Below are 116327 nucleotides of genomic sequence, written 5' to 3' on the forward strand. Positions count from 1 at the left end.
TCAAAGTATCATTCCACAAATAATCTACTAATACAAAGGAGAAAATAGTAACTTTACAGGGGAGAGACATGGTACACACCATTTTAACCAAGAGATAATAGTTAACATTACCAAAACAGAACAAACTAGTATCAAGTGCCTCTTAATAAGAGGCCCAGAGAAGGGGCACTTGGGTGGCTCAATGGGTTAAAGCCTCTGCCCTCTGCTCAGGTCATGATCCCAGAGTCCTGGGATCCAGCCTCGCATCAGGCTCTCTGCTTGGTATGAGCCTGCTTCCCTTCCTTTCTCTCTGACTGCTACTTGTGATCTCTGTCAAATAAATAAATAAAGTCTTAAAAAAAAAAAAAAAAAGATGCCCAGAGAAGGACACAACATCACTTCAGCGGTATTCCTGTTAAAAGGCATTACCTGAGTCTGATCAAGAGGAAAGATCGGACAAACCCAGATGGAGATGCATTTTGTGACATACCTGGCCTGTATTCCTTAAAAATTTTAAAGTCAAGAAAGACAAATAAAGGCTGAAGAATGGTTCCAGATTAAAGGAAACTAAAGAGACATGAAAACTAAATATAGCATATGATTTCAGAATGAGTACTGGACCAGAAAAAAAAAAAGCTAAACAAATATTATTAGGACAATTGGCAATATTTGAACAATGGTTTATAGATTAGATAACACTATTTTAATGACGCTAATTGTCCTGTGTGGTTATGCAAATAAGCACCCTTGTTCTTAGAAAATAGACATTGAAATATTTAGGAGTAAAAAGTAAAGAGACTGGAAGAAAGACAGAAAAGGGTGAAGAAATGGGGTAACATGGAAACACTTGGTGAATCTTGGTAATAGGGATATGAGAGTTCTTAGTATCTTATTCTTGCAACTTTCTGTTACTTTGAAATTATTTTAAAATATAAGACTGAATAAAACTACATTTAAAGTTATTCTTTTTGATTTTAAAAACAGATATACATATATTTATGCTTGTGTGTATACATATTCAAAGTAAAAGATGGCAAGGACATGCACCAAAAAGTTGATAGTCTTCTCTGGTGATGGGATTTAGGTTAACTTCTTTTTCATCAACATTAGTTTCATGTTTTTCCTAAAACATCTGTGAACTCTTCATAATAATGACAACAACAAAAGGAATAATATAAGTTAGACATATGGTGAAGAGTGAACAAAATCACCCTTTAAACACCAAAAACATACCTGAAGAAAGTACAAATGACCCATCCCGCTGCCCCCTGCCTCCATTATCCATGTTATCTTCCTGTCTGTAAACCATGGTTATCTCTGTCCATGTTCAGGAGGCCCCTTGGGGCAGACAGCACCCACATGGTCTTCTAGGAGACTCACAGAGCTGTTAAAACAGCCCCATACAGGTACACCTGGGTGGCTCAGTTAGTTAAGCAACTGCTTTCTGCTCAGGTCGTGATTCCAGGGCTCCTTGCTCAGGAGGAGCCTGCTTCTCCCTCTGCTGGCCACTCCCCCTGTTTGTGTGCTTTTTCTCTAACAAATAAATAAATAAACCCTAAAACATAAAACAAAAAGCAAAACAAAATAAGAAAAACAGTCCCATTCAATGTGGGCACAGACACCCCAAGCTCAGACAGGAATCAAAATGTCCTAGAAAGAGACTTAGCAGAAAAATCTGGTGACTTGGGAACACCAGTGGGGAAAAACAAAAAAAGTCCCAACAAAGGCCTGCTCTCTCTAGCCCCATGACCAGGAAGAGGACAGTTGAGCAAGACAGAAAATTTTTAGACAATAACTATTCTACCCTAGTTAAACATCATAGAAACCATATCAGAAAGGGGTAAAAGGGAGCTACATTTTTGACATGTGTGAGGCTATAACAAGGCATCCCACATCCCTGCTGAGGCGATGTCAGAGAAGGCCAAGCAGGGATCTGGGATTTTCATCTATGCTGGTCCTTAATACCTCCTTGCTGCCACTTCAGTAGGGGGCCTGGAATTCTACCACCATCTGGGACTAATAAGGTATTCCTCCCACTTCCCGTTGGGGTGGTGTCAGAGGAGGTCTAGTGGAGGGTCAGGCTTTCATCATCTCCTAGCAGTAATAAAGCTACCTCCACAAAGTGTCAATAGAGACCACATGGGGAGCAAGGCCTCTCATCTCAACCTAGCAGTAGTGAGGAACCTTCCCCCTAGGATTTTAATGCAGGCTGAGTGGGAAACCTGGACTTCTAGCTCCTACAGTCAGTAATGAGGATGTGCTCCCCTCTACTTTCTCCTGTGGAAATGGTGGCAAAGAAACCCAGCCAAACAGAAGGTTTAAATAATACAAAAATAACCAGGCTTCAATAGGAAATCATTCATCACACCAAGAACTAGGATGATTTCAAATTGAATGAATAAAAACCCAACTGTATGCCTACACCAAGATGATGGAGAGAATCTGACAAAGATCTTAAAACAGCCATCACTAAGAAGGCTTCAATGGGCAATTATGAATAAACTCAAAATCACTGAAATAAGTAGAAAAATCAACAAAGCAGTAGAGAATATAAAGGAGAACTAAATGGGAATTTCAGAAATGTAAGTTCTAAATACAATAAAATAACCTAAATAAAAAGCTCAGAAGATGGACTCAGCAGAGAAGGGAGGGGACAGAGGAAAGAATCAGTGAACTAGAAGATAGAACAATAGAAAGTAGCCAATTTGAACAACAGAGAGAAAATAAACAGGAAAGGAAAAGAGGACAGAGCACTAGGGATTGGTGGGACTATCACAAAAGATCTAACATTTGTGTCATCAGAGTTCCCAGAAGGGGAGGAGAAAGGGCATGGGGCTGAAAAAGCACTAGAAGAAATGTGAATGCACAATGTTGCATTTAAAAATTTGTTAAGAGGGTAGACCTCATGCTAAGCGTTCTTACCACAAAACAAACAACTAAACAAACAAATCAACAAAAAAGGAACACAAGGAAATTTTTAGAAGTGATCAGATGTTTATTATGTTTATCTTGATTATGGTGATGGTAATGCAAGTGTGTATATATGCCCAAACTCACCAAATTTATGCATTCACTATACACAGGGGTTTTTTATTTTTATTTTTGTTTTTGTTTTATTTTTTGTATATCAGCTATGCCTAAATAAAGCAGGAAGGGAAGAAAAGAAATAACAGCTGAAAATTTCACAAGTTTGGCAACAGAAGTAAGCTTAGTGAATCTCAAATAAGATAAATCCAAAGAAATCCACAATAAGACACATAACAGTTAAACTTATGAAAACTAAAAACAAAGAAAAACATCTTAAAAGCAACCAGAGAAAAACTATACTTTACCTCTAAAGAAAAAGGAATTTGAATGACAGCAGATTTCTCATCAGAAACAATGGAAGCCAGACCAGCAGGGTAGTATTTTTCAAGAAAAGAACTGTCAACCCAGAATCCTATAACCAGTAAAAATATTCTTTAGGAATGAAGAAGATATCAAGTCATTCTCAGATGAAGGGAAATTAAGAGAATTTGTACCAGCATATTTACCTGAAAAGAATGGCTAAAGGAAGTTCTCGAAACAGAAAGGTAATAATAATGATAATAATAGTAAGGAACTTTGAAACACAGGAAAAGGAAAGTAAGAACACAGTAAGCAAAACTATGGATAAATAAAATAGACTTTCCTTCTTCTTTTGAGCTTCCCCAATTTTTTTCTGGTGGGTGAAGCAGAAATTATAACACTGGTTGCTGTGGTTCTGCATGTATACAGAAGAAACATTTTAGAAAGTTGTATTATAAATATTATAAATAGGTGAGGGTAAAAGGACATGAAGGACACAAGGTTTCTATACTTCAACTGGTAAAATGATGATATCAATAGACTGATAAGTTATGTATGTACAATACATTACTTAGAACAACCAGTAAAAAGTCTATATAGACTTATAGTGTTTCTATACTTAGAAACAGTATCAGAGTGGAGCTCCAAAAAAGTGCTCAAGCAACCCACCACCAGGCAAGAAAGAGCAAACAAATAAATTGAAAACAGAAAACAAACAAACAAACAAAAAAATAAAGTGGCAGACTGAAGCCCTATAAATCATTATTTACACTAAATTTAAATAGCCTAACTATACTAACTAATTTAATAGACAGAGATTAACAGAATGCATTTAAAAACAGAAACCAACTCTATACTATCTATAAGAAACTCATTTCAAATATAATGATATACATAAAAGTCATATATGAAAAGCCCACAGCGAATATCATCCTTAACAGGGAAAAACAGAGAACTTTTCCCCTAAGGTCCAGAACACAACAGCAATGTCCAGTCTCACCACTGTTGTTCAACATAGTACTGGAAGTCCCAACCTCAGAAATCAGACAACAAAAAGAAATAAAAAGCATCCAAATTGGCAAAAAAGAACTCAAACTTCACTCTTCTCAGATGATACTCTATGCAGAAAACTGAAAAGACACCACCCCAAAATTGCTAGAACTGATACAGGAATTCAGCAAAGTCACAGGATGTAAAATCAATGTACAGAAGTCACTTGCATTTCTATAAACAAACAATGAGGCAGAAGAAAAAGAAATCAAGGAATCAATTCCATTTACAATTGGACCCAAAGCCATAAGATATCTAGGATAAAACTTAACCAAAGAAGTAAAGTATCTACTCTGAAAACTATAGAACACTTATGAAGAAGTTGAAAAGAACATAAATAAATGGAAAAATATTCCATGCTCATGAATTGAAAGAAAAAATAGTGTTAAAGTGTCAGTTCTACCTAGAGCAATCTACACATTTAATGCAATCCCTATCAAGATACCATCAACATTTTTCACAGAGCTGGAACAAATAATCCTAAAATTTGTATGGAACCAGAAAAGACCCCAAATAGCCAAAGGAATGTTGAAAAAGAAAATCAAAGCTGGAGGCATCACAATTCTGGACTATAAGCTGTATTACAAACCTGTAATCATCAAGACGGTATGGTACTGGCACAAAAACAGACATATAGATAATGAAACAGAATAGAGAACTCAGAAATGGACCCTCAACCCTATGGTCAGCTAATATTCAACAAAGCAGGAAAGGATATCTAATGGGGAAAAGTCTCTTCAACAAATGGTGTTGAGAAAATTGAACAGCCACATGTAGAAGAATGAAATTGGACCACTTTCTTACACCATACACAAAAATAAACTCAAAATGAATGAAAGACCAACATGTGAGACAAGAATCTATCAAAATCCTAGAGGAGAACACAGGCAGCAACCTCTCTGACCTCAGCCACAGCAACTTCTTGCTAGACACATATTCAAAGGCAAGGGGAACAAAAGCAAAAATGAACTATTGGGACTTTATCAAGATAAAAAGCTTTTGCACAGCAAAGGAAACAGCCGAAAAACTAAAAGGCACCTACCAAATGAGAGAAGATATTTGCAAATTTCTTGTCAGATAAAGAGCCAGTATCCAAAATCTATAAAGAACTTATCAAATTCAACACCCAAACACCAAAAAATTCAGTCAAGAAATGAGTAGAAGACATGAACAGACATTTCTCCAAAGACATACAAATGACCAAGAAGCATATGAAAAAATGCTCCATATTGCCCGGCATCAGGAAAATACAAATCAAAACCACAATGAGATACCACCTCACACCAGTCAGAATGGCTAAAATAAACAACTCAGGAAACAACAGATGTTGGTGAGGATGCAGAGAAAGAGGAACCCTCTTACACCATTGGTGGTAATGCAAATGGTGCACCCACTCTGGAAAACAGTATGAAGGTCTCTCAAGAAGTTAAAAATAGAGCTACCCTATGACCAAGCAATTGCACTATTTGGTATTTATCCAAAAGATACAAACATAGTAATTCAAAGGGACATATGGACCCCGATGTTTATAGCAGCAGCAATGTTCACAATAGCCAAACTATGGAAAGAGCCAGATGAATGGATAGAGAAGATGTGGTCTATATATATACAATGGAATATTACTCAGTTACCCAAAAGTATGAAATCTTGCCATTTGCAATGATGTGGATGGAACTAGAGGGTATTATGCCAAGTGAAACAAGTCAGTCAGAGAAAGACAAATATCATGATTTCACTCATATGTGGAATTTAAGAAACAAAACAGAGGACCATAGGGGAAGAGAGGAAAAAATGAAACACAATGAAATCAGAGAGGGAGACAAACCATAAGAGATTCATTTTTTTTTTTTAAGATTTTATTTATTTGACAGAGAGAGATCACAAGTGGGCAGAGAGGCAAGCAGAGAGAGATTGAGAAGAGGAAGCAGGCTCCCTGCGGAGCAGAGAGCCCGATGTGGGACTCAATCCCAGGACCCTGAGATCATGACCTGAGCTGAAGGCAGAGTCTTAACCCACTGAGCCACCCAGATGCTCCCATAAGAGATTCTTAATCATAGAAAACAAACTGAGGGTTACTGGAGGGGAGGAGGGTAGGGGGATGGGGTAACTGGGTGATGGGCATTAGGGAGGGCACTTGATAGAATGAGCACTAGGTGTTATGTGCAACTGATGAATCTCTAAATTCTACCTCTGAAACTAATAATACACTATATGGTAACTAAACTGAATTTAAATTAAAAAAATTTAAAAAGGAGAAATGGACAGAAACTAGGATGCAACTATAACTTAATTTGGATTGCTAAAATGGTAATTAAATTGTATTATTAATTAAGAATATGTCAATAACAGAGTTTAAGAAAAAAATTAACAACATGCTTCTTACACTACTCTCCAAGTAGAGATACCTGAAACTAATGTAATATTGTGTGTCAACTATACTCAAATAAAAAAAAAATTAAAAAACCCAAATATAATGATATAGACAGGTTAGAAGCAAAAGGATGGAAAAAGACACAACATAAAAACATTTCTTAAACCAAAGGAAAGTCTATATTAATGTCCAGTAAAGTAGACTCCAGGGGAAAAGAAATTACCAGAGACAGAGTGGAACATTATATAATGATAAAAGAATCAGACTACCTAGAAGGCAGAGCAATCCTAAATGTGTGTGCACCAAAAAAGAGCAGCAAAATGCATTAAGCAAAAAATAGAACTAAACAGAGTAATAGAACTAAGAAGAGTAATAGACAAATGCATAATTACAGTTGGAGACTTCAACACTCTTCTTTCAACAGTGGCTAAAACAACTGAACAGAAAATCAGCAATGATGTGTAATAAAATGCAACACCATCAACCAACGCTCTGCCACCACCAGCAGAATATACATTATTTTCAAGTGCCCACAGAAATATATCAAGATAGACTATATCCTGGATCATAAAAAATTCAACAAATTTTAAAAAATTGAAATCATACAGGATATATTCCCTGACCACAGTGGAATCAACTATAAATTCATAAGAGAAAAATAACATGGAAAGCTCCAAACACTTGGAAACTAAAAAACATATTTCCAAGAAATCCCTGAGTTAGAGAGGAAGTGTCAAGGGAAATAAAAAGTACACGGAACTGGATGAAAAAACACAACATATCAAAATTTATGGGAAAGAGCTAACACAGTGTTGAGAAGAAAATTTACAAATTAAATGCATAAGTTTTAAAAGAGGAAAAGTCTCAGATCAATAATCTAAGTTTCCATATCAAGAACTTAGGAAAAAAGAGCAAAATAAACCCAAAGCAGAACAGAAAGAATAAATTACTAAGTAATAGACATCAAAGAGATTAAAAATAGATAAAATCTATATCAAACTTTTTGATTTCAAACTATATTACAATATTATAGTGTCAATACAGTATACTATAAGCATAAAAGCAGACATATATGCCAATGGAACAGAATAGAGTCCAGAAATAAACCCATGTATATATGGTCAATTAATTTATGATGAAAGAGCCAATATACAATGGGGGAAGGATACTCTCTTCAATAAATGGTTAGAAAACCTGGACAGCCATATGCGGAAGAATGAAATAGGACCCCTATTTTACACCATACACAAAAATAAACTCAAAATGAATTAAAGACTCGAATGTAAGACCTGAAATATAAAACTCATGGGAAAAAAATATAGGGGGTAAGCTCCTTGACATCAGTCTTGGCAATGATTTTTTTGCCCTTGACACCAAAACCAAAAATAAACTAGTGGAGCTACCTCAAACTAAAAAGCTTCTACATAGCACAGGAAACCATTAGAAAGTGAAAAGGCAACCTACCAGTTGGGAAAAAAATATCTGAAAAGGGGTTAATATCCAATATATATAAAGAACTCATACAATGCAATAGCAAAAACTTCAATCTGATTTCAAAATGGGCAGAAGATCTGAATAGACATTTTCCAAAGAAACATATTTATAAAGAAGACATACTCTTAACTTTGGGAAACAAACACGGTTGCTGGAGAGGAGGTGGGTAGGGGGATGGGGTAGTTGGGTCACGGGCATATAGGAAGGTACCTGATGTAGTGAGCCTGAATGTTATACACAACTGATGAATCACTATACCCTACCTCTGAAACTAATAATACAAAACTAATAATATACTATATATCAATCAATTGATTTTAAATAAAATAAAGTAAAAGACAAATGACTAACAGGTACATAAAAAGGTGCTTGACATCATTAATGATCAGGGAAATGCAAACCAAATCCACAATGAGATATCACCTCACACCAGTTAGGATGGATAATATCAAAAAGACAAGAAATAACAAGTGTTGGTGAGGATGCGGACAAATAGGAATCTTCATGCGCTGTGGGTGGGAATGTAAAATTGGTGCAGTCACTGCAGAAAACAGTATGGAGTTTGCTCAAAAAATTAAAAATAGAACTACCATATGATCAAGCAATTCCACTTCTGAGTATAAATCTGAAGGAAATGAAATCACTCAGAGATATATGTACTCCCATATTCATTACAGTATTATTTGCAACAGCCAAGATATGGAAACAACCTAAGGGTCTGTCAGTGGATGAATGGATAAAGAACATGTGATTTACACATACATGTACACATACACATATATATTTATAAGTAATCCTGTCATTTGCAACAGCACAGATGGATCTTGAAGGCATTACACTATGTGAAATAAGTCAGAGAAAGAAAAATATCATATGACTTCACATCTATGTGGAATCTGAAATCTTAAAAAAAAAAAAAAAACTCATAGAAACAGAATACTTTGGTGATTGTCCCTGTTGGAGTAGAGAAATGGATGAAGGGAGTTAAAGGGTACAAACTTCCAGTTCTAAGATCAAGAAGTTCTGGGGATATAATATACAGCATGGTGACTATAGTTAGCAATACTGTATTGTTTATTTGAAAGTTGCTAAGAGAGTAGACCTTAAAGTTCTCATCGCAAGAAAAAAACCCTATAATTATGTGAGATGATGGATGATAGACTTACACTTCAGCATATGTCCATACATGAAATCATTACATTGCACACCTTAAAGTTATATAATGTTATATTTCACTTATGTCTCAATAAAATGGGGCAGAAAGGTATTTAAAAATATAGAAAATTAACCAAACAGAAATATGGCTCTGAACAAGATAAATAAAATTGCCAAGCTTCTAGCAAGACAGACAGAAAAAAAAAAGGCATAAATTATCAACATTAGCAATGAAATAGAGGATATTACTACATTCTTTGCATTTCATCAAGAGGATAATAAGGGAATGGTACAAAACATCCACCTACATAAATTAGACAATGGACCAATTTCTTGGAAAACACAAACTACTACAACTCACTCAATATGAAATAATTTCAACAGCACAGTAACTATTAAGGAAATAAATAATTTTAAAAACTCTCAAAAAAGAAATCTCTCAGCTCCTGTAGTTTTACTGGAGAATCTACCAAACACTCAAATAAGAATCATTACCCATTCTACACATTCTCTTCCTGACTATAGAAGAGGCATGTATTAGTCAGAATTCGATCAGTGAAACAGAATCCAACAAATAAAACATTGCATTATTATGGTCAATTGTGTTTTCTACTCTTTGATATCTTGTAACTTAAATAACATGATGTTAAGTTAACTATTACTAATACTTCTTATGTTAGATGGTAAGTGGACATGTGTAAGGACCTATTTAACCAGAGGCTTCCATTAAGGGTTAAACAACAATAATGTCGTTTAACCCTTAAACTATCCCTGCTCCCCTTCTCCCAGGGGACTTACTTAAAAACAAGTCCTGGAAACCAGCCCCAGGTAACAAAGCCAGATACAAGGGTCGGTCAGGCCAGGTGGAGACATCCGATCAGTGGGGGGGTTGCATACTGTCTCCCTAGCTACCAAGGAGTATGGGCCCCGCTCTTTGAGAGTCTTTTGGGCACCAATTCTAACCAAGGTGATAGACTGGGTCAAATGTCTACTATAGGGTAAATTTTAATTCAATTGGTCACCTAGCATCACTGTGCAGCTTTCACCGTGTGTTAAAATTTCATTGGCCACCTGTGCGTGGCCAGGTCCAACTGCATGGCCTTTGCCCTTAAAAGCTAGTCTGTGAAACAGAGAAGGGTCATCCTCTCTGTAAGAGGCGCAGCCCTGGCTGGTCAGTCTGATTCTTGATGCCTGGTGCGAAATAAAGCTTTGCTTGACCTTCGCTTTGTATCAGTCTCGCTCTTTTAATCACGGACCCATTATTGGGGGGGCATAACACATGGACCAAGGAACATGGACCCATAACCAAAACAAAAATATTTGCCTAATAGATCTATACAAACATATTCATAACGAAATAAGGAAGAAGTACTCATAACTATAATAGTCCTTGTTTCTGCAACTGGTCAGATGATTGTGGCTGGTGTTTATAATGACCTACTTCTATTACCCATTCCATATTCCATATTCTATTTGCCCTCAGCTGCTCATGGTTCTTTATCAGGTGGGGTGACTCAAATCTTCACTCCTGAATGGTCTAGGCCACTAGTAGCTCTCCCTGAATTGGGTTGTTGTGGTTTTCCATTTCCTTTAACCACAGGATATGATGGTGCTAAGAGACATCCGAATGGATCTCATACATTCCAGACATACTTTCCTTGTATTATGCAATGGTCATATTTTGCATATCTGGATTGCCGCATCAAACCATGGTCTACTGGCATCCTCTTTACCATGGAAATAGAGTCATTGGTGTTTTTAAATATAATCACATTAGAGAACCAATTTTAGAAAACCCAGAACCAATTCAAAAACTCTTCCTTGAGATTATATTCCCCCAGAATCCCTTCTGGTTCCAAAGTCTGTAGCTGTTAGGTTCAACCAGAGAGACAGAACCGTATGTCTACATCTGTCTGTCTGTCTGTCTGTATGAGTATATACTGCAAGGAATTAGCAAGGAATTGATATCTGTGGATGCTGTCTAGGCAAGTCTGGAATCCATAGGGCAGGCTGTCAGGATTTGGGTATCAACTGAAGCTGTAGTCCACAGGCAGAATTTCTTCTCCTTCAAAGAAACCTCCGTCTGCTTTTAAGGCCTTTCAACTGACTGAAGCAGGATGTCATAGATTATCTAGGACAAACTCCTTTACTTAAAATGATCTGATTATGAGTATTAATCAGATCTGCAAAATACCTTCACAGCAACACCTAGTGTTTGACCGAATAACAAGGGGCTGGAGCCTAACCAAGTTGACACGTAAAACTGATCATCACAAAGAGGGAACCCTTCTCCACTCATCTTTTAAAGCTAGCATGATACCAAACTAAGCAAAGTTTGGTATCAAACTACCTGATACCAAACTAGGCAAAGACAGTACAAAAACATCCTGGAAAGAGCAGGACCCCCATGGGGTTGGACCACATCCACTAAGCAGCCTCAAGAGCAAGGTCATATTTTTCACCTGAACATTGCCTGCCCACTTTCTATTGCATGGGGGAAAATTCAGCTCATTATGTCAGCTTCAAATTATTTGTGCCTCCTTTGGGAACTCCATGCTATGAATAAGAGGGCTCCCTTGTGTGTGTTTGTGTGTGCGTGTTCATTCATTCATTGCAGTTAACATTTATTATGCTAACCTTGTTACACACTGGTTGAAGGAATTTAATGCCATGAGATTGTTTTATATTCCCTGTTATTTGACACAATGGATACCCCTGGCCCCATTTACAAGTGAAGAAACTGAGACTCAGCGAGGTTATACAACAGGCCTGAGGATACTTAGCTGGTGGGTTTTGATTCAACCCCAAAGCCTACCCTCTTCACCTCCACGTTAGGGTTTGGTTCTGGGACTGCTGACTATCACCTGAACTTGGGCACGTAGGAGTTCTGCCAGGTCTAAGTTCCTGGAATCTTTGGGTAAGGTGCCCAGGGCTTTATGGTCGCTAGGAACACTGTTGATAATCTGTCTGTCCGAAGGTTCTCAGTCTTGCCCTAGGCCTTTGCTCATGACATTTCCTCCTACTTCCGAGGGTCTGGTAACAGTGTAGGCTCCAGAATCAGTTAGAATCCCAGTTGTGTGGTTTGAGCCAGGTGGCTTCACCTCACTAAATCAACTACTTATCTGTCACATGGCCTCAATAGTCTTTACCTCATTGGATGTGGTGGGGATTAAAGGCCACAATGCAAGATGCCTCAATAGGAAATGCACCTACAAGTTATCTGTCCATCTTGTTAAAGTGCAGTTTTGGATTCAGCAGCATTCAAGAAGGCCTGGAGATTCTACATATCTGAAATGCTCCCCGATGATGGCCATTGCTGCTGGTCCATGGATTACACTTGGAGTAGCAAGGAGATTGCTCATGTAATGCACTTAGTGCTATGTCTTAGTACACAATAAATGCCCCAGCATGGTAGGTATAATAAAAATAATAATAAAAATTCACCTATCTCTGGAAACCAGCCCAGGTATCTTCCCTGTCCTCAGAGGCTTCTCGGATAACAGGAAAGTTACCACTCATTAGAACGGACAAATTTGTTTTTCTTGGCATTGACTTCTAAGAGAAATTTATCACGTAGATCCTCATATAAGGGACTCTGGTTAGAATAAAAGATCATGTCTTCTAGAAACAATCCTGCTACAGGAGCCAGCAATGTGTAAGCAGAGAAAAATTGTCAGCCCCAGGTTGCAGGCCCGGCTCTGTGTCTGTGGGTCTCTGGGGATGGAGTGCTGCCTCTCTGACCTTCAGTTTTCCTACTGGCTGGCACAGAGTGCACCCTTCATGAAGGTGGCTGCATTGCCCTTCTACTCTCTGGCCTGTGGCACAGACATGACAGTACCTTCTCTGTAAGACTGTTGTGAGGGCCACAGATAGTGTATGTCAATAGTTAACACATACTCTGGATCAAGAACTCTAGGTTAACCATATGAAATTGCTGACAGCAGTGTGTTTTGACTTGTAAAGTGGTTTGAGCTAATATGTGTGATCCTTACAATCAACCTTTCAGGCAGATACAATTTTTATTATCATCTCTCCTGTTCTACGGATAAGAAAAGTGAGGTCCTGCTCAGGGTCACAGGGCTGGCAAGTGGCCGAGCCAGGATCCACCACAGGCAGCCTGGTTGTGGCCTCAGGCTTGCTGCGCCACGCTGTCCCACCTTTCCTCTAATGGTGCCACAAAGAAGACCCTGAATGTGTGTTTCCTCCCACTCAGTTGTGTCTAAGGCAGACCCCTAGAAAAGCCAAGGGCCCATAGCTAATTGTCCTTTTCTGGCAGTATTTCTGCAAGGAGCTGAGCCAGTTCATTCTGAGAACGTTGCTTTCTCGTGATCCCGGCTGGAGCTTGAGAAGCTGAAGAGGGAAACAGACTTGGCTGGGCCTTTACAAACAGCCCTTGTCTGAGTGACTCCTATTCCAGGAGCTCAATATAGAAATGCAGCATCCGTCGTGCATTTAGACCTGACCTAACAACTGTCAACCTGGCCAAATCACTGGCCGCCCACACTTACCCATCCCTGCATCCTGATCCTGAGATTAGCCTGGGCCCCCACATCTCCTCTCACATAAGTCCCTCCCTGGGGGTGTTGGAAATCATTTCCTGGGCCAGGCACTGTGGTGAGTACCAATTTAATCATGCTACAGCCAGCAAGGTGCAATGAATTCCTAGCTTATGGATGAAGCTCAGAGAGAGAGAGGATGGTATCTACTCAAAGTCACAGTGAGTGACCAGCCAAGCCCATTGAACTACCAAAAGTTTCCAAAGAGCCAGTACCTTCATAACATTAAGAAGAGCTGTGCTGAGGGACCTCAGAAAATGGGAACAAGGACCGCTCTCGGTCCATGTGGTTGGGTGAATTTACTCAACAAGGGTCCTACATTCATCGTTGCAGGGATTGGCTCAGAGATGGCCATGTGACTCAGTCAGGCCAGAGCTGATCCTGGGACTTTTGCTGGAACTATTGGGGAAAATTGCCCTCTTTCTGTTGAGGCTACTGAGCACTTAAAAGGTTAGCCTAGAGGTGCTGGGGCACCATGGCCACTCTATGGGGGAAGGATCTACTTGATATGGAGCCAAACTAGGGGAAAGTGGCACCAAGATGTGAAGAGAGACTAATTTCTGACAATATCCTTTGAGGCTCTGGATCCAGCCATGCCTCCATATTCTTTTACTTACACACTGCCCTTCACTCAGAGCTCATCACCTTCCAAAGCAGCCCCTTTTGTTCCTAAGCTGAAACCTACCTTGGTGGAGCTTACACTGATTACTCTAGTTCCACCAATCTGAGAGGCAGGGAAAGACTCTCATGGTTTCAAATCCCGATTCCAGCATTTATTCTCCAAATATCAATTTAAAGTTGGAACGATGATTCCCATGTGAGAGGGATGTTATAGGAATGAAAGAGCCATTACAAGTGCTTTGTTTTTGTTTTGCCATATTGTCGCTGTTCTATTTGTTACTGGACTGTGAGGCCCCAGACAGCAGGGATCTTGTTTTTATTTATTTATTTTTAAAAGATTTTATTTATCTATTTGAGATAGAGTGAGAGTGAGAGAGAGAGAGAGAGAGAGCACAAGCAGGGGGGAACAGCAGGCAGAGGGAGAAGCAGGCTCTCGGCTGAGCAGGGACCCTGACGTGGGGCTCAATTCCAGGACTCCGGGATCATGACCCGAGACAAAGGCAGATGCTTAACAGACTGAGCCACTCAGATGACCCTGGGGAACCTCGTTTTATTCAACCTAGATTCCCCAGCACTTAGCAGTAGTTGGCAAAGAGTAGGTGCTCAGTAAATGCTTGTCAAAATAAATTTGAAGTACATTCTGCCCATCCACCTATAGTGAGCTACTTAGGGATAGTTGTTCTGTTACCCAGAATCTTCTCTTGCCCTGCCCTCATCTTCACCATTTCTTTATGTAACACAGATGGCTTTCTTCCTGAAAAATGTACCAACTCAATTATTCTGTGAATATTTATCAGTTACAACCAAAGGAATGAAAATAAGCTCCCATGGTACAAAGAACCCAGATGTTTGGGGTTAGTTTTTTTTAACACAATGCACAACTTATTTCACTTATTTGATGTTTTTCTCAAGAAACAAAACAAAACCAATCTGCCCTAAAATTTGGAAATGAGATCCCTTTCTCACAGTGTCTCTCCCTCTCTGTTGGGAGTGGTGTGGGCATGCTTGGCAGTCACAACAGGCTGCTGAAATGGGACAAGCAGGTAATGGGAAACAGCTGCTTGGCTTGCACTGTCTCTAAGCCCCAAATTGGTGACGAGGTGCCGCAGACAAAAGACAGGCAGTTATGGTTTGGGTGGAGGCCCCACGAGCAACGATTAACTCCTCTTGCTAAGTTCACCAGGCAAAGCAGAGTCGGCTCGGCTGGCCACAGTACACCAGGCAGCATTCCCTGTGCAGACATCATCTCTGTCTTTAGAGCAGTGTGCTCTCAGAGTGATGACCCCACCAGTCAAGCCATATCTCTCTGATGTTGGAGAGAACATCAGCCAACAAGGGCAGATGCTAACTAAAGGCGTCACCTGGGGTGCCGGGTGGCTCAGTCAGTTAAGCAGCTGACTTCAGCTCGGTAATCTTAGGGTCCTGGGATTGAGCCCTGCGTCTGCTCTGTATTCAGCAGGGAGTCTGCTTGAGATTCTTCTCTCTCTCTCCTTCTCCCTCTGCCTCTCCTCCTGCATTCTCTCTCTCCCTTTCTCTCTTAAATAAATAAATAAATAAAAATCTTAAAAAAAAAAAAAAAAAGTCCTCACCTTCCTCTGTGTCCTGCAGTACCTTGAATCCTTACTCCATGGCCCTACCTCATAGAGGAGCCGAATAACCTTCTGAAAACATCAGTTAGATCAGGGGTTAGCACACTATTCTATTAAGGGCCAGAGACTAACCATTTTAGGTTTTGTGGGCCAGATGGTCTCATTCCCAATTTCAGCTCTGCCTTTTAGCATGAAAGTAGCCATGAACAATATGGAAATGAATGGGTCAGTCTGAGTTCCAATAAAACTTAATTTATGAACAAATAGGCAGCAGACTGGATTTGATCCGAGAGGGCTGTAGCTCATTGCTCACTGGTGCCTCTGTTTGAAAGCCTGTAATGGCTTCTCCTCCTCACAGAATAAAGCCTGAACTCCTGTCTTTTTTGTTTTCTTAGGTAGGCTACCTGCCCAGCCTGGAGCCCAACCTGGGACTTGAACTTACAATCCTAAAATCAAACCTGATCAGAGATCAAAAGTCAGAAACTTAACCTAGCCATCCTGGCACCCCCTAAAGCCCAAGCTCCTAACCACGGATGTCAAAGAGCTCCCTGGACTGGCCCCTGCCAACCTCTCCATGCTTGTGTAGGACCCAGTCCTCACTCACCAGCCCCCAGTTGCACATGGGCCTTTGCACTAGCTGTTTCCTCTGCCTCAACCAGCCCACCCTCATCCCCACTCCACATTGTCACATGACTCACTCATTCCCATTATTTAGGTCTCAGCAAGAATGTCACTTCCTCAGAAGGGCCATCCCTTCTACCCCCTAACATGACTGTCGCCTCCCGCCTTAGTCATTCTTTATCATAGCATGTGTTTTATTTTCTGAAGAACATCTATCCCAGTTTGAACTGATCTCTTTTCTTTGATTGCTGAATTTTATTCATTTGTTTTCCTTCTGCCTTTTGTGCTACAGGAAGGTAGGGAGACTTATCCCCAGTGCCTTCTGCCCACAGAGCTGGAGTACAGCACCTACTTGGAGAATGAATGACTCTCCTCCTCACCAGTTTCCCTCATCTGCTTGTTCCCTCCAGTCCCTTAGCCACTCTGCTGACAGAAGCATCTTTTAAAAATGAGTACCAGATCATGGCCTGTCACTGCTTTAAACTCGCTAATAACTTTCCATTGCTCAAGATTCAAACTCCTCACCATTGCCTTGGAGGCCCCACAGAAATGGACTCCTGCCTGCCTCTGCTTGCCCACCTCTCTCTTGTGAAGAGCAGGCTGCCTGTTGGGTCCACTGATGTGACCCCAAAGGACACCACTTGGCTCTGAAGGTGTTTTTGCATTGATATCAGAAAACGGGTTACGTTCCAGGAATTTACTTTGAACAAAAGAATGAGGCCATGAACACCTGACTCATGAGAGGCTGGGCAGTCATCCAGCTTCCTCAAATCACCCCACCCAGGTCAGGCTTTCTCCTGGGACATGCTCTGAGTAGAAAGAGAGAACAGTATCTTTTCAGACTGATGCCAAAGCCCCAGCGGCCTCAAGCTATTGGGCAGGGTGGGGGAAGAGCTTTTAATGCTCTTACTGGCCAGCCCGAAAACTTCGAATCAACAGGAATAAGATTAGGTGCGGAGCCATCAAGAGAATATGCAAGCTGAGTGGGTAGGGTCAGAGTTGTGGGCTCCTTCCACAGCCATACAGCTTACACACTTTCTCCAGGGCTGCAGTTCAACTACCTGAAATTCTGTGGGAAAGAGAAGATCACATGGATGGCCCAAAGGGGCCTGAGAGAGCTTATTGCTTGGGCTATATTGAGAAGAAAGATTGGAGAGCTGCCACTCTATGGCTTCTTCTCAAATGGGCCTAGAGAGCAACACTCAAGTGGTTAAAAGTAGTTCCGATTCTCCAGCGGGTATGGTATAAAGAATATAATTGAAGTTAGAAGAATATTCTTTTTTCTCGTGGGAGTTAACAAGAGGTATTTTCATTTTAAGTTTGTGTGTGGTTGGGGTAGTAGGAGGAATGACCCTTAGGCATCTCCATTTTTCTGAATGAGCCTTCCTGAGCAGGTGCTCATCGGTCCTTGACAGTTAAGTGTTAACGGCAGACACAATAAGTGCTCCACTGCTGGGCATTTTTAAAACACACCAGGCATCTCATCCAGTCAGGCTTATCAAAGTGACCAGTTAATATCTCGGTCCTCCAATCTGATTTGATCTTCACTTCTTGTCAGCATATCTCCTCCCCCCCATGGTGAATTCTTCTCTCCCTGCCCTGAATTCCTTCCTCTTTCTGGTCATATCTGGATTTGTCCCCTTCCTGACTCTTGAGTCCTGGCTCTCCTTTTAATGGTTAGACTACCTTGCTCTCTACCTCCCTTTTGTTTCACTGCCTCTGTGGCCCTAACTGATGCCTGGTAGATAAGCCTTGGCCCCAAACCTCTGAGCAGGAAGGGGAGGTGCTGTGCTCGGTTATGATAGCATCATGGAGAACATGACAGTCCCTGTCTCTCCACTTGGTGCATTTGCAACCTCTTTTACATCCCATCCATGGCTAGGAAGCTCTCAACTTCCTAGGACTGTCCTTTTCATCTTCTGACAGCCTTATCAGAAAGCTCGAGCTGTCAACAAGCTTGAGAGCTGCACTGAAATCATCTGTTTCCTGCGGAGAGCTGACGGTGTGGTGTGAATTCCAAGGCAGCTGTCAACATACATTCTGCCTATCACTTGCTAAAGACCAGCACTGGAGCAGGCGACATAAATTAATCACTTCCACTTCTCAACAGCACAGGCTCCTTGTGCTTTTCTGCCTCTGGTCATTCATGTTCAGCAGATAACGGATAGCCATAGCACTCTGGGGAACATGGGCAGGATTCCGGACGAGCCAGATATAGCCTGTTATCATTGCAGTTACAGTGTGTGGGCTCATTGAGAAGTTATGGGACACTTTATCAATGAGGGAGGTTGTCCCAAAACTCTGGCATTGGGTTTCATGTGAGGGAATGGAGGTGAATATGAAGGTTGTAGAGATAGCAGGGCCTCCTTATCTGACATATTTTCCCAGTGAGGTCAAATATCAGTACCATGGCCATCTTCCCAGGTGGAAATAAACCACGAACACCAGAACTGGAAGACCTTGGAGGCTTTACAGAGGGAGAAAATGAGGCCCAACAAGAAGACAGGACTTGCCCAAGGTCCTACAGGGAGATGGCATCAGAGACTCAGGTCTAGAAGAAAAACAAGGGCCCCTTTGCCCTCTACTAACAAGACCAGGCTTTAAGGAGGAGCAAATCTTTGGGGATGTGAATGTTTTGCTTTTCTGCCTTTAAAACATAAAGGGGTGAACAGGAAGTCAGAGATGATGTATTTCTGTAAAATCCCAGTTGAAACATGATTCTTTGTCTATATCGAATGTTTGTATTTGAAAAATAACCTCAGTCATTTTCAGTTTCAGTTTTCTTGGTGTGTACATGTGAAAAAGAAAATGACAATGATAGCTATTAGTTCCATTAGAAAAATAACATTGTGGGGCATCAGGCTGACTCAATTGGTAGAACATGTGACTCTCGATCTCAGGGTTGTGAGTTTGAGCCCTACAATGGGTGTAGAGATTACTTTAAAAAAAAAAAAAAAAAAAAACCTTTAAAAAAAAAAGAACAGGGCGCCTGGGTGGCTCAGTGGGTTAAGCTGCTGCCTTCGGCTCAGGTCCTGATCTCAGGGTCCTGGGATCGAGGCCCGCATCGGGCTCTCTGCTCGGCGGGGAGCCTGCTTCCTCCTCTCTCTCTGCCTGCTTGTGATCTCTCTCTGTCAAATAAATAAATAAAATCTTAAAAAAAAAAAAAGAACACTGTGAACTATTAAATGATCATGGCTTTTTAAAAAAAATTTGTTTATTTTGGGAGACAGAGAAAGAGAGAGAGACAGAGCATGAGTGGGGGTGTGGGGCAGGCATAGGGGCAGAGGGAGAGGGAGAGAATATCCAGTAGACTCCATGCTCAGTGTGGAGCTGGTGTGGGGCTCAACCTCACAACCTTGAGATCATGATCTGAGCAGAAACCAAGAGTGGGACGCTCAACCAACTGAGCCACCCAGGAGCCCCAAATGATCATAGTTTTCTATCGATGGCATTACAAGATTCAAATAGAAAAGTGCTTGGTTCCAATGGTGTTGGTTTTTTTTAAGTCCAATTCACTGAAGTTCGTTCAGCCAAAGGTACTATGTTTGACATTGTGAAGGCTATTGGAAATTCAGTTTAAAGTTCCACTTTGAAGAAAATGTCATTTCTTCTTCAGGTGATAGTCACACAAAAATTAAACTCGAGCACAACATCATGATAAAACAATGTTTTTACTAAATAAAAATAAGTAAAATAAAAAGTTTAAGGAAGGGATGCCTGGGTGGCTCAGCTGGTTAAGCATCTGCCTTTGGCTCAGGTCATGATCTCATAATCCCAGGGTTCTGGGATCGAGCCCCGAATTGGGCTACCTGCTCAGCAGAAAGCCTGCTTCTCCATCTCCCTCTGCTACTCCCCCTGCTTACACACACTCTCTCTCAAATAAATAAATAAATAAATAAAATCTTCATTAAAAAGCCCAAGGAAAAGTGTACTTAGAATTAATGGTGACACACACATACTTCATAATTGTCTCCAAACAAGTTATAATGTTAAATATATGAATGTTTATATAACCCCATAGTTAGAGTAGCAAAACTACAAAGTATTTTTTCCTCTTTCTTTCTTTCTTTCTTCCCAAATCCTTATGCACAGGCTGATTTACTTTCCTTCCTTCCTTCCTTCCTCCCCCCGCTTCTTTCTTCCTTTCTTTCTCTCTCTCTCTTTCTTTCTTTCTTTCTTAGATTTTATTTATTTCTTTGACACACAGAGAGAGAGCACAAGCAGCAGGGAGCTGGAGAGGGAAACGTAGACTTCTCACTTAGCAGGGAGCCCAGTGTGGGGCTTGATCCGAGGACCCAGGACCATGACCTGAGCCGAAGGCAGATGCTTAACTGACTGAACCACCCAGGTGCCCCATGCGCTGACTTTCACTGAATCACAGTAACAGAGCTGCTCTGCTACATATGAAATATAAAATATTTTCATAACAGACAAATGATTAAGAAAAAACAGAAGCCTATTTCACAACTCTAATTACTAAATGATTTCCTTAATATATTCCTGAGGTCCACATGAGAATGATGATAAATCCACTTATTCACTGGATTTATCCAATTACTCATTGATTTATTCTATAAATATTGAGCACAGCCTGATTCATTCCTTTAGCAGACTCTGCTCCAGAGGGCTATGGAGGTGAACCAGACATCTAGCTTCCATCTTCATGGAACTCACATTCTAGCCTGGAGAAGAGAGGATGGATAATAAATCAGGATGTGGAATGTAGAGAATACAGAACTTAATGAATACAGAACAAATTAGAATATTGAATATAAAGAATAGTAGATGGTGAGAAGTGTTTTGAAAAAATAAAGCAGAGGAAAGGCATGGGAGGTTCTGAGGATGTGGGATGCGGGAGGAAGGTGTAGTACAAAAGATGGCATTTGGGCAGAAATCTGAAGAAATAAAGGAGCGAGCCTTGGAAGTATCTGTGGGGAGTACTGCAGGCAAAAAAGAAATAGTGCAAAAACCCTGAGGCAGAAGTGAGATTGGTATATTTAAGGACCATCAGGGAAACCAGTGGGGCTGGAGTCAAGGGAGAGAGGTAAGAGGGATAGGAGGCAAAACAAGAGAGATGGGGGCAGATCATGCAGGGCCATGTGCACTGGTGGTGGGACTTCAGATTTATTCTGAATAGATGGGAGTAGCTAGAGTTTTGTGGGCCAAGAACTGACATGGCTGGACTCACCTTTTGAAAGGGCACTCAGGCTGCAGGGTTGAGAAAGGACTATAGGAAGGCAAAAGCAGGAGAAACTCTTAGAGTGCTGGTGGACTGGTTGTAGGGAGGAGTCAAGGGAGACCACAAGTGTTTTGAGCTAGTGGACAGATGGGGCTTCCATTTGCTGAGGTGGAAAAAATACAGGAAGAACAGGCTGGGGTGAAGAGAGAATTGGGAGTTTGGTTTGGACATGTTAAAGTTGACAAAATATACAATTATCTAAGTGGAGATGGGAAGCAGGCAGCTGAACATGGAGTATAGAGCCCAAGGGAGGAGGTCCAAGATAGTGATAGTGATTTGGGAGTTGTCAACTGATAAGAAGCACTTAAGACCTACACGAGGCAGAATGAGATCACCAAGGGAGTGAGTGTGGTCATCTGGAAGGAGAAAGAGTGCTTCAGGAAGCAGGGAGTCAACAGCATTGTCCACTGATGCTGATCAATCAAGAAAGAATGAGGAGTGACCACTGACCATATGATTTAGCAACTTGGAAGCCATCGCTGGCCTTGATGGGCAGTTTCAGTGAAGTAATGGGTACAAAAGCCTGATTTTGAGACTGGGAGGAGAGCAATTTGAGAAAGGAGGTGAAGACAATTTTTTTGTAGACTTTTTCTGTCAAGAGGAACAGAGAAATGAGGCACTAGCTAGAGGGACTTATAGAGTCAATACAGAAGTTACCTCTCAAAGCTTCTGAAGGGCTGATCCACCCCCACCTGAATATCCCCATCACCAGGAGTAAATGCCAGGCCTCAGAGTTCTGTGTGCTCCTTGCAAGGCCCCCTGCCTCCTTTTGAATACTCAGAGCCTCATCACTGCCCCCATCCGCTTTGGAGACTTTCACAACCCATCTCAACAGTCTGTGCACTTTGGTTAAAAGAAAGATATTAATCAGGGGTGCCTGGGTGGCTCAGTCAGTTAGGTGTCTAACTCTTAATTTCTGCTTGGGTTGTGAGATTGAGCCCTGTATCTGGGTATGGAGCCTGCTTAAGATTCTCTTTATCGCCCTCTCCCTCTCCCTCTGTCCCTACCCCCTGCTCTCTCTCTGTAAAAAATTTAAAAAAGATAATTAGATAAATGCACCAAAAAATATATGAAGACAACTTAATATAAGCAGAAAATGGAGAAGAACAATGCTCTTTGAAAGAGAATAATGAAGGGAAATGGTTTATATTAGAGGTTTGGAGAAGACAATTTTTTTGGAAAAGTGGTTTTAAAGCTAAAATCTGAATTTACCAAGTGGTAAATGATGGAAAGATCATCGCAGGTGCAAGAACATGTGCAAAGGCTCTGCAGTGGAACAAGAAACAGTATGTTATAAATCTAGAGGAAGGCTGGATGGGGCTGGGTCCAGTGAGTGAAAGGGACAGGGGCCTAAGGGGGAATGGAAGGAAGCTAACTAAGGTCAGATCGTGCAGGGTCCTGTAGACTGTGTTGAAGAGGCTTTTGGTTTTGGCTTTTCATTCAAATGCAATGGGCAATAAGCAAATGCAATGAGCAAAATATTATGTCCATCTAAGTGCCCACCATGTTTAGGCTTAAAAGGAAAGGAAAATAGTCAGAAGGAAGAGACTAAGCTTTTTGAAGGAAAAAAGACAGACATGGTTTGTCTTAACCTGGGTTCTCTGAGAAGCAGATCTTGAGCCAAGGATTTGAGTGCAAGTAGTTTATTTCATCCCAGGAATCACTTGCATGAGAGTAGGAACTGAGATAGAGAGGGAAGGAGCCAATAACGTAGGTAATATCACACAAGTCACACAAGATCTGTAGGCAACTAGAGCTTAATTTCACAGGGAACTCTGGGAGCCAGCATAGAGTACAGTGGTGTCCTGATATCTTTAGTGATATCCTATCTGGGGAGGGGGAGCAGCTGAAGGTTGGGGATATTTATTAATATTCTGGTAGTAATAGACCACCATGCTTATGGTTAGAGCAAGCTTCAGCAGCCAGAGAAAGCTGCCAGGTAGAGATGTAGGTGCTGGTAGTTGGAAGTCAGGGCAGCTTGCACTAAAATGGTAAGACCTGGAGAGGTTTGGGTGGGGTGCTGATGCCCTACATTAAGTTCCACTCCTTGCTGATACCAGTTCTTCTAGCTGGTTGCCAGTTATACTTTCTACAAAGAACACAAACGGGTTTGTGGGACAAGCTACAGGCCTCACTGCTGCAGTTGTCTCCAAGGTCATAATTGGTGTTCATTATCTCCTTGTATCACCACTCATTCCAGACAACAGCACTTGAACAGCACTCCTGCATATTGAGGTTGCTAGTCTGGTGAAATAACTGGACCCACATCCCTGGAAGTTCTGAGCCCCTGGTCACTATACACTGGCCAAACTATAGTTGCTACAATTGCCCATATTGGTAGTCTCTGGGCAGTCTCTGGGCTCCTCCACCAAGAGCAGCCCTAATGAATCCCCTGAGTTCTGGACATATTCTTCCCTGATTCTACTATCTATGAACAGGCTTATCTCTTCATGATAATTAGGATCTGATATCCTTCTCAGTGTAGAAACTCCTTTCTTTGCCTCCTGCTCTGTTGGTATGAGGAGGCTAAAATGACATAGGGCAGCCATAGCTTTAGGTGTCCTTGGGAGAAGTTCTTCCTCCCCATTAATCCATCCAGCCAGGAATAAGACTACTACTCTAGCAGAGCCAAAAGTTACAGGAATTCCTGAAGTGAGTCATTGGACATGATGGTGACAAGGACCCTTCTACTTCCACTCCTTGGTTCCCATGTATTCTACCTGATGGAGTCCCAGCACCATATAATGACTGCTATTTCAAAGTACATGTTGAATCTTCCTTTAAAAAGATTTATTTATTTATTTGAAAGAGAGAGAAAGAGAAAAAGAGAGTGTACATGAGCAGGGGGAGGGGCGAAGGGAGAGACAGAGGGGAAAAAGACTTCCCTCTGAGCAGGGAACCCAATGTAAGTCTCTATCCCAAGATCCTGAGATCATAACCTGAGCTAAAACCAAGAGTCAGATGCTTAACTGACTGAGCCACTCAGGTACCCCTTGAAGTACACATTGAATCTTAAAAGACAGCACCCTGGAGTGAAAATGGCAGAGTAGGAAACTAGAAAATCTCATTCCTACATAAAAGGAGCAAATAAGCTGGCAAAAGTTGTGAGAATCCACCTTATTGGAACTTGAGAAACAAATGAAAAGTTTACAACAACCAGGAGAATGCTTAATTGAGGGGGGGACCCCCCCCCCCCCCAAGAATCTTGATAGTAAGTGGAGCTCTGGGGTAATTTGACTTCCCTGACTCAGCAGTGGCTTGGAAGACAACAGCCTACATTCCTGATATAGGTGCTGAGTATATAAGTGAACAGAATGGATCTAATTCTCAAAGAATCCTGGTTGTTTTGTCTGTCTTGTTGCTACCGGAAAGACTAATCCAAAGGACTTACCTTTATTTCACCTACTATTAAATTCTCAGGACCGAGGGACTACCTAGGGGACATTTGTCAAAAATATTTAAAGGCAAATGTAAAACATGCTGCCACTGAGGCAAGTGATAATAGTTGGAACAAACAGGGTGGCACCTGGGTGACTCAATGGGTTAGGCCTCTGCCTTCAGCTCAGGTCATGATCTTGGGGTCCTGGGATCGAGCCCCATGTCGGGCTCTCTGCTCAGCGGGGAGCCTGCTTCCCCCTGGTCCCCGCCTCCCTCTCTACCTGCTTGTGATCTCTGTCTGTCAAATAAATAAATAAATAAATAAATAAAATCTTTAAAAAATAGTTGGAACAGACTATAGACGAAACTGGAGATTGAGACACTTTGGGGAATAAGAGTTTTGGAAAAGCTCTCACATATAGCTGGAAATCTAGAAGACCATCTCCATGCCCAGGGCTGGGTACATGCTCAGGAAAGATCTGAGAAAGCTCTAAGCTCTCACCTATGGCTGACCTTGAGGTTCTCCAAGGCACGATAATGAAATGCCTGGCTGAGCATTGAAGGTATGGCCCAACATACACACAAGAGTCTATTTATATACATTAGGAGATTTTATGTTATTCCAGGCAAAAGATAGAAATCTTTGTCATGTATAGTCACGGAAATCTCTGTCAAATCACTAGCTTAGGACAAGCTCACAGAATAGAGATTTCAGTGGCTATAGATAACAAAGAAAATAGACTTTACAAAATTAATTCAGAAAGGAGAACCGAGCATACAAATAACAACTGCAACAGGCAGCAATGATAAACCTTAAAGAATGAGAATATGATTTTCAGAGTTGCCACATTATATTCAAAATATCCAGTTTTCAGCAACAACAACAACAACAAAATGAGTCATACAAAGAAACAAGAAAATGTAGCCCATACACAGGAAAAAAGAAATTAACAGAAATGTGCTCTGGGGAAGCCAAGATATTGTGATTACTTAAAAAAAAAAAAAAAGCCAAAAATTTTTTTAAAACCTACTAATCAACTACTTAAAATATGCTCAGAGAGCTAAAGGAAACCATGAGAATGATGGGTCAACAAATAGAGAACATTAAAAAAGCCCAACAAATACAGAATATCAATACAAAAATAGAAATTATAAGAGGGACTAAAGAGAAATTCTAAAGCTGAAAAGTACAATAATGAAAATGAAAAATCCTGAAATAGAATAAATAGAATATTTGAGCGGGCAGAAGAAAGAATCAGCAAACTTGAAAACAGGTCAATGAGATTTCCCAGTCTGAAGAGAAGAAAGAAAAAATAATAGACAAAAATGAATAGAACCTAAGAGACCTGTGGTACAGCATCAAGTATACCAATATATGTACAATGGGAGTTCCAGAAGGAGAGCAACGAGAAAAGAATGGAAAGAATACCTGAATAATGGCCAAAATCTTTGCAAATTTGATGAAAAACAGGAATATACATATCCAAGAATCTCAATAAACCTCAAGATCCTCAATGAAACACATAAACTGCTTAAAGCCAAGGATAGAATCCTAAAAGTAGCAAGAGAGATAATTTATCACATACAAGGCATCCTCAGTAAGATTGATTGCTAATTTCTCCTCAGAAATCATGTAGGCCAGAAGTTCATGACATAACATACTCAAAGAATTGAAAGAATAAAATGGTCAACCACAAATTCTATACCTAAGAAACCCGACCTTCAAATTGAAAGAGAAATTAAGACTTTCTCAGATAAACAAAAACAGAGTTTATTGTTAGTAGATCTATTCAACAAGAAATACTGAAGGAGACCTCTCAGGCTTAAATGAGAAAACATTAAATAGCAACTGTGTCAACATGAAGAAATAAAGAACACTGGTAAAGGTAATTATAGGGGTAAATATAAAAGTCGGTATTAAGATATTTGTGGTTTGTAACTCCTCATTTTTTTCCTAGCTAAAGATACATAAAACAACAATATAAATATATTGATGGGCACACAATGTATAAAGATGTCATTTGAGACAATAACAACATAAGTGGGGGGACAGAATTATGTAGGATCAATCTTTAACATACTATTGAGATTAGTATTAACTTGAAATAGATTTTTATGAAGTAGGATGTTAATTAAGAAAATAATTAAAAAATACATCTAGTAAGATAAATGAGAGAGGAATCAAAATGGTATACTAGAAAACATCTAACACAAAAGGTAGTAATGTAATGGAGGAAATGAGGAATAAAACATACTGACATATAAAAAATAGCAAAATGGCAGAAGTAAGGCCATCCTCATCAGTAGTTATAACAAATGTAAATGGTTTAAACTCTATAATTAAAAGACAGACTTTGGCAGAATAGATTTTTAAGAATGGTCTATATGCCATCTGCAAAAAACCTAATTTAGACCCAAAGACATAAATAGGTTGAAAGTGAAAGGATGGAAAAATATATCTTATGTAAACAATAACCAAAAGAGAGTTGGAGTGGTAATACTGATATCAGATAAAATAGTCTTTAAGATATAAATTGTAACTAGACAAAGAAGGATGTTATATAATGATAAAAGAGTCAATATATTAAGAAGATATAACAATTTAAGCATATATGCACCTAACAACAGAATTCTAAAATATAGGAGATAGAAATTGACAGAATTAAAGGGAGAAGTAGATTGTTCTACAATAATTTGAGATTTCAACACTTCACTTTCCATAATGAATAGAATGACTAGAGAAAACATAAAAAAGAAATAGAAGGCTTGAACAACACTATGAACCATCTAGGAAAAGAAGAGAATCTAAACCAAAACAAGTAGAAGGAAGAAAATAATGAAGAGAAGAGATGAATGAAATTGAGAATAGAAAAATAGAATGAGGGGCACCTGGGTGGCTCAGTGGGTTATAGCCTCTGCCTTCGGCTCAGGTCATGGTCCCAGGGTCTTGGGATCCAGCCCCGCATCTGGCTCTCTGCTCAGCAGAGATCCTGCTTCCCCCTCTCTCTATCTGCCTGCCTCTCTGCCTACTTGTGATCTCTGTCTATCAAATAAATAAATAAAATCTTTAAAAAAAAGAAAAAAGAAAAATAGAATCAATGAAATCAAAAGTTGGTTCCTTGAAAATTTTTTAAAAAATTGACAAACCTTTGGCAAGACTAAGAAAGCAAATGGATACAACAAATGGCATGGTGGTTAAGAGTCAGGACTGTGAAGCCAGATTGCCAAAAGCAGGAATGAAAGTAGGGACACTACAAACAACTTTACAGAAATGAAAAAGGATAATAAGAGCAAACAATGAATACCTTCAAGCCAACAAAGTAGATCATTTAATGAAATGGACAAACTCCTAGAAACACACAAAATACCAAAACTGACTCAAAAAGGCATAGAAACTCTCAACAGACCCATTACAAACAAAAAGATTAAATCTGTAATTAAAAAATTTCCAACAAAGGAAAGCTCAGGACCAGATAGCTTCATTGGTGAATTCTACCAAATGTTTCAAGAATTAACACCAATCCTCTCACTCAACTCTTCCAAACAATCAAAGAGGAAACATTTCTTAACTCATTCTATGAAGCCAGCATTATTCTGATTGCAAAGCACTCAGATATCAAAGAAAACTAAAGACCAATATCCCTAAGATATAGATGCAAAAAATCCTCAAAAATTACTAATAAACAGATTTTAGCAGCGTATACAGAGAATTATATACCACAACCAAGTGAATTTACCCCAAGAATGGGAAAGTAGTTCTACATATAAAAATTAGTCAATATATGGGGCTCCTGGGTGGCTCAGTGGGTTAAAGCCTCTGCCTTCGGCTCAGGTCATGATCCCAGCATCCTGGGATGAAGCCCTGCATCGGGTTTTCTGCTCAGCAGGGAGCCTGCTCCCCCGTCCCCCACTGCCTGCCTCTCTGCCTACTTGTGATCTCTATCTGATAAATAAATAAAATCTTAAAAAAATTAGTCAATATAATATACCATATTAATAGAATGAAACAAACAAAAACACCTGTGACCATCTCAGTTGATGCAGAGAAAGAATCTTACAAAATTCAGCAATCTTGAGAAAGGTACAAAGTTGGAGAATTCACACTTCTCAATTTTAAAACTTACTAAAATGCTACAGTAATCAAAACAGTATTCTACCAGCATAAGGATAGATCTAACAATCACTGCAAAATAGAATTGAGAATCTAGAAATAAATCCATATATCCATGGTCAACTGATTTTCAAAATGGGTTCCAAGACCCTATTCCAAGAAAGAATAGTCTTTTCAACAAGTGGTGATGGAACCACTAGATAACCACATGCAAAGAATGAATTAGATCCTTATCTCATGCAATATTAAAAAATTAACTCAAAATGGATCCAAGCCCTAAACATAAGAGCTAAAACTATAAAATTCTTAGAAGGGAACACAGGGGTTAACCTTCATGACTTTGGATTTGGCAATAAATTCCTAGACATTGCAGCAAAGCAAAAAAAGAAAAACAGATAAATTGAACTTGATTATGATGAAAACTTCTGTATCAAAGAGTATAATCAAGAAAGTTGAAAGGGTAACCTACAGAATGGGAAAAAATATTTGTAAACCATGTATCTGATAAGACAAAATCTAGAATATATGAAGAAGTGCTATAACTCAACAACAACAACAAAACAACTCAATTAAAAAATGGGCAAAAGGCTTGAATAGACATTACTCCTAAGAAGATACAGCAATGGCCAATAAGCACATGAAAAGATGCCTTCTATCATTAGTCATGATGGAAATACTAATCCAAACCACAATGAGATATCACTTCACACCCTCTAGGATGGCTATAATTTTAAAAAATGAGAAATATAAAAAAATAAAGAAAAAGAACACATATTGGCAAAGAAATCAGGAAATTGGAACTCTTAATATACATTTCTGGTGGGAATGTAAAATAGTGCAGCTGCTGGGAAAGAGTCTGGCTGTTCCTCTGAAAGTTAAACATAAAATTACCATGTGATCTGGCAATTCTACTCTTAGGTATATACCCAAAATAATTGAAAGCAGATGTTCAAACAAAAGCTTCTACAAAGATTTCTTGGCAGCACTACTCACAATAACCAAAAGGCAGAAACAACCTAATATTTATCAGTGGGTAAGTGGATAAACAAAATATATATCCAGACAATGGAATACTATTGGGCCATGAAAAGTAATGAAATACTGACTCCATTTCAACATGGATGGATGTTGAAAGTATTATGCTAAGTGAAGGACACACACAAAACCCCACGTCTTGTATTATTTCATTTGTGTCAATGTCCACAATAGATGAGTCCACAGAGACAGATAGCAGATTAGTTGTTAGGGGCTGGGGTGAAAGGGAGAAATAAGGATGGACTGCTCTGCTGAATGCATATGAGGTTTCTTTGGGGGGTTCTGAGAATGTTCTGGAATTAGATAGTGGTGATGGCTGCACAGTATTATGAATGTACTAAAAGCCACTGAATTGTAACATTAAAAAGGCTAAAACAGTGAATTTTATGTTTTGTGACTCTGACCTCAATAAAAAATACAACACTCCCAATTTTAAACGATATCACTCCTAGGATGGCATCTTAACTTTGCTTTTAAGATGCCCTTCCAACATTCTAGCAGATCAACAGTAGCTTCCAGGGATACATTCCATGGGAAGATCAACAGGTCCTGTGATTGTGTGCCTACTATCATCCATCCTTTGCCATTAAGTGGGTCCCTTGGTATAAGACAAGGTCATGTGGGATCTTAGGAAGATAAGTCAGACCCTTTGCAAATTCTCATATGATGGTGCTGGCTAAGGTGCTGTTGGCAGGAAAGGCAACGAGAAGTAGATGCTGGCTGCTGGAAGTTGTGCCTAGATGCAGTGAACCTCCAAGGCCAGTTGAGATAAGGATATGGAACCAAGAGTGCATCTTTCAAAAAAGAAGTTCAAACCATGAAAATTTTCCTAACTAAGATTTCATAGGCAATTTTGGCACTTTTGAGAAGAGGCCCCTGGAAAAATGGGATGACTTCCTACCTCTGTTAAAAACCAAAGCCTCCATTTGTGGTGCAACATGGTCAGCACCTCATGCACACTATCTCTATTGATTCTTTTAGAAGCTCTTCAAGATAAACATTCTCATTGTGCAAATGGGGAATTATTGCTTATAAGGCTAAGTCACCACACTGTGATCACAGGACTAAGAGGCGAAGGTGACTATGAACAGGGCTGTTGCACTCTGTGATTCATGCTGTTTCTTTAATGAGGCTTGGCAAATACATTGCATGTCAGCCACAGTTACCTATTTTAGTGCTCCTGGCAGGAATTATTAATCAATCATGGCTTCCTTTCCCTCTGAGTCTAGACTCTGCATCCTCTTCAAGACAGCCGCTCTTAATTGTAATTGGTGCATAAAATAACAACTCCTCTGCCATCCTGTTGTCACACACCACACTGTCCCCCTTTATTGGAACTGGTGTCTCCTGAATCTACTTTTAAGCCAACAGAGAGGCCCCAGTCAATTTAGAACACCTCTCTAGATGATGTGGCCATTTCTTCCCTGGAGCCAGAATGAGGTGCAGCTGCGAAGCCTAGAAAGGTATGGACCAGCTGAAGATGGAAACAAGGATCCAGAAACTGAAAGAAATAGGAGGAACTAAAGGCATCTGGCCATGGGCTCAGCCCCATATCTGTTTTCTTTCCAAGTGACTTCAGGCCTGACCAGTCAGGCCTTGTAGTTGAAAGGGGCACATGATGTGGGCCAGGCCCATCAGAAATCCAGGGAGCTGGGTTGAAATTTTGGGTGAGAGGCAGGATGGCTAAACTGTAGAATGTCCACTTGGTGCTGCTGTGGTCATTTTGCCACCATTGAAGGGAGCACCTGGCCCAGAACAGAGTCAACAGCAAGTAAAGCAGTGCCAGGGTTGTAGCAGGGCAGATTTCTGGTCCTCTTGCTTGAGCTCCTGGATGTAGTCTTATCTACAATCAGCTCCCTCCCCCACTCATTTTTTCCCCTAAGCCAGTTGAAATTACCTTTTGCCCATTGCCAATGAGTAGAATCCTGTTTAATAAATCTATTTGTCTTCTATAACTGCTCTTTGCCTCAATTATTGTTTAAAAAATATATGCCCTTAATTCATGTAACCTATAGGCGCTTCCTGGGCAGTCTGCTCAAACTCCTACAGGGTTTGTGAGAGATAGTTGCCAGGCAAACCTCTGTGTATCTTTTGCAAAACTTCTCTATTAAAGATAGGAACTACTGTGTTTGTTACCCCATAATCCCTGTGAAGAAATCATGGCATCAAATCCTCTGAGTGCAATACCAGGAAAATGCAGGTCTATTATTATTTCCTCTTCACAGTGAGAAACAGGGACCCTGAGAGATTAAGTTTCTTGTCCAAGATTGCACAGTTAATTCATGATGGATTCAAACCCAGGGTATGGGGCTCCCTAGCTCACTGTCACCACTGAAGTAGACTGCTCCCATTCAGTAAGTGGCTATGATTGCTACCACGAACAGTAATAATCAATCACTCCAACAAGGCTGATGATGTGATGGCTTTCTTTCTTTCTTTCTTTCTTTTTTTTTAAGATTTTATTTATTTATTTGACAGAGATCACAAGTAGGTGGAGAGGCAGGCAGAGAGAGAGAAGTAAGCAGGCTCCCTGCTGAGCAGAGAGCCTGATGTGGGGCTCGATCCCAGGATCCTGGGATCATGACCTGAGCCGAAGGCAGAGGCTTTAACCCACTGAGCCACCCAGGCGCCCCCAAAACTCATTATTTTGACTTAGCACTCTGTGAGATGTGAAACTACATCCTGAATCATGAAAGCAAAAAGCAATTATAGCCAGTAAAGTTTAGATGCAGTTCTATTGTAATTTGTAGAATTCCAGTTGAGATGAGAGTTCATGAAAATGAGAGTTCATGAGTAGAATGGATGGTAATGATCCAATAAACAGAACATTCATGAACTTGGACCATGCTGGGCAACAGAGGGAGCTATATTGAAGACTGACCCTGCTCTGAGTTTCCTTTATGGAAATTCTAGGATGCACGGATTACCGTGCATTACTCTGTACCACCAGAGTCTGCGTGCCTAGGGCCTGGCACTTAAGTGGCTTCTAGAAACAGCAGACAGCATTATGGCTTTTGCAGCCAGAAGGAAAGAAGGGAGTTCAGGGGCACCTGGGTGGCTCAGTGGGTTAAGCCTCTGCCTTCGGCTCAGGTTATGATCCCAGGGTCCTGGGATCGAGCCCCACATCGGGCTCTCTGCGCTGCAGGGAGCCTGCTTCCTCCTCTCTCTCTGCCTGCCTCTCTGCCTACTTGTGATCTCTGTCAGATAAATAAAGAAAAAATCTTTAAAAAAAAAAAAAGAAAAAGAAAGAAGGGAGTTCAGATAGATTCAGAGAGGCTTCGCACTATAGGCAGAGCTTTCAAAAAGGAGCAGGATGAGCAGGGGCATCTATTTCAGAGGTAATGGCTTACATTCCCAAATGAAGTTTTACTTTTGTTGTTTGCCCCCACTTGATTTCCCCCTAGCTTTCCTAGGTTCACCAGTGTGGGTAGCTGCTGGGCCAGTGACCTTGATCCCAGGGCCCTGCCTGCTGGTTCGTATCCCCACACAGAGAGTCAGCTTCCCTGCCAGACATCCAGCCTACACTAGCCTCTTGGATCCTCTGTGGTGACATGCTTCCATCCCAGCCTCTGGGCAGGGCTTCCATACCAGGCCCAAAGACATCCAGAGTGTGGTCAGCACCTATCTACCCGAAAGCAATTCACTCAGCACAGCCCAGAGTCCGGGGACAGGGGCTCTTTGTCCTGCCTGCCACTGCCTTGCCTTGTGCCCCTGAGCTGCTCACTTCCCACCTCTGAGTCAGATTCTCCTTCACAGACTGAAAGCATGTGATCAGCCAACCCTAGGGGCTGCCCCCAGTTTCGGCATTCTACAAAGTACAACAATTCCCCTCACAGGCCATCCGGCGGGGGTCTGGAGCCAGTCAGTTTTAAGTTTGTTTGATACTACCTCCACTTTCTGAGTTGTTTTTCTATCAGCAAAAATGGAGTTAATAATTCCTACCTTTATTTTATTTTTTAAAATTTAAGTTCCTAGCTTTAAGTGAAGGCTGGGGACACAATGGAAAGAACATGAATCTTGAGTCAGACAGGCTTGAGTTTGAATGCTGGCACTGCCGTTGGCAAGGCAAGGCACTTCCTCTCTCTGTATGCCTCAGTTTCCCCATCTGTCAAATAGGCAGATAGCACTTGGCTTGAAGAACTATGCAGGTGAAGCAGACCATGCGTCAGGCCTGCACATAGCAGATGAGCGACAATTGGCAAATCTTACTGTTATTGTGGTTGTAATTTATTCTAAAAATAAGTGCCTGATTAATAGCTGATACTGCCCCAGTTTCCACCACTGTGTTCACACTCTCTAGATCTTTGACACTGGGGGTCCTCCTCTAATCAGTGATGGGGCATCTGTGGCTGAAAACTCCAGAGGAAGCTCCAGAGAGAATATAGTGGCCACACCAAATTTCTTTTAGGCTGGAGTTCATGGTCCATGCTGCATTCCCTATTGAAATGTGTGTCCTCAAATACACAGTACCCTACTTAGCCTCTTCTCCTGGGATCCTAATTCTAGTTCATGCTTTGTAGCAGATATAAAGCCATCCTTTCTTTCAGGGATTTGAATCTCAAATCTGCCCATGAGCTCACCTGTCATCACCTTTATCCCCATGTGCTGCTGCACAGCTCCATCTATTCAGAAGAGCTGTGACACTGAAAGGGACCAAGATCCCTGAGTCTCAGGGTTGGATGAGAAGGAATGTTACTTAGCTGAAGCTCTCTCCTGATGCTTGAACTTTCTCTACCCAGCCCTCTGCTGAGAGTACATCCAGCTTATTCTTACCTCTAACGACAGGGAACTCACTAAATGCAAAGGTGGGTCATTTCATCATCCACCCAGTGGTCAGTTAGCTGCCTGGCTCACATGAAAAAAGGTGACTCAACAGCAACAAAAAAGCTTCTCGTGGGTAAGCAAACTATGAGTCGTAGTTTTAAAGAACAATACTGCTTTCTTGTCCACCCCTCTCCCTAACTCTGAACTTTGTGGCCACAAAAAAGTGGAGATAGGACATTTTCTTTTGGAATAACAAAACTCTGTTAATGTGTCTCTTTTATTCACTCACCCGCTAGACATTCCTGAAAGGAATCTACTTTAGATGCCCATAGAGAATGCGTTTTCAATTCTTAACATAATTAAGTAACTTCCAGAAGAAGGAGAGCATTTATGGACATAGATAAATCATATCCTTGGCCAAATACCCTCTTCTACTTTCCAACAGGGAACCCAGAGCAATTTCAGGACACGACTCAGGGGGTAACATTGTTTTCCTTGTGTAGTTTCAGAAACCAAGGCAGAGAAACGAAGGTCACCCAACAAATCAAGGGCAAAAGCATGCACTAAATCCCAGGAATTTGAGACCTCCCAGCATAGTAATTGATCCTCTAAGACAAATGTTTGTCTTGCTAACCAGGAAAATTTACTGTGGTCCTTACAGAGGGATTCTTGAGGCTGAAAATTATAAACAGGGAAACAGGGCCTGGTAATGAGTTGAGTGATTAATTGGCAAAGAAAGCTTTCAAGGAGGGAAAGGATCAATGAGCTGAAGAAAAATTAAACACCCTTCAGGAAGTTTTCCCACTCCCTTACATTGTTTTAATTCTTCATGCTCAGTCTCTTCATTAAACATTCTTTGAAGTGGGTTTTAATTTTGTTTCTGAGTTTTTGCTTTTTCAGTTATTTTTCTGGCAAGGCTATTTGATCACATCTCCAACTTAGAGGATTTCTTCGGCTGAATTTATCTTGACCTTTGGCCAGTGAAGCAGAACAGGCTCTTGCTTATCTGAAGTAAATGGGACCAAGAGGCTATGGAATGATCAAAAATGTAATCAGCAATAGCTAAGATATAGCACGCTCTGTTTCCGTGCCGATGAAAGGGGCACTGTGAGAATTAGCGTCGAGGTCACAGGACATAGGTGGTGTGACAGCTCTGAGGGAGCTACCTGAGGAGTGGGCTGACTCACAGAAACTTCCTTCCCTTGAGGTGGCTTGTCAGCAGTAATTGGAGAGCTTGGGCTTTGGACCGAGATGTTGGTCACCTTCCCAGCTGTCCCTGTGCTGGCTGTGTGACTACAACAACTTGGGCAACCTTTCTGAGCCTTGGTTTTCTCAGTCAGCTCTTGTAAATGCAGCATGCTACATGGGACTAGGGCGGGGGACTGCTGTGTTAATTACTGTTTCCTTTGTACCTCGTAGGCAACTGGCACTCAGTCCACATCTGTCAAATGAATCAGTGGAACAAGGGTACCATCACCAGTGCTGCAGGATTATTGTGGAGGTTAAGTGAGAGCCTGTCAATAAAAGCCTAGGGCATCTTCAGGGTGTCTGGCTGGCTCAGTCAGTAGGACATGCGATTTGCGATCTCAGGGTTATGAGTTTGAGCCCCATGCTGGGTACAAAGATTATGTCTAAAAAAAAATATTAAAAAAAAAAAAAAGCCTAGGACATTTTAGATGCTCACTAAACTCTTACATTGCCAGACTCTGTTAGTGTCAGGGCTGGGAAGGAGTCTGGGTTTTGAATTATAGAGCCCCCTTGTCCTGCAGATGAAAAAATGGAGACTCAGATATTGAGTAAAGATCTGTTTGGTTGTTCATTCATGGAACATAAATCTCCAAGGTGCCTCTTACATGTTAGGCACTCTATTGGGGGATGTATTAAGACAGAAAAAAGATGTCTATACTTACAAAGTTTACATTCTAGTGGGGGCAGAAAATAAAGGAGAGGACAAATACATGAACAAGGATAATTTTACATGCTAACAAAGTGCTATGAGAGTAAGAAAGCAGGTAATATGATGGACAGGGTCTGACAGTGGTGGTTGGGGGCTATGTTAGAGGAGGGGACCAACCAGGGCTCCTCTGACAAGGTAACAGAGGAACAGAGATCTGAATGACTGGAAGGACAGAGTCATACTAAATTTATAAGCAAGCGTTCTGGAACACTGCTTTTTCCTAGGTTTATTTTGGTGTTTGTTCCCATAGGTCTTTTTTCAAGGTTGGGGGCATGATTTTTATTTTGATATAATTTCAAACTTACGGAAAAGTTCCAAAAAAGTACAAGAAACTCTCATCTTCTAGAGGCACCAATAGTTAATGTTTGCCCCATGCTCTCTCCCTTCTCCTCCTCTGTATAAATATATAATATATACACATACTTTTACACATACACACATACTTTTTCAGAACTGTTTGAGAGTTCATAATGCAAACACACAGCCCTGTAACCCTATACTTCAGGATGTATTTCCTAAAATAACGAACATTCTCTTACATAACCACCATCTGTATTTAAATTTCGTTGGTTTCTCCAACAATAACTTTTTGAAATTACATACATTTTTCCAGGTCCAGGATCACATACTGCATGTAATTCTCATGACTCTTTAGTCTCCTTTAATCTGGAACAATTCCTTAGCTGCTGTCTTTCTTGACCTTGACATTTCTTTTTTTTTTTTTTTTTAAGATTTTATTTATTTATCAGAGAGAGAGAGGGGGGGAGAGAGCGAGCACAGGCAGACAGAATGGCAGGCAGAGGCAGAGGCAGAAGCAGGCTCCCTGCTGAGCAAGGAGCCTGATGTGGGACTCGATCCCAGGACGCTGGGATCATGACCTGAGCCGAAGGCAGCTGCTTAACCAACTGAGCCACCCAGGCGTCCCAATCTTGACATTTCTTAAGAGTGCAGGCCAGTTATTTTGTGGAATGTTCCCCTTGGGTTTCTTGATGATTCTTGAGGAGTAGATTCAATTAATGCCTTTTTGGCAGAAGTAATGCCATGTCCTCCTCAGTGCATTTTGGTCCATCCCAATATGGGTGATGTTAAATTTGACTGTTGGATGAAGGTGGTCTCTGCCAGGTTTCTCCATACCACGCTACTATTTTCCTTCTGTAACCAAGTCATTTGTGGGGAGGTACTTTTAGAATGTAAACATTCTTGTTCCTCAAACTTTCACCCATTAGTTTTAGCATTCACAAATGGTTTTCTTACCCATCTTTCCTTCTACCCCTGTTAGTTAACACTCTATTGCAAAGAAGAGTTTTTCCTCCTATCTCTCTTATCTATACAATCATCTATTTCTTTATAACACCATGAACTTATCCATTTTTATTTTATTCAATAGGTTATAATCCACTGCTATCAGATTCTTCTCAGATTTGGCTTGTGAGAGCCCTTTGCAACTGACTCCTGTGTCTTTCTGACATGTTGCATCACCCTCAAGAATTGCCTTGCTTTCTGGCACAAGATATTTCAGGCTCATCTTGCACCTTCCTGGCACTAGGCCTGAAATCAGCCTTTTCTCTAATGAGCCCAGTTCCCTTCGATGTTAAAAGGTATTTAGAATCTGAGATTTAGAATCTAGGCGCCAGGCGGGCTCCTACTACCAGTGTGTCATTGCTCCTAGGCTCTCTCAGGGGACAGACATAGAAAGCTTCACAAACTTTAATGTGCCTAGGAGTCATCGGGGATAAAGTTAAAAGTACAGATTCTTATTCAGTTGGTTGGGTTATGAACTGGGATGGTATCAGAAATTCTGCTCTTCTAAAGAACTTCCAGGTGATATTGACACAACTGATCCATAAGCCACATCTTGAGCACCAAAGATGTAGGGCAATGGTTCTCAAACCAAGGCATGCTTTGGAATCACATGGAGGATCTGTTAAAATACGTATTCCTGTGCTCTACTGCCAAAGTTTCTCATTCCCTATGTGGAGATGGAGAATCGGCACTTCTAACAAGTTCCCAGGTGATGCTGCTACTGCTGATCTGGGACACTTTGAGAAACACTAATCTAGACACTGGTTCTCAAATGTGGCTGCATATTGGAATTTCTGGGTTGTTCTGTTTTGTTTTTGTTCTTTTGTTTCTTAAATACTGGCCCTTAAGGCCCCAGAGATTATGACTTAATTGGTGTAAGATGTGGCTTGGGCACTGAGAATGTTATAAGTGGTTATAAGTGGTTCTGTTGCTTAGCAAAAGTTCAGAAGATTGTTCTAGAACAGGTAGGGGTAAATACAAAGGCCTTTAAGAAGGATTAACCTTGACATTTTTGAGGGACATCAAGGAGGCTGGTGTGGCTGAGCAGAAGGAGGTAAAGTCAGAGAGGTAGGCAGGGATGGGTTCAGGAAGGAATGAGATGGGTCAGACTGCAGAAGTTTCTGTGGTGAGATGGGAAGCCATGGAGGCTTTAAGGAAGGATGATATGACCTGAATGCTTTAATCATGACCTTCATCCAACAGTCTTGTGGCCAGCTCTCCTGCCAGGCCCTTCTACCCAAATCAGTTTGGCTTGTGACAAATAAAATATGAAATGGCTTCACAGCCTTCTCTACATGCTCCCCACACACATTTTAAGTATTGCCCATGAATTGTGTTTAGAATTACTGTCCAAGGTTTTGAAATCCTTGAAAGGTAAGTTCAGGCACAATAATAAAGTATTATGTCACTGGAGAAGGACCTGGCAGATAGAGGATGTCTCTATGGATAAAGACATATAGGAGTGCTTTGCTTCAAGAAAACCAATGAATATTGCACAACAATGTGAATATACCTAACACTACTGCTTAAAAATGATTAAGATGGTAAATTTTATGTTATGTGTTTTTTTTTACCACAATTTAAAAAATAATATTCATCATATATGTGAAAGACAAATCTGCAAAATACCAAATTCTTCAATTTGTTAAATTTTTACTTGCTCTTCAGGTTACCATAGTATTTCACTACTACATGGAAAACTATCACATACCATTAAGAATAATATAGTAGAATTTAAACCAATAATGAGAAGAAGAGAAAAGAAAATATATAGAACCATGAACTTGGTAAAGGGACAAAGTTGGGAAAAACTACTCACTTTAACACCAAGATTCTTTTTTTTTTTTTTTTTAAAGATTTTTATTTATTTATTTGACATAGAGAGATACAGGGAGCCACAAAGATTCTTGATGTGAGGGTTTTTGCGTCAAGTTGACCTAAGTACTAGTGTCCCTCTAGGGCACTAAAAACATGATTCACTTGACACATAGCATTGCAGAAACATAACTAGCCTGTAGAGAGAGGATGGCGAGGGGCCTTCTGAGATGTCAAGTCCAACAAAGTGATAATAACTTTGAGATTTTGCTTATCTGTTCTATCCCCTCAAGGCCATTGCACAATATGAGTGTGCTTGGATTGGACAGGATTCCTGTGACACAATTCACATTCTATTTTCATTCTGGCAGTTGGTAACCTTTCTTCTAGGAAATGGAAAAAAACCTGTTGGTGATACTCTGTTGTCCTGAGCATGTGAGGGCAGCATAGCTGCCCAGGGCAAACTGAGCAAAGGCAGGTGTGGCCCCTGGGTAATTTTTAGCAACACTCCCAGGCCTGATATTTGATGGTGGCCTGCAGCTAACCCTGTCAACCTGCCATGAAGATGACCTGCCCTTTCCCTCCATCATTTGAGCCCTGGGTTTTTCCTGGGCAGGAGCTGACAGTGATGTCATCATCTCGTGATATTTTTGGGTGACCTTGCTCACCAAACTGGTTCCACGTATTTCTCTTATATCCTAATGTTGAACTGTGAAAAACACTCCTGAGAACCAAGGACAGGGTGGGTCAAGACTCTGCAAAAGTGAAGTCCTCTGGCCTTCTCACCTGATTTCCAAACACTTATCATGATCAGCTTTTATCTGACCCAGTTTCTAGCAATCCTCAGACTGGAAAAGCCAATAAAGGAAAAACAATGTGAGAAGAGATCACTGAGATTAGTTTTTAAACATAGTGGACTCAGCAAGGTAGAAACTATGGACTCATAAAAAGGACTTTGATCCTTGTTATAAAGACAGATAAGTATTTACAAGTAGTCTTTTTGCACTATAGGCCAACCACAGAGGCCTGAAAGGCAGGAGGAGAAAGGAAGCACATTATATGGAGACCCTGGTTTAATGAAAGGAAACGATGATATACTGAACTCCTACTGTATGCCAGGCCCTGAGCTTGGATGTCTGTTAAGCTGCAGCCCCTCTTTGGGAAGTGGGTACTGCCGTGGTCCTCATGTCATGGAGGAAGAAAGGATCAGAGAGGCTGAGTCTGTTATTCAACTAGTAAGTAGTGGTGCTGGAATGAGAACACAAAATTTCTTGACTCCAAATCTGTATTCTTTACCTAGTACACAATTGACTGGCTTTCAGATACTGTTACCAAGAATTTATCAAGACTCCACACTTGGGCTCATTAGTAACAGAATTATCCCAGGCCTTCCTCCATAACGCAAAGTTTGAACTGAAAGGACACGGTACAGATGAAGACACTGAGGCTTCGAGCAGGTAAAAGAATCTGCTCTGCGGAGGGGTAGCATCCGGCCTCAAACCCTGACCAAAGCGCTCTCCAGCCGCCAGTCAACTACACGCAAAGGACAGAGAGCTGACAACAGCCATCTCATCTAGAATGTGGCCTTGTCGACAATCTCATTTTAGCTTGACAGGATGTGGGCACAATCAGAATGGCATTTCACCTTACAGCTTGCTCCCCGGGGCCTAAACAGCATGTTGTTTTCTTTCCTTCGTTGGAATTCCACAAACTGTTTAGAGTTAAGAAAATAAATGGCACAGACTTTGCTGGCCAGTATTAACACACACTGCAAACCAAGAAGAGTTGCAGTTGAAAAGCGTAGAGTGCAGTGCCACCTGGTGTTGACAATCAAGATAGGTAAGTTTCGGTGCCCTGGCTCCTCTGGAAGCTGCTCAACTACAAGTCCCTCAGGGGTAAAACTCTCCCCTGAATTTCCCTTTGGGTGAGGAATGGAGACTCGAAAGGCTAAAAGGACCCCCAAAATTAGCAGAACAGGAGATGAGAGCCAAGTCCTATTTTTGATTTCTAACTCTGTCTTTTCCCAACTGAAGGGGAGAGAGCACCATCATTTTGCCCTTGGTGGAGATGGCCTACTAGCTCCTACAGGGACTAAATGGCAGCTGACCCTCAGCAGGAAGACCTCTTCCTTTGAAAAGGAGAATGACCTTGCTGGCAGTGATGACCTCCCACAAGAACATGCCTCTTGTAAAGATCTCCTTCATCCCTCTCCAGAAGAGAAGAAGAAAAACACAAGTGCCAGCCCCAGTTCCTACACTTCAGGGAAGGAAGAGCCCAGCATGCTCTTAAGTCACCGCCCTCTGTAGCTGGGCACAAACAGTAGTTGCTCCACTCTCCTCTGCCAGCTCACGGGAGGAAAGACAAGTCTTGCAGAAGGTTGCTGCTTCAGACACAGGCAGCCTTCTGAACCAAGATGAGTGGAAAACCATCCCAAGAAACACATTTTGGATAAGAAGAAAAAAAAAAAAAAAAGAAAGAAAGGATGTGACGTAGCACGCAAGTAGAAGTTAGGGGACCCTGTACTGCTGCACAAATTAAACCTTGGGTAACTCCAAGGACTACAGTGTGAGCAGCGCTTGCCAGAGTGAGTCACACAGGGGCATAAGTTGAGGTTCTAGAACTAGATTAGCTTGGACTTGCTTGTGGTGGTCGGCAGGTCTTTTTCAATCTTGGCCTCTTCCTCCCCATGTGTACAACGAAGGTGCTGAATTACACCTGGACCATTGAGGTCGCTGGGATCTGGTCCCTCTCTGACCTCATCTCCTCGGCTCACTCTCCTCCCACCTACTGGCCTCCTTGCTGACCCTCTGTTCTTGCCTCAGAGCTTCTGCATGGGTTCCAGTTGCCTGGACCAATTTTTGCCAATTCCCAACGGGGCCAGCTCCCTCTAGCTCTGCAGATGTCTGCTCAAATGTTACCTGGTTGGACAACCTTTCTCTGAGCCTCCCTGATATTCTGCCTTCTTCCCTGCTACTGTCATGCTCCTTTTCCTTACCATCCATGTCTTTCGTAGCACTTAGCATTGTGTACTCATTTTGTTTTGTTTGGTCCTCTATTGACAGAGCCTGGCAGTTAGTAGACTTTGATAACAATTTTTAATTGATTGAATTAAATTATTTCACATTCATGATCCTCCTGCAAACTATCTAGGGAGAAAAAGAGTGGGGATAGTTGGACTAAGATGAATGAGTGACCTTAGAAAACGGAACTGGCCTCCAATACAGTCTCCACTTCTGTGGTTTCTGCAACTGGTGTGTGTGATGTGTCAAGGGACATTCCAGGCACTATCCTAGGCCATTTATATAAATGCTCTCCAGTCCTTACAGCTTACAGCTTCAGGCATATATAATTTGCCTAGCTGGTACATGGCACAGCTAGAATTTAAAGCCAGGTTTATGACTCTACCACACTTCCAGACTCTCTGGTTAGTTTTCCTACCCACCAAGGGCAACTCTGTGGAGATGCTGTCAACATCCAGAGCCCAGATCCCCACAGGCTTGTAGGTGGGTGGGATGGGAGCCAAGAAAAGAATTTCTCTGGGGTCATCAATACCAGGAACTGTAGTGGGGCATGTTGCTTCCACATCCAGCAAGCTTCGAGAAGCAGCCAAGAAAATAAGAATCTACATGCTCTGGGTATTAAAAGTGAGCAATGGATCTAAAAGGAATTTAAAACACTTGGCCTTGGCTTCCTCATTTCTTGGTGTTAGTTTTCCATGTAAATTGATAACTAGTTTGGTGTCTATAGTTGGCACATACTGTTATTCTCAGGTAAATGGTAATGGAGACAAGATGACTGGGGCAAAGAAGTGGGAAGCATTGTCCAGTTATATGGAGGACATCACAACATCTGGAAAAGTGTGCCAAGTTCACCTTGGAAGTGTTATTTGCCATGAACAGATAAAGAAATTGTGGTGTATATGTATATGTGTATATGTGTGTGTGTGTGTGTATTAATCAGCCATAAATGGAAATCCTTTCATTTGAAACATGGGTAGACCTTGAGGGAGTTACACTAAGTGAAATAAGCCAAAGACAAATACTACATGGTACCACTTATATGTGGAACTTAAAAGAAAGAAAGAAATCAAACCTTTGGAGATTAGAATAATGGTTTTCAGGGGCTGGGGTTGGGGAAATAGGGAGAGGCTGGTAAGGGTGAGTAAGGTCTGAGGATCTAATGTAATACATGGTAACTAGAATTGATGACCCTATATTGTATAACTGCAACGTGCTCAGAGAGAACTTAAATGTTCTCACCACCAACAAAAAACAACAAAACCCCCAAACAAATAAATGAAACAAAAAAACTGTGAGGTGATGGATGTGTCACTTAACTACATGGTGACAGTCCTTTCACAATGTATACATCTATCAAATCCCACAAGCATTTTATGAGTCTTGTAATTTTTTCAATAATACCGCCATAAAGCTGGAGAGAAAATAGTACCATTTGCTCCTTCCACCCAGGGTGTTGTCACTGGTTTTCCTGTGACTCAATGACTCATTTAGCATTTACTGAAGACAAACTCTTGGCCAGGTCCCATGCCAGGGGTTGTGGGTACACTGTCCCTGCTCTTAAGCAGCCACCTGTCTTGTGGGGCTGTGTACTTCACTCACATCCTACAAGTAACCCACCTGCTTCAGAGCTCCAAGGACTCCAGTACCTCCACTCAGCCCAATACCCTCCTGTGTGGCAGTTCCCACCACACCTAACTCCCAGAGGAGACTCCAGCTATCATCAGGCCCAGTCATGGAATAAGTCTAAGCTCCACCCATGCTGACTTCCCTTCAGGATCCAGGACCTCCTACTAGATTCCAGAGCAATGGCTTCAAATCAGGGTGTCCACTCTAGGGTGTGTTCCAAGAAATCTTACCAGTTATCAAGTAAATTAAAGGAGTCTTTTGTCCATAAATTAGGAGACTATAAGTCACCTCTATCTAACAGGCATTTTTTGTCCTCAGCTCCCATCCACCCTTTCCTCAGGTTCCCTTTAGAGAACTACCCCTTTTATGCACAGGCCATAGGGCTCAGGTAGGGCTAATCTTGCTTATTTCCAGTATGGGGGTGTGGCTCAGGCCTGTCAGAGCCCTACATTCTCATGACAATGATGACTGGCTGTGGACCTGCACATGAACCAACTGAGAGTGAGACCACTGCTATTGGCTGGTAGGTTGTAAGCCTGCTCTGCTACAGGGTAGCGCTTGTCCATATAGTTCATTGGAACTGAGTGGCAGAAACACCACCTGGGCCTCTTGATTCTGCCAGAATGACTCCTGGAATTTCCAGTTCTTTTCCTGGTTCAACACAGGTGAGCATTGCTCCCTGGCTGGCAAACACTCCCAGTGGAATATTCCTCTCCTGACTATAGGCTAAATGCATTGTGGGTAATAGGTATTTTTGTAATAAAAGGGTGTATGAAACCAGTTTCTCCCTTGGGGTACAGGAAGAGTTTATGCAGATCTTTAAAAAAAAACCACTATTTGAAATGTATGAAAATTGTCCACTTGTACCTAATGATTTTAATCTAACTCGAGATACTTGAGTTACTTGGGTTTCAATTTGGGCACATTTCATCTCAAAGATAAATGCATGGTCCTATATTTTGTCTGTCCATCTTCCTTTGTAGGAAGCAATGACAATTCGTAACAATCTCCTTCAGGAAACCACCAAGACAGGGATCTAAGTATGGCATCTGCTGGAGAGACTTCCAAAGGAGAGATGGTCAGAAGGCTCCTCTTGAGCTATGTGACACCGTGTTGCAGAAACCTCATCACCAGCTCCAATGACCACAGGATGTCCAGCTGGCTGGAGCTCAGAGTGCTGTGCGGAATGTGAGTCCAAGGCATGGCTCCAGGGTGCCCTCATATTGTGTAAGCCCTCAGAGGGCAGCACTGTGCAGCCTTGATGAGGGCTGTGTCAGGATGCTGCTTGAGCTGTCCCTGTTGCAGAATGAGTGCGGACATCAACCCTCCAGGTAGGTAGCAAGAACCACGAAAGTGCTCCCCAAACGCACACTGCCTCCTTTTCCTCTGTCTGGTAACATGTAAGTGGTTATCCTGCAGCTGATCTTTTATGGTCCCTCTCCCTGTATCTTAGCAGCCAGGAGGTGGGTGGATGTTTGTTATGTTGCAGCTGAGTCTTACTGGCACATGACGGCAGCAGTGTGACTTTAAAGGCCCACGGTTTCTAGAAACCTTGGTATGTGAACAACACCCCTCACTGCCAAAAGTTCTAGTATAATCTATCACTTCTAGGAAAAAAGGAGAAAGATGATCAAGAACAGAAGTATCCACGGTCTAATCATGGATATCAGAAGCCACTAAAATAAACACAGCCCTGGAAAGAACTAGACGGCGTGGCAGAGCAAGAGGACCAGATGGCCAGTCATGTCAGGGCTGTGGTGGGCATTAGGTGCAATATACTACCCAGAGCCAGGGGTGTCCACAAAAATGCTTGATAAGAGCCCAGCAGATTCACACCTACTGCCCCATGCTAGCTATAGGACCACAGGCAAGCAACACGAGCTCTTTAAGTTTCACTGTCTTGTAACATTCTGTAGGAGAGTTGTCATAAAGACTAAATAGGGATACACACACAAACCACTTTTGCCAGGTATACTTCGTTCAGTACATTATGGTAATCATCCTAGATCATCATCTAGGCAAGAGTTCTACTAGGAAAGGGTGATCCAAAGGATCGGCCATTTGCTACCACCAGAAGCACAGGTCCCATTTTTTCCCATACTGAACAGGCTAATGTAAACAGGTTACCTCCCGGAATACTGAAGCCCAAGGACACATTGTGGGGGTAAGCAGAAGCAAAGGAAGGTTCTCTCTTGTCTATTCACATAAGATAAAACCTGCCAGCTTGCCCACACTTGTCTTCCCCCTTCCATTAACTTGTAGGGACAAGTACAATAAATAATGAAAATAAAATCTTTTTACACAATGTTTAACCAAAGTGTCCTTCCTGCACATGGCTTAAAATATTGTGCGTAATTAGCAAATCGTGCTGGGTAATAGATTAACAAACACACATCCAGCATATTTACAGGCAAGCCATCCACATTATCAGATTTTCTACAGTTCAAAATGGTACAACCTACTAAGTAGAGGATGTCAAGTTCTAATTCCTGCATAAATAAAGTTTTAGAGACTGCAAAACATACATACTTTCCTCTTTCCCTTTCAAGCATGAACTGCTGACTGAAGCTAGAAATAAAAGGAGCTTTGTTTTATTGTGCAACTCAGGTATGTTGTTGTAGACCTGTCACCAATAATGGCCTGTGATCCAAGAGGGGAAAAATTTTCTGTGAGTCTTAATATATGGGCAGCATTGGTAGAGAGGGCCAAGCTGAACCACACTGGTGTATAACTACCAGAGCCTGACCTTAGAGATCAGTCAGACTGAGCAGAAGTAACAGAAATCATGCTTCACAGTTCATGGCCACATTAACATTTACAATGGCATGATACCTCCCCCACAGCCACCTGCCCACTCAACATGTTCTTTGGGCTCTCTTCTCTGTGCTCTTATGACATCCTATATATGCATTATTACATCAGCACTTATCTCCCTGTCCTCCCAATTCTTGGTTTAAAGAACTGCCTACCCAGAAGACTCAAGGAAGGACACATATTGGCAAAACTGTAGTTTTCAATACTCCCCTTGGTGTCTCAAACCTAGTGCATGCACAGATAAATGTGTACAAATAAAGTCAATGTAAGATGTGTGCTTAAAGAATTCACAAGACAGGAGACTGCATGAAAAAAAATATGTATCAAAAAAGGAAACAAGTTTAATTTAAAAGAAAAGCAAACCCAGAAATTGTCTGAGAAAACAACAGAACAAATTACTTCCTGAAAAGAGTTCTGCATCTTGGCGATCACATTTATTGAAAGCACTGGAAAAAAAATTAAAATGCCCGTTAGCGTGCAGAATTTTTGAGTTATCTGTAAATCAACTCATTTCAGGAGTGGAAGAATCCTTGGTCACTTCTTAATATCCAAATTTACGCAGGTTTCTCTTTTGAATGTCTTCTACATTTAAAGAGGCAATCATACAAAAACTCCTATATTCCAGACACGATAAATTCTTTGTTTCAGCCAACTCTTAATGGAGGGGCAACTAGTACAACACCATCTCCCCGGACAAAAAGCATCGGAATATTCCGTTTTGTTGACTGGAAGAGGAAAACAAAAACACAACACATTTATAACAAATACATAGTAGCATTTTTATTTTTTGAGAAATTTGAAAACAAAACAAAAAATAACATAGATTCACCATAACACAAATTGATTTGAAAACCTGACCACTTACTTACCTTTGTAGCACAATGAACCATTGAATTAACTGTTTACTTGTTTCTTCTAGACGTCAACAATTGGGGCAGAGTGGAGCTATCCACCAAAATCCATTCTCTTCCCCTTCCTGGCACACAGCTACATTACTCATGTTCCCCTGCAACCAGGTGCAGCCATAGGATTGGGTTTTAACAAATTGGAAGAAAACACAAGTGACTGACCCATTAACCTTTTATGAATGCCTCTCTGTGGTCTTCCCCACATGACTAGATGGGACTCAGATAATGAACTCTGAAGATGGCAGGGCCATAGGACAGAGGAAGCCTGGGTCCTTGACTGAGCATGTGGAAGAAAGCTATGCTAAACTCAAACTCCACTCAGGACTGTTATGTGGGTGAGAAATAAAATTCTGCTGTGCTGAGTCATTAGCTAGTGCTTCCAAGTGCCACTGTACTCACACTTGCGGAATGAGTACCCTGGGGGCACTAGCCTACAGGTTGAGACTTGGGAAGTAAGGAAACAGTTAACGAATATCTAAAATCCTCTTATGCCTTGGCAAAACGTGGGGTACAACTGTTACCTGCAATGACTTGGTAAGTAGTCTAAGGGCCTCCTAAACCTAAAGGTTCTAGGGAAAGAGGTTGGAAAAGCCAAATGTTAGTTGCTGATGCACTCAGCAGGGTAGTATAAGAGATAAGCCCAGGCAAGACTGAGCTGGTTTTCAAGCAAAGATTACAAGAAATAGGATTCACTGGTTCAAAAAGCCAACTGCCTTTAGATCCAGAACTATAGACAATAAACAAGAACAAAAGCTTTGAGGACCAAGCCTAGTAAACCTTCTCAGTTAAACAAACTCAGCCCTGAGGCAAGGATCAGATTAAGGGTGCTGCCTTCCCACCCAAATTTAGGCAAATGGCGTTAAGGGTCAATGTTAATTAGAGAGAGGAACAGGGGGAAGAAACTAAATTGCGGCATCAGCAAGCCACGTACAGGCAAGAACTTTGAGGTTACTGGCCCATAGAACTGTCTGCAAGTGAAAAGATCAGACACAGGTGAAGTCCTAAGCTTTTAAGAATTTGCATTCAAAGAAACTAAACCTGGCTAAAAAAGCCCTTGACTATTTGTCTTCCACCATAAGCAAGAACTTGACTGTGAAAACTCTGCAGCCCCCACTTAGGGTTGCCAGATGTAGCAAATAAAAACACAGACTGCTTATGGGACGCCTGAGTGGCTCAGATGGTTGGACGACTGCCTTCGGCTCAAGTCATGATCCTGGAATCCCAGGATGGAGTCCCGCATCGGGCTCCCAGCTCCATGGGGAGTCTGCTTCTCCCTCTGACCTTCTCCTCGCTCATGCTCGCTCTCACTGTCTCTCTCTCAAAATCTAAAACAAAACAAAAAACAAAACAAAAAAAAACCCAGACTGCTTAATTAAATTTGAATTCCACATAAATAGAAAAGAATTTTCTTGGTGTAAATATGTTCCAAATACCACATGGGACACACTTGACCTAAAAGACATTACTTTTACTACCAGGTCAGGAACAACTCTCCAGGGGATTCTGCTCTGTTTCCATTCCAAAGAGAGGGTTTTTTTTGGGGGGGGGGGGTAGGAGGGGGCAATTATCCTGTCCCTGCTCTGCTACAGAGGATGTGGGAGGGGCAATGGTAATTAATTCATTCTTTTTAGGTTCTAGGAATACCACAAGTGAGCACATGTAGATACCTGCCTCTGCCAGGCAGAAAGCATTAGTAAGAGCAGTTGTAGAGAGCAAGATGGAGTCCTTCATGTTGCGCGGGGGGCCACGTCAAGCAGTGACAGGAGGAGCTTAAGTGGACTGCAGCTACCTGATATTACCGACACCAGAACCAGATGATGATACCCCAGAACTGACAGCAAGCAGAAGCAGAGGAGATGTACAGGGGCCCAAGACTGATTAAAAGCCTTCAAAACGGAAGGAATTTTGCAGCAAACTGTCCAGACGCCTCAGATAAGGGCCCCTCCCTCCGTCTGACCACTTCAAAAGGGCAGCTGCCGCCAGAGGCTCTCTGTCTGACTGATCTCCACACAGAACTGAGAACCTTTACTGAACATCAGAAGCAGCAAGTGCCAAGAGCTGACCTGGACTGGACGAGCTTTTATCTCCACTGCGCCTCCACAGACTCACTTGGCGTTTGGTTTGTCAACTTCCGGCCCTCTGTGTTATCTTGTTTGCTGTGTGGCCTGTCTTGTGTTCTGCTTTGTGTACTGTGTAAGAAGCCAAGTTAATCACGGGGTGAAATGTCATTGAGTTTGGAATCCCGAACCTGCTTTATAATTAAGTTAGCCTTGCTTCGTGACTGAATAAAGCTGACATCGTGGAGAGACACAACTCTTGTGTCTTCAGTGTACACGTTCATAGCGTGCTCATGATGACTGTGTTTTCATAACTTTTTTTAAAATGTGAAAACCACATTTTACGAGCTTCTTGGGTACTGGAACTAACGTAAAAGGAGAATCCCTCACTAAATTTCTATATTTACTAGTATGCTAAACTCAAGTACACTTATCTATCACTGAAAAAGTAATCTAACTCTTCCCTGTAACACTCAGGACGGTGGCTCTCAATCGTGCATAAAGAATCACCTCTTTACCAGCTCCTAAGACAGTTTCCTAGGCTCCAAGCCCAGAGTCTCATTTAGGAGGTCAGGGTGTGGCCCATGAGTTTGCATTTCAAACACAGTGGAGGGTGATGCCAAAGCTCCGGCTTTAAGGTGCATACTCTAAGAAGCACTCTCTGAGAAACAAGTGTCATGTGACTGCTGTTATGAAGCAGTTATTCCTTCTGGTTTCCTTCCACTTGCAAAAGGTATGCTTAGTTCAAGGGCAGCAAGTTTAGTGAAAGAGTCCGTGTTCATCAAAATAATTGATATATTTTACTTAAATTTCTTACTCAGTGGTCCTGTCGGGAGCCAGTACAGGAGGCCTACTCTAAGAGCCGTAAGGGACTGAATATGATTGGCTGTTCATTTAGGTCCACTCTCGCGGGAGGTGCATGAGCACTGCATTTTGATTGGTTAACACTGCCTGTATAAAAACGCATGCGCCGAGGGTAAAGGGAGAGAAGAAAAAAGCGATTAAAGAAGAAGGTTCGCCGCTACGTGAGTCTCCGAGTCGTTCTTGCGGGCCGAGAGCGACAAGGTCCTATTTCTGAACTAAAAAGTTCCTTCCCTTCCTGTGGAATCCACTTCATCTGTAATGATTCTCCATTAATTCAATGATAGTTTTCTGGAGATTCAGTGAACAGAAATGAACATGGCAGCATCTTCCAAGACAAGTAGCTTCTATGATTGCCCTTAATGATCCTCATGCTTCCTGGTGTTCACAACCTTGTGAAATCCTCTCCTTTTGAGTGTGGGTGAAACTTATGCCTTGCTTCTAACCAACATAATACAGCAAAGGTAATGGGAGTCACTATCATAATTAGATTCCATAAAAAAGTTGACTTCCATCTTGCTAGCCAACTCTCTCACTAGGTTTGATGAAGCAAGCTGCCAAGTAGTGAAGACCCAATGGCAAAAATGGAGGCTTTCAGTCCAACATCAATGTGAATGAGATTGGAAGCAGATTCTTCCATGAGACTCCAGCCCTTGCGTAGCTTCATCAAAGACCCAGAAGCAGAAGACCCAGCTATGCTGCGTCTAGACACCTGACCTATAGAAATGGTGAGGTAATAAATGTATGTGCTTTTAAGCTTTTTAAGTTTTGGGGTAATCTGTTATGTAGTAATATGCATTCTTAAGGCAAAAAGTACTATGCTTATTTAAGTTTGGGAAATACTGCATACTATATACTTTTCTGGAGATAGTACTGCCAATTAGCTTTAACCTAGGCCTATTTTACTGAGCTATTAGAATTATACATGATGTATATAAAATGCATGGCACAGCACTTGACATATAGCAAGCATTCAGCAAAGGTTAACTCTCCAATCCCTCCCATTTCCACTTGTTTACTGTTAGAGTAAGTTTACCTTATGACAGAATACTTGTCCATATTCTAGTGTTATCTCTCTGAAGCTATTTTGCCTAACTGCTCACATTCAAGGCACCCACAATTTTTCTGTATAGTGGGCACTTTCTAAGTTAGATTTTAAAGCACACCATAGCAGGGACAGAGCATGGTCTGCCAGATCCTAGAGATTTATAGAACGGGCAGTCTACCCATGTTAGCTCAGCTACTCCTGAGCTCTCCAAAAGAACTAGTGCCATACTGCTAACTTGAAGATACCACTGTCCATCAATTCCATCGTCAACTACTTTGAGCCCCAGGCCCTAATACATAGAAATGAACCCAACAGGCTTTGAAGGCAGTTAGGCTGGTATTGGAAAATCTTACCATATCTCTTCCTAGCTGAACCTGGGCTTCCTAGGCTACAAAGTTGGAATAACACTGCTGGCCTGTTACCGGATTAAATGTAATAAAATCTGTAAATCTTTGGTTCACAGCAATTATTCAACATGTCTTAGTTTCCTTTACCCCATTTCTCTGTTCTCTTCCTGGATATTTTCCCTCTACTTTTATCTCTTTTTTGTTCTTAGACTTATTATCTTTTGACTTTACTTGTGAAAGCAAAAAGCATTCACAAGTAACTGTACTTCAAAATTTGAATTTTGATCTTTTCCTGGTCTTAGTTATATGCAGTACAACACTCTCCCGTGATGCTGGGCAGTGGCAGCAGCCACAGTTCCCAGTCAGCCATATGATCAAGAGGGTCAACAACCAATATACTTAACAACCATTCTGTTTTTCACTTTCAGTACTTTATTCAATAAACTACATGGATTATGCAACACTTTATTAAAAACTAGGCTTTGTGGTAGATGATTTTGGGCAACTACAGGCTAACGTAAGTGTTCTGAGACATTTAAGGTAGGCTAGGCTAGGCTACAATGTTTGGTAGGTGTATTAAATGTATTTTCAACTTAGAGTGGGTTTGTCAGGCTGTAACCCCACTGTATGTTAAGAAGATCTATACTTTATCTCTGTTATCTCTCCTACTGCCCTCTCCCATACTCCTCTAACAATCTGCACATATACTCGTCACCTGTAGCTAACTTGGCACTACTGGGAACAGTATGAGTAATGTCCTGGGCTCTGCTATCAAATAGCTCACAAGATGAAAAGGGTTATAGAAATGAAGAGTCAGTAAGATCAGTGTCAGCTGAGAGTACCAAAGGTTAGACGACCCAACCAAAGGAGGAAATGACCAAAGGAAGAAAGAAGGCCCAGGTGGTCAGAGATAAAGTGTCACTGAGGAGTTGGGACTGAGGCAGTTCTTGAAACAGGCTTTGCAGAAAAAAAGAAAAGGGCAACGTTCCAGTTAGGGGGCACATTATGGGGAAAAAAAATAGAAGCAGGATTACAGAGGGCACACTTTGAAGACTCAAGTGGACCACTATGGTCAGAGGAGTCATCCGAGAAGAGACTAGAAAGTTTCAATCACACTGAAGAGGGTCTTAACCTAGCCTGAACTTGTGCTTTGCTCTATAGGCCACAAAAAGCTTTAAATGTCTCTAAGCATGAATGTAACAAATGAAAGCATTGTGTGAGACAGTTACTTTGGCACTCAGTTGTGCATGGGCTGAAATGGAGGTGGACATAAAGGGAAATACCTGAGTGAGTCACAGCAATAGGAAAGAAAATGACACATTTAAATCAGCATGAAGGAAGAATCAACTAATTAGTTATTGATCAGTGTGACTGAAAGAGAGAAGTCCAAGAAAATTCTGCAATTTATGGTCTAAATAGTAGAAAATCGTGAACAGAAACAGGGAATTGAAAATGACTTGTTTTGAAGGTGAAGAACACCAGCAATTTAGCTTTAGAGGCACTGAGTTCAAGATAACATCAAAAGGGAAAATATTTTCAGTTAGAATACTGGATATGAAAGAGTGAAGATCAGAAAAGGAAAGTAACTGCAGATACAGATTTATCCACAATCACAATGGCCAACAATCACCACATGCCAGAGCTTTACACATACCAAATTTAGTGCATTTTGTTGTAATCCTGGGAGGTGGGCATAGTTGTCACTTTACAGAAGCCTCCGAAGCTTAGGAAGTTTCTCTAACTTGCCTAAGGTCATGAAACTAATCACCAGCAGCAAACATTTGAGCCTAGATCTATGAAGAGCCCAAGCTTTGGTGCTGTACTGATTACTGGTATGGACTCCGGGCTTATCACATAGGATAGTGACTAAATGATGGATCTGAGGGGAAAAAAACGTAGATCAAAATTTAAAAGCCCATGTTTACAGGAAGAAAGGAAGAAAATTTGTAAAGGAGTCAGCAGTGGTTGAAGACAGAAAGCCAGGATAAAGGAGAACTACAAAAACCAACAAATGCTAACAACTGAACACTTACTATGTGCCTATTGCTAATCTAAAGGCTTTTCACATAACCTTTCAATGAATCCTAAATAGCTGTATAAAGTGGGTCCTATTACCAACTCCATTTTATAGGTAAGGACACTTGTCACAGACAGGTTGGGTAGTGTGATAAAATTAAATAGCTGGTCTGCGAAGGAGTCAAGATTTAAATCTAGTCCTACACTCTCAGTCTATGTTTTAAACCACTATGCTCTAGGAGCATCAGACTGGCTTCCCAATACTTAGAAGATTTAAGTGTAATTTTCTTCTTTTATATTGAACAATGAAATATGCCAACATTCAGAAGATCTGCATAACTTCACAAACTAATATTTTCCAAATGATAAGTGTCATGCCTGTTGTTACAGAATCCTGCATTGTAACAAATCCGCTGAAAGGACGAAAGTAGACCAATGAATTTGCATATAATAAGAGTATGAGAAGTTCACTGATAATGGTCTCAGATGCCACAATGCAATTAACTTTCTTTTTTCAAGATTTTATTTATTTGTCAGAGAGAGAGAGAGAACACACAAGCAGGGGGAGTAGCAGTGGTTGAAGGAAGAGAAGCAGGCTTCCCACTGAGCAAGGAGCCCATTGCAGGACTCCAGCCCAGGACCCTGGGATTATGATGTGTGGCAGATGCTTAACCAACTGAGTCACCCAGGCATCCGGCATCTAACCTTTAAGAAACTACCACTTGTTGAGTTTTAACATAGCATCAAAGGCGAATATCCACAAAAAATACTCCTCCTTTTTCTAACTACCTCTCTGTGAGGCTGCATTTTCTTCAACAGTAACATACATAACAGATTAAATGCAGAGAAAGGTATGAGAATCTAGATGTCATCAAATAAGCCAGGTATGAAAGAAATTTGCAAACAGGTACAATAAAGATGCTTCTCACCATTTTTAGTTATTGTTAAATAAGAATGTTACTTATGCTAACATGTACTAGGCTTACTATTAATTTTAAGGAGTACTTTTAGAATTTCTCAGTTTTAGTTTTTATAGCTCAGATCCATATCAAACATTAGCAACATTGTCCAGCATTACTCTCATATATTAGCATACATAGGCATCTTACACTCTCATGTATCCATGAACCCTGGCAACCCTATGAGGTAGTGGTAGTATTCCCACTTAAGAATGAGGAAATTAAATCTCCCAAGTTAATTCCCTGGCCCAGTGTATCCTAGATAGGACATGGCCAGACCAGTACTAGAAACCAGGTCTGTCTGACCCCAAAGCTTTTACATTTGATTGCTATACTTTACTGAGCCCTATTAGGTATCCAATCATGACAGGCTTCCTGTAAGTGTGAAGCTGCTGGAGACTAAGAACAATTGACATTTTAAAAGTGAGGAATAGAACTGCATGACTTACTTTATATATCTCTTCGTATGTTTCCTCATCAATTTCTATAGTAGTCACAGTTTCTTCCACATCTCCCAATATCATATTTAAATGCTGATCATAAGCCTGAAGTGGAAAGGTGAGGGACCAAGAAATTTAATAATCAAATTAAGAAACTATGAACAGGTCTTCTGCACAATACTTATACCACAAATTTTATATGCAAGCAAAGAATAACTCTGCTAGTAATATACTGTTTCTTCACAAATTATTTCCAGTGATAATTTAATTAACCTGATAAAAGTACAAAGCTGTTTATATGAGTTTACGCAAAATAACTTGAAATTATTTTTTTTAAAGTATCCACCTTACTGGTCATCCAAGGCAATCACATCATTTGTAATATTTAATTATGAAAAAAGGGAAATTCATCACTTTTCAGTAGATTTCTTTCAATTCCCTCTGGAACAGCATGACAGGAAAGAGACAGTAAAGGAAATAAAATTCTTCAACTGCTAAGACGATGGCACTGCAGTCTCCCAAAGGCACAGGATACTACCCTTCAACCCTCCCTGTCCTAACCACCACCATGTAAAGTAAGTAGAGCAACACCCTGCCCAGTGAAAATCTAGCCAAAATAAATTGTGTTTGGCACTTGTGGACTCCATCAATAAATGCTGCAATTCTGATATTCAGGGATGTCCTCAATCCAAACTCCAAAGCTCATGTATTTTACTGAAAGGTGAAACTCCAGGGGCCTTATTCAGAACCCACTGAGGCTTACCTGTAACAGTATTAATTAAATGGCTGACCAGACTGTATGAAAATAAAAGCAGCCAATCAGCCACATGGGGAACTGGTAGCAAAGCACACTAACGGAGCAAAAATCTATACGAGGGCCAAAAAACAAACACATGAAGTTTGAGGGCCATTTAGTATAGAGGTAATCAAATCTAGCGGGGAACAGAAGCAACCTCTGAGAGCTCAGACAACATAACAGACCGGGAGTGCCTGTCCACGTGCCACCGGCCCACATGATTAAGCGCTATTCTATTTTTCTTGGCAAAATTGCCACTATTCCATTTCTGGGGGGTCCCTCTTCTCGTAAAGCTAGCTGTGTATAAGGCTACTGTCTCCCTAGGTCCCTACTTCCTCTCCAAGTACAGGAGGTCCTTCACTTTAGGTTTTATGGAAAGTAAAAATCAAAGTACTTAAAAGAGTAGGGCTGCAGTCAAAAGGCCTAGTTCCTATTCTGGCCCTTCCTTTACTGGCTGTTAAACTTCAAGCAGGTAATTTCACCTTTCTGAGCCTGAGCTTCTTCAAATGCAAAACAGGATTAATAAGTATCTACCCTCACAGAATTGTTCTAAAGGTTAAATGAGGTATTGCAGACAAAACACTTATTTATTTATTTTTTAAAATTTTTTTCATTCGAGGGGCACCTGTGTGGCTCAGTGGGTTAAAGCCTCTGCCCTCGGCTCAGGTCATGATCTCAGGGTCCTGGGATTGAGTCCTGCATCAGGCTCCCTGCTCAGCAGTGAGCCTGCTTCCCCCTCTCTCTGCCAGCCTCTCTGTCTGCTTGTGATCTGGCAAATAAATAAATAAAACCTTAAAAAAAATATTTCATTCATTTATTTGAGAGAAGAGCAGGAGGAGAGGCAGAAGGAGAGGGACAGACTCTGTGCTGAATGTGGAGGCTAAGGTGTGGCTCAATCCCATGACCCTGAGATCATGACCTGAGACAAAATCAAGAGTTGAACGCGTAACTGATTGAACTACTTGGGTGCCCCCATACAAAACATTTATAATAAATGCACTTGGCATGTAATTAATGCTCAATAAATACTAGCTATTTTAAATCACTTTAAGGCAGAATGGCAGTAATAAAAACAATATACTCAGGAAACGAACGAGTTGCCAAGAAAGGGCAAAAGGTTCAGTATACTCTCTTTTGAATAAATAGCGCCACTTCAAAGGACCAAACCTGTAGAAATATTTGCGGACACACACAAAGAAATATGTATAAAGATATATACCGCAGCATTATTTGTAGCAAGAAATAGAGAACAGTCTTAAAAACCCACTATTACCATATAGAAATCTATGCTGTCATTAAAAAGAATAAAGATTTATATACACTCATGATCAATAATCTCCAAGAAAGATTAAGTGAAAAAGGGGCTCAAAAACATGTATAGTAAGATCCATTTTTATTTAGAGTTGGTGTATACAGTGCATATATATATGCATGTGATCACATATATATGTATATTTGTGTAAATATACAGAAAAGATCTGAAAGACCACAGACCTGATTTTTAAGTGGTTAGCAAAAGAAAAAATGGGATTATACCTTTCACTCTATGTACTTCTATGCTATTTAATTTTTGTCACAAGAAAACAAAAATTTATGTACATGTTAGTAACTGAAAGAACACTGAAGTAAGAATGGAGAGTAAATGCTATTTACAAATAAACAGAAGGAAAGAAATGAAAATGTTCTTTAATAAACACATCATTTCTGTGAGGGGAAAACATGTTAAAAACATGAACAAAATGCAGTTCCATTTGGCTTGTACAAATATGGATGACCTACCTTTCTCTTATCTACACTCAAAATACTCCTCTACACTGGACAGTGTTTATATTTCAAAGGGGTTGGGTTAGTAAGGGATGACAAGGAAATAATCTGATTTCAAGGTAATTTAATAAATTTACTTACATGTAATCTGCCTCGAAGCTCTCTGTCATTTCTCATTTTCACATAAATTCGCTCATCCAGGCTGAGCCTGATGAGATCCAGGGGCTCTTCTACAGTGTTGGTGGTTTGTTGCTGATGAAAGAAAACAGGCTTAGTAATACAGAACTAGGGAGTGCGGTGTTCAAATCATTGCTATACTGTGTGATTGTGGGCAGGTTACTTGACCCCTGTATGCCTCAGTCTCCGAATATGCAAAATGTGAGTAATAATAGTGCCAATCTAATACTGTTGTTGTGAGGCTTAAATGACATGTATGAAGGCTTAGAACAGATCCTGGATCATAGTAAGTGCTGTATAAATGAAGGCTGAAACATACATACACAGGAAGTAGTTATATGGCAAAATAATCATCACTGTATTTGTTGCCTCAAAATCCAAACTGCCTAACCCAATTTCAGTTATGGGAAGTTAGTCTCTGGGACTTTAGCCTTACCTCAAATATCACTCAGTGATTTGAAAAACATCCACTTAATGATTACCACACACACTAGTCAGAATGCTAAGGAAACATGAATGTTTGAGGGAAGATTATGGGTTCAGTTTGGGTCAAGGTTGAGTTTAGGGTACCAACTGGCCACAAGATGAATATACAGAATACTGGTTGAAGGCACTAGCTTTGAAGTCAGGCAGTATGGGTTCAACTCCTGAATCTGATACTTACATGAATTCAAACCTGTATTTCAATTACTTAATTTATGAGACAGTACGTGCTGTCACTTACAGAGGGGCAGAGGGAAAGTCAGAATCTTAAGCAGGGTTCATGCCCAGTGCGCAGCTCCATTTGCAGCTTGATCTGACCCCACCCTGAACCAAAATCAGGAGTCAAATGCTTAACTAACTGAGCCACTGACAGACATCTTGTGATACTTATGAATTCAGATTAAAAATCATGCCATCTCTAATTATCAGCTTCCCTGTTAGTAAAATGAGGAAGCCATGTCTTCCCTTCATATCTTGTGAGTGTAGAATGAGCTAATATATGAAATCAACATATTTAATGTATTTAAAATAGTACCTGGCAATCTGAGAGTACTTAGAAATGGTTCTTGTTATTAACAATTAAAGAACTGTGACGGATCAGGGCTAAGATGACTCTGAGTCATCCAAATGCAAGCGATGGTTGAAGCCAGGAGTTGGTAAGATTATTCAAGAAGTGCTTCTTCAGTGAGTACATTTGGCTAGTGGAGGTATGTGACTGAATGCTACAGGCTCTCAGCTTAAAAAGCTAGATTGGGGTGTGGAGGGGGGTGGGGAACCAAACTAGTTCCCACTCCCAGAAAAACAGGTGTTTGTTAAGGAAGAGCTAACCAACTACGAGATGATAGAGAGGTCAGTCCCTGCCCTCAAGTTCATTCTAGTGGGGAGAGGCATATTAACAAATATACAGTAATACTATAAGATACACACCACAGAGCCCTAGTGCTCCTTTAGGCTTAGTCTAGAATGCCCACTAGCCACATACTTTTCCTCCTGCAGCTTTAAATACTGCCATTTCAAAGGATTAACCAATTCATCTGTTCAGTAAATTATTTGTTCAGTGTTTCCAGCACTGTTCTAAACAGGATGGTCAGGACGGTGCCCAGAACTCCTGTTTTTAAAGAACTCATATTCTGGGTGCCTGGATTCAGTAGGTTAAGGATCTGCCTTCAGCTCACCTCATGATCGCAGGTCCTGGGATCATGACCCACCACCGGCTCCCTGCTCAGTGGGGAGTCAGCTTCTCTCTCTACCTCTGCCCCTACCCCTGCTGTGCTCTAACAAGTAAAATCTTTAAAAATTAAAAAAACAAAAAACAAAAAACAAAAAAACCCAACAAACCCCCCCCTCATATTCTGGAAGGAAAGATAAAACACTGAATAACGAAGAGTACATTTAATATTAACAACATGTTATGAAGAAAAATTAAGGCGACTAAGAAAGAGTGCTGTTTTACGTAGGCGGCCACATGAGTCCTGCTTGAGGCGGAGATTTCAGGAGAAAACTTAAGTTGCAGCCTCACCCACAGATATATCTGAGGAAAAGGATTTTGGGGGAAAAGAAGAGCAGATGAGAAAGCCTGAAGGACCATCAACTTATTTTATAGACCGATTCCTTGCTTGTTTTCCTCATACCACATTACAGTTCCTACCTATTGCACATGTTTCTATTATCTGCCATTCCCCAGAATATAAGCTCCAAGTGGGGATAGGGATGTTCGTCAATGCCGGTGTCTCTGGTGCACAGAACGGTATCTAACCATATAAAGCCGATGTTTACTACGTATCTGTTGGATAGATGAAACTGCTGCGCTCAATAATCGGAACTAGTGGGGTGCCTGGGTGGCTCAGAGGGTTAAAGCCTCTGCCTTCGGCTCAGGTCATAATCCCAGGGTCCTGGGATCGAGCCCCGCGTCGGGCTCTCTGCTCAGCGGGGAGCCTGCTTCCTCCTCTCTCTCTGTCTGCCTCTGCCTACCTGTGATCTCTGTCTGTCAAATAAATAAAATCTTAAAAAAAAAAATAATCGTAACTAGTAAGCCTTATTATCACGCTTTCTATCAGAATCCGTAAGGCAGGCAGGGATAATATTTCTCACCCTGCAGACGAAGATGAGATTCAAGAGAAAGGAAGTTAACAACATGAAGAATAACTAGTTTTCAGGCTGGCTTCGGAAAGGAAAACATCTCAGGGCCTGAGACAAAATTCGGAAGGGGCGCGGTTACCAAGAGGCAGCTTAAAGCCGTGATAACCCAGAGACAGGCGGCATGACAGGCCACCTTCCGGTGAGGCTGGAGAAGGTAGCCCTAGTACGCAAAGCCCAGCGGGGCCAGGACCCATAGCGAAGTCCTCCTGGGGCGAGCGACTCAGGACCCACTCACCTGGTCCACGTCGTCCGCCATGTTTCAAACCCTGCGCCCTTTCCCGCCTCTCGCGGGAGTACGCGAGCCCCTCGGTATTGTCTCCGGAAATGTGAAAACGCAATGCGACGGAAGGAGAACATACTGCTACGCGCCGTCTTGCTTCGTAGGGTTTGTATTGGTCATTTGAGGCTGGGCGGAGCTTCATGGGCTTAATTAGGTCCGTAAGGCAGGGGCGTTGCGGCGTCTTTTCCCCTGTGGGGCGGAGTCCGCTTTCAGCTTTCCGTGGTGTGGTGCGTCACTCTCTAGGGGAGTCTTGCCTGGGCATTATGGTTCGGAAGCGCGCGGCCGGTAGGGAGCCGCAAGGACGCGAACCCTGCGGCCGGAAGGCCAAGGGCGAGAGCATGGCCGGGCGTGAGGAGAAGGAGGCGGGTGAGAGCGAGATCTAGCCGGGCTTAGGGGGATATGCTGGCGGAGGGCAGGAGGCAAGGTGTGGGGAGCGGGGAGGCCGGGCTCTGGGAGGTGGGGGGCGTAGGCTGCCCCGTGTCCATCTTCCCGGAGGAGACGACATTACGCTGTAAGGGGAGACAGGCGGTTGTGTCGGTGCTCTGGTCCTTACCGACGTCGCTGCTCATTAGTCCTCGTGAGGAGTGATGCACCCTAGGCGTTCCCCCTGGAGCTCTGCCTGGCCATTGGCTCTCGCGCGTAGCTTCTTTCTTCCTCCCTGTTACCCACAGGATACGGTCCAGCCTCCTGCAGATGCAAACAGCTGAATAGGGAAAAAGGCATTGCAGTTGTTTGTGGTCCCAGAAGACGGATGGACCAGAGTGCTGTAGTTTGCAGACTCCCAGAATAATATCTTCAGTTAAATCTCACCCCAGAGTTCCAGATTCAGATCCAATCTGACTTCTCCACCTGGATATCAAATATATTTCTTATATTTGTCAAGGGCAAAGCAAAACTCCTGATTTCCCCCTTTAAACCTATTTCCCCACCTTTTCCCATTCCGAATATATGGCAGTTCAGAAATTAAATTAGCTCTTAAGCACACCTTTCCCTTACAGGTACACATCTAATCCATCTGAATCTCAAATCTCTTCACCTCACTTTGTTTCCACAGTCACAATCCCTGCCTAAAGCCACCATTACTTTTCAGTTGAACGATTACAGATGCCTCTTTACTGGACTCCCGAATTTCTTTTATCCCCCTGCAGTGGTTTTCCCACCCAGGAGCCCAGGTGATTAAAAAAAAAAAAAAATTGAATCATGCCATGTTCCTCTGATAGACCTGTGGCTTTCCATTGCTCTTGGCCTAAACTCCAAATTCCTTACCGTGGCTTGCAAGACCTTACATGATTTGGCTGCTGCTGCTTCTCTTGTAGTCTCCTATGACTCTGCCAGATACTCTCTCTACTGGCTTCCTTTCTATTTTTCAGACATGCCATGTTGTTTCTCACCGTGAGCCTTTGGCTTTGATGTTCCTTTCTCCATGGCTCTAGGGTGGCAGATTTCTTCTGTTCCTTCAGAAATCACACCACTTTGAGTGCCTTAGCTAAGGTGATCTTCCCCAGGTACTCTTTACCACAGGCCCTAACAGCCTCTGTCACATAATGTAATGATCTTGTTAATTTACTTCTTTTTTGCTTCCCACAATTTAAGTTTATGAAACACGTTTTATTTTTACTGTGTCCTATATTGTTCTCTCTTGCTGTGCATTTATTAAGTGCTCAGTAAATATTTTAAATAATTGCATAATGCATGCTGTAGAAGGGATTTCTGGGGTTCTTAAAATAATCTGTGTGGATTAGGTAACCAGCAAGGACTCCTGTGACCCTAGATTCAATAATCCTGTGATTCTTTACATAAGTTTATCATCCGTTAGTACATAGGCAAATGGAAGTCATTTCTAAACTTAGAAGGTGATTTACCTCATGGTTAATGCTATGAGTTCTACTTTATTCATTTACTCATTCAGATGACATTTTTGGGATACCTGATATGTGCTGTGCACACACTAGTTGACGTGAGAGAGATTACTTGGAGGAGCTTAAAGTTCCGTAGTGTTGATGTTTACAAAAAATACTCAAGACAGTGTGATACATTGGAAGAAGGTAGCAGGCTTTGTGGCTTCTGAAGGAATAATAAGTTTGGAGAGATTGGGAAATGCTCTCTAAAGGAGTTATGTTTGATCTGCGACTTTGAGAATGAGTAACATTTCAGCAAATGGCTATGAAAGGGGTTTTTATTTCCAGTCAGAATATATTCTGAATATGTGGCAGTTTAAAAATTAGAAGTTGTAATCTGATGGAAATTCCTCCTGCCTGGGTACCATTCCTTCCTGCTAAACACTTTATTTGGATGCCAAATCCAAATGCCAAACACTTTATTTGGTGCAGCTCCAACAATTAATTGTTCATATGTACTTGTGTAAATTATTTTGGACAAGTAGTTTAGCTGCTCTGAAACATACTACTGTCTTTCAGGGTGGTTGTGAGTTTTCAGTGAGATAGGCACTCCTGCCATGGTCCATATCAGGCAATCAGATGGGCTAGCTTCTATCAGTTCAGCTTAGGTGTAGGCAAGGATGCACCCAAGCTTCACTGAAACTCAGCTGGAGGAGCTAACCGGTGAGCAGCTTCCAGGAAGAGTTACTACTTCTGCTGTGCTTGGGTGGAGGAAAAATCTGGCTGTGGTTTGGGCTACAGGTGACACTGACTCAGTGACCTTCAGTGTGGTTTCTAGCAGCACCTCAGTGCATGCCAAGATGACCCCTGGCATCATTCAACATTTAGGTTCAAAGAAAATGGTCTTCCACAGTATTTCCGTGTTTCTATTAGGGCATCTCTAATTTCTTTTTTTTAATTTTTTTTCAAAAGATGTTATTTATTTATTTGACAGAGATCACAAGTAGGCAGAGAGGCAGGCAGAGAGAGAGAGAGGAGGAAGCAGGCTCTCCCCTGAGCAGAGAGCCCGATGTGGGGCTCGATCCCAGGACTCTGAGATCATGACCTGAGCTGAAGGCAGAGGCTTTAACTCACTGAGCCACCCAGGTGCCCCTCTAATTTCTTCATGTTTCTTCATTGTGTTAATGCTTTCATTGATATGACTCATTAATTCCTTCAACAAGTATTTACTGAGCACCTGCTATTTCCAGAGACTGTTCTAGGCACTAAAATTCTAGTAGTGAATGGGTCAGGCAAGGTCCCTGCTGTCACGATGCTTACAGTTTGTGGGGAGGTCTTGGTAGGGCAGACAATAAAAAGTTAAATAAGTTCACATGGTGATGAGAGTTATGAAAAGACTTAAAGGTGATAGAACTGACATGGGGGTGGCAGGTTCCGGGGGAAGTAAGTCAGAGTCAGTGGTCCAGGGACACCTATTTTGAGGAGGTGAAACTTTGAATCAATTAGGGTCCCGAAGGAGCTTTTCAAAGGAAGTTCTCAGAGAAGAGTTATAGGCAGAGGAATCAATATGTTTAAAGACTTAGGAGGAAAGGAAATGTGGTTGGCACACGACTGGACACAGTGAGAAGCAAGTAGTAGGAATTGAGGCAGGAAAGGTAAGCAGGACCCTTGTCTGGAAACCAAGTTAAGGAGTTCATATTTTATTCTAAGTACTCGCAGTTTTAAGCAGGTATTTAAAAACCTCAATAGAAGGCTAAGCAGACCAAAGTGATAATTCCTGCCCTTCTAAAATTAACATATTGAGCTCAAGGAGACTGGTTAGGTAGGCCTAGAAAATAGCCTCTGGATTCTCTGGGACCCCAAAAGTGTAAAGAATTAAAAAAAAAAAAGTAACCTGTATTTCTGCTATCCAGAAATAATGGCATATTTCCTTCTCATCTGTTTCTCTAAGTAGTGGAAACCATACTGTAAAAACAATTTTGCATGTTTAACATTTTATCATGTCATTTCCTCTGTCTTAAAAGATGACTGAGTTAATATTCTAATGTATGTGCATAATGATTATATCATGGTTGGGCATGCAGATTTTAAAAATTTTACGGGTATTAGAGTAGTCCCCCCTCTTATTTGCAGGGATATATATTCCAACACCCCCCCCCAACCTAGTGGATTTTTGAAACATGGGTGGTACGAAACCTTGTATATGCTGTGTTTTTTTCCTATATGTTCATACCTATGATAAAGTTTAATTGACACATTAGGCACAGTAAGAGATTAATAGCCAATAATAATAAAATAGAACAGTTAAAGCAATATACTATAGTAGAAGTTATGTGAATATGTTCTCTTTCTCTCAAAGTATCTTAATTGTATTGTACTCAGCCTTCTAATTCTTAAGGTGATGTGAGATGATAAAATGCTTAGTGACTGAGTGAATGACTTAGGCATTGTGACGTAGTCTTAGGCTACTCTTGTCCTTCAGGAGAGTGTCAGAAGGGGGATCATTGGCTTCTACCCTGGTTGGTCCCTTACCCGCACCAATTGAAACCACAGATGGGGGGAATGATTGAAAATAATCGTGTGGAAATTTTTCTTGATTCAGAGTTTTTTGTTTCCATTCTTGCCTCCCTTCTGACTCGTTTAACTCTTTCTTCAAAGCACAAAAATGGACACAGTTGTACTTTTTTAACCAACTATATAAGTTTGGTGTGGAAGAAATGGTGCTTTTGAGTTATCCTCCCACCTGTGTTTTTAGATTAGTAAAAATGAAGCATTTCACACCTTTGTTTCACATGTGTTCATAGAGGGCTAAAAAGTGTAAAAAGATCCAGAAATCCTGATGTCAGGATCATCCTACTCAGACTGTCAAGTCATAAACCTTTAAGCAGCTTCTGGCCTTGGAATAAGAAGCATCTCAGATTGGAAAGAATTTTGAAATTGTTTGTGTTTTGGTTAGAATGTTTATTTTTATTTTTATTTTTTTTAAAGATTTATTTATTTATTTGACAGAGAGAGATTACAAGTAGGCAGAGAGGCAGGCAGAGAGAGAGAGGAGGAAGCACGCTCCCTGCTGAGCAGAGAGCCCGATGCGGGACTTGATCCCAGGACCCTGAGATCATGACCTGAGCCGAAGGCAGCGGCTTAACCCACTGAGCCACCCGGGCGCCCTGGTTAGAATGTTTAAAGCATGAGAATGCCTGAATTCCTTTTATAAAACATTGTAAAGAAACTGAACTGAATTAGTGATTTTATCTAGTGTTAGAACAAATGCCCTACTACTAGGAGAAATCTATTAAAATTATGATTTTATTTAGATGGAAAGCTTTTCTCCCATGCAAGAGTATATTCTTGGGGAATAGAAATATCTATCAGTAGAGTCAGTAGGACAAAACATAAATGAAAGGAATGAACAATCTGATATTAGGTTAGTATTGCTGCTCCTTTTAGAACCTCAAAAACAACTAAAGTATTTTTGTTTTCCAAAATTAACTGAAGTGGTCACCCAAAGACCAAGGAAGATGCTTTATTTCAGATTCAAGATTATTTTTATGAATATATTTGCAAAATAGAAGATATCTTTCCCTGCTGTGTTATTTTTTATTGAAAATTGATTTATCAATATATTAAGAAACAGACCATACCTTTAGTTACCCTAATTTAACTAAAGCCAGCATCCTGTACATTTTAAAAATCTCCCTTTATCAAAACAATTGTTTTAAGGAAATAAAGGTATTTTTGAATTACTACTGTCTTATTCCAACCCTAAGCTTGCTGAGATGGATGGTATATGAGTATACTTTTGGGTTAGATTAGAAAGGTTTTATGAAGTATATTTTGAGCAGGATTTGGTTTTGAAAGATAGTAGAAACATGGATTAGTAATAGTAAGTTTGTGATAAAACTTGGACATGTTTATGAGCTCAAAACATTTACTTAATAAATAGGTTTAGGTTACTCCTAAAGTAACTAGTCTTGGCAAGTAATAAGTAAGCAAGGTATTACTTAGCAGATTGATGTATTTTTCCTTCCTGGCTATTCGCTGAAATTTGAGATTTGGAAGCCAGGTTTTACTAGGGTTATGTGGCATTTCTTGTAACCTCACGAGGGAATGGAATAAACCCTGATAAAGGAAGCTGGTTTTTACTGGGAGTGCAGGGTGTATACTGGGCTGGAGGCAGGAGCAGCCTGGAGGCTGGTTGTGGAATAAGTGGAATGGTGTCCCAGCGATGGAGATGGGGTCTGGAGGGAGGTGACAGAAGAGGGCTTTCCATCACCTGCCTGTGAAGGCACACTGCTTCTGCCTTTCCTGTGTTGCTTACCTTGTGTTCTTTGTGGTCATCTAGATGTCTTGGAAGACGAGAAACCGTTAAAGACAAGCCTTCTCTCCAAAGTCTCACAAGGAAAGAGGAAGAGAGGCTGCAGTGATCCTGGTGGCCCTGCCCACGGTCCAGCCAAAAAGAAAGTGGCCAAGGTGACTGTTAAATCTGAAAACCCCACAGTTGTGAAGGATGAAGCCCTCAGCGATGGGGAGGAGTTCAGGTGAGATGGCTGAAAAGCTTCCAGCCAGGTCTTGATTCTGTCCCTCTGGAAGTGTGAGTCTCTTTTTGCTGTCACTGGTATCTGTGCCCAAGATGGGATCTTTAAGCTCCTCCAGCTGGAGCTCAGACCACTAGTAAGATTCTTCACAATTACAGTAGACCCTTGACCAACCAGGTTGGAACTGCATGGCTCCACTTCTACATGGAGGTTTTTTTTCTTTTTTTTTTTTTTTTTTTTTTGTCAAATACCTTAGTAAGTATTGTAAATGTAGTTTTTCTTGTAACTTTTAAAAAATGTGTCCTTCTCTAGCTTACTTTACTGGAAGGATACAGTATATAAAATGTATAACATACAAAATATATGTTCAATCAACTGTATGTTATTGGTAAGGCTTCCAGTCAACAGTAGCCTAGTAGTAGTAGTTTTAGGGGTATCGTAAGTTCTGTGCAGATGTTTGATTGTGCAAGTGGTCAGTGCCCTAACCCTGTGTTATTCAAGGGTCAGCTTTGTATTGTTTGCCTCCCAGACTTTTTGGATGACAGCGATGGTCAACAGAAAGGCATTTATCTGTGGTTACACAACTGGACAGTGGCAAAAACCAGGTGAGATTTAGGCCTCTGACTTGGTCCAGTGCTCTTTATAATACACAGTGATACTACATACCTAAGATACTGGCCTGCCATTCCAGCTTTCACCTTTACTGCTCTCCACAAGTTCTCTCTGTTCCCACCCAACTGGACTTCTTGTCGCTCTCTTGCCACATGCTCAGACTTTTCTGCCTCTGAAGCGTGCTCGTTCTTCCTGCTATAGGAATGCTTTCTTCCACCTGGAAGATGTGGATCAAAATCCGTCCACTCGACAGTCTTCACTGATTCTTCCCCTTTTTTCTCCTCTGATTTCTTGCATTTATTTGTGCCTAGGCCATGTATCTTGGCTTACTACCCTGCAGGCTTTCTGATGCCTGGAGCCAGCCACACCTGGTTTGTTTTTGTAGGCCCTGTGGCATCTAGGGCAGGGCCTTTTGTTGGGCTGAATTTGCAGTTGAGTAAACATGCATAGTAATGTGTGGTGAACAGTGACTACAAGCCTTGTGAACACTTGATTGTTCACCTTTCAGGAAAGTTGTGGGGAGGGGTGGAAGAGGCAGAACAGAGAGGTAGTAGTTCCTTCAGAAACCAGTCTTCCATCTTCATGCTGGCTTTCCCTGCAGCTTGCAGTCCTGGCAGAGGAAGGCAGCCCAGGAGAGGGCCAGCAGTAGACAGGCCATGGAAGCATGGGAATTTTGCACTCAAGTCACCTCTTCTTTTCCCTTAGACTTTTCCTGAGAGTGCATGCCTCTGAGCTTCCTGCTTCCCAGTTGTCTCTTCCCACTAGTTGAATTATCAGAGAAATCCATGTACACATAGACCAGGATGCTGTGCTGGTAGGTAAAGCTCTGGGCCCCCTTCCCCTCTACATTGATAGTCAACTGCTGTCAGATCCATAGTGCATGGACATTTTCACTACATTTATTCTAAGGAGAAATTTTTGTTTCTCTGGTGCTGAAAGTGGTTGACCGTAAGGGGAATGCATGCAATTTTAGAGCTGAAGACCAACTGGTTATTTTAAAAGTCTGAGCTCAAATCTTAGATGATGTTCTCACTTGATACCACAGGTCAGACCTTATGAAAGCAAAAAGTAAATGTGCTCTAAGCACATTTTTTTTTAAAGATTTTATTTATTTATTTGATAGACAGAGATCACAAGTAGGCAGAGAGGCAGGCAGAGAGAGAGGAGGAAGCAGGCTCCCTGCTGAGCAGAGAGGCTGACTCGGGGTTCGATCCCAGGACCCTGAGACCATGACCCGAGCTGAAGGCAGAAGCTTTAACCCACTGAGCCACCCAGGCACCCCTCTAAGCACATTAAAAAAATTTTTTTTTATAAACATATAATGTATTATTAGCCCCAGGAGTGCAGGTCTGTGAATCACCGGGTTTACACACTTCACAGCACTCACCATAGCACATACCCTCCCCAATGTCCATAACCTTACCACCCTCAGTAAGAGTCTCTTATGGTTTGTCTCCTTCCCTGTCCCATCTTGTTTCATTTATTCTTTCCCTATCCCCCAGACCCCACACGTTGGATCTTCACTTCCTCATTATCAGAGAGATCACATGATAGTTGTCTTTCTCCAATTGATGTATTTCTCTCAGTTCCATCCACGTCATCGCAAATGTCAAGATTTCATTTCTTTTGATGGCTGCGTAGTATTCCATTGTATATATATACCACATCTTCTTTATCCATTCATCTGTTGATGGACATCTAGGTTCTTTCTATAGTTTGGCTGTTGTGGACCTGGCTGCTATAAACATTTGGGTGCACATGCCCCTTTGGATCACTATGTTTGTATCTTTAGGGTAAATACCTAGTAGTGCAATGGCTGGGTCGTAAGGTAGCTCTATTTTCAACTTTTTGAGGAACCTCCATGCTGTTTTCCAGAGTGGTTCCACCAGCTTGCATTCCCACCAACAGTGTAGGAGGGTTCCCCTTTCTCCACATCCTCACCACCATCTGTCGTTTCCTGACTTGTTAATTTTAGCCATTCTGACTGGTGTGAGGTGGTATCTCATTGTGGTTTTGATTTGTATTTCCCTGATGCCAAGTGATACAGAGCACTTTTTCATGTGTGTGTTGACTATCTGGGTGTCTTCTTTGCAGAAATGTCTGTTCATGTCCTCTGCCCATTTCTTGATTGGATTATTTGTTCTTTGGGTGTTGAGTTTGCTAAGCTCTTTATAGATTTTGAATACTAGCCCTTTATCTGATAGGTTGTTTGCAAATATCTTCTCCCATTCTGTCAGTTGTCTTTTGGTTTTGTTGACTGTCCCCTTTGCTGTGCAAAAGCTTTTGATCTTGATGAAGTCCCAATAGTTCATTTTTGCCTTTCCTTCCCTTCTCCTTAGCAATGTTTCTAGGAAGAAGTAGCTGCGGCTGAGGTCGAAGAGGTTGCTGCCTGTGTTTTTCTCAGGGATTTTGATGGATTCCTTTCTCACATTGATGCCCTTCATCCATTTTGAGTCTATTTTTGTATGTGGTGTAAGGAAATTGTCCAATTTCATTTTTTTGCATGTGGCTGTCCAATTTTCCCAACACCATTTGTTGAAGAGGCTGTTTTTTTTTCCAGTGGACATTCTTTCCTGCTTTGTCAAATATTAGTTGGCCATAGAGTTGAGGGTCTATTTCTGGGCTCTCTATATTCTGTTCCATTGATCTATGTGTCTGTTTTTGTGCCAGTACCATACTGTCTTGATGATGACAGCTTTGTAATAGAGCTTGAAGTCCGGAATTGTGATGCCACCAACTTTGGCTTTCTTTTTCAATATTCCTTTGGCTATTCGAGGTCTTTTCTGGTTCTATATAAATTTTAGGATTATTTGTTCCATTTCTTTGAAAAAGATGGATGGTATTTTGATAGGGATTGCATTAAATGTGTAGATTGCTTTAGGTAGTATATACATTTTCACCATATTTGTTCTTCCAATCCATGAGCATGGAACATTTGTCCATTTCTTTGTGTCTTCCTCAGTTTTTTTCATGAGTACTTTATAGTTTTCTGAGTACAAATTCTTTGCCTATTTGGTTAGGTTTATTCCTAGGTATCTTATGGTTTTGGATTCACATGTAAATGGGATTGACTTAATTTCTCTTTCTTCTGTCTTGTCATTAATGTAAAGAAATGCAACTGATATCTGTGCATTGACTTTATATCCTGACACTTTACTGAATTCCTGTACAAGTTCTAGCAGATTTGGAGTGGAGTCTTTTGGGTTTTCCACATACAGTATCATATCATCTGCAGAGAGTTTGACTTCTTTGCGAATTTGGATGCCTTTAATTTCTTTTTGTTGTCTGATTGCTGAGGTTATGACTTCTAGTACTATGTTGAATAGCAGTGGTGATAATGGACATCCCTGCCATATTCCTGACCTTAGTCGAAAAGCTCTCAGTTTTTCTCCATTGAGAATGATATTTGCGGTTGGTTTTTCATAGGTGGCTTTGATAATATTGAGGTATGTGCCCTCTATCCCTACACTTTGAAGAGTTTTGATCAGGAAGGGATGGTGTACTTTGTCAAATGCTTTTTCAGCATCTATTGAGAGTATCATATGGTTCTTGTTCTTTTTTTTTATTAATGTATTGTATCACATTGATTGATTTGCAGATGTTGAACCAACCTTGCAGCCCTGGAATAAATCCCACTTGGTCGTGGTGAATAATCCTTTAATGTACTATTGGATCCTTTTGGCTAGTATTTTGGTGAGAATTTTTGCATCTGTGTTCATCAAGGATATTGGTCTGTAATTCTCTTTTTTGATGGGATCCTTATCTGGTTTTGGGATCAAGGTAATGCTGGCCTCATAAAATGAGTTTGGAAGTTTTCCTTCCATTTCTATTTTTTGGAACGGTTTCAGGAGAATAGGAATTAATTCTTCTTTAAATGTTTGGTGGAATTCCCCTGGGAAGCCGTCTAGCCCTGGGCTTTTGTTTCTTTGCAGATTTTTGATGACTGTTTCAATCTCCTTACTGGTTATGGGTCTGCTCAGGTTTTCTTTATTCCTGGTTCAGTTGTAGTTTGGTAGTTTATATGTCTCTAGGAATGCATCCATTTCTTCCAGATTGTCAAATTTGTTGGCGTAGAGTTGCTCATATTATGTTCTTATAATTGTTTGTATTTCTTTGGTGTTGGTTGTGATCTCTCCTCTTTCATTCATGATTTTATTAATTTGGGTACCTTCTCTTTTCTTTTTGATAAGTCTGGCTAGGGGTTTATCAATCTTATTAATTCTTTCAAAGAACCAGCTTTGTTTGATTTGTTCTATTTTTTTGGTTTCTATTTCATTGATTTCTGCTCTGATCTTTATTATTTTTCTTCTCCTTCTGGCTTAGGCTTTCTTTGTTGTTCTTTCTCCAGCTCCTTTAGGTGTATGGTTAGGTTGTGTATTTGAGACCTTTATTGTTTTCTGAGAAAGGCTTGTATCCCTATATATTTTCCTCTCAGGACTGCCTTTGCTGTGTCCCACAGATTATGAACCGTTGTGTTTTCATTATCATTTGTTTCCATGAATTTTTAAAATTCTTCTTTAATTTCCTGGTTGACTCACTCATTGTTTAGTAGGATGCTCTTTAGCCTCCATGTAGTTGAGTTCTTTCCAAATTTCCTCTTGTGATTGAGTTCAGAATCAGAGCATTGTGGTCTGAAAATATGCAGGGAGTGATCTCTTTCTTTTGATACCAGTTTTGATACTAGTTGAGACCTGATTTAGGACCCAGGATGTGATCTGTTCTGGAGAATGTTCCATATCCACTAGAGAAGAATGTATATTCTGTTGCTTTGAGATGGAATGTTCTGAATATATCTGTGTGGTCCATCGGGTCCAGTGTGTCATTTAAGGCCTTTATTTCCTTGTTGACCTTTTGCTCGGATGATCTGTCCATTTCAGTGAGGGGAGTGTTAAAGTCCCGTACTATTATTGTATTGTTTGATGTGTTTTTTTGATTTTGTTATTAATTGGTTTATATAGTTGGCTGCTTTCATTTTAGGGGCATAGATATTTAAAATTGTTAGATCTTCTTGTTGGACAGACCCTTTGAGTATGATATACTATCCTTCCTCATCTCTTATTATAGTCTTTGGCTTAAAATCTAATTGATCTGATATAAGGATTGCCACTCCTGCTTTCTTCTGGTGTCCATTAGCATGGTAAATTCTTTTCCACCCCCTCACTTTAAATCTGGAGGTGTCTTCGGGCTTAAAATGAGTTTCTTGGAGGCAACATATAGATGGGTTTTGTTTTTTTATCCATTCTGATACCCTGTGTCTTTTGACAGGGGCACTTAGCCCATTAACATTCAGGGTAACTATTGAGAGATATGAAATTTGTGCCATTGTATTGCCTGTAAGGTAACTGTTACTGTATATTTTCTCTGTTCCTTTCTGATCTGCTACTTTTAGGGTCTTTGCTTAGAAGACCCCTTTCAATATCTCCTGTAGAGCTGGTTTGGTGTTTGCAAATGCTTTCAGTTTTTCTTTGTCCTGGAAGCATTTTATTTCCCCTTTTATTTTCAAAGACAGCTAGTATTCTTGGCTGTATGTTTTTCTCGTTTAGTGCTCTGAATATATCATGCCAGCTCTTTCTGGCCTGCCAGGTCTCTGTGGATAAGTCTGCTACCAATCTAATATGTTTAATATTGTATGTTACAGTCTTCTTGTCCCAGGCTGCTTTCAGGATATTTTCTTTGTTGCTAAGCCTTGTAAATTTTACTATTAGATGATAGGGTGTGGACCTATTCTTACTGATTTTGAGGGGGGTTCTCTGCACCTCCTGGATTTGATGCTTGTTCTCTTTGCCATATTAGGGAAATTCTCTACAATAATTCTCTCCAGTATACCTTCTGCTCCCCTCTCTCTTTTTCTTCTGGAATCCCAATTATTCTAATGTTTCATCTTATGGTATCACTTTCCTCTCGAATTCTCTCCTCATGGTCCAGTAGTTGTCTCTCTTTTGCTCAGCTTCTTTATTCTCTGTCATTTGGTCTTCTATATCACTAACTCTTTCTTCTTCCATATTTATCCTAGCAGTAAGAGCCTCAATTTTTTTTAAAAGATTTTATTTATTTATTTGACAGAGAGAGATCACAAGTAGACAGAGAGGCAGGGAGAGAGAGAGGGAGGAAGGCTCCTTGCTGAGCAGAGAGCCCGATGCGGGACTCGATCCCAGGACCCTGACATCATGACCTGAGCTGAAGGCAGCAGCTTAACCCACTGAGCCACCCAGGCATCCCAAGAGCCTCAATTTTTGATTGCACCTCAATAATAGCTTTTTTGATTTCAACTTGGTTAGATTTTAGTTCTTTTATTTCTCCAGAAAGGGCTTTTATTTCTCCAGACAGGGTTTCTCTAATGTCTTCCATGCCTTTTTCGAGCCTGGATAGAACCTTGAGAATCATCATTCTGAATTCTAGATCTGACATATTACCAATGTCCATATTGATTAGGTCCGTAGCTTTTGGTACTGCCTCTTGTTCTTTTTTTTGTGGTGAGTTTTTCTGCCTTGTCATTTTGTATATTCTTATCTATATGAAGGAGCAAATAAAATACTAAAAGGGTGACAAAGACCCCAGGAAAATGTGCTTTAACCAAATCAGAAGAGATCCCAAATCATTGGGGGAGAAAGGGAGTAAAAAGAATTTCAGAAAAAAAAATTAAAAAAGAAAACAAATAAAAAATATAAAAAAGAAAAATATTGGAGAGGGCACGGATTGCATGGAGCACTGGGTGTGGTGTAAACACAGTGAATACTGTTACCCTGAAAATAAATTTAAAAAATTTAAAAAATAAAGAAAAAAATATACATTAGACTGGTGACTAGAACAGGGTCACCCACTTAATCTTGGGAGTATTTTGGTCTCTTAGAAGAAACTACCTTCCAAAATTTTAAAGAATGAAAAACATATATAAGGATAAACACAATGAAGGGTTGGAGTATGATTATAAAGATGAAATTTTTTTTTTAATTTCTAAAAAAGGAGTTGATAAGATAAGTTGTTTGGGAGAATAAAGAAAAAGAAAGTAGAGAGAATTTGCTCTGGCTGAAGACTAGAACAAATCCCTGTGTAGATTAAGGGTGTATTTTGATCTATTAGAAGAAGTTGTACCCCAAATTTTTTTACAAGAAAAACCCTATGTGTATACCAAAAATAAAGTTAGATACAGTGAAGGATAAAATACGACTATAAGAATGAAGGCTCAAAACAGATTTTTTTGTAATGAAAGGTATTGTTAAGATAAACTAGTTAAAAATTGTTAAAACAGGAAAGGGTAAAAGTTAAAAAAAATTTAGCAGAAGAAAAAATGTAAAATTAAAAAAATCAATTAACTTTGCAAGACTAAAGAATCATGGGGAGAAAGCCATGAATTCGATACTTTGCTTTCTCCTCCTCTGGAATTCTGCTGTTCTCCTGGTAAGTGAACTTGGTCTTGGCTGGATTTCTTGTTGATATTCTGGGGGAGGGGCCTGTTGTAGAGATTCTCAAGTGTCTTTGCCTGAGGTGGAATTGCACGGCCCTTACCAGGGGCCTGGCTAAGTAATCTGCTCGAGTTCGTTTGTTCCTTGAATGCTTTCTGCTTTCCATAGAGTTCTGGAGGATGGGAATGAAAGTGGCCACCTCCCAGTCTCTAGCTCAGAGGAACTGAGAGCTCAGGGCCCCACTCTTAGTGCGCCCTGGAAGGAAAGCGCTCTATCACTCCCATCTCCCTGGGCTCCCGGTGTGCTCCGAGCTGACCTAGCTGGTGACCCAGCATCTCTGTCTCTGGCATACAGCCCCACCTGGAGTCTCCGAACCACACAGATACCTGAGCTCTTCCAGGGGGGGTCTCCCTGGATTTTGTGGGGTCCCTGTGCCACAGATCACAATTTAAGGTAACCGCCAGCTGAGAGCTCACTCCTTGGATCCGTCTCTGAGCCGGCTTCCCCGCTTTAATACCTGTAAGTTCTGCAACACTCAGACAGCCCTGATACTTCTGTGACCCTGCGGGACCTGAGACCACGCTGTCCCCATGTAGGCTTCACCCCAGCTTAGCCTCCGGAGTGAAGTCCCACAGTGGAGCAGACTTCTGAAGTTTCTGATTTTGTACTGCATTGCTCTGCCGTTGGCTGAGGGTGGGCCCTTCCCGCTGCGGTCTATCTTCCTGACACTTGGATTCACTTCTTTGCGGGTCCTACCTTTCAGAAAGTGGTTGATTTTCTGTTTCTAGAATTGTTGCTCTTCTTCTCTTCGATCTCCTGTTGGATTTGTAGGTGTTTGGAATGTTTTGATAAGCTGTCTAGCTGATCTCCTGCTACCTGATGTTGTCTCAGCCTGCTACTGCTCCACCATCTTGACTCCTCCCCCACCAAGCACGTTTTATATATGAAATTGAGAAAATGGATTACATATTAGCAACCATTGCATCTTTAGTCAGTATTCAGCTTGCTGCTTATCTGTGTTGGTACCTATTTAACTAGCTAGTTATCTGTGTTTTTGTTGTTACTTGTGACATACCTATGTATGAACACATCCCCACATACTTTGCGGTTAGAATTCTACCAGCTTCCATTTCCTTACATTGTAGAGATGGGGAGAAACAGTCATCTGAGTTGGCTCATGGTATGATCAGCAAATGTGAATGCCCTCTTCTTCAATGTGGTGTCCACCTGTGCATGTATAATCCATATCCCAGCTTTTATTTCTGGAACTTACAATGTTATTGTGGTTTCTTCTTACTCCTGTACCACTTCAAGGCACAGCTCTGTTTTCCCTCCCACAGCTCTAGGCTTTAGGTCCATTGCATGCTTTCTTTTTGACAGCACATCTAGTATTAGACTGATGATCAGAGCTCCTCTCGAGGAGCCCTTGAGACCTTTATTGGAGGGAATGAGTCTCAGAGCTCACCCATTATCTTTACATAATTGCAACAGTGTCTCGATAAATAGAAGGAGTCCTTAGGATTCCATTTAGCTTAAATGTAGCACTAGGATGTGTGAGCCTTCTTCACCTTCCTTCCTGTGATCTTTACACAGGGATTTCACAAAAGGTGGCAAGAAGGCACAGCCCCCACAGAGAGAAGCTGCTGTGGACAAAGGCAGCTGTGAAGGAGAAGATGAGGAAGAAAGTGAAGATGATTGGGAAGAGGTTGAAGGTAAAACATTGCTGTGTGATCCTGTTTTTCTGTTTGAATCTGCTTGGAGTCACATCATTTAGTTGCAGTTCTTTTGTTTCCTTGTGAAACTAAGACCAAATAAGGTTACAGTAGGGACTTGCTTTTGATGTAAAGACAAATTCATGACCAGGTTACCAAAGATGGTTGTATATTCTCTTCCTCTTGTGGCTGTCAGTGGAGGAGATTGTGAAACTGAGAGGCAGTATTGTCTCAGCACATAGGCTTTGAGAATAGTGAGATCTGGGTTCAGGGTCCAGCCTTGCTACTTGTATAGCTGTGTGAACAAGTAAATCCACTCTGAAAAAATTAGAGATTTTTCACCAATAACATTCAGTAAGCATTGACTGCTCCGTGTGAGCTGTTTACAGGCTAGGCTGTAGGATTGTAGCAGAGGAAGAAAGGTCTGCAAATGTAATGGGCCTAAAGCATCATATGCTCACAGTAATGTAATCATCCCTGATTCCTTCTGTCTGTGCTAACTTTATCTCAGCTTTTGATTTTGAAAATGATTTTTGAAAACCTACAAAATGGAAAATGTAGTACATGGACTCTTCACTTAGATTTAGTAACTTTAACATTTGCCAGTAGTGAATGTATCTTTCTCTGTAAATATGCAGTGTGGAATCATTTGAAAGTAAGTTGCAGACATCCTGTTACTTGACTAGTAAATACTTCATCAGTTCCCCTAAGACTAAGAGGTTCTCCTGAATGATGAAATAGTTTCACACTTAAGAAAATGAAAAGCCCCTAATTGTTGCAAAAATATCCTTCATAGCCATTGTTTGTTTCTAATCCAGGATCTAATCAAAATGTGAGTTATACCTCTTTAGTCTCCTTTAGTTTAGAACAGTGTGTCCACCCCCCAACACCTTTTTTTTTCTTTTTTTCTTTTTGTGGCACTGCTGTTTTTGAAGAGTCCTGGCCTATTCTCTTATGGGATGTCTTTGATTCCAGTTTTGTGTGATATGCATCTCAGGGTGATGATAAACTTGTTTCAGTATCCCCAGGTTTCTTATAAACTGTAAGTGAAGGCTTGATTGAATTTAGGTTAAACTTTTTTGGGGGGGGCAAGTATACTTCATAGCTTTGTATTTCATACTGCATCCATTAAGAGACTCCTCATGTCAGTTTGCCCCACTAGTGATGCTAAGTGTGATCCTACAAGGTGGTTCTGCCAGTTTGTGAAAACATAAAGGTACATTTTCCCTCTGTAATTAACCATATTGGGTGATACTCTGATTCTGTGTGAATATCTTATTCTCTAGTAACTTTTTACTTAACAGTTTTTCATATGCTTTGATCTTTACTGAATCAGATTATTATATTGAGCATCATGTAATGGGACTCTCTGATTCTGTCATCTCATATGCATTTCTCAGGTGACTGTGATCTGTAAAGAAGAGCTCTCTCTTTTAAATTATATTTATTTTGAGTATCACTATGGACTTAGAGAGATTTTTAAAACTCACATGTTATCAGTTATCATCATTATACTTGTTGATCTTCAGATTGTCCCAGATTTGGCTAGTGAGAGCCCCTTTAAGCCTTGTGCCTTACAGTGTCCTTCTGACATGGCCTCATTCTCAAAAACGTTTTTCTTTTTTTAATTTTTTATCTTTATTAACATATTAACATATTAACATACTGGTCTGTGAAGCATCAGGCTTACACATTTCACAGCACACACCATAGCACATACCCTCCTCAATGTCCATAACCCCACCACCCTCTCCCTACACACCTCCACAGCAACGCTCAGTTTGTTTTGTGAGATTAAGAGTCTCTTATGGTTTGTCTCCCTCCTGATTGCATCTTGTTTCATTTTTTCCTTCCCTACCCCTCATAACCCCCTCCCTGCCTCTCAAATTCCTCATATCAGAGAAATCGTATAATTGTCTTTTTCTGATTGACTTATTGTGCTTAACATAATATCTTCTAGTTCCATCCATGTTGTTGCAAATGGCAAAATTTCATTTATTTTGATGGCAGCATAATATTCCATTGGAAACACACACACACACACACACACACACTACAACTTCTTTATCCATTCATCTGTTGATGGACATATAAGTTCATTCCATAGTTTGGCTATTGTGGGCGTTGCTGCTACTATAAACATTCGGGTGCATGTGCCTCTTTGGATCACTACATTTGTATCTTTGGGGTAACTACCCAGTAGTGTGATTGCTCGGCCATAGGGTAGCTCTGTTTTCAACTTTTTGAGGAACCTTCATGCTGTTTTCCAGAGTGGCTGCACCAGCTTGCATTCCCACCAACAGTGTAGGAGGGTTCTACTTTTTCCATATCCTCTGCTGTGAAGTAGTATCTCATTGTGGGTTTTTGTTTTTGTTACATTTCTTTTCAGCGTAACAGTATTCATTGTTTTTGCACCACACGCAGTGCTCCATGCAATCTGTGCCCTCTCTAATACCCACCACCTGGCTCATTGTGGTTTTGATTTGTATTTCCCTGATGCCAAGTGATGTGGAGCACCTTTTCATGTGTCTCTTGGCTATCTGGATGTCTTCTTTGCAGAAATAGCTGTTCCTGTCTTCTGCCTATTTCTTGACTGGGTTATTTGTTCTTTGGGTGTAGAGTTTGATAAGTTCTTTATAGATTTTGGATACTAGTCCTTTATCTGATATGTCATTTTTGAATATCTTCTCCCATTCTGTCAGTTGTCTTTTGGTTTTGCTGTTTCCTTTGCTATGCAAAAGCTTTTGATCTTGATGAAGTCCCAATAGTTAATTTTTGCCCTTCCTTCCCTTGTCCTTAGCAATGTTTCTAGGAAGAAGTTGCTGCGGCTAAGGTCGAAGAGGTTGCTGCCTGTGTTCTCCTCAAGGGTTTCGCTGGATTCCTGTCTCACATGGAGGTCCTTCATCCATTTTGAGTCTTTTTTTGTGTGTGGTATAAGGAAATGGTCCAGTTTCATTTTTCTGCATGTGGCCGTCTAGTTTTCCCAACACCATTAGTTGAGGGGACTTTTCTCCATTGGACGTTCTTTACTGCGTTGTTGAAGATTAGTTGACCATAGAGTTGAGAGTCTGTTTCTGGAATTTGTGTGTCTGTTTTTGTGCCAGTCCATACTGTCTTAATGATTACAGCTTTGTAATAGAGCTTGAAGTCGGGAATCGTGACATCACCAACCTTGGCTTTCTTTTTCAACATTCCTCTGGCTATTAAGGACTAACCATATTCCATATATATATATATATATATATAAATGGGTTCCATGCCTATTCCATATATATGTATATATGGCATGTGCATATATATGTATATATGTATGGCATATATATATATATATATATATATATGAGTGAATATATACACACACACACATGGTATATACATATATATGTATATATGGAATATGCATGGAACCCATTTCTGGTTCCATATAAATTTTAGGATTATTTGTTCCACTTCTTTGAAAACATTTGATGGTATTTTGATAGGGATTGTATTAGATGTGGTGATTGCTTTAGGTAGCATAGACATTTTCATAATATTTGTTCTTCCAGTCCATGAGGTTGGAATGTTTCTCCATTTCTTTGTATCTGCCTCAATTTCTTTCATGAGTACTTTATAGTTTTCTGAGTACAGATTCTTTGCCTTTTTGGTTAGGTTTATTCCTAACTATCGTATGGTTTTGGGTATAGTTGTAAATGGAGTGGACTCCTTAATTTCTTCTGTCTTGCTCTTGGTGTATAGAAATGCAACTGATTTCTGTGCATTGATATTATGTCCTGACACTGTACTGAATTCCTGTATGAGTTCTAGTAGTTTTGGAGTAGAGTCTTTTGGGTTTTCCACATAAAGTATCATATCATCAGCAAAGAGTAAGAGTTTGACTTCTTTGCTGATTAGGATGCATTTTATTTCTTTTTGTTGTCCGATTGCCGTTTGTTGTCTGTTGTCTGATTACTAGGACTTCTAGTACTATTTGAATAGCAGTAGTGATAGTGGACAGCCCTAAGGTCGTGTTCCCGACCTTAGGGGAAAAGCTCTCAAGTTTTTTCCCCATTAAGGATGATATTCAGTGTGGGTTTTTCATAAATGGCTCTGATGATATCGAGGTATGTACCCTCTGTCTGTACACTTTGAAGAGTTTTGATGAAGAGAGGATGCTGTACTTTGTCAGATGCTTTTTCAACATCTATTGAGAGTATCATATGGTTCTTGTTCTTTCTTTTATTAATGCATTGTATCGTACTGATTGATTCGTGGGTGTTGACCCACCCTTGCAGCCCAGGAATAAATCCCACTCTTCGTGGTGAATAATCCTTTGAATGTACTGTTGGATCCTATTGGCTAGTATTTTGGTGAGAATTTTTGCATCTGTGTTCATCAAGGATATTGGTCTGTGATTCTCCTTTTTGATGGGGTCTTTGTCTGGTTTTGGGATCAAGGTAATGCTGGCCTCATAAAATGAGTTTGGAAGTTTTCCTTCTGTTTCTGATTTTTGGAACAGTTTCAGGAGAATAGATGTTAATTCTTCTTTAAATGTTTGGTGGAATTCCCCTGGGAAGTCGTCTGGCCCTGGGCTCTTGATTGTTGGGAGATAATTAATGACTGCTTCAATCTCCTTACTGGTTATGGGTCTGTTCAGGTTTTCAACTTCTTCCTGGTTCAGTTGTGGTAGTTTATATGTCTCTAGGAATGCATCCATTTCTTCCAGGTTGTCAAATTTGCTGGTGTGTAGTTGCTCATAATATGTTCCTGTAATTGTTTTTATTTCTTTGGTGTTGGTTGTGATCTCTCCTCTTTCATTCATGATTTTATTAATTTGGGTCCCTTCTCTTTTCTTTTTGGTAAGTCTGGCCAGGGGTTTATCAGTCTTACTAATTCTTTCAAAGAACCAGCTCCTAGTTTGTTTTATTTGTTTTAGTATTCTTTTGGTTTCTAGTTCATTGATTTCTGCTCTGATTATTATTTCTCTTCTCCCGCTGGGTTTAGGCTTTCTTTGCTGTTCTTTCTCCAGCTCCTTTAGGTGTAGGGTTGGGTTGTGTACTTGAGATTTTCTTGTTTCTTGAGAAAGGCTTATATTGCTATATACTTTCAGGACCGCCTTTGCTGTGTCTCAAAGATTTTGAACAGTTGTGTTTTCATTTTCATTTGTTTCCATGAATTTTTAAAATTCTTCTTTAATTTCCTGGTTGACTCACTCATCGGGAGTAGTAGTAGGATGCTCTTTAGCCTCCATGTAGTTGAGCTCTTTCCAACTTTCCTCTTGTGGTTGAGTTCTAGTTTCAGAGCATTGTGGTCTGAAAATATGCAGGGAGTGATCCCTGTCTTTTGGTACCGGGTGAGACCTGATTTGTGACCCAGGATGTGATCTCTCCTGGAGAATGTTCCATGTGCACTAGAGAAGACTGTGTATTCTGTTGCTTTGGGATGGAATGTTCTGAATATATCTGTGTGGTCCATCGGGTCCAGTGTGTCATTTAAAGGCTTTATTTCCTTGTTCATCTTTTGCTTAGATGATCTGTCCATTTCAGTGAGGGGGGTGTTAAAGTCCCCTACTATTATTGTATTGTTGTCAATGTGTTTTTTTGGTTTTGTTTTTAATTGGTTTATATAGTTGGCTGCTCCCATGTTAGGGGCATAGATATTTGAAATTGCTAGATCTTCTTGTTGGACAGACCGTTTGCGTATGATACAGTGTCCTTTCTCAGCTCTTATCATAGTCTTTGGCTTAAAATCTAATTTATCTGATATAAGGATTGCCACCTCAGCTTTCTTTTGATGTCCATTAGCATGGTAAATTGTTTTCCATCCCCTCGCTTTAAATCTAGAGGTGTCTTTGGGTCTGAAATGAGTTTCTTACAGATAGCATCTCAATGGGTCTTTGTTTTGTTTGTTGTATCCATTCTGATACCGTGTGTCTTTGATTGGGGCATTTAGCTCATTTACATTCAGGGTAACTACTGAAAGATACGAATTTAGTGCCACTGTATGGCCTGTAAGGTGACTGTTACTGTATGTTGTCTCTGTTCCTTTCTGGTCTGTTATTTTAGCCTTTCTCTTTGCTTAGAGGACCCCTCAATATTTCCTTTAGGGCTAGTTTGGTGTTTGCAAATTCTTTTAATTTTTGTTTGAACCTTTTATCTCTCCTTCTATTTTCAGTCACAGCCTACCTGGATATAGTACTCTTGACTCCATTTTTTTCTTTTTTTTTTTAAATTTTATATTTTATTTTTTTTTAAAGACTTTATTTATTTATTCGACAGGCAGAGAGAGAGGCAGGCAGAGAGAGAGGGAGAAGCAGGCTCCCCGCTGAGCGGAGAGCTCAATGTGGGGCTCGATTCCAGCACCCTGGGATCATGGCTCTTGTTTAGTGCTCTGAATATATCATGCCAGTCGTTTCTGGCCTCCAGGTCTGTGAATACATCGCTGCCAGTCTAATATTTCTGTCATTGTAGGTTACAGACCTCTTGTCCTTAGCTCCTTTCTGGATTTTCTCCTTGTCACTGAGACTTGTAAGTTTTACTATTAGATTATGGGGTGTTGACCTATTTTTATTGATTTTGAGGGGGGTTCTCTGTGCTTCCAGGATTTTGATGCTTGTTCCCTTTGCCATATTAGGGAAATTCTCTACTATAATTTGCACCCATATACCTTCTGCCCCACTCTCTCTTTCTTCTTATTCTGGGATCCCAATTACTCTAATGTTGTTTCGTCTTATGGTATCACTTATCTCTCGATTTCTCTCCTCATGGCCCAGTAGTTGTTTCTCTTTTTCTTAGCTTCTTTATTCTCCATCATTTGGTCTTTTACATCACTAGTTCTCTCTTCTACCTAATTTATTCTAGCGGTAAGGGCCTCCATTTTTTATTGCAGCTCATTAATAGCTTTTTTGATTTCAATTTGGTTAGATTTTAGTTCTTTTATTTCTCCAGAAAGGGCTTTTATTTGTCCAGAAAGGGATTCTTTAATATATTCCATGCTTTTTTAGAGTCCAGCTAGCACCTTGATAATCATCATTCTGAACTCTAGTTCTGACAACTTACTAATGTCTGTATTGATTAGGTCCCTAGCTGTTGGTACTGCCTCTTGTTCTTTTTTTTGTGGTGAGTTCTCTGCCTTGTCATTTTATCTAGATAAGAATAGGTGAATGAGAGAATAAAATGCTGAACGTGTGGCAAAGACCCCAGAAAAATATACACTAACCAATTCGGAAGAGACCTAAAACTGGGGGGAGAAGAATGGGGAGAATTTATTAGACTGGTGAATAGAACAGAGCCACCTACTTGATTTTGGTTGTATTCTGGTATTTTAGAAGAAACTACCTCCCAAAATTTTAAAGAAAGAAAAACTTACATATATGCAAAAAAAGGGTAAATGCAATGAAGGGATGGAATATGAATGTAAGGATGAAAATTTTAAAAGATTCTAGAAAAGGAATTGTTAAGTTGGTTTGAAAAAAAGTCAAAAAAAGGGGAGAATGTGATTAGGTTGGAGACAAGAACAAAGCCATGTGCTAGATTTATGGTATATTTTGATCTGTTAGAATAAATTGTATCCCAAAATTTTAAAGAAAAATAGCCTATAGTATACAAAATAGGTTAAATATGAAGGGATAAAATATGACTATAACAGTGGAGATTTAAAGATTTTTTTTAAAAGGTATCGATAAGATAAAATAGTTAAAAAATGTTAAAAAGGGAAGAGGAAAAGTTAATATAGAATAAGAAAAAAATAAAATTACAGAAATTTACCTTTGAAAAACTAAAGAATCATGGGAAAAAAGCCACGAATTCTGTGTTTTGCTTTCCCCTAGCTCTTGAGTTCTGCGGTTCTCATTGATCAGTGAATGTGGTCTTGGCTGGGTGTTCTTGCTGATCTTCTGGGGGAGGGGCCTGTTGTCGTAATTCTCAAATCTCTTTGTCTGTGGTGGAATTGCACCACACTTCCCAGGGGCCAGGCTAAGCAATCTGCTTGGGTTCACTTTTGGTAGCTTTTGTTCCCTGAATGCTTTCCATACAGCTTTGAAGGATGGGAATGAGGATGGCAGCCTCCCAGTCTCCAGCCCAGAGGAGCTAAGAGTTTGAGGCCCCATTCCTCAGTGTGCCCAGAGAAAAGCATTCAGTCCCTCCTGTCTCCCTGGTCTCCAGCTACACTCCATGCTCACCCAGCCTGTGACTGAGCATTTCTATTTCTGGTACATGGCCCTGTTTGGATTCTCCAAACCCAGCAGATTCCTGCTCCGCACTCCCGTGCTGCTCCTCCTGGAGGAGGAAGGAGGGAGTCTCTCCAGATCTGTCACTTGTGGGGTCCCTCCTGGAAGAGCAGTGGTCTGAGTGTGCCTTGGATCACAGTTTAAGTTAACCCTGAGCTGAGAGCCCACTCCTTAGTCTGTCTCTGTAGCCAGTTTCCCCTCTCTCTAATACCTGGGAGCTCTGCCACACTCAGACACCCCTAGTCTTTCTGTGAGCCCACGGGTCCTGAGACTACACTGTCCCCACCAGGGCTCCACCCCCTGCTTAGTCTCTGGAGCGATGTCTCTCAATGGAGGAGACTTCTTAAAATTCTGATTTTGTGCTGCTTCACCACTTGCCAGGAGCCAACCTGTTCCCCTGGGGTCTGTCTTTCCATTGCTTCGGATTCACTTTTCCCCCACATCCTGCCTTCTGGGAAGTGGTTGATTTTCTGTTCCTGGAATTGCTGCTCTTCTTCTCTTCTATCTCTTGTTGAGTTTGTAGGTGTTAAGAATGGTTTGATAACTATCTAGCTGAACTGCTGGGACCTAATGATATTTCAGTCTCCTACTGCTCCGTGGTCTTGCTTCCTCTGGACCTCAAAAACGTTTTTGAGTACATTTTTGTTCTCTGGCACAAGAAGATATTCCAGGCCCATCTTGTATTCTTCTTGCTCCAGACCTATGATCAGCTTTTGTTTCTCCAGCAAGCCCTCGCTCATTTAATCAGTGACTGACATGTAGAAACCAAATCTTGGCATTAGGTGTGTTCATTGCCGCCAGTGGGGTGTCACTGCTTCTTGGCCCAGAGCATCTTTGACGAGGCCTTTGCTAACAAAGTTTACAGTTAGATCCAGTTCAGCGAATTCAGTTTATTTCAGCTAGTATTTATAAGCGATATAGAGGATAAAGAGATAAAAAGGATGTATTCCTTACCATTATAAGATTGCGATTGGGGCTGCAAGACCCCTAAATTCATGCCTGTATATGGTGCAAATTGTGATATGGGTTATTGTAGTAAGAAGAATAGGTAATTATTCTTCTTTGTTGTTGTTTTTGTCTCTTGGAGAAAGACTAAGTCTCTACTAAAACACACACGTTAACATCAGATCCTTAATATCAGAGGTCTGAATTCAAGTCAGTATTTCTGTGCCTCAGTTCCCTCCTCTAAGGGCTGTTTCTCTGTGTTGTTTGAATTAAATGAGAAATAAATGTGAAACAATAGTCTGTCGCATTTTTGAGATACTCAAAGCACACTGCAGGAGTAGGGGTCTCCTATGTTTCATCTGTTCTTCACTCCCCTCAGAACCTCCATTTTGTTTAATATGATAGCGATCATAATAATTATTATTACAGATTTTTAAAACATATTTTATTTATTTTGAGAGAGGGAGAGAGAGAGAGAGGAAGAGAGCATTTGGGGGAGGCATTAGGAGAGGAAGAGAGAATCTCAAGCAGACTCCACACTGAGCATGGAGCCTAGTTCAGGGCTCGATGCCACAATGCTGAGATCATGAGCTGAAACCAAGAGATGGCCACTTAACCGACTGAGCCACCCAGGTACCCTTATTATTACTGATTTTATAAAAAATTATTGTTGATAGAACTTGGTGAGCCTGTGCCAGGTGACATGGGAGAAAACACAGCTTTCTCTGAATCTGTCCTGCCTGTGGAACCAGTGGAGATAGAGATCGAAACACCCCAACAGGCTAAAGCAAGGGAAAGAAGGTAAGATTAGGCCCTTCTCTCTAAGTTCCTGTCACACATATTGAACAAGAGCTGATACTTAATGAAAGGTTTTGAGAAACACATAGGAGACTGGGGCTGAGTACCAGCAGGCTTAGGTGAGAAAGCCCTGGGTTTACCTTGAGGACTTGAACAAGAATCCTGGTTTGTTTTAGGCTGTGGCAGGACATGGGAAGAGGAAACGTGAATATCTGGTATATGCTGAGGACTCTGCAGGTTGTCCCTTGTTTAACTTAAACTTGAAGATAGTGTGTGAATGAAGATGTGGAGGCTCAGAGATGTAACATTTTAGGAGTCACTCAGCTAGGAAGCAGTTGAGCCAAGACTCAAATCCCTCTCCTGCCAACTCGACACTCATGCTTTCACATTACATCACACTGCACAATTTGAGGCAGTGCCCCCTGTGGTAAGGAGCCCCCAATCCCAGGACTGCGCATCTGCTGGCGGCTTGGGAATGTGAACACAATGCCTGGTGGTCAATTGGCGAATGAGTTCCACTCTGTGATGGGTACATCATTAGGCATGAAGGAGGAGGGTAGATGTCTGGATGCAGGCATGAAAGATTTCACGGCACCACAGAAATGTGTGTACACCAATTTAGCCCGGAAGTACTGGTGCAAAGGAGGGAGTCAGTAGTCGGGAGGTCAGTCAGGCAGGGAAGACTCCTTGTGGGATGTGCGCCTCAAAGCACGTGCATGAGGCCTGATGGGTAGAGAGTGTCCTGAGCCAAGGTGTGCAGGTGAGAAGGAACAGAAAAGTCTGTGCAAAATAGCCAGCTTGCAGATATGCCTGAGTAGCACGGCCTTGTATAAGAGAACCAGAAGAGTGAGTCACAAGCCATGATGTGTGACTGGGGGCCTGGGGTCAGGGCCCAGGGGTCAGTCTCCCACTTTATTCTTGGATTTTTCAATATGCATGGCAGTGAAAGGATAAAAGTGGAGTTTGAGACCTATCTTCGGAGGATGATGAAACGTTTCAGTAAAGAAGTCCATGAGGACACACACAAGGTAAGGAAGGGTGGGAGGCGAAGGGACAGGGTCCTTTGTGTCATGGCGGGGTAGTGTGGTGCACACAGCTTTGGTTCTCAGTCAAGCCTGGTTTTATTTGGCTCTTCTACTCACTCTGTGACTTTGGCCAGTTTCTTTGTCTCCCTGAGCGGTTTCCTCATCTTTGAGGTGGGGTGTGATAAGTGCCTGCTTTGGAGGGGGTTGTGGGGACGGAGCAAATATGACATGCAAAGTCCGGAGCACAGACCTGGCACAAAGGAGGGCCGGACCCATGGGTACGCTCCCTCCATCCCTTCTTCCACCTGTCTCATAACCTCCATTCTTTTTTTTTAAGATTTACTTATTTATTTCATAACCTCCATTCTTTTTTTTTAAGATTTACTTATTTATTTATTTGACAGACAAGATACCACAAGTAGGCAGAGAGGCAGGCAGAGAGAGAGGAGGATGCAGGCTCCCTGCTGAGCAGAGAGCCCGATGCGGGGCTTGATCCCAGGACCCTGGGATCATGACCTGAGCAGAAGGCAGCAGCTTAACCCACTGAGCCACCCAGGCACCCCTCATAACCTCCATTCCTACCACCGCTGAAGAGACGCGTATTTGACTTCAGCCAGCAGTTAGTGAACCACATTATAGACCTAGCAAGGTACTTGGCGTTGTGGGGATGGAGACTTGTAGAAAGCTTATTTCCTACCATTAAGGAGTGTCTGTTCTCACAGACGGAACAAGACAGATGTCAAAACTGGAAATTCAAGGCTCAGAATGAGGAAAGGGAACGGTGTGGGTTGAGTGGCTGAGGAAGGTGGCTTTCTTTAAGAGAAAGGCCACTGGGGAGAGGTGGGAGAACAGAAGCTGGGGAGGCTGCCTGTGACAAGTTCAGAGGGCCCTCTAGTTCTCTGTGTGTCTGTGTAATGGAGGGTGCATGCATTGGTGGCCTGTGAGAGTGAGGGAAGGGCGCTCAGCTTTCCCTCTGATGGGCAGCAGGCAGCCAGAGTGAGAAGAGCTGACAGGGCTGGAAGAGACAGTACGTCTAAAGCAGCTGCAGAGATCTGGGAGTGAGATGAGCTCAGAGCAAGGACAGTGAGGAGATGAGACACCCACCTCCCTGAGGCCTTGAGGAGCACGTGGGATAGCGGTGCTGCTTGTACCTTTTGGAAGAGATGGAAGGAAGGGAAGAGTTCATATGACTCTAAGATCGGAAGCTTAAGTGAGGGGAGAAGAATGGAGCTGTTGACTGAAATGGGGAGGTCAGAGGTGGGGAAGGAGGCAGACAGTTCTGAAGGGAAAAGGATGTAAGATTTTGGAGGAGGCGGTGAGGAGTCACATTATCATCTCCGGAGGTTGGGGAGCGGTTGGAGCTTGGGAGCAGGGCCAGCTGGCTTTAGGGTCTGCAGCAGAAGTGGCTGGGTCCTGGCACCCAGGGAAGGGCAGAGAACCCTGTGGTGAACCCGCGCCATCCGCCAGCTTGGACAGCTACTGGCACTTGCGCAGTCTCTCCCGTCTCACCCCTGTCTTTTTGGAGCAAATCCTAAACAGCAAGGCCTCTTAAAATATAGAAGTTTATATGCTGCAGTTTTGAGATTTGGTTATTTTGTTGAGGGAATAAGTATCTAGGGAGAGCACAGGGTGAAAGACAAGGTCTTGGGAAATGGCTAATGTTGGGATTTTTACTTTCTTGTGTATAGAAATAATAAATACTTCCTGCCCACAAAATATCTCTCAGTTTGGCAGCAGAAAACCCTCTAGTTCTCAGCCTACCATCTTCCCCTTTTTCCCAGGTTCACCTGCTATGCCTGCTGGCAAATGGTTTCTATCGAAGTAACATCTGCAGCCAGCCAGATCTACTTGCTATCAGCCTGTCCATCATCCCAGCTCGTTTTACCAGAGTGCCACCTCGGGATGTGGATGCCTGCTATCTGTCAAACCTGGTGAAATGGTATGCCCTCTGGCCTGTCCTGCAGAGCCCTAGAGTAGGACTTGTGTCTCTAAGAGGTGGGGGGCCGGGCAGTTGCACAGACTTCCCTGAGGGGACCTTATGCTGGGCCTTGAGTGCACAGCCCTGAAGATAGACACACGTCAGGCACAGTCTCTGCCCTGGAAGAGCTCCCAGCCTGGCTGAGGAGACAGATGCACCCCAGGTAATCAGGGTAGTGTGAGGAGTGCTTTAGAAGAGAGCTGCTGGGTACTTTAGGTGCATGGAGCACCTAAGCATGGTCCTTTAGATGCACCTCCCAAGGACGTGTGAAGTCTGCTGGGCTCTTGAGTGGAGCCGGGGTCAGCCACACAGACTGGGAAGATGAGAGCAGAGGCAAGCAGGACTCCCGATTCCCTCTTGAGACTCTCCCGTCTGATTTTCTTGGCTATAAGAGGATAGCGAGTGTTCCTCTTGGCCCTGACTTGTGACATGGGGAATGTCTGGTTTCTCTCCAGGTTCGTTGGTACATTTACAGTGAATGCAGACCTCTCAACCAATGAGCGAGATGATGTGCAGACAACATTGGAAAGGAGGTTTGCTATTTACTCTGCACGGGATGATGAAGAGTTGGTACATGTAAGTGATTCCTCCTGGCATGGTTTTTTGTTTTGTTTTGTTTTGAATTTCTTTTCAGTGTACCAGAATTCTTTGGTTATGCACCATACCCAGTGTTCCATGCAATACGTGCCTTCCATAATACCCACCACCACGCTCACCCAACTTCCCACGCTCGCCCCTTCAAAACCCTCAGATTGTTTTTCAGAGTCCATAGTCTCTCTCTCGTGGTTCATCTCGCCCTCCAGTTTCCCTCAACTCCTTTCTCCTCTCCATCTCAAAGATTTTATTTATTTGTTTGACAGAGAGATCACAAATAGGCAGAGCAGTAGGCAAAGAGGGTGGGAAGTGGGCTCTTTGCTGAGCAGAGAACCTGATGCAGGGCTCGATCCCAGGACCCTGAGATCATGACCTGAGCTGAAGGCAGAGGCTTAACCCAATGAGCCACCCAGGTGCCCTGGCACAGTTTTTTAGTGCTGGGAGCTAATGGCCATGGCAGTCACTTGCCAGATACCATTCCAGAGTTTTCCATGTTCTTCCTTATTCAGGCCTTGTGAAATAAAAAATACGTTTAGAAGCTCAAGGAGGCCAAAGAACTTTCTCAGGGTCATTCTTCTGGTAAGCAACTAGAGTCAGGTTTGGGACTAGTATATGGGTGGAAAGCCTGCACTCTTTCAGTTGCTTGGTGTCCTGGGATTGTAAACACTTATTTTTTGGTCAGGTGCCCTAGCCTTGTTTCCCTTAACTATTCAAAAATTATGTTCAGAAGTCCATAGGAAATGTTTTTTCAAACCTTGTCTGCTGAAATCCATCAGGAAGCATTTCCCTACCTTCCGATTTGAGAAATGATATTGGCTGGCAGTGGTGCAGTCAGGAGAGTTCTGTCTACCAAAAATAGAGATAGAAATACGGCTTTATTTCCGGAAGGTTCCTATTCATTGCATACGTTTTCTGTTTGTTTACGGAAGGAGACCAGGCTTCTTGGATCTTAAAAGCCCAAACAACTGGCATCTTTACCTCTCTTCTGATTCACTTTAAAAAAGTCTAAGATGGGGCACCTGGGTGGCTCAGAGGGTTGAGCCTCTGTCTTTGGCTCAGGTCATGGTCTCAGGGTCCTGGGATCGAGCCCCGCATCGGGCTCTCTGCTCGGCGGGAAGCCTGCTTCCTTCTCCCTCTCTGCCTGCCTCTCTGCCTGCTTGTGATCGCTCTCTGTCAAATAAATAAATAAAATCTTTAAAAAAAAAAAAAGTCTTAAGATATCTGACATAGGGGCGCCTGGGTGGCTCAGTGGGTTAAGCCACTGCTTTCGGCTCAGGTCATGATCCCGGAGTCCTGGGATCGAGTCCCGCATCGGGCCCTCTGCTCAGCGGGGAGCCTGCTTCCTCCTCTCTCTCTCTGCTTGCCTCTCTATCCACTTATGATCTCTCTCTGTCAAATAAATAAAATCTTTAAAAAAAAAAAAAAAAAGATATCTGACATAGCCAGTGATGATGCCGTAATACCACCATCCAGGGAAAAGCATTAATATTTGAGTATCATTCTCCAAAACTCGGTTCCTGTGTGTATTTCCAAATTATTTTACCCCCTAAGAGGCTACCGTGTGCCCATTAAATAATTACTCCCCATTCTACTCCCTCCTCTCTCTCCCTCAAGCACGTGGCAGCCACAATCTGCTTTCTGTCCCTAATGGATTTATGTATTTTGGATGTTTTATGTGGAAGAAGTAAGTATCCTATGTGACCTTTTGTGTCTGGCTTCTTTCACTAAAACCTTTTCAGGGTTTATCTAAGTTGTAGCTTATGTTAGCCCTTTGTTCCTTTTCATGGGTGAATATTATTTTATTGTATGAATAGACCTATTTTGTGTATTCGTCAGTTGATGGATGTTTAGGTTGTTTTCACCTCTTGGCGGTTGTAAGGAGTACTACCATAAACGTGTATGTACTTGAGTACTTGTTTTAGATTCTTTGGGTATATACCTAGGAGTAAAGCTACTGGGTCATTTTATGTTTAACTTCTGAATAATTGTCAAACTTTTCCATGGCGGCTGCCCCATTTTACATTCCCACGAGCAACATACAAGGGTTCCAATGTCTCCAGATCTTTTCTAACACTTGTATTTTCCTTTTTTATTTTTTATTCTAGCTATCCTAATAGGTGGGAGGTGCTGGCTCATTGTGGATTGGATTTACATTTCCCTGTTGACTCATGATGTTACCATCTTCTGTGCTTGTTAGCCATTTATATATCTTCTCAAGAGAAATGCCTGTTCAAATTGAAATGCCTGTTCAAATCCTATGCCCATTTTTTGGTTGGTTTCTTCATCTTTTTGTTGTTCAGTTGTGAGGGTTCTTTCTATATTCGAGATGCTAATCCACTCTCAGATACATGCAAATATCTTCTCCTATTCTGGAGGTTGTCTTTTCCCTTTCTGGAGAAAGTCTGTTGAGCCACAAAAGTTTTAATTTTGATGAAGTCTGCTTTTTCTATTTTTTTTTTTAATTCCTTATACTTTTGGTGCCATATCTAAGAATCTAGTGTCAAATCTAATTTTACCCTTTATGTTTCCTCCTAAGAGTTTTACAGTTTCAGCTCTAACATCCATTTTGAGTCTTTCATCCATTTTGAGTTAATGTTTATATATGAGTTGAGGCTGGTGTTTGACTCCCTTGTTTTTGCATGTGAATATCCACTTGTCCCAGACCCCTTGGTTGAGGAGACTATTCTTCCAGTTATTTATTTTGTTATCTTCACTACTGGTTGAAGACAAGTGTTTCAACGGGAATTGCCTTGGTACCCATGGCCTTGGTACCCATGTCAAAAAGCAGTTGGCTGTTGGTGTCTGGCTTACTTCTGATTGCCTTAACCATCATGACTCCTTTGTCTCCTCCATTCTGACAGTTTCTGGGTCTTCCCTCATCCTTCCTGCCTTGACACTTTTCAGAGTACTGCTGAGGAATTTTGTAGAGTGTCCTTCAATTTGGGTTTCTCTGTTATTTTCTCATTCTCCCCCCAACATGGAACTCCAGAATAAATACGCAAAAATTATTATTTTTTCTGCTATGACACAGTGTCTCAAAATATGCCCTCCTCTTTCTGGCCTTCTCAGTGAGGCATTATAGTGACTCAGGAGACACTGATGTCTGCCTGGAAGTTCTTGCTCAGATGCTTTATTGCATGCCATTTTGGAGGTTCATTCTGATGAGAAGACTCCCCTCCTTAAAGGATAGCAGAATTTTTAGAACTGCAGCTTCTGGTGGAAAGACTTGTTTATGGGGAAAAATTATAAACGGAATAGGCTTTGGGGATCTGGTGATAATGATGTTTTGTACTTTTTCTTCTCAAAGTGATACTTCATTTAATTCTTTAATTTTATTTATTTTTTCTTACCATAGCGTGTACCCTCTCCAATGCACATAACCCAGTCACCCCAACCCTCCCATTCCCCTTCTGTCCAGCAACTCTCAGTTTGTTTCCTGAGATTAAGAGTCTCTTATGGTTTGTCTTCCTCTCTGGTTTCATCTTGTTTCATTTTTTCATCCCTTCCCCTATGATGCTCTGTCTTGTTTCTCAAATTTCTCATATCAGTGAAATCATATGATAATTATTTTTCTCTGATTGACTTATTTCGCTTAGCGTAATACTGTGTAGTTCCTTCCATGTCATTGCAAATGGCAAGATTTCATTTTTTTTTTTTTTGGTGGCTGCGTAGTATTCCATTGTGCGTATATATATATATATATATATATATATATATATATCTCACATCTTCTTTATCCATTCATCTGTTGTTCTTTCTTTAGTTTGGCAATTGTGGACATTGCTGCTAGACATTCAGGTGCACGTTCCCCTTTGGATTACTGCCTTTGTATCTTTAGGGTAAATACCCAGTAGTGCAATTGCTGGGTCGTAGGGTAGCTCTATTTTCAACTTTTTGAGGAACCTCCATACTGTTTTCCAGAGAGGCTGGACCAGCTTGCATTCCCACCAACAGTGTAGGAGGGTTCCCCTTTCTCTGCACCCTCGCCAACTCCTGTCATTTCCTGACTTGTTAATTTTAGCCATTCTGACTGGTGTGAGGTGGTATCTCACTGTGGTTTTGATTTGTATTTCCCTGATGCTGAGTGATGTTGAGCACTTTTTCATGTGTCTGTTGGCCATTTGGATGTTTTCTTTGCAGAAATGTCTATTCGTGTTTTCTGCCCATTTCTTGACTGGATTATTTGTTCTTTGGGTGTTGAGTTTGATAAGTTCTTTGTAGATTTTTGGGTGCTAGCCCTTTATCTGATACATCATTTGCAAATATCTTCTCCCATTCTGTCAGTTGTCTTTTGGTTTTGTTGAATTTCCTTTGCTCTGCAAAAGCTTTTGATCTTGATGAAGTCCCAATAGTTCGTTTTTGCTTTTGCCTTTGAAGATGTGTCTAGGAAGAAGTTGCTGTGGCTGAGGTTGAAGAGTTTGCTGCCTGAGTTCTCCTTAAGGATTTTAATGGATTCCTGTCTTACATTGAGGTCTTTCATTCATTTTGAGTCTATTTGTATGTGTGGTGTAAGGAATTGGTTCAGTTTCATTCTTCTGCATGTGGCTGTCCAATTTTCCCAACACCTTTGTTAAAGAGACTGTATTTTTTCCATGGACATTCTTTCTTGCCTTGTTGAAGATTAGTTGACCATAGAGTTGAGAGTCTATTTTTGGGCTCTCTGTTCTGTTCAGTTGATGTATATGTTTCTTTTTGTGCCAGTGCCATATTGTCTTGATGATTACAGCTTTGTAATAGACCTTGAAGCCTAGAATTGTGATGCTACCAACTTTGGTTTTCTTTTTCAATGTTCCTATGATTATTTGTTTTTTTTTCTGGTTCCATTTAAATTTTAGGATTATTTATTCCATTTCTTTGAAAAAAAAATTGATGGTATTTTAATAAGGATTGCATTAGATGTGTAGATTGCTCTAGGTAGCATAGACATTTTCACAGTGTTCTTCCATGAGCATGGAACGTTTTTCCATTTCTTTGTGTCTTCCTTAATTTCTTTCGTGAGTACTCTATAGTTTTCTGAGATGCTTTGACTCTTTGGTTAGATTTATTCCTAGGTATCTTATGATTTTGGGTCCAAAAAATGGGATCAACTCCTTAATTTCTCCTGTCTTGTTGGTGTATGGAAATGCAACTGAAGGGGCACCTGGGTGGCTCAGTGGGATAAAGCCTCTGCCTTCGGCTCAGGTCATGATCCCAGGGTCCTGGGATCGAATGCCACATCGGGCTTTCTGCTCAGCAGAGAGCCTGCTTCCCTTCTTCTCTATCTCTCTCTCTGCATACTTGTGATCTCTCTCTCTCTGTGTCAAATAAATAAATAAAATCTTTAAAAAAAAAAAAAAGAAATGCAGCTGAATTCTGTGCATTGATATTATGTCTTGCCACTTTATTGAATTCCTGTATGAGTTCTAGTAGTTTTGGAGTAGAGTCTTTTGGGTTTTCCACATAAAGTATCATATCATCAGCAAAGAGTGAGAGTTTGACTTCTTTGCTGATTAGGATGCATTTTATTTCTTTTTGTTGTCCGATTGCCGTTTGTTGTCTGTTGTCTGATTACTAGGACTTCTAGTACTATTTGAATAGCAGTAGTGATAGTGGACAGCCCTAAGGTCGTGTTCCCGACCTTAGGGGAAAAGCTCTCAAGTTTTTTCCCCATTAAGGATGATATTCAGTGTGGGTTTTTCATAAATGGCTCTGATGATATCGAGGTATGTACCCTCTGTCTGTACACTTTGAAGAGTTTTGATGAAGAGAGGATGCTGTACTTTGTCAGATGCTTTTTCAACATCTATTGAGAGTATCATATGGTTCTTGTTCTTTCTTTTATTAATGCATTGTATCGTACTGATTGATTCGTGGGTGTTGACCCACCCTTGCAGCCCAGGAATAAATCCCACTCTTCGTGGTGAATAATCCTTTGAATGTACTGTTGGATCCTATTGGCTAGTATTTTGGTGAGAATTTTTGCATCTGTGTTCATCAAGGATATTGGTCTGTGATTCTCCTTTTTGATGGGGTCTTTGTCTGGTTTTGGGATCAAGGTAATGCTGGCCTCATAAAATGAGTTTGGAAGTTTTCCTTCTGTTTCTGATTTTTGGAACAGTTTCAGGAGAATAGATGTTAATTCTTCTTTAAATGTTTGGTGGAATTCCCCTGGGAAGTCGTCTGGCCCTGGGCTCTTGATTGTTGGGAGATAATTAATGACTGCTTCAATCTCCTTACTGGTTATGGGTCTGTTCAGGTTTTCAACTTCTTCCTGGTTCAGTTGTGGTAGTTTATATGTCTCTAGGAATGCATCCATTTCTTCCAGGTTGTCAAATTTGCTGGTGTGTAGTTGCTCATAATATGTTCCTGTAATTGTTTTTATTTCTTTGGTGTTGGTTGTGATCTCTCCTCTTTCATTCATGATTTTATTAATTTGGGTCCCTTCTCTTTTCTTTTTGGTAAGTCTGGCCAGGGGTTTATCAGTCTTACTAATTCTTTCAAAGAACCAGCTCCTAGTTTGTTTTATTTGTTTTAGTATTCTTTTGGTTTCTAGTTCATTGATTTCTGCTCTGATTATTATTTCTCTTCTCCCGCTGGGTTTAGGCTTTCTTTGCTGTTCTTTCTCCAGCTCCTTTAGGTGTAGGGTTGGGTTGTGTACTTGAGATTTTCTTGTTTCTTGAGAAAGGCTTATATTGCTATATACTTTCAGGACCGCCTTTGCTGTGTCTCAAAGATTTTGAACAGTTGTGTTTTCATTTTCATTTGTTTCCATGAATTTTTAAAATTCTTCTTTAATTTCCTGGTTGACTCACTCATCGGGAGTAGTAGTAGGATGCTCTTTAGCCTCCATGTAGTTGAGCTCTTTCCAACTTTCCTCTTGTGGTTGAGTTCTAGTTTCAGAGCATTGTGGTCTGAAAATATGCAGGGAGTGATCCCTGTCTTTTGGTACCGGGTGAGACCTGATTTGTGACCCAGGATGTGATCTCTCCTGGAGAATGTTCCATGTGCACTAGAGAAGACTGTGTATTCTGTTGCTTTGGGATGGAATGTTCTGAATATATCTGTGTGGTCCATCGGGTCCAGTGTGTCATTTAAAGGCTTTATTTCCTTGTTCATCTTTTGCTTAGATGATCTGTCCATTTCAGTGAGGGGGGTGTTAAAGTCCCCTACTATTATTGTATTGTTGTCAATGTGTTTTTTTGGTTTTGTTTTTAATTGGTTTATATAGTTGGCTGCTCCCATGTTAGGGGCATAGATATTTGAAATTGCTAGATCTTCTTGTTGGACAGACCGTTTGCGTATGATACAGTGTCCTTTCTCAGCTCTTATCATAGTCTTTGGCTTAAAATCTAATTTATCTGATATAAGGATTGCCACCTCAGCTTTCTTTTGATGTCCATTAGCATGGTAAATTGTTTTCCATCCCCTCGCTTTAAATCTAGAGGTGTCTTTGGGTCTGAAATGAGTTTCTTACAGATAGCATCTCAATGGGTCTTTGTTTTGTTTGTTGTATCCATTCTGATACCGTGTGTCTTTGATTGGGGCATTTAGCTCATTTACATTCAGGGTAACTACTGAAAGATACGAATTTAGTGCCACTGTATGGCCTGTAAGGTGACTGTTACTGTATGTTGTCTCTGTTCCTTTCTGGTCTGTTATTTTAGCCTTTCTCTTTGCTTAGAGGACCCCTCAATATTTCCTTTAGGGCTAGTTTGGTGTTTGCAAATTCTTTTAATTTTTGTTTGAACCTTTTATCTCTCCTTCTATTTTCAGTCACAGCCTACCTGGATATAGTGTTCCTGGCTACATGTTTTTCTCATTTATTGCCCCGAATATATAGCCCTTTTTGGCCTGCCAGGTCTCTGTGGACGAGTCTGCTGCCAATGTAATATTTCTACCATTGTAGGTTACAGATCTTTTGTCCAGAGCTACTTTCAGGATTATCTCTTTGCCACGGAGACTTGTAAATTTTACTCTTAGATGACAGTGTTGACCTATTTTTATTGATTTTGAGGGGGGTTCTTTATGTCTCCTGGATTTTGATGCTTGTTCCCTTTGCCATATTAGGGAAGTTCTCTTCTGTAATTTGTTTCAATATAGCTTCTGCTCACCCCTCTTCTTCTGGGAATCCAATTCTTCTAATACTGTTTTGTCTTATGTTTTTGCTTATCTCTGAAATTCTCTCCTCATGGTCCAGTAGTTGTTTCTCTGTCTTTTTCTCAGCTTCTTTATTCTCCATCATTTGGTCTTATATATCACTAATTCTCTCTTCTGTCTTATTTATCCTAGCAGTAAGAGCCTGCATTTTTTATTGCACCTCATTAATAGGTTTTTTGATTTCAACTTGGTTAGATTTTTGTTATTTTATTTTTCCAGATAGGGATTTTTTAGTATCTTGTGTGCTTTTTTTCAAGCCAGCTAGCATCTAGATAATTGTCATTCTGAACTCTGAACTCTGGTTCTGACGTCTTACTAATGTCCATATTCATTAGGTCCCTAGCCATCAGTACTGCCTTTTGTTCTTTTTTTTTTTTTTTTTTTTTGAGGTTAGTTTTTCCCGCCTTGACATTTTATCTAGGTAAGAATAGATGAATGAGAGAGCACAATACTAAAAGGGCAGTAGCAACGACCCCAGAAATATGTACACTAACCATATCAGAAGAGACCTGAAGCCAGGGGGAGAAGAGGGGAGAAGAAAATATATATGTATTTATACACACACACAAACACACACAAGATTACACTGGTGAATAGAATAAAGTCACACACTTGATTTTTGGTATATTTTGGTCTGTTAAAAGAAACTGCCAAAATTTTAGAGAAAAGAATATATATATAAAATTATAAGGGTAAACACAATGAAGGGATGGATTCTAATTGTAAAGATGAAAATTAAAAATGATTTTAAAAAAGGAATTGATGAGAAGTCACTTAAAAAAAAAAGAAAAACAAAAAAATGTTATCAGGCTAGAGAGTAGAAGAAAGCCATATGCTAGATTTAAGGTATATTTCGATCTGTTAGAAGAAACTGTATACTAGAATTTTAAAGAAAGGAAAACTTACATGTATCCAAAAAATAAGGTTAAATACAGTGAAGAGATAGAATATGAATAAAACAATGAAAATTAAAAAAGGTTTTAAAAAGGTATTGATAAGATAGAGTAGTTAAAATAGTAAAGAAAAAATTAAAAAACAATAGAGTTAGAGAAAAATAAAATTTAGAACATTTAACTTGGAGAGACTAAAGAGTCCTGGTTTAAAAAAAAGCCAGGAGTTGTATGTGCTGTATTCCCCTTACTCTGGAGTTCAACAGTTGTCATTGATGGTTGAACTTGGTTTTGGCTAGGTGTTGTTAGTGATCTTCTGGAGGAGGGGCCTGTTGCAGTGACTCTCCAAAATGTCTTTGTACCACCCTTGCCAGGGGCCAGGCTCTGAGAGCTCGGGGCCCCACTCCTCAGTGCGCCCTCAGAGAAAAGCAGTCATTCCCTCCTGTTTCCCTGATCTCCGGCTGCACTCCAGGCTTACCCATCCTGTGGCTGACCGTTTTCCAGCTCTGGTGCATGGCCCTGCTTAGAGTCTCCAAACACAGCAGATTCCTGCAGCGTGCTCCCGTGTCTCTCCTCCTGGTGGAGGAAGGATGGGTTGTTCCCCGGATCTGCCACTTGTGGGGTTCCTGCATGAAGAGCAGTTGCCCGACTGTGCCCAAGATTACGGTTTATGGCAACCCTGAGTTGAGCACCCACTCCTCGGCTCTGTCTCTGTAGCCTACTTTCCTACTCTGATACTTGGGGGCTGTGCCACACTCAGGCACCCTGGGTTGTTCTGTGGCCCCACAGGACCTGAGACCACACTGTCCCCGCGAGGGCTACAACCCCCCCACTTAGCCTCTGGAGCATCGTCCCTCAGTGGAGCAAACTTATAAAAGTTCCGACTGTGTGCATTGGTGCTTTGTGGCTTGCCGAGAGCCGGCCCCTCCCGCCGCGACCTATCTTCCCTTCTGTCACCTCATATTCATTTTTCCATTTTTCTGCACTTCCTGCCTTCCAGAATGTGGTCGCTTTTTTGTTCCAAGAGTTATTCTTTTGTCAGTTTTATTTTTTTAAAACAATTACATTTTTTTAAAGATTTTATTTATTTATTTAGCAGATAGAGATCACAAGTAGGCAGAGAAGCAGGCATAGAGAGAGAGGGGGAAGCAGGCTCCCTGCCGAGCAGAGAGCCTGATGTGGGACTCGATTCCAGGACCCTGGGATCAGGACCTGAGCCAAAGGCAGAGGCTTTAACCCACTGAGCCACCCAGGTGCCCCAGTTTGTTTTTGTTTTTTTAACGAAATTTAACATAACACATTAAAAACCAAGCTTCTCTGAGATGTAGTGAACATCTTTCCATTTTTCTATAAAAAGATACCTGTTTGGCATCATTTTTAGTAGTGTTCAGGGTTTTAGGCACCTATTTGGTGGTTTCTAACTTTTCCGTATTCTAAAAAAAAGAACTACCACAACAAATACCATGAATTTTGTTAAAACCTCCATTCTTTTCTTAGGATAAATGCATCATTCTTTTTCCCCACAGATATTTTTACTGATCCTCCGGGCCCTACAGCTCTCGACCCGACTGGTTCTGTCTCTGCAGCCGATTCCTCTGAAGTTACCCCCAGCAAAGGTGGGGTTCTCCCAAAGGGCAGTTGGCTCAGCAGGGAGGGAGAAATCATCATATAACAAAATAATTGGTCATTGGACTACTTTTATGGGTTGGCCTTTATGGAGTGTGGGCCCCTTGGAGCCTACCTTGCTCACCCCCATGTTTGGAAGACTGGTCGCCAGTGGCACAGAGGGCACAGAGGGGCCCAAGAGAGGTCCTGGCTGCCTGGTGGCTTAGTTTCTGCCTTGTGACACAGCAGAATGGCCCTATCCTCCTCCTCCTTGGCTGTGCTGAACAGTTAGGGATGAAAGACTCTGCCTTCTGCTGTCATCTGAGGAGGAGGGTTGGCACTAGACGAGCTGCACTGTTGGTACTGTCGAGACTTAGTGGTCCAGAGGTGGATTTAATTCCATCATCTTTTTTTTTTTTTTTTTTTTTTTTTTTTTTTTTAAAGATTTTATTTATTTGTCAGAGACAGAGAGAGCGAGCGAGCACAGGCAGACAGAGAGGCAGGCAGAGGCAGAGGGAGAAGCAGGCTCTCTGCCGAGCAAGGAGCCTGATGTGGGACTCGATCCCAGGACCCTGGGATCATGACCTGAGCCGAAGGCAGCTGCTTAACCAACTGAGCCACCCAGGCGTCCCTAATTCCATCATCTTAATGCAGCAAGTTTTTTAAGTCCATCAGTATTTATTTGCAAGGCATGTTATATGCAAGGTGGGTACTATTACCGAGGAAACTGATGCAGAGTTTTACCCATATGTAATAAATAAATATTTGAGAAAATGTAAATAAATGTATATATAGTTGACTGGAACACATAATGGATGAGAAGCAGCACTGGAGTTGGAAACCAGGTTCCTGTGTTTCCTGTGTTCACACCCCTGCCCCTCCCACCAGGTTCTAGAGTGCAAAGAGTTTACTTTGTGGCTTAGCTAAGATACCACAGATTTTAGTGAATACATTCTTACATTCCTAAAGGATTGTTGGCCCTGCCCTACCCTGTCTGAGCTGGGGACATCCTGTGTGTGCTGGTTCTGTAGCCAGTGATTTAGCCCTGGCAGAGTATGGGATCTCTATCATATGAGCACAGAAAGGAAAAACATAGTTTCCTCTTCTGTTTAAGGGAAAGAAAGCTCCAAAGGTGACATCTGTGGAAGGTGCTGGAGGCTCCTTGGAAACTTGCAGCCCAGTTCTAGAAAGCCAAACCAAACCCAAGACCAGCCAAGGAACCAGACAAGAAGTCACATCATCTAAGGGCCCTGGCCGTCCAAGTGCCAAAGGGAAGAGGAGCAAAGCAGCTACAGTCAGGAAGAAACAGAGAGAGCCCTCCAGTGGGGAAGAAGAGCACAAGGCAGCAGGGCAGCAGGAGGATACCCAGAGACGTCGGCATGGCCGAGAGCGGCAGGTGGCCTCCAGGGTGTCTTATAAAGAAGAGAGTGGGAGTGACAAGGGTAGTAGCAGTTCTGAGTTCGAGCTCTCCAGCGGGGAAGCCCATCACTCATCTGATGAGGATTCTGAACCTGGCCTTCCCAGGCAGAGATCAAAGGCAGGGTCCAGGAGTGACTCCAGGACCCAACGTGGAAGGCACCCTAAGCACCCTGGCTTCCTAGCAGCAACCACAAGCTCTTCAAGCAGTAAGAGTAAACGAGGCAAGAAAATCTTCAGTGATGGTGAGGGGGCAGAAAGAGGGAAAGCAGCTGGTGTAGACCAGTGGCTAGAGGTGTTCTGTGAGCAAGAGGAAAAGTGGGTGTGTGTGGACTGTGTGCATGGTGTGGTGGGCCAGGCTCTGTCCTGTTACAAGTATGCCACCAAGCCCATGACCTATGTGGTGGGCATCGACGGTGATGGCTGGGTCCGGGATGTTACCCAGAGGTACGATCCAGACTGGATGACTGCGACCCGCAAGTGCCGGGTCGATGCCAAGTGGTGGGCTGAAACCTTGAGACCATACCAGAGCCCGTTGGTGGAGAGGGAGAAGAAAGAAGACTCAGAGGTAAGGCCTTGGCTGCTGTGGACTTGAAGGCCCATCTTGGTGCCCCTTATATATGCCCAGTCCCATGTGGTGGGGGTATCTTTGTGTGTGATCTGGAATTTTCACAATACTATAGACCTGGGATGGCTTTTGCCTTGATTTTACCAGTTAAAAATGGAGGCTCTGAGAGATTAACTGCTTTGGTATTTGAGCCCACATCTATCTGGCCGTTATGCAGCACACTTTTAGTTACCTTCTATTTGTAAATTTGGAGCTTTAAAACAATTTACACAGCCATATAAATTGCTCTGAGTGAAAGAAGACAAAACTCATGAGTGTGGTGGCCGTGTGTCTCCCTGCCCTATTTGAGCCCCATGTGGAATTGTCCACTGAGAAATCAGAATCCTGAAAGAACTACTAAAAGAATGAGTTTGTCACAGGGAGCACAAGGGCAAGGAGAGACATGGTGCCAATGGCCCATTGGAGTTTCCTGGGAGAGTAGGGTCAAGTAGACCCAAGTAGACCCCCATCACAGAGCAGGTAAGGCCTTCCTGAAGAAAACCTTGTGTTTTCCCTGAGGACAAGAGCAGGCACTAACCTGCTTGTGTTGGCCAGGGTGTCCAAGCACTGAGAATGAATAGGTTAGATGACTTTTCACAGTTGCCACAAGCCCCGGGATTCCATGCTTTATCTGAAACCTGCCTAGAACCAGACTGCAGGCGCAATGTTATGGTTATTGGTGCTCACGAAACCTCTGCTTCACTGTTTTGCTGAACAAGGTGGTCTAGGGCTCGCCTGCCTCAGACCTCCCCTCCTCTTCCAGACATGTTCAGCATTATCTCTCTGGCCTTTGCAGTTCCAGGCAAAGCACCTGGGCCAGCCTTTGCCTACTGTCATTGGCACATACAAGAACCACCCTCTGTATGCGCTGAAGAGGCATCTGTTGAAATACGAGGCCATCTACCCTGAGACAGCTGCGATTCTTGGCTATTGTCGTGGAGAAGCTGTCTACTCCAGGTGCGTGAGGCAGCTTGGTGGCCCTGTGGGCTTCCCGATGGCCTGGGACTATCAGGCTCCTGGATGGGGGCAGGGAGTGCTGCTTATGTCAGCCCTTATGTCAAACGGGATGAGCTTTATGGTGTGTGTATGTGTGTGCTGTTTCATGGGGGCACATGTAGAAGGGATTCAGGCTTGAAGATGAAAACAAGGGTTAAAAGACCAGCAGGTGCAAAAGAGTTATGGGGGAAAAATTGAAAAGTATGACAAGGCTTATATGGGACAATAGGAAATACATCCCTAAAATGTAAGTTACAAACATACAAAAGAAGAAAATAAAAGATTTGATCATGAAAATTAAAGGGAGTGGATATTTTAATGGGGACGGAGCTTCTGTTTGGGAAGATGGAAAAGTTCTGGAGATGTGTGGTGGGGACAGTTACTCAACAGCATAAATGTACTTAACACCATGGAACTGCACACTTAGAAATGGTTAAAATGGTATATTTTGTATATATTTTGTTCACACTAAAAAAAATGGCAGAAGAGGGGAAGGGAATAAGAGAAGAACGTAAAGTACATACAAAATTAAAACAAAAGATACTTTTTTAAGATTATTTATTTATTGAGAGAGAGCATGCACGCAGGGTAGGGGCAGAGGGAAAGAGTTTGAAGCAGACTCCTTGCTGAGCACAGAGCCCAAAGCAGGGCTCCATTGCACAGCCCTGAGATCATGGCCTAAGCCGAAATCAAGAGTCGGACGCTTAACCAATGGCATCACCCAGGTGCCCCTAAAACAAAAACTTTTAATGTCAATTTAAGGTGAGAAAGAAAGAAAAGTAGAAGCAGACCTTTTAAGAAAATAGCAATAGAAAGAAATTACAATGGAATACTACTCAACCATCAAAAAATGAAATCTTTCCATTTGCAATGACATGGCTAGAGCTAGAAGAATACAGTAAGCGAGACAAGTCAATCAGAGAAGGTTATCATGTGATCTCACTGATGTGCGGAATTTAAGAAGCAGAACAGGATCATAGGAGAAAGGAAAAAATAAAAGACAAAATCAGGGAACAGATCATAAGAGACTTAATCATAGGCAACAAACTGAGGGTTGCTGGAGGGGTGGGGAGTGGGGTAACTGGGTGATGGACATTGAGGAGGGCATGTGATGTTACACTTGATCTTAGCCAAAAGGCTGAGAAATGATAGAGTAGTGCACGTGATGTAATGATTACTGGGTATTATGTAAGGTTGATGAATCACTGACCGCCACCTCTGAAACCAGTAATACCTTATGTATTAATTAATTGAATTTAAATTTAAATTGAATTTAAATAAAAAACAGATAACAGTTTTGTTATCTAAAAAAACAAAAATGATAACTAAAATGTGGCTTTTTATTTTTCATTTTTATTTTTTTTTTAAGGATTTTATGTATTTATTTGTCAGACAGACTATGTACAAGTAGGGGGAGCGGCAGGGAGAGGGAGAAGCGGGCTCCCCACTGAGCAAGGAGCCCCCTGGGGGACTCGATCCAAAGACCCTGGGATCATGACCTGAGCTGAAGGCAGACGCCTAATCAACTGAGCCACCCAAGTGTCCCAAGAAGTGGCTTTTTAAAACTGGAATAAAAGACAAAAAAAATAGAGTAGAGGATTTTTTAAAAAAATTAACATATAATGTATTATTTGCTTCAGGAGTACAGGTCTGTGAATCATCAGTCTTACACAATTCACAGCACTCACTGTAGCACATACCCTTCCCAATGTCCATCATCCAGCCACCCTATCCCTAACCCCAACCCCTGAGCAACCCTCAGTTCGTTTCCTGAGATTGAGTCTCTCATGGTTTGTCTCCCTCACGATCCCATCTTGTTTCATTTTTTCCCCTCCCTGCCCCCCCACAACTCCCCACCCTGCCTCCCAAATTCCTCATATCAGGGAGATCATATGATAATTGTCTTTCTCTGATTGACTTATTTCATATGGCAAGATTTCATTTCCTTTGATGGCTGCATAGTATTCCATTGTGTATATATATATGTATATACATATATATACATACATATACCACACCTTCTTTATCCATTCATCTGTTGATGGACATCTAGGCTCTTTCCATAGTTTGTCTATTGTGGACATTGCTGCTATAAACATTGGGGTGCACGTGCGCCTTCAGATCACTACATTTGTATCTTTAGGGTAAATACCTAGTAGTGCAATTGCTTGGTCATAGGGTGGCTCTGTTTTCAACTTTTTGAGGAACCTCCATGCTGTTTTCCAGAGTGGCTGTACCAGCTTGCATTCCCACCAACGGTGTAGGAAGGTTCCTCTTTTTCTGCTTCCTCACCAACACCTGTCATTTCCTTACTGGTTAATTTTAGCCATTCTGACTGGTGTGAGGTGGTATCTCATTGTGGTTTTGATTTGTATTTCCCTGATGCTGAGTGATGTTGAGGATTTTTTAATATGTCTATTGTCCATTTGGATGTTTTCTTTGCAGAAATGTCTGTTCGTGTCCTCTGCCCCTTTCTTGACTGGATTATTTGTTCTTTGGGTTTTGAGTTTGATAAGTTCTTTGTAGATTTTGATACTAGCCCTTTATCTGATCTGTCATTTATGAGTATCTTCTCCCATTTTGTTAGTTGTCTTTTGGTTTTGTTGACTGTTTCCTTTGCTGTGCAAAAGCTTTTGATCTTGATGAAGTCCCAATAGTTCATTTTTTGTCCTTGCTTCCCTTCCCTTTGGTGATGTTTCTAGGAAGAAGTTGCTGCGGCTGAAGTCAAAGAGGTTGTTGCGTGTGTTCTCCTCAAGGGTTTTGGATTCTTGTCTCACATTGAGGCTCTTCATCCATTTTGAGTCTATTTTTGTGTGTGGTACAAAGAAATGATCTGGTTTCATTTTTCTGTATGTGGCTGTCCAGCTTGAAGTCTGGAATTGTGATCCCGCCAACTTTGGTTTTCTTTTTCAACATTCCTCCAGCTATTTGGGGTCTTTTCTGGTTCCATATAAATTTTAGGATTATTTGTTCGATTTCTTTGAAGAAAATGGATGGTACTTTGATAGGAAATGCATTAAATGTGTAGACTGCTTTAGGTAGCATAGACATTTTCATAATATTTGTTCTTCCAATCCAGGAGCATGGAACATTTTTCCATTTTTTTGTGTCTTCCTCAGTTTCCTTCATGAGTACTTTATAGTTTTCTGAGTATAGATCTTAGCCTCTTTGGTTAGGTTTATTCCTAGGTATCTTAGAGTTTTGGGTGCAATTGTAAATGGGATTGACTCCTTGATTTCTCTTTCTTCTGTCTTGTTGTTGGTGTAGAGAAATGCAACTGATTTCTGTGCATTGATTTTATATCCTGACACTTTACTGAATTCCTGTATAAGTTCTAGCAGTTTTGGAGTGGCGTCTTTTGGGTTTTCCACATAAAGTATCATATTATCTGCAAAGAGTGTCCTACCTGGTTGGGGCCTCAGCCCCTGGCAGTCAGAGCTTGGAAGGCATAGGCTTCCTCAGGTGGTGGGAGGAAAGCAGGTCCAGTGAGAAGGAAGCAGACCTGGTCCCCAGGAACCAACCATGTCAGTCATCAGAAAGAGCATTAGAGGCGGACGTGTTTTTTTGGATAGTAGAATAGACAAAACCAAGTTTACCATGTAACCATTTGTAAATGTATGGTTTGGTAGTGTTAAGAACATTGGCTCATACGCCCATCCCCACCATCTGTCTCCAGGATTTTTTTTTTTTTTTGGTTTAAAGATTTTTTATTTATTTAACAGATCACAAGTAGGCAGAGAGGCAGGCAGAGAGAAAGGAAGCGGGCTTCCCGCCGAGCAGAGAGCCTGATGTGGGGCTCGATCCCAGAAGCCTGGGATCATGACCTGAGCCGAAGGCAGAGGCTTGAACTCACTGAGCCACTCAGGCACCCCTCCAGGACTTTATCTCCAGAACTGAAACTCCATCCCCATGAAACACTCACTTTAACCCCTGTCCCCCCACCTCTGGCAGCCACCGCGTTGGTTTTTACTGGACTCTTGTGGGGACCTTACGTAAATATGACCATGCAGTATTTGTCCTTTTGTGACTGGCCTCTAGGGACGGACGCTTGCATTGCTTCCCCTTTTGGCTGTTGTGAATAGCGCTTCTGTGAACATGGGTATACAGATAATCTCTTTGAGCTTCTGCTTACATTTCTTTTGGGTACACGCCCAGAAGTAGAATTGCTGGATCATATGGTAATTTTATGTTTAACTTTTGAAGAACTAGGCTCCTGCTTTCCACAATGGCTGCATGGTTTTATAGCCCTACCAGCAACACCCAAGGATGCCAGTTATCCCACAGCCTCGCCAACACTTTTTGAGTTTTTTGATAACAGCCATTCTGAGGGTGTAAAGTGGTTAGAAGTTGAGATTTAGCCTGACAGGGGTCTGTCCACTTCCCCACCGTGCTCGTTGGAATGTTCTGACAGTGTCCAGCCTCTCCCCAGCCCCCATGTGAAGATCATGACTGTGACATAATGGCTTCTTGGGGCGATCAGAACTGTGTAGCCTGCCAAGGGGTGGGGGGAAGTGCAAGTGGAGGTCTCAGCCCCAATCGGGATGCTCTAGCACCGGGAAAGCGTCTGGTCCTCCCTCAGCCTGGCAGAGCAGAGAGGACAGAGCTCATATCATGACAGATAGAGGATGCCCCCAAGGCTCCAGAAGGGACAGTGGCTCATGCAGGGTCTCCCTGGTAGGCCGTGGCACAGAGGAGGCAGGAGCAGAGGGTCTGGTTTCTGCACTGGAAGGGAACTTCATGCCCTCACTCTGCGGAGCCCACTCTCTGGCCAGAGGTCAGGGCTGCTGACTGAGGAGGAGAGGAGCATGTCCTGTCACAGAAAGCTCAGCAAGGAAGGCAGTTGGAACTCTTGGTGGGGTAGCCTTGCAAGGCTGGGCACCTGCCAGGGTAACCCAGTGCTTACCCTGGAAGGAGAGTGAAGCCAGAGGCGTGCTCTGCAGTCACTGGCTGCCAGGAATTAAGACTGTCCATGTGCGTGAGTCGTCATTCCGTGCAAACTCCCTAGCTCGCAGTTCTGGTGTGGTCTTTTTGGGGGTTCCCTGCCCCTTCTCTGGACACTCGGTCCTTCCCCCATCTCTGTGTTTAGTAGCAGACTGGGCCTTGGGCAGCCAAGTGCTGGCACGGTGGTGTGGAGGGTACCAGTACTGCTTTGCCTCCCACTGTGGGAGGAGTGGGGGAGTCCTGGCTTGTAGTTCAAGACAGACAAGACAACTCTGTTTAGGTCAGATTTGTAAACGGACACATTTTTGAGAAGATAGGAAGTCCAGATTAGCTGTTTGTATAACCCAGGTCTCCTGGTTCCCCCAGGAGCCCAGCCTGAGGAGAGAATGGAGGCCTGAGCCCTTCCTTCTGGGGAGCCTTGTGAGGCAGGCATCTGTGCGGCGAGTGCTCCAATCTGGGTATGGACTCAGTTTGTCCTGTCTCCCTCTGTTGGCTCCCTCAGGGATTGCGTGCATACCCTGCACTCCCGGGACACGTGGCTGAAACAGGCCAGAGTGGTGAGGCTGGGAGAAGTGCCCTACAAGGTAACCATAGGGGCGGGGAGGGGGGGAGGGTGCGGCGGCTGCGGCACACTGGGGACAGAGGCCTGGGCACTTCGGGCTGCTGAATGCACACCCGGGAGAGGAATCCAGGGCTGACTTTTCTAACCTGAGAAAGACCAAAGGAAGAAAAAGCATTTAATTATGTCTTAGTCTAATGGGGGAATTTGTAAGATGGATCTTTCGAGCATGCAAGACATGTGACATTTTTTAAGGGTTGTAATACAGGCTAGGCTGTATATGGCCCTTTCCAAAAAAACGTGCTGAGTCCTGAGCCAGAGGCGCCCAGTGTGCCCATCCTGCTCCTCCTTGTGACATGTACGCAGCTTTCTTGCTCATGCTCCCCAGTGAAACTTCTGGGCACTAGACATGGTCAGGTAGTGTGCGGCGGGTCCCATGCTGTCAGTGCCTTCCAGAATGCATGACACAGCTAGTTCCCGGGTTTAAATCCCAGCCCTGTCACTCACTGAGCGATGGGACTTCAGTGACTTCATCTCCAGGCCCCAGTGACCCTGTCTGCGATGAAGGTAGAGCACGTGGTGTGGCTGGTAAAAGCCTGGTTCTGGCCCTCTGGCCTGTGGCTGTAGGCAGTGGCTTGCAGCTCGCGGGTCACCCATCTGTCTGCGCAGTGGAGACAGTGGTGGGACCGCCCTCTGGGGCACAGTGCATAGAGTAGGGACCATCTGCAGGTGCTGGCTAGCAGCAGCTGTCCTTGTGGCCACGGTGGTACTAGGCACTGTAAGCAGGTGGGAAGTGCGTGCATCTCGGGCTCATGGAGGTTAAATGAGGCCATGGGTTCAGGAAAGCCCTCAGCACAGCACTCGGTATATAGTAAGTGCTCTGAAAGCGGTGGTCCTCCTCTAAACTGGCTGTTCCCTCTGGTGCAGATGGTAAAAGGCTACTCCAACCGGGCCCGGAAGGCCCGCCTTGCTGAGCCCCAGCTGCAGGACCACAACGACCTGGGCCTGTTTGGCGAGTGGCAGACGGAGGAGTACCAGCCGCCTGTGGCTGTGGATGGCAAGGTGAGGGCAGTGTTGTGATGGGTCAGGACCGGCCTGCTGCACACTGCTGCTGGCTAGACCGGCTGTGCTACCCTCTCTCTGCAGGTCCCCCGGAATGAGTTTGGGAACGTGTACCTCTTCCTGCCCAGCATGATGCCCATTGGCTGCGTCCAGCTCAACCTGCCCAACCTGCACCGCGTGGCCCGCAAGCTGGACATTGACTGTGTCCAGGCCATCACCGGCTTCGATTTCCATAAAGGCTACTCCCATCCCATGTGCGTGAGGGTCCTTCTGCAGCACCGGCAGGAGGGCTGGGCTGTCCTAGAGGAGGGGCAGGAAGTCGATGTGGGGGTTGAGGCCATTTTCCGGGTTTTACTCTGGATTTGCCAAGTCAGCCTTAACTCTTTACCTTTTCCTTTCACACTTTTACTCGGGCTGACTGCCTCCATCCAGAGGCAGCAAAACCAATGAAACCACATGCTCGTGATGCTAGATGAAAACCATCTCCTGGGGGTTGGGGACAAGGGACCAGGTGAGGTCAGCACGTTTCTTGGTTAGGTGACCTCTGTCATCCCAGCGGGTGGGGGTGGGCGTGGGGAAGATGCAGGGCCGGAGTCCACAGGCCTGCCTCCTGCACGGGTGCTCTCGGCAGCTAGGGCTGGGACTGCAGATACCTGATCTGGACATTCTTTGGGGAGCAGCTGGTTGGCCTCTGCAAGGGGGAGGCGAGGCCAGAGGGAGGCGAGGCCGGAGGGAGGCGAGGCCGGAGGGAGGCGAGGCCGGAGGCGGCAGCCTCAAGTAGGGCCATCCTTGTTGCGTCCTTACAGAACCGACGGGTACATTGTCTGCGAGGAATACAAAGATGTGCTCCTAGCTGCCTGGGAGAAGGAGCAGGCGCTCATTGAGAAGCGGGAGAAGGAGGTGAGCCATGTGGCCAGGGTGGGTTGGGTGGGGGCCTGAGGTGAAAGCAGAAGGGCGGGGAACACGAGCCCCCACGTGGGGGCAGGTGCCTCACTTGCACTGTGGGTAACAGGAGGGACCGTGGGCCCCGAAGCTCTTTCCAGCTCTCAGACGCCAGAGGGCACCCTAGGGAGCCAGCCCTGGATAAACAGGGTCCTGTCCTTACCTCACCATCCAGCATCCCTGTCCACTGTGTACCTGGATCCCGGCTCTGGTGGCTGCCGCACCTGCCATCCACCACTGCCTCTACTGAAAGGCATTGCCTGTGATCCAAGCCTCCACCTTAAAGATGTTCAAGTTGCTAACAGTTAAAAAGAGGCTTCTGTTTTGGTGCCTTTTACATGCATCACTTTATAAAATCATGCTCCTTTAAAACAGACATGGCATGGTTGAGAAACTCTTAACCGAAGAATCTGATTTTGGATCTTTAGATCTTCAGATGTTCATAGGTTCCATCTAGACACTTTTCCTGAAAGTGATAGTACTTAACATTTTGTGTTCTTTGTTTTGCCTGCAGAAAAGAGAGAAACGGGCCCTCGGGAACTGGAAGCTGTTGGTCAGGGGACTGCTCATCAGGGAGAGGCTGAAGCTTCGCTATGGGGACGAGGTCAGTGTGGCTTTTTTGGAAAGAGACAAGCTCAAGTGGAAGAGGGGGACTCAGAACCCTGGGCCTGGATTCTGTCCAGAGATGCCTTGTTTTGTCACCAGAGTCCTGTGTCTCTGAGGCACCTGTGTCCTTAACTTTCCTTGTTGGGAACCAGGTCCCTGGTGTGTGCCTCAGCTGTCCTTCCAGCCCTCAGCCCAACAACCCCCTTTCCTGCTCCCATCTGCCACAAGCAGGTGCCTGCTGGGTCTGAGCTCATGCTGAGCCCATCCAGGGAGGGACAGGCACCCTGTGTGTCTGTGTTTGAGGTGCCCTCCGTAGCCTGGCTGCACTTCCTGTGCCTGTGACTATCCTCCAGGGCCGGGGTTGCTCACTTAAGTCGTGTTTCATGGTACCTTCCCTGGGCTGGGCCAGCCTGTGCGAGGTGGATGTGTCGCCCTCAGAGGGTCTCCCAGAGGGGCAGAGGCCCCTCCACATGGTTATGTGGTGAGATCAGTATTGGGTTAGAAATGTGCTCTTGGCACAGCTATAACCACACCCGTTTTCTCCCTGTCTGCAACTCCACATGCTGCCAGTTTGCCTTTAAAACTGGCAAAATATTCTTGACACGCTCTTCCCTCAAATCCCCTGGGTGACGTCTCACCAGGCTCTATGTTGATTTCGTCCACCCACATGCTCTACCTGCATCCAAACCCTCCATGCCCAGCTCCCCAGTGGGTCCTGGTCAGGGAGTGCCTCCTCGGAACATTTGGCACAGAAAGCTGGTCCTGTGCAGTTGAAGACGGTAGTGCGCTTTTGTGCAGGAGTGAGGTAAAGAAGTGCAAAGCACCAGTCCTGTGATCTACATTCCGTTGTACGCTTCCTGAGCGCGGTCCCCTGCATAAACATTTTTGTTTCCCAGCACTGAGCCCAGAGCAAGTTCTCCAGTCCCTGCTCGGTGGAGTCCCCAGTGTGAGGCAGGCTCTCCCCCAGCCCCATGTGGTGGCCCTCCCTGCCCTCCCAAAGCCACTGGCTGGAGGAGGGGGGGCGTCGGGGTGGCTGCTGCTTGGGGCTTGACTGCCCTCTGGCGGTGCTCCCTGCCATCTGATGGCTGACTTGAGGCCCACCATTGTCCCTCCCCATCCAGAGAGAGGAGAGAGCTCTCCAAGGACCTGCTGGAGGTGGACTGTCTTCTGATGAAGAGGAGGGGACCAGCTCTCAAGCAGAAGCATCGAGGATCCTGGCTGCCTCCTGGCCCCAGAACCGAGAGGCTGAAGAACAACAGAAGCCAAAGTGCCCTAAGAAGACCAAAAAGGAGAAGGCGGCTGCGGCCTCCCACCTGTTCCCTTTTGAGAGGCTGTGATGGGAGTGGCCACCTGTTGAACCCCACACCTGTCTTGGGGGATGTACCGGCCCTGGTGGCTGTGGTATCTCCTCTGAGAAGGCAGAGAAGCAGTGTGTGCTATGGATGAGGGCCAGGGGACAGGGGGGTTAAGCTGAGGGGGTGCTGTGGGTCTGGTCTTGCCCGGGCCTTGTCGGATAGATGTGGGGTAGGGCTTTCGGAGCTGTCCATCTCTGCACCTTATACTTTGAGCTCTGGGACACTTCTCAGGAGACTCTCCCACCACCTTGATGTCGCTTAGCCACCTTTGGAAACAGGAGTCCATTTTCTTATAGAAACCACTGGCTGATTTAGAAATGCACAGTTCCTTTCAGGTGAGTTCTTCATCTGTCAGACCCTCATGCTTTTGCCTCTCCTGCAGCTGGTGGAGCCTGTCAGGGCCATGCCTTTTTCTCTCAGCCAGATGTACTAACACTGCCTAATGATGCCTCTTCATGGGTTAGGGAGAGCAGTTGGGAAGTATGGGCATCTCCAGTTTTGATGGTAGTGGGACCCACTTTTGGAAGTAACGTTTCAGGGTGGCAGAAGACTCAAACCAAGAGCTGAAATCAGGAAAGGAAACACACTGAGAGTTAAAGAAATGTTAGTGAAAGTGGGTTAGTGTCAACCAGATTTTATCCACTGTGGATAAATTTATAAAAGCTCTATGCATTGTAGATATTCAGGAGAAATAACTTTTGTAACATTTTGAGGAAAAAAATAAAACATTTACCTAAAAAGACTCAGCTCTGCGTTTTTCTTTCAGATTTATGGTCGGCTAAGAACACCCGCATGACAGAGTGATTTGTCCATATATGAGACTAAAGACCAGGTTTTGTTCTCAGGTAGATGGTGAACTCATCATTCCACACATGGAAATTTTTCTTCCTACGTTCAAGTGAGGAGAGATGTTACTTAACCTTTGACAGGAGCCCTTAAAAATCGGAGCCAGTTCTATCCAAGGGAAACAAACAAAACACTTGGGGTGTGACTCATCAGCAGTGAGAGCTTGGCTGGAGGGCTGGTGTGGAACAACAAACCGGGGTTGCCATGGAAACTGCAGAGCCTTGCACTTCCGGACCCTAGAAGCAAGCAACCTGTTACTCACTCCAGCCCATGTCTGCTCCTTAGAGGCATTATGGAACCGAACCTTAGGTCTGACAAAGAAGAGGTGGTTTTAGGAAATCACCTGCTTTAGAGCTTGTCGCAAAGCGTACACAAATTGTCAGCTCCAGGGCACACAGTCAATAGCTCTGCTTCTCAACAGGAGGCAAAAAGGGAAAAGGTGCTGTGCCACAAGGCAGGCATGTCATGGGCTTGAGTTCACTGAGGCCTCACCATGGTGCTGGAGGGAGAACAGCCTCACTGCCATTTTCTAGATGAGGAAGCTGAGAGGCAGGGATCGCAGACGCGCCACTGTCACACAGCCAGGCTTGGGGCTGGAACTCGGGTCTGTGTTGACCTAAA

At 42.2% G+C, this 116327-nt stretch overlaps 2 protein-coding genes across 6 annotated transcripts; one reads left to right on the forward strand and one right to left on the reverse strand.

Moving 5' to 3' along the window:
- Nucleotides 1-48143: 48143 nt before the first annotated feature.
- LSM3 (LSM3 homolog, U6 small nuclear RNA and mRNA degradation associated) lies at nt 48144-62165 on the reverse strand. The gene is made up of 4 exons (XM_059161857.1): nt 62055-62165; nt 59162-59272; nt 56470-56565; nt 48144-48549 (listed from the first exon to the last, which is right to left on the reverse strand). The coding sequence occupies exons 1-4, from the start codon at nt 62073-62075 to the stop codon at nt 48469-48471; spliced, it is 309 nt and encodes a 102-aa protein (XP_059017840.1). The 5' UTR covers nt 62076-62165; the 3' UTR covers nt 48144-48468.
- A 103-nt stretch (nt 62166-62268) lies between these two features.
- Nucleotides 62269-115600, forward strand: XPC (XPC complex subunit, DNA damage recognition and repair factor). 5 transcript variants are annotated; one of them, XM_059161848.1, is made up of 16 exons: nt 62270-62465; nt 68280-68475; nt 78081-78199; nt 88028-88151; nt 89092-89176; nt 90955-91112; nt 91607-91727; nt 102298-102387; nt 103491-104360; nt 105196-105356; nt 110839-110920; nt 111823-111957; nt 112042-112211; nt 112764-112857; nt 113414-113503; nt 114627-115600. In XM_059161848.1, the coding sequence occupies exons 1-16, from the start codon at nt 62363-62365 to the stop codon at nt 114840-114842; spliced, it is 2814 nt and encodes a 937-aa protein (XP_059017831.1). In that variant the 5' UTR covers nt 62270-62362; the 3' UTR covers nt 114843-115600. The 5 variants fall into 5 exon arrangements, with proteins under 5 accessions (XP_059017832.1, XP_059017831.1, XP_059017836.1 ...); XM_059161853.1 differs by having other exon boundaries at nt 62306-62326; XM_059161850.1 differs by lacking the exon at nt 62270-62465 and adding an exon at nt 69790-69898.
- Nucleotides 115601-116327: the final 727 nt, after the last annotated feature.

Source organism: Mustela lutreola, chromosome 2 (genome assembly GCF_030435805.1).
Source record: "Mustela lutreola isolate mMusLut2 chromosome 2, mMusLut2.pri, whole genome shotgun sequence".
In the NCBI taxonomy this organism is placed as follows: Eukaryota; Metazoa; Chordata; class Mammalia; order Carnivora; family Mustelidae; genus Mustela; species Mustela lutreola.

What these genes read in the sequence shown, in the direction of transcription:
- LSM3 (XM_059161857.1), bottom strand. Translation starts at nt 62,075, where the DNA reads ATGGCGGACGACGTGGACCAG. An exon ending in AGCTTCGAGGCAGATTACAT is followed by an intron (nt 56,566 to 59,161) that starts GTAAGTAAATTT and finishes TTTCCACTTCAG; the next exon opens with GCTTATGATCAGCATTTAAA. An exon ending in CATACGAAGAGATATATAAA is followed by an intron (nt 48,550 to 56,469) that starts GTAAGTCATGCA and finishes TTCCTCTTCCAG; the next exon opens with TCAACAAAACGGAATATTCC.
- XPC (XM_059161848.1), top strand. Translation starts at nt 62,363, where the DNA reads ATGGTTCGGAAGCGCGCGGCCGGTAGGGAGCCGCAAGGACGCGAACCC. An exon ending in TGGGAGAAGTGCCCTACAAG is followed by an intron (nt 110,921 to 111,822) that starts GTAACCATAGGG and finishes CCTCTGGTGCAG; the next exon opens with ATGGTAAAAGGCTACTCCAA. An exon ending in AAAGGCTACTCCCATCCCAT is followed by an intron (nt 112,212 to 112,763) that starts GTGCGTGAGGGT and finishes GCGTCCTTACAG; the next exon opens with AACCGACGGGTACATTGTCT.